The 144,179-nt window shown below is 42.5% G+C and overlaps 2 protein-coding genes across 2 annotated transcripts in view; both read right to left on the bottom strand.

The window, feature by feature from the left end:
* Positions 1-5,048, bottom strand: part of LOC145401606 (UDP-glycosyltransferase UGT5-like) — a 92,240-nt gene extending 87,192 nt beyond the window's left edge. Inside the window, exon 1 of the mRNA XM_080273798.1 lies at positions 4,899-5,048. Within this exon, the coding sequence (XP_080129924.1) occupies positions 4,899-5,048 (150 nt within the window). The remainder of the gene's footprint in view (positions 1-4,898) is intronic.
* A 29,491-nt stretch (positions 5,049-34,539) lies between these two features.
* LOC145401604 (UDP-glycosyltransferase UGT5-like) lies at positions 34,540-135,558 on the bottom strand. The gene is made up of 10 exons (XM_080273797.1): positions 135,409-135,558; positions 126,650-126,919; positions 104,249-104,442; positions 100,889-100,984; positions 100,403-100,496; positions 90,830-90,921; positions 86,278-86,411; positions 85,925-86,144; positions 85,192-85,335; positions 34,540-34,675 (listed from the first exon to the last, which is right to left on the bottom strand). The coding sequence occupies exons 1-10, from the start codon at positions 135,556-135,558 to the stop codon at positions 34,540-34,542; spliced, it is 1,530 nt and encodes a 509-aa protein (XP_080129923.1).
* Between the last annotated feature and the right edge of the window lie 8,621 nt (positions 135,559-144,179).

Raw genomic sequence — 144,179 nt, 5'->3', positions numbered from 1 at the left:
AAAAGACGTTAGTCCATAGCAAAGGAGTTTGGACAGCAGGGAACGGTGCCATACTCTGTCGAAACCTTTAGAAATATCAAGAGCTACTGCATGAGTTTCTCCATGTAGATCAATGGATTGATGGATGGTATGAGTTAGGAGATTAAGTATGTCAATGGTGGATCTTTCGTGAGGAAAGCCATATTGTCTATCACTAATTAAGTTGTTGGATTCAAGATATTTAACAACGTGCTTTATAATTAAAGTTTCAAATACCTTTCCAAGAGAAGATGTGACAGCTATTGGTCTGTACTCAGAGGGGTCAGAGGAACTTCCTATCTTCGGAACTAGGTGGATATTGGCTTCTTTCCATGAATTTGGGAATAAAGAAGTACGTATGCATAGTCTGAATAATTTAGCTAGGACAGAAGCAAGTTCAGGAGAACACTTTTTCAAAACAATTGGCGGAATTCCATCTGGGCTTGGAGCTTTGTTGGTAGGTAAATTGTCTAGGATGGATTTTACGTATCTTGTCTATTTTAAGTGGGGCAATTTCGGGAAAGTCAAGTTCTAGTACTGGGACATTCTGGCTGGTATCGTCTATGGTAGGTAGAGTTTCTGGCAAATGTACTGGCAAAAATATCCGCTTTCCCACGCGGGTCATTTGTAATGTTGCCATCTGAAGATTTTTGTGATGACCTGTTAAAGTTATTATTGAAAGAATTAAGAATTGACCAGAATATTCTATTGTCATTAAGGTTGTTAAGTAGTTTTGATGCTTGCTTTTGAAGAAAGTTTGATTTAGATAGATTTAATACAGCTTTTGCATGATTTCTAGCAATTTTAAATTGAGAGAGTGATTCAGATCTTTTTTATTTTAAGTAAGAGTTATATGCTAATGACTATTGGGCTGTTGCTCTGGCACAGTTGCCATCAAACCATTTTGGAGAGTAGCTGAGAATGAGAGGACAAAAGAAGAAGTGTGTATTGTGGTAACAGATGGAAGGAGAATATAAGAGAGTATGGATCGGTTGACTCAAGGATTGTGTAGGTAAGATTGAAAGCTGCACTACAAATGTGGGTGACTGTATGCGTGTATGTGCCAACGCAAGATCGTGCAAGCTGAGTGAGAGAAAAGTTCTGGACAAATGTGGAAATGTGCATTGAAAAGTTTGAAAGGAATGACAGAGTGTTTTTGATTGGCGAAATGAATGGTAAAGTACTGTAGAGAATGTGAAGGTGGATGGAGTAGTTGGTGAGTGGGGTGTGCCTGCTGAGATAGATGAGAATGGCAGTTAGATGAGAATGGCAGTGCTTTAGTGGACATTAGAAAGAAGTTGGTGATAGCCAATACCCTCTTCAGGCACAAAATAATCATAGATATACATGGTGAGTGTTGAGAAAGGTGGGTGGCTAACTGAATGAACAGAAGGCAATGACTGATTATGTGTGTGTGGATGGAAGGATGCGAAAGTGTGTAATGGATGCAAGAGCATATAGAGGTTGGAGGGGTGGATTTTCCGATCACCACTTGATGGTGGTCAAAAGCAGTGTCCAAGTGAAATGGAGAAATAGAAGAAGGGAAGGATGGGAAAAGGTAGTATATGCAAGGAGAGTGGAAAAGTTACAAGAGGATGAGATAGAGGCAGAATATAAGAGAGAAGCGATTGGGTTTATATATATATATATATATATATATATATATATATATATACATACACGGATTGAAGCAGATGGGGGGAAGTGGAAGGTGTGTGCAAGATATTCACAGAAGAAATCTGTGCAGCATGTGAGGTAGTGTGTGGGGTGAAGAGAAGACGAAAAGGGGTGCAAGGAACAGCATCGTGGAATGAAGAGGTAAGACAGGCTGTGGCACAAAAAAAGAAAGCATATAATGAGTGGAAGAGAAACAGGGGCGTGGAAGAAACTGAGAGATGGAAGAGAGAGTTATATGCAGAGAGAAAGAGAGAGGTGAAAAAATTAGTAAGAGAGAGTATGAAGAGAGTGTCTAAGGAACTCGGAAGGAATTTGAGCGTAAAGTGAAGGGAATGTAATAAAATGTTCTGGAAGGAGATAAAGAGAATTAGACAGGGTGGCAGTGATGTTAGTCGGGGAGTGAAAGATAAAAATGGTAGATCACTGGTGGAGAAGGGAGAAAAAGTGAGCAGATGGAGAGAACACTTTAAGGAACTGTTGAACATATAGAATGAAAGCAATGCGAGTATAAGTGGCTGGGGAATGGCTGGGAGAAGAAGGGATGTGAGAGGAAAGGAAGAAATCAATTGGATGGTAGTTGTAGAAGCAATGAAGAAAGTCAAAATGGGGAAAGCCCCAAGAATTAATGGGGCGTGTGGTGAAATGCTGAAGCATGGGGGAGAGATAGTAGTAGAATGGATGTGGCAGATGTGCAGGTTGGCCTGGGAGGAAGGTAGAGTCCTGGAGGATTGGAAATCAGGTATAATTATTCCCTTGTACAAAGGAAAAGAAGAAAAAGAAGTGTGTGGGAATCATAGAGGCATTTGTCTTCTTAGTGTAATAGGAAAATGATATGGTAGGATACTTATTGAAAGAGATAGGGAAATAACAGAGGAATTAGTTGGAGAAGAATAGGGAGGTTTTAGGAAGGGAAGAGGTTGTGTAGATCAGACATTCGTTCTTAGATCTTTAGTGGAAAAGTTCCTAGAGAAGGGAAAGAAGTTGTATGCAGCCTTTATGGATTTGTAGAAAGCATATGACAGGTTGGATAGACAAGGATTGTGGAAAGTAATAAGAATATATGGAGTAGATGGGAAGTTTTTGAATTCTGTGAAGAGAATGTATAAGGGTGCTAAGGCTGCAGTGTGTGTGGATAGTGAACCGAGTGAATTTTTATACTTGAAGGTTGGACTGAAACAGGGATGTGTCATGTCTCCATGGTTGTTAGATCTGTATATGGATGGGGTTATAAAAGAGATACAAGGTAGGGCAGTGGATGTTGGAGTGACCCTAATGAGAGAGGGCAGTGTTTGGAAACTCCCTGTACTGTTGTTTGCAGATGATACTGTGTTGTTAAGTGAAGACGAAGGGGAGCTGCAAGGCTTGGTGGATGAGTCTGGGAGAGTGTGTTAGAAACAGAATCTAAAGGTGAATGTAGGGAAGAGTAAAGTTATGGTCTTCGAGAGAAGTGAAGTCAATGAATGTACAGTGAGACTGGATGAGGAGGAAATGGAAAATGTGAGTGCATTTAAATATTTGGGTAGTGTGATGAGTAAAGATGGAAGTTTGTAGGGTAAAGTGATTGAAAGGGTAAAACAAGGAAGAAAGGTTGCTGGTCCCTTGAAAGCAGTAATAAGAAACATGGAAGTGATCATGAAAGTAAAAAAGTTACCACATGACAGTATTGTGATACCAACTCTAACGCATGGAAATGAAGCTTGGACCTTGTTGGAGGGACAGAAGTCAAGAGTGAGAGCAGTGGAAATTAGTTATTTCAGAGGAGCATGTGCAGTCACATAGAGAGACAGACTGACTAATGAGGATGTGAAGGAGCGTTGTGGTGTGGATGTGGATGTGATAGGAACTGTTAGGAGAAATACACTGAGATGGTTTGGCCATGTGGAGAGGATGGAGAGTGCGAGACTGACAAGGAGAGTGTGAGTGACGTGGAGGGGGGGAGAGAGATGGGGAGGCCAAGGATGAGATGGAGGGATGGAGTGCAGAGGTACAGTATATGAGAGAGGGTGTGTGTGAGCTGGAAGCGGGTCAGTGAAGGGACAGTGGAAAGGGCCGGGCGGAGGCGATTTGTTTGTGGCCATTCCTTACGGAATTAAGGCGTCTGGCAATAGATAGATTGACAGACATAATAAATCCAAATGGTCGTTTTTGATTAATTGCTTACACAATGCCATTCAGAGGCCTATAACTGATTATTATTGCCTTACATATTTAGTCCTGGGAATTTACGCTTCTGACGACCTATAAATATGTAATGCCATACAAATGGAAAGGAAAAATCATGACACTTATCTTTTGCTGTTCAAAAAAGAAGAATTGAATTTCTATGTAGCCTTTTTTAACCTATTCATGGCAATGATGCCATTTTTCTTTTATCCTTTCTTGTTCTTCGCAATCCATTTTATTAGGTTTAGGATGGATTTGTTGGTTTCAAATAATTAGGAACTTCCTCCACTACCCCTTGCACTGGGAAAGATCTTTGTAAAACTAACAAAAATAATCTTGGAGTGGCAGAATTAAAATAAAAAGGGTGTTGATTGCATAGGTGGATCCAGGAATGTCACCTATGCTGCCAGGGCAACACCTCTGGTTTATCACATTAAGGTAACATCCTGTACTGTGCATATATATAAAACGCATCAATTACTGGTTATTATGTTTATTTCCCCAACACAAACCATCCTTGCTGAAAAATGTCGTTTAATTGATTAAGAGGAAGGGGATGTCGAACACTCATTTCTTTGGAAAATGATTTGAGCAACACCTCAGAAATATTCCTGGATTCGCCCCTGCATTCAGTGGTGTTGGAGGAATAATTATCTGGTTTGCATCGACAACAGCGTCTTTATGATCAAATACTGCAGTGTCAAAAGTATACTTGTATATAAACTCAGTGGGATAATTATATAACAAGCCAAGGACTGTGACTAACGTTTTAGTTATTGATACTTTTCAGTGTGGTCCAAATATAATGCTCCTCTTCCACTCCAGCAGAAGAGCTTTCGTGTTCCAGAACAATGGATGAAGGTGGTAATATGAATAGGACTCTCTCTCTCCCCTCTCTCTCTCTCTCTCTCTCTCTCTCTCTCTCTCTCTCTCTCTCTCTCTCTCTCTCTCTCTCTCTCTCTCTCTGTGTGTGTGTGTGTGTGTGTGTGTGTGTGTGTGTGTGTGTGTGTGTGTGTGTGTGTGTGTGTGTAATAAGTCACCTGATGGCCATGGTCTGCCAGTGCGTTGACGATGCCCATAAAGAAGTTCTTGTGGCTCTTTGACCCTACAGGATTGAGGAAGAGGATACGACCCGCCTTCACAGATGACACACACACCACCGCAGCCACCAGCAGCAACCACACCCGCATCTGCAAACCACAATGTACAGTTAGGGAAGCTTGTGGTTAGGTGGTTTGCAGGGACGCACCTCTAAATACTATTTTACACAATGATTTTGCCTTGTGTTGATTATTGTTGTGCAATATGGATTGGTCTAGCAGGTATCTTCTGATTGCTGAATTGTCAAAACACCTGTTGGTAGAAAGTGTATTGATGCTAATGTTCCTTTACGTCTCTAAGAACCAGCTGCTGTTCAGTCATCTTCACCTGATTGATCGTTTTCGCATGTGGCTTCTAATTTATATAATACTCGTAGACCGCCTTTATCCACGAGACATATTTTGACCACTGTTAAATCTTTTAAGGGGCAGCTGAAACTATACTGTCGTGAGGCTGCTGTCTTGAAAGATGTGCTGTGATGGGTAATTACAAGGTATAGTTATTGACAGTTCTTCAGACGAAATATGTATTGTATATAAATAATGTCACAATACTTTTTAGTGTGAAGGTATAAGTTTGTTTTGAGTGCTAGTGAATTATACTGGAAAAGCTGACGCTTTGGAGAAACAAAAGATCACGTTTTTATTATTACTCCTACTACTACTACTACTACTACTATTATTATTATTATTATTATTATTATTATTGTTATTATTATTATTGTTATTATTATTATTATTATTGTTATGCAGCGTCTGGGCTCTGACTTCTTGGTTTCAGCTATAGTGCGGGCCTTGGGTTCTTTGTTCACGACCAGGTCAGAGTAAACAGAGAAGGAGGGGGAAGTCCAAACACCGACTGAGCAAAGGCACACATATATTAACGATAAGTTTGGGTTACAATATATCCCACGCTTCAGTCCATGACCAAACCTAGTGAATACAGAATATTAGCTGACACGGAACACTGTGCCTTACACTAAATGTCTCCTCCTAGTTCATACAGAGTACTGACCAACACAAGAAGTGTATCTTCACTTACAAGGAGTAATCTCACTTTGCAATACACATATAATTCATACAGTGGTTCAGGTATATCCTGTTCCTGTATACATATGACACTCCTAATACAGTCTACTTCAGTATACACAGCGCGTGACAGGGACCGAAGCACATTCTCATTTCACGACCATTCGCATGACATGGATGGAACCTTACACTAGCTATGACACATCCGCATCATATAAATGAGGGCTAGGCTATCTTATGCTTCACTCACGTGACATGGGACGAGGGAATATACCACCTATAACCTACTTGCGTGACAGGGGCGAAGGACACTATTATTATAAAGCATTCTCACGCAGGCCAATCACAGAGTGTAAACCCTTATTACTGACACTTGGTGTATACAGAATAAGACTGAGAAGGCGGGGGGGTATATGGTAACACAGGGGCAGGGACACAACACTGATACTTAGAGGTAGTTCGTTGTGTACTGCAAGGAGGGGGAGTCACACTAGGGGAAGCGACTGGGGCTTCCCGTCTCGTGCCTGCACTGGCTATCAACATGAGTTTTCCCCTGGGGTTACAAGTTCACTGGTTCAAGCAAGGGGTAGGGGTGGAGGCAACACTAGGGACAGTGGGGAGGGTCTGCTTTTAAACATTAATACCACCAGGGGACGGAATCACAACCTTAGACTCTTTATACTCGTGGACACAAGCGGAGAGAGGCACCAGAGCACGGTGAGAGGCCCACTATACAGGAAGTCGCAGGTGACGGCCGGGCGTAGGGTGCAGGCTGTCAGGAGTGTGCTCCCGTGGCGAGTTGCTGTCTGGATCGCCATGGGCTCCACGGGAGCTGATGGGCAGAGTGGTGGGCGGCCCTCTCTTTGCAGGGGCCCTGGGTGAGGTGTGGCCCTCGGGGCTGGGGCCAAATAGGGCCAGGAGACGTGCAGCATGGTGCCTGCCTTTTTGTCATAGTAGGGGTCGTGGGGGTAGAACTAGGTAAGCCGAGGCCAAGGGTCGGCTGTGGGTCGGGCAACGCTCTTCCGTGGCCTTCGTCCCATCCAGGAGGGGTGGCTGTCAGGGGTTGACTGTGGCTGCCTTTGCCAGGGGAGGCCTGGTGGCTGTGGTGGGCGGTAGAAGTGGCTCACCTCCTATGGGGGCTGCAGTCTTACCTGGGGGAATAGGCTGTCAGGGGTGGTCTGCAGCCGCTCACTCTGGGGGAATCCATCAGCACCTGCAGGGGACATGGGTGGGGTTGCAGCGACAGAACACCTGGCCTTGGCTTCGTCTCGCCCTGGCTGGTCTCTGGCAGGGTACCTGCAGGGGAGCAGATCCCACTCTCCAAAGGAGAGGGCGTACGCCACAGGTCTGGCAGACTCTGTCCCTCTGCCACTGGGGCTGGGGAACCTGTCCCGGGAATGACAGGAGGGGGAGGCCTGGCGGGCTCTCCGGGCTAACGCCAAAGGTCCGGTGGATTCTTGCCTCCTGTCATCGGGGCTGGGGCAGCTCAGGAGACGACCGGCGGTGTGTGACACTTAGTTAGCTCCGGCGGAGTCTACCTCCAGGCCCGTCTCCCTCCTGTGGAGAACCAGCGAGGGTCGTTTGTGGGATGTGCTGACGTGCTGGCTCCTGAAGGTGGGTGGCAAAGGGTGGAGAACTGGCGGTCATTCAACCCACAGTAGGTCCGACAGACTCTACTGTGCTGCTGCTCCCCTGGGGTATAGCAAGACTGGAGGCTTCAGTGGAGTTCTGTCCTCTTGTGAAGGCCGATCCGCCCAATACGGAGTCCAAGGGATTGCTTGGGACTTGATGATTGCAAGTCCAACCCCGATTCTGGTGAGCGCTTCCCCCACCGGTGTGTAGTGCACTCGGACTGCGTACTGCCCAGTGATCTGTCTGCGAGGAAGAGGGGCATCGGGTCATGGGGGAGATATGTCGCTCCTGCTCAGAAGGCTCGGCAGGTGAAAGAGCCTCCCTGTCATCTACTTGTGGGGTGTGGGTCATCTCCCTGTACCCTCCTCCTGGAGTGGTGGTGTCTGGCATGCTCCGCTGAGCAGTTATTTCAATTATTATTATTATTTTTATTATAATTATTATTATTATTATTATTATTATTATTACTATTATTATCGTTAATATACAGCACACACTGGCATGTCATATAAACATCTCTGGTAAGAGCTTCATATCGGTCTCAACTGGTATTAAGCTGAATAAACACCTAAGTGTGCCCATAGCAACAAAGGGTGGAACTGCACTTATATCCAGAATGTGGTTGCAGCGAGCGTGAGCACTTAGCAGTTAACACTTGCCATCCAGGTGCTGCAAGTGGTCAGTCTGTGATAGTGCAACTTTTTGAAAATACCGAACTATGATTTAAACTGCAGTTTTTTTTTTTTTTCTTCATGTAACTTGCAATACTTTGGTGATAGAAACTCCGTGTACAAAGAGCTAGATAAGGAGTTTATTACAAGCTCACAGTAAAATATTCTGCCCATCTCTGCTGTCTGCTATCAACTGATGCAATAACGCCGTCTTCAGGCGTGGGAAGGTATGCTGACCTAGCAAGTTTAGTGGGGGCATGTATGCATTGGGGGGGTACATATATACATCGGGGGTAGACATATTGTGGAGGGGGTACACTACTCCCCCGGGTAGCTGAGATGGTGTCTCCTGACACAAGTAGTTAAATGGTGGTCGATTATAGTATTAAAGGAAGGGCGGTGAGGTTTGTACAAGGGATAAGTATGATACAGGGGCAGTAAGGGAGACATGGCCATGTTGAGGGGAGGGAATTAGAAGGATATATACATATAAGATATACAAGGATTAAGACATAGTGGGAATTACACAATAATAATTTGATACATGATAAACAAGGAGTAGATATGAGAGTTCTATTGTTGTTCTTCCCTCATTGTTTTTTTTTTTTTGTTGTATTTTCGGTAGGATACACTGTCACTCAGTAATGCATGAAAGAAATACCATCATTTTCTAGTAGGCAGAGTGCTGTTCACAGTTTGGTTAATTGTTAGATGGCAATGGTAGTCACTGAATGTGAGGGCACTAAGTACGGGGAGTTTCTACGTCGTGTGTGGGGCGTACTATGCCGGTAGCGACTCTGATTTCCGGGAGTCGACGTTCCATTTTTCTGACACAACAATGCAGTGCACATATGATGAGTAGAAAACCTATGAAAGCGAAAACCACAGGGGGAAACACAACTGTTGGATGAACCCATGAACGGCTGAAGGCCAGAGAAAATTGATCCATAATGAAATCACTGTCATTGAGGAATCCTGGCACACCTTTACGGCCGCTGGGTATACTAGGAAGTCTCCAATCTTTACACCACTTTTAAGTTTTAGTGGAGCATTTCTGACATTGAGCAAGTACAGGTAGCATAAACTGTCCTCTAAGACTGTACACCACGCTGACTCATAAGTCAAGCCATTCACACAACACGTCTCAGGTAGGGTTAGTACATCCACTCCTTCTTTCGCACCGGCAACACAAACAGAGACTTTGGTGAACTCATGCGGTAACAAAATTGTGCACGTATTCGTTACTGCATGCTTCGTCTCTGCGTGTTGGAGAAGATCATTCAGACTGTGTGAGGTAGGTAACTGAGACATGTCTGAGTCAGCGATAGTGTTGTCGGGAGAGGATGTAAGAGCCATGTTCGAGGGCTCAGATGATGTATCAGAAGACATTGAGGAATTTATGTCCTTGCTTGCAGTCAGTAAAGGAATGATCTCTGTATTCTCAGATGATGATAGCGGTGGTTTGGGCTGGGTTGGACTCTTTGGTAGTGATAGGGACAGAGGTAATTGAAGGACTGATTTGATCGTAAGAACAGGACGGGGACATTCCATAGTGTAAACCGGGAATCCAGAAATGTCTATACTACCACAAGCAGGTAATAATGCAATGGAGTGTTGTGCCATGGTGGAGAAACCAATAAGGGCATCTGCGGGATACTGCAAGTCATTAGTGACATGAAATTCAATGGGGATAGGGGGCAAAGCTCTGTGGAGTTTGACTTCAAGGGTGACTCTTCCCTTAACCTTAAACTCTGAGCCGTTGACACCACATAGGCGAATGTCTGGTGGTTCTAGGAAACTGACGTGGTTGTGATGGCGATGAATAATTTGTAAGGAATTTTCGGAGATGAGATTTACTATAGATCCTGTGTCCAAGAAGAATGACGTTGGTATGTCATGACTGCTGCCGAGAATGACTAAACCCGAGGATGTTATGGGACCTACATGGCGGATGGGGAGTTGGGTTTCTGGTTCTACGTGATATTGGTCCGATACGGGCGCGACGCTTCCCCCGACTGTTGGCGGTTAAGGTAACGACATTCCTCAGTGGTGTGAGTCGTGCTTGATTTGTGGTATTTGCAGTGTGGACAACGTGAGCGGGAAGGCGTACGCTGTCTGGTTTGGGAGTGAGGACGTCTGTATGTACGGTCGCAACTGGATGCCCGATGTCCAGGATGACCACAGTACCAGCAAAAAATCGAAGATTGTCTGTTCCGTCGGGTGCTAGATTGATCACGACCTGCGGTAGGCGAGTGATGTGTGGCAGGTCTGCCGCGTGTGGTGGGACGAGAGCGAGATTGGTCTGGGGTAGTGGAGGTGTGACAGACTGAGGAAGCCAAGGGTTGGGTGGTGCCCTGACGTGTGTAGTTCGAACCTGTTCTTTCATGAATGGCTTTAATGACCTGAATAATTTTATCTCCTGGATTGAAACCGATTTCCAAGGCTAGCTCTCGCTGTTTAGGAGTAAGCCAGTGAAGGAATCTGAGGTAACCAATTAAGTCAGCAAAGTTGGTGAGTGAAAGCATTGGAACGCCATTCTTGTCTTCTAACCATTTCGTGCCTACCAGTAATTGGAGCATCTCGCTACTAGTTGCTTTCATGGTGGCGGCAGCTTCGTGGAGCTTGGCATATTGTGCTGGGACGCACAAGTCCTCATCTAGTTGGTTTAGGAGATTAATGAATCCCATGAGAGACGTGGTATTTGAATGCTGGCAACAAAGGCTGATGAGTTCCGTACGAAAATCAGCAAAGGTACGAATGCTATCGAAATGTCCTGCACGGATCGCGGATCCGATGTCCGATTTACCGTGGTGCAAGCGACCGAGGAGGTAAGCTACTTTGAGCGATTCCTCGGTTATTTGTCTATTGTTTATTTCTGTGTCGACTTCTCTGAGGAAATCATAGACAGACCAAGTTGGGTCCTGGCCGGTAAATTTGGGACGATTGGCATCATCGAGATAGATAGACTGTGGAGGGTTGGCCATGGCTGGAAGTGTAGAAGTGGCGGCAGGAGAGGTGTGGGAGAGAGAGAAGGTAGTGGCAGTTAAGGGCGAGCAAGACGGGGTATGAAGGGAGGTAGGAGAGGGAACGACAGGGGAAGGAGTAGAGGAAGAAGAAGGGAGTGTAGAGGCAGGAGTAGAGGAGGAGGTATCTGGATTTATGAGGGTAGGACGGGTAGTAAGTGATTCTGCGGGAAGTGAAACGGGAGTCTCAGGTACAGGGCGGTGGTACTCTTTGCCACTTCGTAAATGAGTGATTGTGTTAGAGGCGGCAGACGGGGTATGAGCAGGTGATGTTTCCGGGTCGAGAGGGCTGGCATTAAGCGGTTGACGGGGAAAGTATGACATATAATGCGGCAATGGAAAATGAAAGGATGAAGATGGATACGTAGGTGGAAATGTATTATATAACAATGAGAGAATGGAATACACGAGGTGTGAAAATGAATGAAGGTGCGGGGATGGATGGTTTAAATAAAATGCGAAGGATGAGATGGAGTATAAATAACGTAGGTGAAGATGGAAACGGGGTAATGGAAATGAGATGGAATATTTACAATAACCAATCTGTAGAGAAAATCGAGGATAATCTCTAGAGAAAGGAAAGATATACTATAGTTACACAGGAGAGATGGGAGTGTTGAGATGTATGACGTGCAAGGGTGGCTGGGCGTAACTGGGCTGGGGCGGGGCTGGGCTGGGCGGGGCGGGGCGGGGCGTTGCTGGGCTGGGCAGGGTGGGGCGGCGGGGGAGAGACAGCTGGGCGGAGAGGAGAAGAGACGCCGTGATGAATCACCGGCAGGGAGTGGCGGTCTTAGGAGGCTCCGTAATGCACACCAGATGCGGGCGACGGCGGAGGCCGGTGGTGGGTGGGGAGGGCAGATGTCGGCGCAAGGCAGGTGTAGAGCTGGTGAGTTGCAAATGCAGAGAATGGTGGTGGGCAGGCAGCGGGCAGACAGTGATAAGTGGCACCGTGGGGGCAGGAGCTATGATGAGTTCGGAACAGGTGCTGGGAACAGGTGCAACAGGTGCGTAGGTCGGCGATGGCGACACATGCGGTCAGGAACAAGGCATATGGGTGCGGTTGTTTGAGAGGTGAGCACTTGTGAGAAAAATGGTACACTCGAAAAGCACAGGCAAGGTATGACACCACTAGAGGCACGGAGGAGGGGCGAGGCTGGCAGATGCGAGACGTCGTGTATCTTGTTGTATCACTAAAAATCCAAGGAGGCGGTCAGAATCTGATGGTTCAAAACACCGCTGCTACCAAATGTAACTTGCAATACTTTGGTGATAGAAACTCCGTGTACAAACAGCTAGATAAGGAGTTTATTACATGCTTACAGTAAAATAGTCTGCCCATCTCTGCTGTCTGCTATCAACTGATGCAATAACGCCGTCTTCAGGCGTGGGAAGGCATGCTGACCTAGCAAGTTTAGTGGGGGCATGTATGCATTGGGGGGGGACATATATACATCGGGGGTAGACATATTGTGGAGGGGGTACATTCATTAATCATTAATAGGACTCTGTGAAAGGGACTTGCTCAAAATTCGCCATATTTTTGAGTAGAAAAAAATCTTAATGTTCTCATATCACAAAACTGAATGTAACATTGAGAACTCGGCCACCGAGTTGCTGACGCAAAGCGTTGTTCGGTATACCTCCGTCAGGCCTTATGCACGGACTTGCCATACAATTTCCATGATATGGCTAATCGTAGGTCGATGAGACAAGAGATAAGGGATTCAGGAAACAGTGCATCCACACCCATATGATTTTGACCTTTGACCCCTTGACCTTGCTGACCTAATCAGTTGATCGTCCCTTCATACTGAATCACTGACAAAAGTTTGGTCAAAATCCGACAAGGGGTTCAGGAGATATCGTGCCCACAATGATAAACTGAGTCCAATGACTTTCACCTTTGATTCCTTGACCGTGCTGACCTAATTAGTTTATTGTTTCATCAATGTGTATCTCTGACAAAGGTATGGTTGAAATCCATTGAGGGATTCAGAAGATATAGCACCCCCAAGTGCTACAGACGCACAGACCCACAGTCGCACGCATGGATGAAGAGACTAATCACTTAATGCCTCCTTCACCATATGTGTACGAAGCCATGATGAAGTCAGGATTTTTTTGAGTTATTAATTTAATTGGGCATCCTACGAAATATGATCTGGCACTTGAATGACGAAAAATGGTACAGAAATATTGATTTTATGAGATTTTCTGTGTGGCCGAACTGGATGATGTCTTATACTCTGTCATTATTTCCAAACTTCTCTAGTTAATGCTTTGGTACTAATCTTAGTTCGTGAGGTGCTTATTTCTTTTTCGTGGAATGCAGACAAACAGGAAAATCACTTCAACCACCTTAAAAGGTGAAATAACAGTGAAAAATGGCGAACATGAACAACACTAATGCTTAACATCATTTCTCATCAAAAACTGCTCGGCTTAAACACGTCCTGCTCGCTCAAACATGTTCCACACAAACATATTGATACTTCTACCTATTTCTAAAATGCAATATTATATTTATCAGTATGTTGAGATTTCATTACATAAATCGTCACAATTCAGACCTTTCGTAGCATTTCATCGCATTGCACCCTCCCTTCCCCCTTCTTCTTCTCTTAGGGCTTTATGGACATCAACCTCCTGGGAGCATTAGGTCAGCTAAGATAAACATAATAAAAACTGAACTCCAGAGCACAGGCATCGCACAAGATGACCAGTCTAGGTGGCCAAGCGTGGAGGTAGCATATGGTACACTGCATGAAGATGAGCTAGACACACCTTCTCCCCCCTGACAATCAAAAGAGGTGGAATCCCCTCACCCAGGTCAGCCATTTGGAGAAGATCGCATAGGTTGGAGTTGGTTGAAACTCCAAGCTGTTACAACCAGATGTGGGCTTCAAGTGTCAGGAGGTGATGGTAGGCAGACACATCTAGCTGATCCTTGTGGTCGATGATAGGAGGACAAGATGGGCTGCCCTCCTCTGCTGGAGGGGGGGAGGACTCACTGACCTCCGTCTTGGCCGAGGAGCCAGTTGATGCATCCTTGGCCATGGAGATGGATTCAGAAGAGTTCCGTCCCTCCTCGGTCTCTGACAGCGGGTGATGAATGTCAGCCAGGGTCTTAGTCGAGTCCAATGCCAGAGCCGCTTCGGTGATCGGTTTGGCAGTTGTCTTGTTAAGGGAAGCCTCCAGCCACAGCCTCTTCTGCAGTGTTGTGCAGGGAGTGGCTGGTTTTCAGCGGCCAGGCCCCTCAGTGAGGAGCAGAATGTACATCGTGGGCAAAACAGTCGGGATGATGAGACGAGGCAGCCCATTCTCCTCAAAGATCTCAGGGAGGAGAATGTGCAAAACCCCCTTATCACCCCCGCAAAATGCTTTCATCGTCACATTTCGACAATAGTGCTTATCTCCCCAGGCCTCCCAGGACCCCTGGTCTAGCATCCCCAGACCAAGAGATGTCACTGTGCATGGGCAGAGCCCTGCATGGCCACTACCCCCAGCCCACTGACATCCCGAGCCTCAGGACCCTTAGGAGTCCCAAAGAGACTAAACTCCACCGTGTTGCTATCCCCAAGGAAGCATTGGAGGTGCAGTGGGTTTGGTTTAATGACAGCCTGGCAATGCATGAAAACATCAACACCAGTATCATGGCACTTGATGAAGCCAAACCCTTCCCCAACGTTAAATCAAACTACAGTTCCCAGGATCTTCTGGGCCGCCGGAGATTGGGGTCTGCTATCTTCCCCCCTCAACAGGTCGCGAGCAGTAGCAAGAGATGCGTCTTCCATGGTTGCTGGTCGTCTTCCCTCTCTTCTCGTCCCTTCCTCACTCCCTTCTCTCATAACTCTGGTGCAACATCTATCGGCTGGGGAAAGAAGTACCGGTACTATCAACCGCATCAGTTCTCGAACCTCGAAAGCTTCTGGGTCAAACTACGATTGCGAGCTGTGTAGGACTTTTGTTCCTGATTGCCAATCATTGGCAATATTTATGAAACGTACTACATACTGCAAACTGAGGTAATCTGGCACTCCAATTTTACATGTGGCAATGTACACACACTCAAAAAAGTATCATTACACCTTCTGGACGATACAAACTGACACCATGAATCAAACATTTGATAACATCCTTCTCCCATCCCTCCCGAGACAGCTGGACTGTTCAGTATGAAACTCATCGGACCCCCCCTGTAACGATACTATTTTCAGTGCATGTACTTTAGTAGGCAATACTTCTATATTGTATTATGGATTAAATAGCAATTCAAGAAATGGAAACAAACAACATAAAATGAGCCAAAGTAAGACCTATGGATTTACTGACTGTAAAGAATACAGTCCTCCAGCAATACAACGGTAGTACAGTCAGGAAAGCAGAGGGTTATCAGTTGACGCAGGTAAGTCCAATGGTACAGATTAAGGTCTTGCCATGTTTGGTTACTAACCCGTCTCTCTCAAGCTTCTGTGACTCGGTCTTAGTCTCAGCTAAACAAATTCACCTGACGTTAAGTGGATTAGAATACAAAAGGTGCTCCAGTGATAAGAAAGTTAATGGCTGTAAAGAGTTTGGAATCTTGATCAGGTAAGAGACAGGGAAGTATAATAAAAACGCTGTACATTGATGCTGTACAGTCGCAGTTAGTTGATCGTTTGCATGATCGGTACCCGTCTAGCAATAAACAGTAATAATCTACCCCACCGAAATTCGTCCCTCATCTCTAAATTCCAGGGCTAATGTTTAAATAAAAGTGATCATATAGATTTTGATTATTTTCCCCAGGAAGAAGAAAGCTTTATGCTTCAGACAAACATGCAAAGAAAATTCAATGACTGTATGCTGCGAAGTGACCTAACATCGTTGTCAACATGTTACGTACCGATTGTCTTTTAAGACCGCATTCTCGTCGGATAAATTAGCTCTCTAGCATCCCTTCTTACCAGTTTACGTATGCTTAAGGCGTGTTTATGATTATACATGAGTTTTTTATTATCCGAATCTTGATATGAAAAGAGTATTAATAACGTAAAAAAGATAAGTAATGTGCAGGAAAGAGAATAAACCACTACGGAAAAAGCTGTAAACAGCTGACGAGAATACGAACCTCACTGTCTCTGTTGTGACGGTCACGAAAGTTCGGCAACGCCTCGCCAATAGTGAAGTTGTTAACTTCTTCAGTCCCAGGACATATTTTCTAAAATACTATTTCCATTCGACTATACAAGGCTTATGAGGAGATGCCTGATTCTATCTATCTATCTATTGCCAGACGCCTGAATCCCGTTCGGGGTGACCACAAACAAATCGTCTGCACGTCGCCCTGTCCCCCGCCATTTCACTCCCCTGCTCCCAACTCACACCCCCCTCTCTCATATACCTCTCCACCCCATTCCTCCATCTCATGCTTGGCCTCCCCCTCTCTCTCCCCCCCTCCACCTCACTCACATACACTCACTTCGTCAGTCTTTCACCCTCCATCCTCTCCACATGGCCAAACCACCTCAGTGTATTCCTCCTACCGCTTCCTATCACATCCACATCCACACCACAATGCTCCTTTATATCCTCATTTGTCAGCCTGTCTCTCCATGTGACTCCACAGGCTCCTCTTAAATAACTCATTTCCACTGCTCTCACTCTTGACTTGTGTCCTTCCAACAACGTCCAAGCTTCACTTCCATACGTTAGAGCTGGTAACACAATACTGTCATGTAGTAACTTTTTCACTTCCATGATCACTTCCCTGTTTCTTATCACTGCTTTCAAGGAACCAGCAACCTTTCTTCCCTGCTGTACCCTTTCAAGCACTTCACCCTCCAAACCTCCATCCTTACTAATCACACTACCCAAGTACTTAAACGTACTCACATTTTCCAATTCCACACCATCCAACCTCGCTGTACATTCACTGACTTCACCTCCCTCAAAGACCATCACTTTACTCTTCCCTACATTCACCTTTAGATTCCGTTTCTTACACACTCTCCCAAACTCATCCACCAAGCCTTGCAGCTCCCCTTCGTCTTCACTCAACAACACAGTATCATCTGAAAACAACAGTACAGGGAGTTTCCAGACACTACCCTCTCTCACCAGGGCCACTCCAACATCCACTACCCTACCTTGTACTTCTTTTATTACCCTATCCATGTACAGATTGAACAACCATGGAGACATGACACATCCCTGTTTCAACCCAACCTTCAAAGAGAAAAATTCACTCAGTTCACCATCCACATGCACTGCAGCCTTAGCACCATCATACATACTCTTCACAGCATTCAACAACTTCCCATCTACTCCACATATTCTTAACACTTTCCACAATCCTTGTTTATCCACCCTGTCATATGCTTTCTACACATCCATGAAAGCCGCATACAACTTCTTTCCCCTTTCTAGAAACTTTTCCACTAAAGATCTAAGAATGAATATCTGATCCACACAACCTCTTCCCTTCCTAAAGCCTCTCTGTTCTTCTCCAACTAATTCCTCTGTTCTTTCTCTACCTCTGTCAACAAGTATCCTACCATACACTTTTCCTATTATACTAGGAAGACAAATACCCCTATGATTACCACACACTTCTTTTTCCCTTTGTCTTTTGTACAAGGGAATAATTATACCTGACTTCCAATCCCCCGGGACTCTACCTTCCTCCCAGGCTAATCTGCACATCTTCCACATCCATTCTACTACTATCTGTCCCCCATGCTTTCACCACACACTCCATCAATTCCTGGGGCTTTCCCCAATTTAACTTTCTTCATTGCTTTCACAACTTCTATCCTACTGATTTCTTCCTGTCTTCTCACCTCCCTCCTTCTCCCAGCCATTCTCCAGCTACTTATACTCGCATTACTTCCATCCTCTATGCCTGATTCTGATGGGGTTAATAAAGGCTACCTGTAAGTCTTCTAGTCTAAAAATTCTTTAAAGATAACAGAAATAAATGTCAAAAGTTCTTCTCTAACTTCAAACGTATTAATGGAGTAAAGTGTATCTCAGTTTGCAAAGAGTGAATGTACAGAAAAAGATATTATTGTAAGCTACAAGTAACGTTAAAAAAAAGGAACTTACTGTGACAGTATGTAGGTTAAACACGATTAAAATTTGTGATATCCAGCGCTGTACTACTGTCCTCACAGCACAGCACAATGGCAACCAGTACCCGTACCAACTTATCTGTGCCCCATCCCCACTCACTCCTGACCAACACACACACACACACACACACACACACACACACACACACACACACACACACACACACACACACTTCAAGGCCACAGTCAGCCTAATCATAGAAAATCTAAAAACTGTACAGGTATGTACGAGTTACTGTTATTCCATATCAGACTACAACACCCTCACGCTAACAGTTTTTTATTGACAAGAAAGCGTAATTTTCTGCTCCATTTTTTAAAAAATCCTCCACCAAATTAAGGAATATCATGATGTTTTATTAACGAGCGTCAACAAAGTTGTTTAAGTATCCTGAACATTTCTCGTTGCTAGGTATTGGCTCACAACCTTAACACCTTCACTCCCAGGCCGTCATAATCTACTCTCGCTGCTAAAACACAATATTTTTCAATCCAGCTTAAAAGAACACCCCAGTGGTGATGTGGTTAATGAAGCCTATATCAAACTCTTTAGTATGAGAAATCTCTTGTAAACAATAAAGTTGCCTGGTGGTTGCAAGCACAAAGTAAGAAACTCGTTCCGGGATTCAAAGGGTTAAGGCATCGTACAGGAAAGCAAAGAAAAAGAATGACAAATTTCCATTTTCACTGGTCCAAAGCTCAGGAATTTATTCAAAAGAACACTGTTATTGTAACCTGATCACCTCATTCCAATGACACATTTGGTGGAGAAGGATACAGTAGCCTTGATCACACCCCTTCACATCTTGAGATCATTTTTAAGTTTAATAATATTCAATAGTGTTGGCTTCAAAAAAGTAAGTATGTCATAGAACTGAAGGGGTTAAGTTGTTTTGTAATTATCTGTCCTTTTATATAATCTACAGTAAGTTGTAAACAGAGGCCCGAAGCGCTCAAACATATCAGGGAAAAGTTATCAGTTACGTTATCTACGAGTATGTTGTTATTGCTATGCCAATCACTATGGTGGCAGAAGGTGGAACAAGTGAGTGATGGAGTAAGAGTATTTATATTCTATTTATTTATTCATCTGGTGCTTAATCGCTATGGGCCATAATGTGGCCATTAAGCCAGGGTCCATATACACAAGACAAAACAGGGACTCAAGAAACAACAGATGACATTGGCACGGGAAACAGTGGCAGAGAGACTGACGACTGAAGGCTGGCTCAAACGGGAGTTGAACTGGAGGCAGAGTCCGAGTCGTGATCGTCAGATAGATGAGACTGCACGACCTCAAGTGTGTAGGACAGGATCTTATATACATCAGGGTTGGTGACAGCCTGGAGTGACCCCTGGTGCAGCTCGGTGAAGCAGAGCATAGCCATCTGGAAGTCCTCTTTGCTGAATTCCTTGCTAGATCCCAGAGGCGCAGAGTCCATGTAATGGTGTAATGGTCTCAAAAATGTCGAGGCCAGACTGGGGTAGTGAGGCAAAATCGCCCCAGGTGAGTTGCCAGGCTGAGCCAGAGGGCTTGGGACTCTCCAATGCATGCCACACAGAAGGAACAGGAACCACGGCAGTGGGCACCACAGAAGACACAGAGGCAGCAGAGGCGTCTGCAAGGGGTGACGAGGAAGCAGCATCTCCAACCTCCATAGGCAAATCAAGAAGGGGCTGAGAGGCAAATCGGCAGGAAATAGCCCGCCCAGACAACTGGATCCTCGTTGGGGGAGTCGAGGGCTGCAACTGCAGCACCCTTGGGATCAAGTTGGTAGGGGTCACAGGGGGTCCAGGACAATAAGGGGCCCTCCTCCCATGCCTCCTCTGCACCACGGGGTGAGGAGGAAGGCGACTCGGGGATTAACATGACAGGGAGCCAATTGGCCTGGAAGATGGCAGGCAGGCACTGGGCGAGGACTGCTATACGCCCCCCCCCCCCCCGAGAAAGCCTTAACAACCTCCACGCACATGGTGACAATGATGGAGGCAGAGGAGGCAGGAGAGGCAGACTGAAGGCGAGGATGACGTCAACGACTGGGGAGGGCATGGGGAGAGCCCTGCACTGCCTTTCCTGCTGGACCAGTGACAGAGGCAGCTGCGGGACCCTTGTCATCCTCCACCATGACGAACTCAACCACCTCGCCAGCCACAACTGAAGGCACAGGGTGGGCATGGTTGGGGGAGATGATGGATGAACGGTGGATGAACACATCATCCCATGTGTTCCGACGAGTCAGAAAGCCAACACCTCCCCAGACGTGAAACCACAGCACCTGGCCCACAGCCTTAGCTGCCATGTTCTCCGTCAACTCATGTGTTTCTGGAGCGTCAGGTGGTTGGTATCTGGAGCTTGACTGCCTCCGCTTACTACATTTGCTGGATTGCTGTCTCCCTTCTCCACTACTTAGTTTCTCTTTCAACACTCGAGTGAAAGTGAAGATGGATCATGTTTGAGAATAACAGTGATGGAATGGCTGTGTGAGTTATAGTGAAGGTGGAGAATGTGCGAGATTGAGTGAAAATGACAGTGCTGAAGTGACTGAGTGAGTGAGGTTGATGATGAAGGTGGGTGAGAGTGGTAGTTTTGAATTGGCACCACCCGAATCAAATGTCCAGCCATCCTTTGTGGGTTGGTGGGTAGTCGTGAACACTAAGAGTGGGACAGGGTAAATGTCAAAAGGCTGCCGATAGAGGGCAGGTTGATTGCATAAGCTCACCCCCCCAACCCCACCCACCTGCTTCCTCCAGAGCACTGGTTTGATTGTCGGAAGAACCCGAGGTTTGAAGCTTAGCTTGCTTTCATACCCTGAGTGTTCCATTTGTCCAGCTTTCAGGTACAGGAGCAAAATTAAGGCGACAGTTCCTAATGAAATATTATTAATGGTGCTGCAGCATGTCTCACATGAGACAAGTGACTAAAATAATTTTTTATTCTTCGAAGATTTGAGGGGATATCACACGGTACCTGAAATCATGGTTTACTGACGGAACACAATCCTGGTTTGCTGGAACCAGGCACAAACCCTATCACACGTGTTCCTCAAACTCCGCCGACGGTCGGCAAAATTGTAAACAAAGCACACAGTAGTCTGTCCCACCGACTCACACGAGTCACACGTACCAGACACAACATGGCTTTTCTTGAATTTGCTGAGGGGAGAGTGATTGCTGCATTGGCTCTTGCAGTGGTGGCACTTCAGAAGAAAGAAGCCGCCGTGGCCAAAACCACGAGAAGGCGGCTGTGGAGCTGCCTTATCGTGACAAGGGAATGGCCTTATTTTTTCAATGAGGGCAATTTCAGCAGCCCTTTTCCATACTGTCTGCTCAGATGCCATCGTATCTGCAGTGTTGAATGAATGGCGAGATATATACAATACTCCTTCACCCAGCGTGGTATGCTGTACCCGCTCCCCAATGTAAACAACTGAATTATCAACATCGTTATTTCTCCCGTACATAATATAAAAGATTATTTAAACTTTCATAATTGATAATATATATAATGGAAAGTAATAGGCACTCTAGGAGGGATTTATAACTTTTAAAAAATAGATAAAATATTGCAGTATAGCCTCCAAGTTGTCCATTCAGCCCACTCTGCTATCAGAGAAACCATTTTGTTCCTGATTCCGTGGGCAGGAATGGATTTGAACGAAATCCAGTTTTGCCGACGAAATCCTCTGCGGCTACCACGGTTTCAGGGGCGGTTACCACGATTTCTTCAGCAAACCACGATTTCAGGTACCGTGTGATACCCCCTTTATACTGTACTTAATTAACTGCAGTGAGTCATACATTTTTGTTTATATATACAGTATATTATTTGTTAGTTAAGGGAAGATTTCATGAGGGGGTTAAGCAAGGCTGTATCTAAAGACTGAAGCTAGAAAATCAAATTTAAACTGAATAAATTCGTTCTGAGTTAGCAAGAATAATATTATTTGAAGAGTCGGTGGATTCCAGAATTGAAGAGAAGTGGCAAAGTGTCAGGACTCCATATTATAATAATACAACTCATAGATAGATAGATAGACAGAAGCACCAAGCCAGGGGGTGAGATAGGAAGTGTGTCAGCGAGAATCGACCAAAGGGAAACGGGTTTGCAACCCTTAAGTGAAGGAATGCTTGACGTGCACCAGAAGCAGTACATACACACAGACATACAGTGTTCTAGAAGCTTCAACAACAGTATAGCCCACGTGACACGACCCCTGATAAACGAGAATTTAGGAATCAGAGATCAGAAAGGGGCTAGCCATAGATCCGACAGGTAGTGGAGAAAGCAAATAACAAGAGGGGTCGGACGAGACTTAGTAAATTAACTCCCCGTGTAATACATACGCTGCTCAGGTTAGACTTTCTTTGAAGATAAGAAATCAAGATCAACTCCCTGTATTCATCTTTAAATCTTCCTGTTTTTCGATTAGAACAATAACTTTAACCAAAATTCAAGACTTACATATTACAAGACCAAAGAGTCACATATACATAAATGGTGGCAGTAATGATCGACTCTACACCTACGAACCATCATTTCTATAAGCAATGAAACTCAATCGAGCATATAGTAGCAACGACGAGTTATGAATGAGGATCAACAAGCTCTATGATTAACTACAAACAACAAGTCTACAAGAGAACTCTATAATCTTCTTCACGCAACTTCAAGTATCAGCAAGAACAATAAAAAAACAAGAAAAAAGTGAAAAGCAAGAACAAAGCAACAAGCACTAGATCCCCAACGCTCTCTCCTACCATCCCCTTACCTCCACCGCTGACGCAGGTCAAGACGAAGCAGCAAACACCAGAGCCACATTTATAATGCATCTTACTCACCTTTCCTCACTCAGGTTACTCATCGCTACTCATTTACTCACCACAGCTACCAGTGTGGGAAGCCGACATCACAATGTGTATCTACTGAGATGACGTCACCATGCATGTTTGCTGAGACGATGCCACGCCAATCAACGTGTGACTGACACCAGGCACTTCTCACCCACTGCTCGTTACTCATTCTTATTCACATAGCTCCTACTCATACTCATTTATTTCCACAGTATTGAGTGGGAATTTGACGTTCTATGGTGAGGTTTGCCTATGACTACACCTGTTAACCACTACAATCAACACTGAAATCAGGCCGTGGAATTTCCGGAGTAATATCGTCCATCAACTCAGCCCTAGAATTATCGAGAGGAGATCTTTATTCAACTCTGCATTTACCTTCCAAGATCGACATCTGCTTTTGACACACCTCTCCAAGTGATATCATCTGTATCAAGTGGGTGTAACTATACTTACTCATTTCTTCTCAGTGCTTTAAAGTAGGTACAGTCACCTCCTTTGCTTATTTATATATATACACTTATACACTCACTATTTGTCATTCATTACAACTCATTTACTCATCTATTTAGTTAGGACATAAACAAAAGATGTATTTCATAACACCATACCTTAGCAACATGAATTCTTTTTAGCTGAGTGATATGATAGGAATATTTTCACATCCACCCGTGTTAGTACCAGATGATACATAGTTAGCGCCCACTATAGAAACACAATTAGGTGAGCACCAGGGCAACACACTCACCCTACAAAATTCACCACAAACTAAAGACAAAGAAACAAATACCTCAATTCTGGATGATAATGATGATGATTGGCAAACCCCCACTGATGTAGCAAGTGAGGACTTTGTCTCTGCCTTGCATACCTATGAAAATATACTTAACAGAGTTCATCGTTCAGGGAAAACCTATTGCACTATTCCGTCACACAATGATAAACAAGTCCACCAGTGAAAATGCATAATGCAACCAATACCACAGATCAAACATCCTCACCTCATGTTTACGTTTATCATGAGGATAAAACTGCCCCGAAATTCTCTGACACAGAAAAAGATAGCATTGATGTCATTTCGTTGGTCAATCAGTGCGAACAGATCTTCGTAAAATGGCACATAACAGATGAACAAGAGAAAATTGCTATTTTTTCCTCTTGGATTAATCAGGAAAGGTGCCCAGCAGGAGACTTGCTTAAGTCAGATAAGCTTCTCCAAGCTAAGACATATGATGAATTTAAAACTGAATTTTTGAATAAATTTTCTGGAGGTATGAACTTTTTGCCAGGTATAATCCCAGAATTACATAAGATTGTAGATCTTGTAAGGGAGCACACTACAAATCATGTACTCAGTGAAATAACTGCCGAAGTCCCCATTATCAAAAGAACATTATTATCTACCTTAGAAAACTCAAACTGGACAACAGGAGATTGAAAGATGTCCTCAGACCTTGTTGTGGACATCATTGGTTATGTAGCTGCCTTGTGTAAATTACCTGATAGGACCCTCAAGATCGCCAAGACGATCGCGTACACCCCAGGTATGTGTTTACTAGAGGTAATGAACGAGGTAGAGATGCAGTGTAGCAAAGCAGGGGTGATCGAAACACAATCACATTTTAGTAGAATGACAGTGCCACAGGTATACATGACGAGTGATGAGAAGGGTGGGTGGTGAACTGAATGAAAGGAAGGCAACGATTGATTGTGTGTGTGGATGAAAGGATGCGAAGATGTGTAATGGATGCAAGAGTTTATAGAGGCTGGGGAGGGTGGACTTTCTGACCACTACTTGGTGGTGACCAGAATTAGAATTCAAGTAAGATGGAGGAATAGAAGAAGGGAAAGACGAGAGGAAGAAATAGTTGCAAGGAGAGTGGAAAGGTTACAAGAGGATGAGAAAAAGGCAGAGTATAAGAGAGAAGTGGAGGAACGATTGGGCAAATATGAATTGGAGCAGATGGGAGACGTGGAAGGTGTGTGTAGGATATTTACAGAAGAAACATGTGCAGCATGTGATGTGGTGTGTGGAAGGAAGAGAAGATGGAGGGGAGTGCAAGGAACAGCGTGGTGGACTGAAGAGGTGAAACAGGCTGTGGCACAAAAGAAGAAAGAATACAATGAATGGATGAGAAATAGGGGCGTGGAAGAAGTTGAGAGGCAGAAGAGAGTTATATGTAGAAAGAAAGAGAGAGGTGAAAATATTAGTAAAAGAGAGTAAGAAGAGAGTGGATGAGGAATTTGGAAGGAATTTGAGTGTAAAGTGGAGGGACTGTAAGAAAATGTTCTGGAAAGAGGTGAAAAGAGTAAGACAGGGTGGAAGTGAAGTTAGCAGGGGAGTGAAAGATAAAAATGGTAGATTTCTAGTGGAGAAGGGAGAAAAAGTGAGCAGATGGAGAGAACACTTTAAGGAATTGTTGAACATAGAGGATGGAAGTAATGCGAGTATGAGTGGCTGGCGAATGGCTGGGAGAAGAAGGGAGGTGAGAAGACAGGAAGAAATCAGTAGGATAGAAGTTGTGGAAGCAATGAAGAAAGTTAAATCGGGGAAAGCCCCAGGAATTGATGGAGTGTGTGGTGAAATGCTGAAGCATGGGGGAGAAACAGTAGTAGAATGGACGTGGAAGATGTGCAGATTGGCCTGGGAGGAAGGTAGAGTCCCGGAGGATTGGAAATCAGGTATAATTATTCCATTGTACAAAGGAAAAGGGGAAAAAGAAGTGTGTGGTAATCATAGGGGCATTTGTCTTCTTAGTATAATAGGAAAAGTGTATGGTAGGATACTTATTGACAGAGTTAGCGTGACACCAACACCTACAGTGAACTAAAAAGTGATCCAACTGAAAAGCAAAGTAGAAAATTCCATAAAGAAATCAAGACTTTGCTAAGAGGAAGGGATGCCTTGATCAAACAGTACTCTGTGCAAAATCCATCTGCACCATATATGTATGGCTTGATTAAAACTCACAAACCAAACAACCCCATCAGGCCAATTGTAAGCTCTGTAGGCTGTACGACATACAAGCTCTCCAAGTGGCTTGTAACACTGTTGTCCCCTGTTGTAGGCACTATCTCTGATTCATTTGTACAAAACAATGAGGATTTGGTAAGAAAGTTAAAATCTCTAAATGTCATGTACCCCTACAAATTAGTCAGCTGTGATGTTAAATCATTATTCACAAATGTCCCTGTTGATGATGTTTTAACTTTCCTGCCAAGCATTCTGGGTAGTAACACTGATGGTATTCCCTCTGAAAACATTATCAAGCTAATTAAATTGTGCATTGTGAACTCTTCTTTTACCTTTGAAGGTAAATTTTACACACAAAAATTTGGTATGACCATGGGTAATCCCCTCTCCCCAGTTCTGGCAAATATTTACATGAAATACTTTGAGAAACATTTACTGACCTCCATAAAGGAGCAAAACATAATTTGGCTCCGATACGTTGATGATATCCTCTGCTTCTGGCCTAACAGTCTTCCCACTGATGAATTTCTCCTGCAGTTAAATTCGTTAGTTCCATCGATTAAGTTTACTCATGAGGTGGAAATGAATAATGAATTGCCATTTTTGGATGTAAAAGTTATCAGGGACCAAAATGTTTTGAAGACTAAGGTATACAGAAAACCTACAAATATCATGTCATATGTTCATTACTGCTCAAACCATCATATTAATGTAAAAACATCTGTGTTCATATCCATGTACCTAAGAGCATATAGAATTTCAGACCCAGAATTTTTAGATGATGAACTGAAAATGATTCAGAGTATTGAAAAGAAGCTAAAATATCCACAAAGCATACTAACTCAGTGCCACAATACAGCCAAGAAACGATTCCTTGAAGGGAAAACTAATAAGCCAGATCGCCAGAACATTCAAAGAACCCTTGTCCTCCCCTTCCATGAAAATTTTCTTGATGTTGTTCACATACTGAGGAAACTCAATGTACAAGTAGTTTTCAAATATGAGAACACCATCAAAAAAACCCTCATCAAGAACAGCCCTTTCAGTAATTCAGGCGTTATTTGCAAAATCCCGTGTAAAAGCTGTAACAAATTTTACATAGGACAATCTGGAAAAGATTTGGAAACTAGAATCTCACAACATAAATACAGTGTAAGAACAGCCCAACAAAGCAGTGGTTTATTTCAGCACAAAGCATCCAGTGATCACCATATTGACTGGACAGACTCCAAGATTCTAGCAAGATCAAAAACCTTAGATGAAAGAAATGTAATAGAATCTTGTCTAATTTCTGGCACATATGAAAAGAATGTAAACATGAACTATGGTCATTTTAAGTGTGATAAATTGTTAACTGAATTAATTTTAAAGCAGTATCCCCCAGACTAACACTTGATTGTTCCCTGTCATCTCCTGGTGGTGTAGTCACACCTGTGTGGGACACACCAAGCATTAATCCTCTAGGTCTTAAGTTAAGCAGCAGTATTTATCCCCTTCTCCCTCCCCCCTCTCCCCTTCCCCCTTCGCCTCCTCCCCTCCCTCTTCCCCCTCCCTCCCACTCCCCTTTCCTCCCCTCCTACTCCCTCCTCCTTTGTCACGTGCATTTTTAGATTCAGGTCATCCTTTGTTGTGTTCCACTCCATGCTGCAGGTGACCATAAGTTAAGCCGCAGGTAAAAATTCAGGTCATCCATTGTTCTCTGCCACTACCTGCTGCGGGTGTGCATAAAAGACCTCTACCCTTTACGTTTCTGTCTCACTCTGTCTGAAGATGTAATATACGAAAGTACTCACTGTCGCTCCTTTCATTTCTCCTGTGGTTAGTTTGCATGCATATATATATATATATATATATATATATATATATATATATATATATATATATATATATATATATATATATATATATATTGTTACGGAACAGAGAGAGATAATGAACACTTCAAGTGAGAATACTAAAATCACTACTGTCCCGCAAAGTTCCAGGTTCAAAACAAAAGATTTATGTAAAATTACAAGTTAAAGTTTAATGCTCAAACTAACAACTAAACATTCAGGACTCATAAGGATAAAGTAATGGGAAAACAGGTTACATATATGGTTAACTGCAATAGCCTCTATTAACACGAATTTAGCAAGAGCAAATTTATCTAAGTCAGCCCTGATAAAATGAGAAAACCGGATAATGCTGAGTTAAAGCAAAATATAATATTATTACAGATACAAAATATTACTAATACTGTCTGACAGTATGGAACCAATATGAATCATAAAAACTTTACCAGGCTTACGAATTAACGCCTTAGGCTATACAGCACAAGAAAAATGGTAATAACACTTATACTCAAATTATACAGCAGCTAGATGGCTGGAGACTTGCTGAGCACTCACAAAAATAATAATATACTGTACAGAGGAGGACAGAGATGTGAACAGAATGAGGAGCAGATCTAAGTGGCAACTAATGCAGAGACTGAGCTCATTATATAGGGGGCCGGAGGAGCTTGATTCAACTTGTAAGAAGGACGCGCAAATGAAGGCATAGGGGACGAAGAGTTGACAATCTTGCTCTGAACAACAGAAAGAAGGACTTACTCTACTGTAAGGGGGAGAAGAGGGGAGTGAGGTAGAACACGCAAGCCTGGTCACTATGGAAGCCACGTGGCGAATCGTGAACAAACATGCAGCGTACCGTACATTAGGATCATACAAAGGATGATGCAGTCATGAACAAAACTGTATCATAAGTTAGAATTATACAAGGGATGATGAAATCATAGGCTATGCAACTATATATATATATATATATATATATATATATATATATATATATATATATATATATATATGTGTGTGTGTGTGTGTGTGTGTGTGTGTGTGTGTGTGTTTGGGCTCTGCAAATTGAATCTCACACTCGTCCCCCCCCCCCCCACCCCGATGAATTTCCTGGATAAGGGCCTGAGTAAAGCAATAATTTCTTTCTTTATAAGAAAAGCGTCCCAAAAGATATTGGTAACAATCAACCTACTAGCTTTTACACTTAAATACGGTAAAATTTACAGTATTTCGGTTATTTTCAAACTCTTCCCTAAAGTCTGTACGAACGGAATAAAAACAAATCCGGAAGAAAGCCAGCATCGTGAGCAGGCAGGATTTCAGTGCGCATATTTAACTGCTGGTCATCTACAAACAATGATCTTGCAAAATATGAAGATTTCTACCTACCTATCTATAGCCAGACGCCTTACTCGCCCATGGAGAGGCCACAAACAAATCGTCTTCATGTTGCCCTGTCCCATATAATTACGCTGCCCTCCTGCCAGCTCACACCCCCTCTCTCATATACATTTCTCCACGCCATCCCTTCATCTCATCATTGGTGTTCCTCTCCCTGTCCTCCCCCCCCCCCACTCCACCTCTCTCACGTACACTCTCTCGTTAGTCTCTCGCTCTCCATCCTCCCCACACCACCAAACCAGCTCAGTGTATTTATCGTAACGCCTTCTATCAAATCCACATCCACAACACAATGCTCCATCACTTCCTTATTTCTCAGTCTGTCTCTTCGTGTAACTGCACATGCTCTTCTCAAATGACTCATTTCCACTGATTTCACTCTTGACTTGTGTCCTTCCAACAATGTTCAAGCTTTACCTGCCTACGTTAGAGTTGGTATCACAATACTATCATGCAGCGGCTTGTTCCAATTTCATGATCACTACCGCATTTCTTATCACTGCATTAAAAAAAAAAAAAAAAAAACTGTTGTACCTTTTCAAGCACTTCATCCTCTAAATTTACATCCTTACTGATCAAACTACCAAAGTACTTAAATACACTGACATTTTGCATTTTCTCGCCATCCAGCCTCACTGTGCATTCTTTGATTTCATTTCTCTTCAACACCATACCTTTACTCTTCCCTACATTCACATTTAAATGCTGTTTCCTACACTCTCTCCCAAACTCATACACCATGCAGTTCTCCTTCGTCTTCATTTAACATTACAGCATCATCTGCAAACAACAGAACGGGAAGTCTCCAAATGCTGCCCTCTCTAATTAGGGCCACTCCAATATCCACTCCCCTACCTTGTATCTGTTTTACTACTTCATCCACATACAGATTGAGCAACCATGGATACATGACACATCCCTATTTCAATCAAACATTCAGATACAAAAACTCATTCAGTTCTCCATCCACACAAACTTCAGCCTTAGCACCCTCATACATACTCTTCACGGCATTCAACAATCTCTCATTTACCCCATATATTCTTAACATTTTCCACATTCGTTGTCTATCCACTCTGTCATATGGTTTCCCCATATCCATGAAGTCCACAGAAAACTTCTATCCCTGCTATTTGAACGTTTCCACTAAAGTACTTAGGATTAATATCTGATCTACACAACCTCTTCCCTTCCTAAAAAAAAGAAAAAAAAAATCCCTGAACTTCTCCAACTAATCCCTCTCTTGTTTCCATTACTCTGTCATTAAGTATCCTACCACATGGTTTTCCTATTACACTAAGAAGACAAATGCATCTCTGATTAGCACAGACTTCTTTTTGCCATTCTCGTTTGTACAGGGGAATAATTATACCTGACTTCCAATCCTCCGGGATCCTACCTTCCTCCCAGGCCAATCTACCCATCTTCCATATTCACGGAACTTCTCTCTCTCCTCCTGGTTCAGAATTTCACCACACACTCCATAAACTTTCGGGCTTTTCCCCATTTTGATTTTCTTCATTGCTCCCACTACTTCCATCTCACTGATCTCTTCCCTTCTCATCTCCCTCCTCCCAGCCATTCCCCAGCCACTTTTACTCGCATTACTTTCATTCTCTATGTTTAACAATTCTTTAAAGTGTTCTCTCCATCTGCTCACTTTTCTCCTTTGTCCACTAGCAATCTGCCATTTTGAATTTTCATTCCCCTACCACATTCATTACCACCCTGTCTAACTCTACTTCCTTCCAGAACATTTTCTTACATTCCCTCTACTTTACCCTCAAATTTCTTCCAGACTTCTCATCCACCCTCATTTTACCCTGTCTTACTTATCTTTTCACCTCTCTTCTTCTTTTCTACATATATCTCTCTATTCCGTGTCACAGCTTCCTCTGTGCCTGTGCTTCCCATCCACTCACTCTGTGCTATCTTCTTTTATGCCACAGTTTGTCTCCCCTCTTCATTCCACCATGCTGTTCCTTGCGTCCCCTTTCGTCTTCTCATCACCTCTCATGTTGCAGTTTTCTTCTGTGAATACCTTGCACACGCCTTCCACCTTCCCCATCTGCTCCAAATCATATTTAACCAATCGCTCTTCTACTTCTCTCTTATATTTTGCCTTTTCTTATCCTCTTGCAACCCTTCTACCCTGTTTGTATGGACTGCTTCCTCCTGCCCTTCTCTCCTACTCTTTATCCGTCGCATTAGTACGTCGACTTTCACCACCACCACGTTGTGGTCAGAGGTCCACTCCCCCAACCTCTACTGTATATGCCCTTTCGTCCAGCACATATTATCTTCCCATTCTCTCATCCACACAGAAATAATGAAACTTTGCCTTCTGTTCATTTAGTTCACCATATTTGCTATCACCCGCTATATATACCTGCGCTCATTTCGTGCCTAAATAGTGCATTGGCTATCACCAACTACCTCCCAGCACAAATGTCGACAACTCACCAATCACTCCATCCACCTTCATATGGCCTACTTTTCCATTCATATCTCCAGTCAAAAACACTCGCTCACTCCTCTCAAATTTTTCTATGCATTCTTCAACTTCCAAAACTCTTCTTTCAGTCTGCTCGCACAGTCTTCTGTTGGTACATAAACACACACACTTGCCCACGCTTGTATTCCTACAGTCAGACTTACCCACACAAACCTGAACCAACTGATCCATACTCTCATATTCTCCTTCCATTTCATGCACACAATAATACATACACCTTTCTTTGCCCTCTAATTCCCACCTACTCCTGCACAAATACGTAATTCATATTCCCATTCTCTTACAAACTCACATCTGTAATTGGTTTTAGTTAATCCACATACATCCACTTTTGCATCTTCAAGCACCTGGACAATCTCTTTCTCTTTCACCTCATCACTCACTCTCCGCACATTCCACGTTGAAATCCGCACCTTTTCCTTTGTCCTGTCTTTGCTTGTCACATGTTGGCCAATCTTGGTCAGAAGGATTTTGTTTGTCTTTTTAGTTAGTTGTTTTTCAGGGAGGGGATCTCAACCTCCACCAATCCACGTGTTGACACATGGGGAACTCCATATTACAATAAACCACTGTGGCTAGGTTTTGTCGATTATGAAAAGGCTATGTACTCCACTCATTGGAGTACATAACTATTATAAATTCATCTCTGGAACATGACATAAACGAGAACATTGTATCACTGCTCGAAAATATATAGTGTGGGAACTTCCATAATTAAACTATATAAATACTCTGAGAAAATTAAGACTGAGAAAGGTGTGCACCAGAGAAATACAATTTCACCAAAATATTTACAGCATGCCTTGAATCCATTTTCAGAAAGTAGAATATGAAAACAAAGAAATAAAAGGAGATGGAAAGAAAAAACTTTAATCATTTACGATTTCTATTTGATATTGTCCTACTCTCAGAAACAACAACTATCTTGCAAGAAATGTTGCCTGACCTAAATAGAAAAAGTCTTAAATGAAAAAAATTTCAGTAATGTTTAACCCATGTACACGTAGGAGCCTCATAAAAAAAAAAAAAAAAAATCTTGAAGAACTTGAGGAGCACAACTACTTGGTGCAAGTACTAAAACTAAAGAAACACCAAGAAAATGAAATAAAACAACATATTACACTTCCATGGACAACTTTCGATAAACACTGAGACATCGTGAAAAGTAGCTTGTCCGACTGAACTACAAGAGATTGCAAACATGGCAGAATGAAAGAAAAGCAGTTGGGAGCCGAATGCTAATCACCCGCCAGAATATGCTGTTGGCCAAGTCCAAGATATAGGTCATATCCTGATACCCTGAGGGTTTCATGTTGATAGCTCAAGCCGTTCATGAGATGCATTGGCCCGAAAAGCGGGCAATAAAAACTAGTTGACCTTTGGCAGTCATTTTGGTGACCTGGACCGCAAGTGCACATTTTCGAACTCATCGAAGATTTTGGCCGTATCTTGATACCCTGAAGTTTTCATGCTGATAGCTGAAGCCGGTCATGAGATATAGTGGGGACACACACACACACACACACACACACACACACACACACACACACACACACACAATGAAACATGGAAGACTAAGATGGGTTGGAACGACCTTTTTTTCTTTTTCTTTATCCCCCATCCTGCCAAAGTCTGGCGTAAGGAAAGAGGGAGGGATAGGAGGTTGGGAGATTCTGAAGCCCCGAACATCTGCCATGATTCTGGAGCTTGTGGGTGAGGGTATATTGTGCTTACAAGTGCCTGTTGGCCCTACCTGGTTGCTCGGTATTCTCCCAAATGAGACGTTTTTGGTCCCCTCACTTTGCTCTTTCTAAACCAATGAATCATGCGTCAGTGCAGGAGCAAGTGGTTTGTCGCTTCCTACAGAGAGACATGAAACTGCAAGGATGTGACCCTCCGCATTTTCTGCATCAAGTAACGCCAGTGAGTATAATTAGCGTTAGCCAAAACAAAGTTAGAAAATTTCAACAGACATGAAACTGAAACTGGCTCATCTGTGACTAAGTTCCAACCATCCTGCCATGTTTCATTGAAATCATATTTCCAGTTTGGGACGAGCAACACACACACACACACACACACACACACACACACACACACACACACACACACACACACACACACACAAAAGATCCATTGTTAACTGTAAAACAAATTTGCCAACTACTTCCACCTCACAGGGCCAATGGGCAATTACACATTTGTAGATACGGCTGGAGATGAATTATCTGCAGTGTTTTAAAATTATCTGTGTTACAGCTACCAAAAACGTAAATTTTTGCCATGATACAACATATTATTTATGCCCCCTGGGCAATTACCTCACTTCTTAGCTTCAGTGTTGTCAGTTGTTAGCTACTGTTCTGGAATTCCCTCTGTTCATATAAAAATAGTCTTGTGATTGCAATTCATATTGTTTGTGTAGGGATGGGTGTTGCACGTCCATGTACCCTATTGTATACTAACAGCTGTATATTTTAGAACATCCATGACAAATAATGAAGACTGCCTGTAAAGCACAATATAAAAATAACACCTCTAATCAAGTTTGCGTTTGGCTCCCAGTGAAAAGAGGCATCTGAAGAGAGCTCGCAGAAGCCGGTAGAGAAGCCAAAGGAGCAACAGCACCACGCCTGCCACGCTGGCCCACACATCAACATTGTACAGCTTGTACCTGGAACAGGAATGCATCTCATAAGATTACAGTGTCCAAGATAAAGCCTACACAAATAATAAGGGCCATCTATAAAAAACATGCATTATTATATGAAAATTTTAATGGTACACAGTATAAAAAATACCAGTAAGTTAAGCGACTCACAGAGTCAATTTCTGTATTTGTTGCTGCATAATGCAATAAATATTAATGTTTCATACAGAAAGTCTTATATATGAGGTTTGATAAAAAAAAAATTATTGTACAATATATTTTTTTCTCATAAACCAGCAGGAGTAAGGGCATGTGACTCAGTGAAGCATGACCTTGAATTACTGGCCGCATAGTGCTAGGTGGTGGCAACCATCATCCAGTCACTTGATGTAGCGCTGCCTACGTCTTCCTTAGCCTTTATCATTCATCTTCTGTGCCTACCCTCCTCGCTTCATATTTCTCCCATCATTCCTGTCACTTCTTATTGCCTTTCTTTCCTTTACAGGTGGCTTTACATTAAGTGACAAGCCAAATGGTTCCTGTAAGCCAAGAAACCATGTACGACGCTGGGTGGTAACCATATAACCAAATCATACATGCTCCCAACATGTCAACAAGTGGGTTGGTGGGGGGTTAGTGCCCCTCCCCGTAAAACAAATAACTAAAAGTCCAATGGCCACCCCTTACGTGATTGTGGCGTCTGGCAATAGATAGATAGACAAAGGAAAAGGGGAAAAAATGTGTGGTAATCATAGGGGCATTTCTCTTTTCAGTGTAATAGGAAAAGTATATGCAAGAATACTTATTGACAGAGCTGGAGAAAAAACAGAGGAATTAGTTGAAGAAGAACAGGGAGGTTTTACGAAGGAAAAAGATTGTGAAGATCAGATATTCATTCTTGGGTCTATACTGGAAAAGTTTTTAGAAAAGGGAAAGAAGTTGTATGCGGCTTTCATGGATTTGAAGAAAGCATATGACAGGGTGGACAGACAAAGATCGTGGAAAGTATTAAGAATATTTGGAGTAAATAGGAAGTTCTTGAATACTATGAGGAGTATGTATGAGATGCTAAGGCTACATTGCGTGTGGAGAGTGAACTGAGTGAATTTCTCTGTTTGAAGGTTGGATTGAAACAGGACTGTGTCATGTCTCCATGGTTGTTCAGTCTGTATATGGATGGGATTATAAAGAGATATAAGGTAGGGCAGTGGATAATGAAGAGGCCCTAATGAGAGAGGGCAGCATTTGGAAACTCCCTGTACTGTTGTTTGCAGATGATACTGTGTTGTTAAGACAAAGAGAAGCTGAAAGACTTGAATGAATTTGAGAAAGTGTGTAGGATTCGGAATCTAAAGGTAAATGTAGGGAAAGTAAAGTTATGGTCTCTGAGAGAAATGAATTCATAAGACGTAGGGAAAAATAAAATGTGGTCTCCGGGAGAAATGAAGTCAGTGAATGTAGTGAGGTTGGATGAGGAGGAAATGGAAAATGTGAGTGTGTTTAAGTACTTGGGCGGTGTGATGAGTAAGGATGGAAGTTTAGAGGGTGAAGTGCTTGGAAGGGTACAACAAGGAAGAAAGGTTGCTGGTTCTTTAAAAGCAGTGATAAGAAACAGGAAACTGAGCGTGGAAGTGAAAAAGTTGTTGCATGAAAATACTGTGATACCAACTCTAACGTATGGAAGTGAAGCTTGGACCTCGTTGTAGGGGCACAAGTCAAGAGTGGAAGTAGTGGAAAATTGTTATTTGAAAGGATCGTGTGGAGTCACATAGAGAGACAGGCTGACAAATGAGGAAATGAAGGAGCTTTGTGATTTGGATGTGGATGCGATTGGGAGTGTTAGGAGAAACACTTTAATGTGGTTTGGCCATTTGGAGAGGATGGAGAGCGGAAGTCTGACAAGGATAGTGTATGTGAGTGAGTTGGAGTGGGGGGGGAGGAAGGGGGAGGCCATGGATGAGATGAAAGGATGGAGTGGAGAGGTATACAAGAGAGAGAGAGGGTGTGAGCTGGGAGCAGCACACTGAAATAGTAGGGAACAGGGCAACATGGAAGCGATTTGTTTGTCGCCACCACTTACAGGATTAAAGCGTCTGGCAATAGATACATAGACAGACCATAAAACACACACACACACACACATACATACATACATACATAGAGCCATTGTGCGTTGAAAGGGTCCAACTCACCACTTTTAAAAATCGTCAGAAAGCCCCCTGGGGGTAGGGGGGTTTCAAGATTATTCCCCCAGTATCCCTGCTTGTCGTATGAGGCGACTATAAGGGTTGGTGGTGGGTTAGTGCCCCACCCAGAAAAAAGAACTAACTAAACAAGCGAATAAAGTGCCTCGGACCAGGACGGACCATACGTTGACAACATTCTGAGGGTGGGAGCATGGAATGTGAGAGGAGTGAATGATGAAGTGAAAGAGAGAGAGATTGTTCAGGTGATTGAGGATGCAAGAGTGGATATATATGTGGACTGACTGGAACTAAATGGGAGGTGAAAGGGTGAGAGAATGGGAATATGGTTTAGGTATATGTGAGCGAGTTAATGAGAATGAGAGGGCAAGAGAGGGAGTATGTCTGATGATTAGCAAGAACTGGAAGGAGAATAAAAGAGAGTATGGAACAGTGGGTGCAAGGATTGTATGGGTGAGGATGAAAGTAGGTATACAAGCGTGGGCGATTGTATGTGTCTATGCTTCGACAGAGGATCGAGTGACAAGAGTGAAAGATGAGTTTTGGGCGAGAGTAGAAGCATGTATGGACAAGTTTGAGAGGAGCGAGAGAGTACTTTTGATTGGAGACATGAATGGCAAAGTTGGGAATGTACAAGTGGATGGAGTGGTTGGTCAGTGGGGTGTGCCAGCTGACGTAGATGGGAATGGTAGTGCTTTGGTGGACATCTGTGCTGTTAAGGGGTTGGCAATAGCCAACACCTACTTTCGACATAAGATGATCCACCGGTATACATGGAGAGTAATGAGGAGGATGGATGGTGAACTTGTTGAACGAAAGGCAATGACAGACTACCTGTGTGTGGATGAGCGAATGAGAAGACAAGTGTTGGATGCAAGAATGTGGAGAGGGTGGGGGAATGGAGTCTCGGACTATCACTTAGTGATGGCCAAGGTAAAGCTGCAAAGAAAATGGTTGAGGAGACGAAGGGAAAGACAGGAGGAAACAGCTCCTGTGAAAAGAGTGGAGAATTTGCAAGATAGTGAGAAAATGGCAGAGTATAAGAGCATAGTGGAAGAAAGATTAGGAAGGTATGAGCTAGAACAGATGGAAGGGGTGGAAGACGTATCTAAGATATTTACGGAAGAGATAGGCGCAGCGTGTGATGTGGTTTGTGGAGTGAGGAGGAGATGCAAGGGTGTGCAAAGGACAGCATGGTGGAATGATGAGGTGAAACGAGCTGTGGAACAAAAGAAGAAGGCATATAGTGAATGGTTAGCGAGTAGAGGTAGGGGAGAAGATGAGTGAGAGAGAAGAGAGAGGTATATGTGAGTAGAAAGGAGGTGAAGAGACTGGTGAAGGAGAGTAAGAAGAAAGTGGATGAAGAGTTTGGGAGGAATCTGAGTGTGAAATGGAGGGAGAGTAAGAATTTGTTTTGGAAGGAGGTAAAGAAAGTAAGGCAGTGTGAAAGGGGAAATAGTAGGGGAGTGAAAGATAGGAATAATAGATTATTGGTGGAGAAGAGAGAGAAATTGAGGAGATGGAAGGAGAACTTTGAGGATATGTTGAATATAGAAAGTGACAGCAGTGCGAGTATAAGTGGTTGGGGAATGGCTGGGAGAAGAAGAGATGAGAGGAGGGAGGAAGAGATCAGTAGGACGGAAGAAGTGGAAGCAATGAAGAAGATCAAGTTGGGAAAGGCCCCAGGAATTGATGGAGTGTGTGGTGAAATGCTGAGGTATGGGGGTGAGATTTTTGTGAAGTGGATATGGAAGTTGTGAAGATTGGCTTGGGAAGAGGGAAGGGTTAAAGAGGACTGGAAATCAGGTAAAATTGTTCCTTTATATAAAGGAAAAGGGGAGAGAGAAATATGTGGTAACCATAGGGGTATTTGCCTTCTTAGTGTGACTTGTAAAATACATGGTAGAATACTCATTGACAGGGTTAGGCATATGACAGAGTAGCTAGTTGGAGAAGAACAAGGGGGATTTAGGAAGGGAAAAGGGTGTCCAGATCAGATATTTGTTGTAAGATGTTTAGTGGAGAAGAATCTAGAGAAGGGAAAGAAAGTGTATGCTGCCTTCATGGACTTGGAGAAAGCTTATGACAGAAGAGATAGACAAAGTATGTGGAAGGTATTAAGAATATATGGAGTGGAGGGGAAATTGTTGAATGCTGTGAAGAGTATGTACAAAGGAGCTAGGGCTACAGTGCGAGTGGATGGTGAGCTGAGTGAGTTCTTTGATCTCAATGTGGGACTGAAACAGGGTTGTGTGATGTCTCCATGGCTGTGTAATATATACATGGATTGGGTTGTAAAGGAGGTGCAGGGTAGGGCAGTGGATGTGGGGGTGGCTCTAATGAATGAGGGTGAGATTTGGAAGCTTCCGGTGTTGCTGTTTGCTGATGATACAGTATTGTTGAGTGAAGATGAATGGGAGTTGCAAGGTTTGGTGAATGAATTTGGGACAGTGTGTAGGAGGAGGAAGCTGAAAGTTGATGTAAACAAAAGTAAAGTTATGATGTTTGAGAGGAATGAAGTCACAGAATGTACAGTGAGGTTGTATGGTGAGGATATGGAGAGTGTGAGTGCATTCAAGTACTTGGGTAGTGTGATGAGTATGGATGGAACTTTGGGGGATGAAGTGCGTGAAAGGGTACAGTAGGGAAGGAAGGTTGTTGGTTCACTGAAAGCAGTGATGAGAAATAGGGAGGTGAGTATGGAAGTTAAGAAATAACTGCATGATAGTATTGTGATCCCCACCCTGACGTATGGAAGCGAGGCGTGGACCCTGCAAGAGGGGAACAAGTCAAGAGTGAGAGCAGTGGAAATGAGTTACTTGAGAGGAGCATGTGGAGTGACATGGAGGGACAGGTTGACAAATGAAGAAGTGAAGGAACGTTGTGGGGTGGATGTGGATGTGGTTGAGAAGATTAGGAGAAATACACTGAGGTGGTTTGGACATGTGGAGAGAATGGAGAATGAAAGACTGACTAAGATGGTGTATGTAGGTGAGGTGGAGGGAGAGAGAGGGAGGGGTAGACCGAGGATGAGGTGGAGGGATGGCGTTGAGAGGTATATGAGGGAGGGGGGTTGAGTTGGGGGGAGGGTAGTCAAATGGTGGGTGACAGAGCGACATGGAGGCGTTTTGTCTGGGTCCACCCTTTGCGGGATTATTGCGTCGGGCTATAGATAGACAGAGAGATAGTCAGAAAACGCAGTCAGTTCGGCAACATGAAAATGATTGTTACTCGGTTACTTTAAGAGCTAGTGCCTTCATTTTTTTTTTTTTTTTTTTTTTAACCTTGAAATGCATACTTTTTGAAAATGGAAATGCTTTAGTACTTTTTTTAGTTCAGAAATTTATGTTACTGTTGCATAATAAAAAACTAATACCTAAAAATCAATACATTCCAAATTGTTCCCATCTGCTATTACCGAACTTTGAGTGCATTTTCTGGCACAGTACTGGTTCATAAATGGTGGAACATGTTCATATGCATAATAACATGGTTATAAAACATATTAATAATAATAATATTAATAATCAGAGTAGTAATACAGTGGTGCTCTTATTATCCCTCATTTTATCCCATTCTTCCTGCGTCTGTCCCTGTCAGTCCATTCATCATTGATGTTTTCACAGTCACTCTATTGAACATAACAAACACAATAATAATAAATGGACTAATAGTCTTATTATAATAATGATAATATCAAGCATTACTATGAATAATAACAATACAGTCCTGTTGTTAGTGTCCTTCATTCTCTCACATTCTCCCTCTGTGTATAGTCAGCAAAAATTTTACTAAAGCCAACATTTACTCAGTACTTTGCACCTTCTTATCTGAGAATAAATCACAGTAAACCTGGGTAATAAGCGCAAAAGTGCGAAGATCCTTATGGACACGTAAAAAGACGCTAGTGTAGTAATGGACTGGCATGTTCCTGGGCTCCATGCCAGGCGATGATTCGGTGAAAGAGGGGATGTTTTTACGAGCAGCCCGCTGAGTGGGGCACGAGTCCTGCCGAGCATGACGTCACCTCCCCGTCATCAACCTCCCAACCCCTTACGCTTCACGCCGCTCACTGAGTTAAAGGGATATTGGACCATGTCTATTTGCAGGCTGCCTGGGACAACCACAGCCCAGCCTCTAAGGTCGATTCATACATGTTGTTTTGTATGGATTATGAGCCATACGTCGAGTGGAGCAAGGGTCTTCCATCCAAGCCTAGAGCATAGAGGACGCATCAAAATAGTGTTATATGCAATAAAATATGTTAGGCTGGGGGTGGTGTATTGGGCTCTTTCTTCAAGCAGCTAGACTCCGTAATCCCGTAAGAGGTAGCCACAAACAAATCACCTCCATGTCGCCCTGTACCCCGCCATTTCACTGCCCTGGTCCCAGCTCACCCCTCCCTCTCTCATATACCTCTCCACTCTATCCATCCATCTCATCCTTGGCCATCCCCTCCTTCTCCCCCCTCCACCTCACTCACATTCACTCTTCTCATCAGTCTCTCACTCTCCATCCTCTCCACATGGCCAAACCACCTCAGTATGTTTCTCCTTGCGCCTCGTGTCACATCCACACCACATCGCTCCTTCACTTCCTCATATATATATATATATATATATATATATATATATATATATATATATATATATATATTGTGGTAGGTGGGGGCGCTCACTATCCACTCACTCGATGTAGTGCTGCTCTCGGGTGTCTGCCCTTTCCTTTCCATCCTTCTTTCCTTCCATTCTCTTCTGCCTTTCTTTCCTTCATTCTTTCCTTGTCCTTCTGCCTACGGGTGACTTTACACTCCCTCTTCTGTCTTTCTTTCCTTCATTCTTTCCACTTCCTTTAGCCTGTGGGTGACTCTACACTGAGTGATAAGCCAAGTGGTTTCCTGTGCACCAGGAAACCATTTACTACGCTGGGTGGTAACCATATAGCCAAATTTTGGCACCTGGTGGTTTAGTGTGTAATTATTGCGCTCCAATCGGATTGACCCGGTGAAGGTTTATATCCAAGGGTTGGTTGGGGTTGATTGCTCATGTAATGCCACTCAGGGATGAGTGAGGCTGGTCACTCTCATCTTAAATGTCAGGACCAACTGCCTAGCCCCGGGCTCCTACGCTCCTCATGGGACAATGTAGGATTGGATCAAGGATGGATATATATATATATATATATAAATATATATATATATATATATATATATATATATATATATATATATATATATATATATATATATATATATATATATATATATATATATATATATATATATATATATATATATATATGTAGAAGGCGAGATGAAGTTTAGTGCAGCGGTCTGGCACTCTACTACACCTGTACTAAGTTCATACCTTCACCCTCTCTTCAATTTTTTCCCCCCTGGGAGTAGGGGGGTTTCAAGAATACTCCCCCAGTATCTCTGCTTGTCGTACGAGGCGACTAAAAGGGTTGGTGGTGGGTTAGTGCCCCACCCCGTAAAAAGAACTAACTAAAAACGCGAATAAAGCGCCTCGGACCCAGACGGACCATACGTTGACGACTAAGGAACGGACAAAGGACATTCTTTGGGTGGGAACATGGAACGTGAGAGGAGTGAATGATGAAGTGAAAGAGAGAGAGATTGTTCAGGTGCTTCAGGATGCAAAAGTGGATATCTGTGGATTGACTGAAACTAAATGGGAAGGTGAAAGGGTGAGAGAATGGGAATATGGTTTAGGTATATGTGCGGGAGTCAGTGAGAATGAGAGGGCAAGAGAGGGAGTATGTCTGATGATAAGCAAGAAGTGGAAGGAGAATATAAGAGAGTATGGAACAGTGTGTGCAAGGATTGTATGGGTGAAGATGAAAGTAGGTATACAAGCATGGGCGATTGTATGTGTGTATGCTCCAACAGAGGATCGAGTGTCAAGAGTGAAAGATGAGTTTGGGCGAGAGTAGAAGCATGTATGGACAAGTTTGAGAGGAGCGAGAGAGTGCTGTTGATTGGAGACATGAATGGCAAAGTTGGGAATGTACAAGTGGATGGAGTGGTTGGTCAGTGGGGTGTGCCAGCTGAAGTAGATGGAAATGGTAGTGCTTTGGTGGACATCTGTGCTTGTAAGGGGTTGGCAATAGCCAACACCTACTTTCGTCATAAGATGATCCACCGGTATACATGGAGAGTAATGAGGAGGATGGATGGTGAACTTGTTGAACGAAAGGCAATGATAGACTACGTGTGTGTGGATGAGCGAATGAGAAGACAAGTGTTGGATGCAAGAGTGTGGAGAGGGTGGGGGAATGGAGTCTCGGACCATCACTTAGTGATGGCCAAGGTAAAGATGCAAAGAAATTGGTTGAAGAGGCGAAGGGGAAGACAGGAGGAAGCAGCTCCTGTGAGAAGAGTGGAGAAATTGCAAGATAGTGAGAAAATGACAGAGTATAAGAGCATAGTGGAAGAAAGATTGGGAAGGTATGAGCTAGAGCAGATGGAAGGGGTGGAAGACGTATGTAAGATATTCACGGAAGAGATAGGTGCAGCGTGTGAGGCGGTTTGTGGAGTGAGGAGGAGATGCAAGGGTGTGCAAGGGACAGCATGGTGGAATGATGAGGTGAAACGAGCTGTGGAACAAAAGAAGAAGGCATATGGTGAATGGTTGGCAAGTAGCGGTAGGGGAGAAGATGAGAGAGAGAAGAGAGGTATATGTGAGCAGGAGAAGGGAGGTTAAGAGACTGGTGAAGGAGAGTAAGAAGAAAGTGGATGAAGAGTTTGGGAGGAATCTGAGTGTGAAATGGAGGGAGAGTAAGAAATTGTTTTGGAAGGAGGTAAAGAAAGTAAGGCAGTGTGAAAGGGGAAATAGTAGGGGAGTGAAAGATAGGAATAATTGATTGTTGGTGGAGAAGAGAGAGAAATTGAGGAGATGGAAGGAGCACTTTGAGGATTTGTTGAATGTAGAGAGTGAGAGCAGTGTGAGTATAAGTGGTTGGGGAATGGCTGGGAGAAGAAGAGATGAGAGGAGGGAGGAAGAGATCAGTAAGGCGGAAGTAGTGGAAACGATGAAGAAGATTAAGCTGGGAAAGGCCCCAGGAATTGATGGAGTGTGTGGTGAAATGCTTAGGTATGGGGGTGAGATTGTTGTGGAGTGGATATGGAAGTTGTGTAGATTGGCTTGGGAAGAGGGAAGGGTTAAAGAGGACTGGAAATGAGGTATAATTGTTCCTCTGTACAAAGAAAAGGGGAGAGAGAAGTATGTGGTGACCATAGGGGTATTTGCCTTCTTAGTGTGACTGGTAAAATATATGGTAGAATACTCATTGATAGGGTTAGGCATATGACAGAGTAGCTAGTTGGAGAAGAACAAGGGGGTTTTAAGAAGGGAAAAGGGTGTGTAGATCAGATATTTGTTCTAAGATGTTTAGTGGAGAAGTATCTAGAGAAGGGAAGGAAAGTGTATGCTGCTTTCATGGACTTGGAGAAAGCTTATGACAGAATAGATAGGCAAGGTATGTGGAAGGTATTAAGAATATATGGAGTGGAGGGGAAATTATTGAGTGCTATGAAGAGTATGTACGAGGGAGCTAGGGCTACAGTGCGAGTGGATGGTGAGCTGAGTGAGTTCTTTGATCTAAATGTGGGACTGAAACAGGGGTGTGTGATGTCTCCATGGCTGTTTAATATATATATGGATGGGGTTGTAAAGGAGGTGCAAGGTAGGGTAGTGGATGTGGGGCTGGCCCTAATGAATGAGGGTGAGATTTGGAAGCTTCCGGTGTTGCTGTTTGCTAATGATACAGTATTGTTGAGTGAAGATGAATGGGAGTTGCAAGGTTTGGTGAATGAATTTGGGACAGTGTGTAGGAGGAGGAAGCTGAAAGTTAATGTAAACAAAAGTAAAGTTATGGTGTTTGAGAGGAATGAAGTCACAGAGTGTGCAGTGAGGTTGGATGGTGAGGATATGGAGAATGTGATTGCATTCAAGTACTTGGGTAGTGTGATGAGTAAGGATGGAACTTTGGGGGATGAAGTACGTGAAAGGGTACAGCAGGGAAGGAAGGTTGTTGGTACACTGAAAGCAGTGATGAGAAATAGGGAGGTGAGTATGGAAGTTAAGAAATCACTGCATGATCATATTGTGATCCCTACCCTGACGTATGGAAGCGAGGCGTGGACCTTGCAAGAGGGGAACAAGTCAAGAGTGAGAGCAGTGGAAATGAGTTACTTGAGAGGAGCATGTGGAGTGACGTGGAGGGACAGGCTGACGAATGAAGAAGTGAAGGAACGTTGTGGGGTAGATGTGGATGTGGTTGAGAAGATTAGGAGAAATACACTGAGATGGTTTGGACATGTGGAGAGAATGGAGAATGAAAGACTGACTAAGAGGGTGTATGTAGGTGAGGTGGAGGGAGGGAGAGGGAGGGGTAGACCGAGGATGAGGTGGAGGGATGGAGTTGAGAGGTATATGTGGGAGGGGGGTGAGTTGGGGGGAGGGTAGTCAAATGGTGGGTGACAGAGTGACTTGGAGGTGTTTTGTCTGCGGCCACCCTTTGCGGGATTATGGCGTCGGGCTATATATATATATATATATATATATAGATATATATATATATATATATATATATATATATATATATCGAAATACCCTAATCCCGTAAGAAGTGGCAGCAAACAAATTGCCTCCATGTCGCCATATCCCCCACCATTTCACTGCCCTCTCCCCGGCTCACACCCCTTCTCTAATATACCTCTCCTCTCTACCTCCATCTCATCTTCTGCCTCCCCCTCCCTCTCCTCTCCTCCAATTCACTCACATACATTCCTTGTTGGTCTCTCGCTCTCCAGCCTTTCCACATGTCAATCCACCTCAATGTATTTCTCCTAACACTTTCTACCACATCCACATCCACTCCACAACGCTTCCTCACTTCCCCATTTGTCAGTCTGTCTGTCTGTATCTCTACATGCTCCTCTCAATTATCCACTTACCTCACTGTTGACTTGTGTCCTTCCAACAAGGTCCAATTTCACTTTCATACGTTAGAGTTGGTATCACAATACTATTATGCTGCGAGTTTTTTGCTTCCACGCTCACTTCCCTATTTCTTATCACTACATTCAAAGAACCAGCCACCTTTCTTCCTTGTTTTACCCTTTCCTCATCCTTCAAACTTTTTCATCCTAACTCATCACAATATCCAGTTACTTAAATGCACTCCCATTTTTCATTTCCTTATCATCCAACCTTACTTTACATTCAGTGACTTCATTTCTCTCGAAGGCCTTAACTTTACTCTTCCTTACATTCACCTTTATATTCCGTTTCTTACACAGTCCTCCAAACTCACTCACCAAGCTTGCAGTTCCCCTTGTCTTCACTTAATAATACCGTGTCATCTTCAAACAACGGTACAGGAAGTTTCCAAACACTATCCTCTTTCATTAGTGCCGCTCCAACATCCGCTGCCCTACCTTGTATCTCATTTATAACCCCATCCATATACAGATTGAACAACCATGGAGACATGACACATCCCTGTTTCAATCCAACATTCAGACAGAAAAATTCATTCAGTTTACAGTACTATCTGCACGCGCTGCAGTCTTAGCACCCTCACACGTACTGTACTCTTCACAGCATACAATAACTTCCCATTTACTCCATCTGTTCTAAGTATTCTCCTCATTCCTTGTCTCTCCACTCTGTCATATGCTTTCTCCAAATCCATAAATGCCGCATACAACTTCTTTCCCTTCTCTAGAAACTTTTCCATTGAAAGCCTCAGGATGAATATTTGATCTACACAACCTCTTCCCTTGGTAAAACCTCCTTGTTCTTCTCTAAATAATTTTTCTGTTATTTCCCTAATTCTGTCAATAAGTAGCCTGCCATTTACTTAGCCTATTACACTGAAAGACAAATACCCTTATGATTACCATATACTTTTTCACTTGTTCAGGGGAATAATTATACCTGACTACCAATCCTCCTCCGGAATTCGACTTTCCTCCCAGGCCAATCTGCATCTTCCATATCGATTCTACTACTATGTCTCCTCCATGCTGCAGCATCACACCACACACTCCACCAGTTCCTGAGGCTTTTTCCATTTTGACCTTCTTCATTACTTCTATTAATTCCATCCTACGGATCTCTTCCTCCCTTCTCACCTTCCTCCTTCTTCCAGCCACTCCCAGGCCACTAATACGCGAATTCCTTTAATTATCTTTGTTTAACAATTCTTTAAAGTGTTCTGTCCATCTGCTCACTTTTCCTCCCTTCATTGCTATCAATCAACGATTTTTATATTCCTCTCGCCTGCTAACTTCTTTATCACTTTGTCTAACTCTGCCTCTTTCCAGAACATTTTCTTACATTCCCTCCACTTTACAAGTTCATTCCAAAGTCCTCATTCACTCTTTTCTTACTCTCTTTTGCTAATCTTTTCACCTCTCTCTTCCTCTCTATATAACTATCACTTCCGTGTCTCAACTTCCTCTGTGCCTGTGCTTCCTATCCATTAACTATACGTTTTCTTCTTTTGCGCCACAGCCTGTCCCACATCTTCATTCCACCATACTGTTCCTTGCACCCCCTTTTGTCTTTACTTCATCCAATACACCAATTCACATGCTGCACAGATTTGGTCTGTGAATATCTTGCACACAACTTCCACCTTCCCCGTCTGCTCCAAATCGTATTTACCCAATCATTCCTCCACTTCTCTTTAAAATTCTGTTTTTTTCCCATCCTCTTGCAACCTTTCTACGCTCCTTGTATGGACTACTTCCTCCTGTCCTGCCCTTCTTCTATTCCTCCATTGCACTGGAACCTTGACTTTCACCACCACCATGTAGTGATCAGAAAGTCCACTCCCCTAATCTCTATAATTATACTCTTGTATCCATTACATACATTCTCATTCTCTCATCATTCGACACATATACCTGTGGATCATTTTCTGCCTAAAGAGGGTATTCACTATAACCAGCCGCCGCCCCACAGAAATGTCCACAAGAGCACTGCTATTTTCATTCACATCTGCAGGCACACCCCACTGACCAACTACCCCATCCTCCTTTACATTCCCTACTGTTTATTCGTATCTCCAGTCAATATCACTCCCCCATCCTCTTCAACCTCTCCGTGCATGCTTCCACATTTGCCCAGAACTCTTCTTTCACTCTGCTTGCACTATCTTGCTCTGGCGCACGCACGCACGCACGCGCACACACACACACACACACACACACACACACACACACACACACACACACACACACACTCAATCGCTCATTTTTGTAATCTGACTTTCAATCTTACCCACATGATCCTTGAACCAAATGATCCATACTCTTTTATATTCTTCTTCTGTCTCTTGCACACGACATATACACCCTCTTTTGCCCTCTGATTCTCACCTACTTCTCTGCATACAGCCCATCCATACTCCCACTCTCTCACACTCTCACCTCACCATTTAGTCTCAGTTAATAGACATATGTCCACTTCTGCACCCTCAAGCACATGGACAATCATTCTCTCTTCCACCTCATCATTTGCGCCCTTTACTTTCCTCGTCGTAATTCGTACCATGTTCTTTGTCCAGTCCTTGGTAGTCATCCGCTGGTCCGTCCTGATACGAGGCTTCTTCTTGTTGTTTTAGTTGTTTTCTGGGGAGAAGCACTAACGCTCCACCAACTCAGTATATATATATATATATCCTGCCAGGGGCAGGATCCCACTGCTACCTGGCGTGTCACCAGGTGACGGAATGGGGAAGGCCTTGTAGATATACAAGGTACCGTCTTGGACGACGCGGACCATGGGACCCCCCTGTAGATATTTTGAATTCACCCGGGCTTTCAAGTGGTGGCTTGTATCATCTATCAGTACTGCCAATGTCCAACACTAGTCAGCACTCCTAATCTCATCTGTACTCCCATCCATTGTTGACAATTTAGCCATTTCTCCCCGTTTTTGACTCCCCTCCCTACCCCCCCTCCATTACCCTATCCTCTCGCCTGCCCGGCCGTGCTACGCTAAGTATATCTTCCCTGGAATTTTTCACTGATTTCATCCATTGAAATAAGCCCTATGCCCTATTCTTATACCAAATAATATATTCAAGAAAGAAATAAGGTAAGTGAGAGTGCCATACACCTGGAATTGGCTAATTATCACCTGACAACACCTCAAGTACACTCGTTCGCTAACTTTCGCTGTTTATTTCCCCTTGAAATATGCCGTATAATCTATTTTCCTAATAAATATACATATAAGGAGGGAAGGGAGAAGCCTAAGTGATATTTACATTCACCTGGACCTACTGTACCTAATTTATTATGTTTTGTCTAGATTTCCTGCCAATCATTTCACTGCTATATATTAGCTTCTGTCTAGAGGCTAACATTGGCAGTAATGCATTTCCCTAGGTAGGCCACCACGCCGGCCCACCCTTATCAGTTCACTCTCATCTTCCAATGACTACGATCTTTCTACTGAGTAAAACTGTGCAAGTGGAATTGTAAATAATGTGTAAATAATGTGTAAACAGCAAGTGAAAGTAATGAATGTAAATATACGTGAACAGTGGAAAATAATTTTATAAGTTACTTCAAGTGACAGTGCATAACACAGTGTAAATAAAATAGAAATGTAAATAACGTAAATAGAATAGAGAACGTAAATAGAAATGTAAATGAGTAGTATTATAAGAATACGAGTATATACCCTAGGAGTAATGAAAGTGAAAGTTTCACTCTAGCATGTATGAATACTATGAGTTATGAGAGTGAAGTTGAAAGTGACATTCACTCTCAATGCTAGTATACAGGACGAGAAAGTGAATGCTACATATTTTACTGAAAGAAATTGAATCCCTACAGTGACAATAAACTAATACTACTGAAGGAAACTTATGGATAAAGACTGTAGATATATATAAGTGTTATATAGTAATAGAAATATAAAGTGTGAGGAGTTTTATGAATAATAAATGACAGAATACCAACAGCGAACTAGCGCAAGTGGGAAGGTCATACGCGCTTGTAATTTTCATTGCTTTCACAGTGGTTTTTATTTGGAGTATGGATCCCAAACTACTTGATAATCATAGAGTAGTGTTTATAGTGTTAATATCTGGCTGTGGTAATCATATTACTGGTTGTCTGGAAGTGTAAAGTGGAGACTTCGTTACCCAACTTCAGAGGTCTCCACAAGTCCTACGGTAACTGACGAAGGCTCAACAAACATTCCAGGAGAAAGCTGAAGGTATGTGCCATAAGCATATATAATTTTAATATTCTAGGACTAATAACTGATTTTTGGCAAATATTTTTTGAGAGTCTGTCGTAGCTCGAATAACCCCGCGGCACACGCAAAACATCGGTAAACATGCCCGCGGTGTAGGGGTTAATAGACATATGTCCACTTCTGCACCCTCAAGCAGCTGGACAATCATTATCATTCTCTCTTTCACCTCATCATCCGCACCCTTTACTTTCCTTGTCGTACTTAGTACCATGTTCTTTGTCCGGTCCTTGGTAGTTATCTGCTGGTTAGTCCTGATCCGAGACTTCTTCTTCTTGTTTTAGTTTTCTTGGGAGAAGCACTAACCCTCCGCCAACTCAGTATATATATATATATATATATATATATATATATATATATATATATATATATATATATATATATATATATATATATATATATATATATATATATCCTGCCTGGGGAAGGATCCCACTGCTACCTGGCGTGTCACCAGGTGACGGATAGGGGAAGGCCTTGTAGATATACAAGGTACCGTCTTAGACGGAGCAGACCATGGGACGCCCCTGTAGATATAAAGGGCTCCACCAAATATAACGAATAAGGTGGCACAAAAATTAAATCTCACGACAAACTATGTGGCAGGAAGGTGAGATTATTTACCACAATTCTCCCAACCAAACATGAGTTCTATTGCAAATGACTTGACGAGCATTCTTGTTGGATCATCGTCTGGTAAAGGTCCAACCGCGCTGCCTCCTTTGCTTACGGGCAGTGTGCCACTAAATGTGAGTAGGCACTGTGTTGGCAAGTTACACTCTGGGATATTAAACAAACTGAAGTCCATGAAGATCTATGCATACAATGTAAGAAGCCTCACAGAAGATTACAAACTTTATAACTTAATAAATGAACTGGAAAACATTTGTTGGGATATTGTAGGTTTGAGTGAGATCCACAGAAAAGAAGAAAAACTAATTCATCTCGAAGACAGCAACCACCTATTTTACTACAGAGGATTGGAAAATGAAAGAGTAAGTGGTGAAAGATTTCTAATTAACAGAAATCTTGCAGACAACATTGTTAAATTCAGTAGTGTATGTGACAGAGCAGCAGTGGTTGTGATTAGACTGTGCAAAAAAAATACCCTGAAAGTAATACAAGTATATGCACAAGCTTCTCAAAGCTCAGATGAAGAAATAGAAACATTCCATGACGACATCTTCCAGATTATGGAAGAAGAAAAGACCACATATACTATACTCATAGGAGACTTCAATGCAAAAGTTGGGAAGTCGAAAAATGGGGAAGCATGTATGGGAGAATATGGAGTGGAAGAAAGGAACGAAAGAGGAGAAATGTTGGTAAACTTTGTAGAAATGTTTAACATGAGAATAATAAACACATTCTTTCTCAAAAGAACAAGGAGAAAGTGGACCTGGAGAGGCCCAAATGATGAACCAAAGAATGAAATTGACTTCATTATAGCAGATAAGAACAACACAGTCACAAACGTCACAGTTATCAACAAAGTAAATATAGGGAGTAATCATAGAATGGTGGGTTGCACAGCCAGATTCAATTTCAGAAGTGAAAGAAAGAAGATGATTAAAGATAAAAAGATATGCCCAATAAAAGTATACGAAAACAAGCTAGCCTTTCAGTTGGAAATAAAGAACAGATTTCAGGCTCCAAGTAATGCTGAATGTGCCACTGATGAGCTGAATGACAAAAGTGCTAAGAGAATCAGCGGAGGTAGTAGGAAAACCTAATACAACAAAAACCAATAAATTTTCAGAAAAGACATTCGAACTTACGAAAAAACGACAGGAAATGAAAGTAAAAACAAAGAAAGATGAGACAGAACGAGCAGAACTGAATATGCTTATCAACAAGAGACAAAGAGAAGAACAAAGAAAGAGAAACATGGATCAGATCAAAGAAACCATAAAAAATGCAAAAAGTCTGAAACTAGTTCGAAGTAAAATGGCACTAGGAATGAAACAAATGACATCACTGAAAGAAAAAAAAAAAAGTGAAATCATAAAATGCAGAGATAACATGGTGAAGAGAGTTTAGAATTTTACAAAGAACTGTTTGCATCAAAGACAGTAGTACCAACAGCTAACTTTTCAGTTGACACAATTTAAATACCTGAGGTAGCACCAGACGAAGTACATATTTCTCTTAAAAATATGAGAGGAGGGAAGGCTCCTTGAGAAGATGCAATAGTAACAGATTTACTGTTGGATGCAGGAGTAGAAGTACAGAATAGGCTTGCTCACTTATTTACGCAATGTATAAAACAGAAGAAAATTCCCAAAACATGGAGTAATGGAATAGTTATTTTACTCTACAAAAAAGGTGACTCAAAAGATCTTACTAACTATCGACCCATTAGCTTATTATCAGTCATTTACAAACTCTTCACTAAAGTCCTAACGATCAGAATAACAACTAATTTGGAGAAAAACCAACCTCGTGAACAGGCAGGATTCCGAAACGGGAATTCGACTACTGATCATCTACACACAGTGAATCAGCTAATTGAGAAAACTACAGAATATAATAAACCACTATACTTAGGTTTTGTTGTTTACGAAAAGGCTTTTGATTCAGTGGAGCACATAGCACTTATAAATTCATTGCGAGAACAAGGAGTGAATGAGAACATTGTAAAACTGCTCGAAAACATATATAAAGAGGGAACTGCTACAGTTAAATTACAGAAGGACTTGAAAAAAAAAAAAAAAAAAAGATTGAGAAGGGCGTGCGTCAAGGACATACAATTTCACCAACATTATTTACAGCATGCCTAGAAAGTGTCTTCAACAAGCTAGACTGAGAAAACAAAGGAGTGAACATAGATGTAGAAAAGCGAAACCATTTAATATTTGCAGATGACATTGCCCTAATTTCAGAAACAGCATAGGGATTGCAAGAAATGTTAAACGACCTGAACAGAGAAAGTGTGAAAGTAGGGTTGAGATGAACCGGAGTAAAACTAATGTTTAATCAACAAACACCAAACAGCGTCATCAGAATAAGCGAAGATATTCTTGAAGAAGTTGAGGAGTACAACTACTTGGGGCAAATACTATCTATCTATCTATACACCTAGACTGCCTCCCACAAGGAAAGGGAGGTAGCCGAGACAGGACGACACACTCTCAATTTACTCATCCATTCAAACATATTTATTTGCATCTTAGCCCAAAAGGGGAGAAGGGACAGATCCTCACCGCAGCACACCGCACGAGGGTCAACTGCGCAGTGCAATAAGTGACATCCGCAGCATGACCCGACAGCAGAGCTGGTTTACCCCTGCCACATCATAATAGACCCATCCCCTTTCCCGCACCTGACCAGATTAGCTGATGAGATGAAATGCGGGGAATATCCCCTCAGGGATGCATCTTCATTTATTCATTCACAATTTCTCTCCATTTATATCTGTCACGCACAGCCAATCTTTCTTGCTCAACAGACATCCCTCTCGCATCCAGAGCTCTCTTCACACTGTCCATCCATCCTACTCGTGGTCTCCCTCTCTGCCTTACACCTCTCACATCAGATCTAGTTATCTTTTTCACCAATCACTCATTATCCATTCTCTCCGTATGCCCAAACCATCGCAACGCCCTCTGCTCAACTCGATCAGCCATCTCCCGAACAACTCCAGTTCTCCTTCGCACTTCATCATTTCACACCCCATCCATACGCGTCACTCCACACATACTCCTCAGACACCTCATCTCCATTACATTCAAACTCTTCCTCTGGGCTACACCCATTTTCCATGTTTCAGCCCCATATAACGCAGTCGGTACCACAACACCCTCAGACAGCCTTCTCTTTACATCCTTTCTAAGTGAACGACATCTAAACACTTTTTTCATTCCTCCCAGCACCTTTCCTACTTCATTCTAAACTTCACTTCTGCATCTATTCTTCCATCCACAGCAACATGTGACCCTAAATACTTAAAACACTCTAGTTCCTCAAGCAACTCACCATTCAAAACAATAATTCTCCTCCTACCATGTACTGACCTCGTACACTTTATCACTTTACTCTTTTTCTCATTTACTTTCATTTTCCGCCTTTCACACACTCTTCCAAACTCCTCAACCAACTCTCTCAATCTCTCCTCTGAATCAGTCACCAGTGCAGTATCATCTGCAAACAGCAGCTGCTTCAAATTCCACTCTCTACCATCAACATTTACCAGACTCAGACCTCCACCTAAACTTCTTGCATTCACCTCCTTTACAACACCATCCACATAAATATTAAACAACCAAGGCGACATCATACGTCCCTACCGCAGCCCCACTCTCACGGGAAACCAATTACTCACAGTATTTCCCACTCTTACACACGTCCTACTATTTACATAAAAACTTTTCACCCCTTTTAGTAATCTACCATCAAGTCCATACAATCTTAAAACAGTCCACAAAGCCTCCCTATCTTTTCTACCATACGCTTTCTCTAAATCCATGAATGCCCAAAACACATCCTTGCCTTTCGTTAAATACTTTTCACACACTTGTCTCGCAGCAAACACCTGATCCACGCATCCCATCCCTCTCCTAAAGCCACAATGCTCATCACCAATCACTCCCTCTGTACCCTCTCTAACTCTCATAATTAACACTCTGCCATACACCTTACCTACAACACTCAACAGACTTATACCCCTAAAGCTAGTACATTCATACTTATCACCCTTGGCTTTATACAACGGGACCACAGAAGCACTTGCCCAGTCAACTGGCACCATACCTTGCACAAATCACACATTCAACAATCTTACCAACCAGTCAACAGTAGTCGCTCCACCACAATTCAGGCATTCCACACCACACCCATCCGTACCAACAGCTTTCCCTGTTTTCATCTCCTGTACTGCCTCCTGCGCTTCCCCCTTCGTGATCAAAGAATCACTGAACTCTCTCAACACAACTATTCCTTGCACACTTCCATCTCCCACAATCTCAGCCACCCCTTCCTCCTCTACATTTAACAATCTTTCAAAATACTCTGCCCATCTCTTCCTTACTGCATCCATCTTAATTAACATCCTTCCATCCTCTGCTTTTACTCACTCTTCCTTTCCAGACTCTCCATTTCACACAATCTCACCTCCTTCCTAAACATTTTCTTATTCTGTTGAAAATTCTCAGTCAACCGCCTACCCCACCTCTCATCTGCTGCCACTTTAGCATCACGCACAGCCGTTATCGCCCTATTCCTCTTTTCCTTATATCTCTCATATGACACCTCATCCTTCCTCTGCAGCCACACTTCATATGCACGTCTAATCTTAGCCACAGCCATACTTACTTCCTCACACCACCATTCAGTTCCTTTTCTTACACCATCACCCACATGTCTCACACCACACACCTCTCTCGCATGCCCCACCACAGCACTCTTAAACAACTGCCATTCCTCCTCCACACTGCCATTTTCCTGATCTTTCTCTGCATTCCACTCATCTTTCAATTTCTCCTGATACTCTATAATTTTCTCTCTTTTATCCAACTCATTCACTTTCTAAAAAAAAATTAACGAAAGATCATGATAGCGAAATAAAAAGACGCATTACAATGGGATGGAAAGCTTTTAGTAAAGACATAGACGTTATGAAAAGTAGCTTGCCAGTTTATCTATCTATCTATCTATATACCTAGGCTGCTTCCCCCAAGGAAAGGGAGGTAGCCGAGACAGGATGACTCACTCTCCATTTACTCATCCATTCAAACACATTCATTCGCATCTTAGCCCCAAAGGGGAGAACGGACAGTTTATATGAAACGAAAAGTATATAACGAATGTATAATTCCAGCTATGACGTATGGTTGTGAGACCTGGAAACTGACAAAAATCAATGGAAAATAAATTAATTCGTTTTCAGAGAGCAATGGAAAGGTCAATGTTGGGAATATCTTTAAGAGACAGGAAATGATAAACTTGGGTGAGAGAGCAGACTAATGTCAAAGATATTATCTATCTATCTATATACCTAGGCTGCTTCCCCCAAGGAAAGGGAGGTAGCCGAGACAGGACGACACACTCCCCATTTACTCATCCATTCAAACACATTCATTCGCATCTTAGCCCCAAAGGGGAGAACGGACAGATCCTCACCGCACGACACCGCACAAGGGTCAACTCCGCAATGCAATCAGTGACATCCGCAGCAGGGCCCGACAGCAGAGCTGGTTTACCCCTGCCACATCATAACAGACTCATCCCCTTACCCGCACCTGACCTGAAATAGCTGATCAGACCAAATGCGGGAGAATATCCCCTCAGGGCTGCGTCATCACTTATTCATTCACAATTTCTCTCCATTTATTTCTGTCACGCACAGCCATTCTTCCTTGCTGAACAGACATCCCTCTCGCATCCAGCGCTCTCTTCACACTGTCCATCCATCCTATTCGTGGTCTTCCTCTCAGCCTTACACCTCTCACATCAGATCTAGTTATCTTTTTCACCAATCGCTCATTATCCATTCTCTCCATATGCCCAAACCATCGCAACACCCTCTGCTCAACTCTACCAGCCATCTCCCGAACAACTCCAGTTCTCCTTCGCACTTCATCATTCCGCACTCGATCCATACGTGTCACTCCACACATACTCCTCAGACACCTCATCTCCATTACATTCAAACTTTTCCTCTCTTCTACTCCTATTTTCCATGTTTCAGCCCCATATAATGCAGTCGGTACCACAACACCCTCACACAGCCTTCTCTTTACATCCATTCTAAGCGAATGACATCTAAACACTTTTTTCATTCCTCCCAGCACCTTTCCTACTTCATTTATTCTAAACTTTACTTCTGCATTTATTCTTCCATCCACAGCAACATGTGACCCTAGATATTTAAAACACTCTACCTCCTGAAGCAACTCGCCATTCAAAACTATATTCATCCCCCTACCATCTACGAACCTCGTACACTTCATCACTTTACTCTTATTCTCATTTACTTTCAATTTCCTCCTTTCACACACCCTTCCAAAGTCCTTTACCAACTGTCTCAATCTCTCCTCTGAATCAGCCACCAGTGCAGTATCATCTGCAAACAGCAGCTGCTTCAGATTCCACTCTCCACCATCAACATTCACCAGACTCAGACCTCCACCTAAAACTCTTGCATTCACCTCCTTTACAACACCATCCATGTAAATATTAAACAACCAAGGTGACATCACACATCCCTGTCGCAGCCCCACTCTCACAGGAAACCAATTACTCACAGCATTTCCCACTCTACTATTTACATAAAAACTTTTCATCCCTCTTAGTAACCTACCATCAAGTCCATACAATCTTAAAACAGTCCACAAAGATATTATAGAAGTTATAAAAGAACAGAAATGGAGGTGGGCAGGCCATGTAGCAAGTATAAAGGATAACCGATGGAGCAAGAGGCTGACTGACTGGACACCAAGAGATTATAAGCGCAGCAGAAAAAGGCCAGACAGGAGGTGGAGAGATGAGATGGAGAAATTTGCAGGGAAAACGGGGCAAAGATTGGCTTGGTCAAGGATCTCATGGAAAATTTTGGAGGAGGCCTTTGTTCAGCAGTGGACTTGTAATGGCTGATGATGATGATAATATATATATATATATATATATATATATATATATAACTATATATAGATATATATATATATATATATATATATATGTATATATATATATCACCAGTCAAGCAGGTCAGTACTCCAGAGGTGGATGGCAAGTTTGTGATAGGGATAGCTGGAGCTCACGTTTCACCAGCCCTCAGGACTTGATCCTGACCATCTCCCTTTGCTGAACATTTTCAGTGCTTTTATTTACACAGAGAGTAGACCAGCATACTCTCTTAACCCGTCACGTCCCAAGCTATTTCGTACCACCGACACCCCCCAATCCCGATCTATTTTGGAAAAAATTTTTTTTGGCTAAAACCTCTGCTTTTGGTGAGAAACATCGAAAATTCATAGAGAAATCGCTCACCTGAGGTTTAAAATACTCGATACAGGTAGAAGTACCTCCTTACCTTACTGGGTTTTCTATCAGGCTGGCACCAAAGAAAACGAGTTCTATGGGAGGGTAACTATTCCACACCACTCATAAACTGTATTTATTTATTTACTTGGTATGAATTTATATGTAGTACGAGAGTGTATTGGTTTTCAAACAGTAATATAGGCATTATAAGCATTGTTTCACTCATTAACTCATCAACATACCTGACCTTTTTTGGCAACTTTACCTGATCACCATTACTGACTGTTTCTTCCTCTAATGCTATGTAAACTTTGTCCTCCACATTATCATCAATTGGGGAATCACTCTGGCCCTGAATGTCTTTATTGGCATGGTCACTGGTAACAGGTGAATTGCTGAGACAATGGCATGTGGGGGGGGAGGTTAAGTGGTGTAAGGCATTGTCCCTGCCTGGCATCTTGTAAAGGGTTAGAGGAAGGTGTCCCGCGTATACGTACAAAAAAATCATGCACGAAAATTGAAAATTGTGCAAATTATGGACCTTGCAATTGCGCAACATATCAGTACGTCGATGGGACTAGCTGTGACAAAGCGTTGCGACGTACCCATACGTTGATGGGATGTCTCAGGTTAATACATCTACCTTCAACTGTCTACACCATACTACATGCACATATCATATCACACCTTCTATTCCCACTCTAATTAGCAATGGCCGCTGCAGTATTACTTTCTAGCGAGGTGGTACCTCGAATTGCCACCACCGGCAAGGTAGGGCTGGCGGCACAGGGTCCTCCCGTTCGCCATCAAGCAACCGTGCTGGCAGTGACTAATGCAATTTCCGGTTATGCTCGTCAGCTGAGAAGTGAAGTGCTGCCTTATTCTTCACCAACATCCGTGGTCTTAGTACCAATTTAAATTCAATTCATTTTTTCCTACAGTCCAAATCCCCTCTGGCCCTATTCCTCACAGAACCACAAATCTCACCCTCTACTGAAATATCCTCATTTTGCTTTTCCGGTTAACATCTCTTCACAAACTTCCATAACAAGGGTGGCTCCTGTTGTTATATCAAATCTCAATATGCAGTTGACACCATTTTAAACTTCACTTCATCTAGTATTGATTACCCATTGTATAAACTAAATTGTCAAAATATTACCAAGTATATCTCTGTACTCTATCACTCCCCCAGTGCTTCTTCGGAACCCAGTGTATTTGATTCCATATCCACACAGTTGAGTAACTTTAACCTTGCCCTTATCACGGAAATTACCATTCTGGGTGATTTTAACATAGATAATGGTGAATGGTTATTGCATTCTGCCAGGACTGATGATGCTGGTCTAGTGTGCGAGCTGTTTGCAAAATCATTTAATCTCATGCAGCTGGTAAAGCAACCAACAAGAATACCGGACAATCCTGACCATAATGCCCATCTCTTAGATCTATTCCTGACAAATAATCCTGATCAGTACAGGATAGAGTTATTGTCTCCACGTGGATCCTCTGACCACAATCTCATCGAAGCTTCATTAGTTAGTCCCCCCAAACCATCCAATTCTGAACCTGTCAGGGTGATCCAATGGCACTTTGATAGGGCAAAATTATCTTGCTGACATTCCATGGCAGTCTTTCTTCTCTATTGACTTAATACTAGCTGGTATGGATTTATTCAGACCTAGTCGGCAGTTCACTAAAAGATCGAAATCTCCAAAATGGTTTGATAGCACCTGTGCCAGAGTAACAGCCCAAAAGTCATTAGCATATAACTCTTACTTAAAATAAAAAACATCTGAATCACTCACTCAATTTAAAATTGCTAGAAACCATGCAAAAGCTGAAATAGATCTCGCTAGATCAAACTTTCTTCAAAATCAAGCATCAAAATTACTTAACCACCCTAATGACAATAGAATATTCTGGTCGACTCAATTCTTTCAATAATAACTTTAACAAGTCATCATCCATTCCCCCACTAAAATCTTCAGATGACAACATTACAAATGACCCGCATAGGAAAGCAGATATCTTTGCCAGTACATTTGCCAGATATTCTACCACAGAGGAAGCCATCCAGAACGTCCCAGTACTAGAACTTGACTCTCCCGAAACTGTTCCACTTAAAATACAAATAAGGTACGTAAAATCCATCCTAGACAATTTACCTACCAACAAGGCTCCAGGCCCAGATGGAATTCAGCCAGTTATTTTTAAAAAGTGTTCCCCAAAACTTGCCTGTGTTCTTGCAAAATTATTCAGACTGTTCGTACATACTTGTTCAATCCCTAATTCATGGAAAGAAGCCAATATCCACCCAATACCTAAGAAAGGAAGTTCCTCTGACACCTCTGATTACAGGCCAATAGCTGTCACGTCTTCCCTTGGTAAGGTATTTGAAACATTGATTAATAAGCACATAGTCAAACATCTTGAATCCAACAAATTAATTAACCCGCCGCGTGCTAGTGCCATTTTAAAACGGTCTGACATAATTCTGTGGGCAGTGCCAGTGCCATTTTAAAAAGGATTAAAATAAAAAACTTCACTGTGACCGCATTTTTCAAGATTCGCGGGTAAAAATTGGCAGGCATGTAAGGTAACTGTTCCTTTACCATTCCCCAGGCTCTCAAAGCCATACACTCACTCACTCCCCCGCTCATGCTCGCTCTCCCTCATTCTGCCTGTGTGCCTCACCCAATGCTGTACTGCACATAGTGAAGGCATTTTGTAAATATTTTCATGTAAGTGTAAGTTGTAAATATTTTCCTGTAAGTGTAAGGACTATATAGTGAAGTCAAGTTGTAAATACCTTCTTGTAAGTACCAGGACTGTACGTAATGAAGTCAGGTTGTACCTATCGTCAGCTATATGTAAGATAATGCATTCACACTGAGAAAGACACGCAAATTGCGATAGATGCTGAAGTAATAAGTAATCAGAAAAGTGTACTGAACATTACTATACCTTCCCAGCATAAATACCTGAGTATACCTTACATAGAAAACGGCTTTCTCTCACGTATGTGGTGGCATGAGAGAGCAGCTATGCCTGTATGTCAGTATGCAGGACTCAATAAAATTCATTTCCAAGCATCAGTGAGCATTTTAATGGCGAAATTCGTTGTTTCCACATCAAAATCTATCATTTTAGCCAAAAAAAAAAAAAAAAAAGGTTGAAAAATGGCCGGCACTGGGGTAACCCATAGCGCTAAAAATTGCCAGCACGCAGCAGGTTAATGATAGACAATATGGTTTTCACCACGAACGATCCACCATTGACATACTCAATCTCCTGACTCATACCCTCCATCAATTAATCAATCTACATGGAGAAACTCATGTAGTAGCCCTTGATATTTCTAAAGCTTTCGACAGAGTATGGCACCATTCCCTGTTGTCCAAACTCCTTGGCTATGGACTAAAGTCATTTGTTCCTTTGATTTCCTCATATCATAGTAACAGAAAAATAAGAGTAAAAGTAGATGATGTATATTCCAATTTTCACTCAATTAACGTCGGCGTGCCGCTGGGATCAGTTCTGGCACCAACCTTGTTCCTCGTTCATAATAATGATCTCTTATCTGTCACCCACAATCTCATCCATTCATATGCAAATGACTCAACACTACATAGTTCATTTACACTCAGACACTCATTTACAAAGTCTAATATCTCTACCTCTCAACTCAGTACAGCCCTCTCCATAAATCAAGTCTTATCTACGATCAGTGAATGGGGACAAAACAACCTTGCCTCATTTAATGCTAGTAAAACTATATATATACAATTTACTAATAGGTATTGCTAGATTCGTATTATTACCTTCAATGCTACTAATATTCCCATCTTCAAAAGTAATGAAATTCTTGGTGTTTCACTTAACAATGCCCTCAGCTGGACCTCTCATGTCAGATCACTTCCTAAAACTGCCTCAAAGAAACTTGGATTATTGTACAGAGCCCATAACTTCTTCACTGACAAGCAGTTAGCTATGATTAATAAGAGTTATGTGCACGCTCAGCTTGAATACTGCTCACCCTTGTGGAATGGATAACTACCTCCCCTACAAGCAAGAAGGAATGTTGCCTCCAGTGCATTATTTTACAGATATTTTTATAGCAAATGCCCAAACGAAGTTGCGTCCATTGTGCCACCTTTCCATGCCTTCCCTCGTGCTACACGGGCATCTGGTAGCGCTCATGACTGGACTGTCACACGACCACATTGTAGAACTTCTGCCTATCAGAATTCTTTCATTCCCAGAACTGCTTCTCTCTGGAACTCACTTCCCCAGAGTTGTTTCCCTCAAAACTTCCACCTACCTCTGTTCAAGTCTAACTGTTACAGATATTTTATGAACAGAGGACTCCAGTAATCTGGTGTATGGATTAGTTTTTTTATTGATTGGTTTTCCTTCCTCTGTTCCGGTATTTAAAAAAAAAATGCAGATGTAATATGCGGTTAGACAAGAGGCCCACCAAGACATGGCGTAACTTCGTGGTGGGATGCGGGTGTAGAAGCTGCAGTTAAGGAGAAAAGAAGGCTTTTCCGGGAATAGAAGAAGGGTGGTAACAAGGAGGAATCTTTGGCTGCCAAGCATAGGGGTAGAAGAGAGGTATACAGGGCAAAGTCTGAGTCACACTTTTACTCGATAACCTAAATCATGGGGAAAGAAAAAATATGATATTTAAGGTGGCAAATTAGATGAAGAGGGATAATCGGGATATTATAGGTGAGCAGTGTGTGAAGAATGATGAAGGAAGGGTAGTGGTGAACAGCGGGATATTAAAGATGCATGGAGAAAGCATTATAGCCAGTTGTTGAATGAGGAGTTTGACTGGGACAGGGAAGGTTTGGAGCCAGCAGATCCTGTGTTTGGCCCTTGGCCTTTGATTAACGCTGCTACTGTGAGTGAGGCAATAGGGAGGATGCAGGTGGGGAAGGCAGCAGGTGTGTCTGGGTTGACTGCCGAAATGTTGAAGGCCTCAGGCGATACAGGGGTGAGGTTAGTCAATGACCTGATAAATATGATTACCGGCATATATAAGTTTGTTGTCCCAGATGATTGGTTGAAAAGTGTAATTGTAAATGTGTACAAAGGGAAGGGTGATGCCCTGGAAAGAGGAGATTATAGAGGCGTAAAGCTTTTAGATCAGATAATGAAGGTAGTGGAGAGAGTTCTAGACGGTTTGATTAGAGAAAGAGTAAATATTGATGTGATGCAGTTTGGGTTTATGCCAGGCAGGGGGACCACTGATGCCATATTCATTGTTCGACAACTTCAGGAAAAATATATTGGGAAGAAAAGGGATCTGTATTTTGTTTTTGTTGATTTAGAAAAGGTTTTTGACAGAGTTCATAGGGAAGTGGTGAAGTGCGCAATGAGAAAGCTTGGGTTGGAGGAGTCGCTGGTTAGGGTGGTTATGGCCATGTATATGAGTGCTCGCACCTAGGTAAGAGTGAATGGAGATTTGATTGATGAGTTTTCCGTGAATGTTGGTGTGCATCAGGGGTCAGTTTTGAGTTCCATGTTGTTTATCATGGTACTTGAAGCCCTCTCACGTGACTTCAGAACCGGACTCCCATGGGAGATGTTGTATGCCGATGATTTGGTGTTGATTGCAGAAAATGAAAGGGAGGCGAGGTAAAGATTTAGGATGTGGAGAGATGGTATGAGGCACAAGGGCTTAAAGGTAAATGCAGATAAAACAAAAGTGATGATATCTAGGGTTGGTGGCAGTACAGTCAAAGAAGAGGGATAGTGGTCATGTGCAGTTTGCCACAAGGGCGTGGGACGTAATTCCATCTTGAGCAGTGTTTATGATAAATAGGTGCACAAGAGGTGTAATGGTATTAGAGGTAGACAGCGAGATAATGATGATTTTGTGTGTGCGGTGTGTCGGGTAAAGCAGGTGGCGATTGTCAGGCGTGAAAGGATTGAACTTGCTGGTGAGTTGCTTGAGTGTGTGGAAGAGTTTTGTTATTTGGGAAACATGTCATGTGCTGAAAGTTGGGCTGAAGCTAGCTCTGTGGCCAAGGTGAGAAGTGGTTGGAAGAAATTCAGGAAGCTGCTGCCTTTCCTGACATTGAGAGGACTCTTCCTGTGTGCTAAGGGGTATTTGTATGATGCATGTGATAGGAATGTGATGCTGTATGGTAGTGAGACCTGGGCAGTAAATGAAGAGAATACTCGCAGGCTCAAACGTACAGAAATGACAATGATTAGGTGGATGTGCAGTGTGTCCCTGCGTGCAAGGCCTGGAAGGGCTGGGTTTATGATGGAAGAGTCGAAAGGAAGGATGGGAATGGAGTGTATTGGTGTCGTGATGAGGTGGCTGTGATGAGGAGAGGTAGATTGAGATGGCTTGGGCATGTGGAGAGGATGGGCGACGATAATTGGGTCCAGAAGGTGAGAAGTGTTAATATTGGCGGAGGGGATGCAAGTGCTAGACCGAGAAAGACGTGGGACGAGGTTATTAAGTGTGACCTCAGGGATAAGGAACAGAACAGGGAGGCTTCCATAGATCGAGCAACATGGACAGCCGCCATTAGGTGACCAAGGTTGACACATGCAAGAATGTTGGAGCCTACAAAACGAAAACGAAAACGATATATATATATATATATATATATATATATATATATATATATATATATATATATATATATTGTTACGCTGTCCGCCTTTCCGTTCCCACGGGTGCAGCGTTACAGCTGGGCTAGGGGATTATGCAGTATGTATCCGTGTCATTCGCGGAGTTTAAATTAGCGAGTGTTACAAGTTCTTTTGTTTCTTTCGTTCCTGCCACTGAGGGCAATTTTATTTCATACCATGCTGAGTATGCCTTTGATTATTTTGATTGTCTTATGTGAGCTACCAGTATATTTAATGATGTTTTGCTTGCATTAGAAGTACCAATTTATTGTAGAGAGAGAGGGGCACGAATATAAGTTCTTATTAATTAATTTGATTCATGCGTTCGCGCTTGGCCGCACACGAGCCTAGCACCAGTGCAGTATCTTCCCAACTAGCTTCCGTATCGTGCGTGTGTGCACACTCTCTCTCTCCCCAGTCATTTTTATGCCGAGCTGGCGTTTTTGTTTAAGTTTATTTTTACTCATTTGTTTGTTGACTGAGGAAAGTAGTTATTTTATTTTGTTTTTGTAACCGTGTTGTCTTTGGAGGGCCAGTTTGGCTCACCGTGGTCCTCTCGCTGCCTTTGTTAACGTTCCCCAACACACGTACATACACACACACCCCTAACCCCTACACAGTTAATCCCATCTCTTTGCACAAGGCTAGTGAGAACCATCGTGAGCTACTAACTGCGTTCCCCCTTGGACACGGGTTAAGTAGAAAGTCGTCACCACCGGAAGTAAGTGGGAGGTGTTCCTGTAGGCTGTCTCGGGCGGTATTACTTCCGGTAGTGACGATAGTAGGCTAGATCTATAGGTAGGCTGTTCCGTTTTACTATCACAGTACAGAGTGTTGCGTTCTTAAGTAAGTATTCTTCCGTTGCGCAGTTTTTCTCTAGTTTGCGGAGTGTCAGTGCCGGGGTCTGCGTTATTTTTGCAACGCAGTGGAGGCCGACCATCTAAGGCTGCCTTGTGGTCTTTTTTTGTAATAGCCTCGGGTTGGCGCTACCGTAACAGTGGCGACCTCGCATCAGGATATCCTAACAGTGCCTTCTTCTTGCTAGGATATCGTTATCTTGGCTTTCTCTGTACTTTGAGGTGAAGTTGATGTGTGTGTAGTTTCTCAGTCAGCATTAGTATTTCGTTATTCAGTACTGCCATTGATTTGTCGCCATGGAGTCACGCGTGTCTACACCAGATCGCGTACGTGCTGAGTCACCTGTGGATATGGAACAACGAGAGGCACATAGCAAAGGTACTCCCCGTGTGAGCCCTGAGTTTGACTATGGTGCTGAAATGCCTCGTTTCGCTACCCCGCTATTACCATCTATGATGCCGCCTAGCCAGTTTAGAGCAGTTCCCCCAGGTATGTCTAGTGCTTTCCCTGGAGTTGTTCATTCCACTCCCATATACCCTGGAGTCTTGTCACCGGAGGCTCAGTTGCAGTTGGAGTTGAAAAAGATGGAGATGGAAATGCAGCGTGCAAGAGAGAAAGAAGAGAGGGAAATGCAGCGTGCAAAAGAAGAGAGGGAGATGGAGATGCAGCATGCAAGAGAGAAAGAAGAGAGGGAGATGGAGTTGCAGCGTGAAAAAATGCGATTTGAGCTGGAGAAGACTCGCTTGGAGCTGACTGCTAATAGACCAACTTCAGATACCCAAACCTCAGGCCGTGCAGAGGATAGGGAGAGTTGGTTCTCAAGGAGTCTAAAATTAGTGCCAGCATTTGATGAGTTGAAGGTGACAGAATGGTTTGTCAGGTTTGAAAAGAAGGCTAGGGAGTTTGAGTGGCCCAGGCAGCGCTGGGTGGGGTTGGTATCTAATGTGCTGAAGGGAAAAGCTTTAGAAGTGTATAATAGGTTGAGCCCTGAGGATGTAGATGATTATGATGAATTCAAAACAGCCATCCTGAAGGCATATGAACTTAGACCAGAGGCTTATCGGTTGTTGTTCCGTGGTGCTCGGAAAAGGCCTGCTGACACCTATATGGCCTACGCCAGGTATCTGGAGGAGAGGTTAGACGAGTGGTTGCTGAGTGAGAGCGCCACTTCGTATAACGAGGTGCGTGAACTGTTTTTGATGGAACATTTTACCAACATGGCTGACAAAGAAATTGGTGTTAAAATTAGGGAGAAGAGATTTAAGACCTTGAAGGAAGCAGCGACGTGGGCTGATGACCGGGTGTTTGCCTTGCGGAGTATGGGGGTCAAGTATGCTAATTTTCAGTATTCCAGGGAGAGGACTGTGAGTGGCCCTGCCTGGGATAAATCTCCCGTGAATCAGTCCAAGGGAAGTTCAGAGGAGAAAAAGAATTCTGGGAGAAAGAGCCCTGTATCCAGTTCGAAGCTAGTTTGTTACTTTTGCAAACAGAGTGGGCACATCAAGCCTAACTGCCCTAAGTGGAAGGCCTCCCAAAATGCCAAACCAGTGGCACTAGTTGTAGGTTCGAGTCAGGTGAACGAGAGGAGTTGGGAGAGTGGTAACGGTGAGGGAGAAGTCTGTGGAAAGCTGGAGTGCAGCCGGCTGTGCTCGCTGCCAGCTCAGGCTGAAAAAGTTACCCAACATGCTACGCCACCTCCGGATGAACTGCCTCAGAAATCGTCCCTAGACTGGTGTAAACCTTTTATGTGTCACGGCACAGTGAAAATTCATGGGATCAGTTATCCAGTTACTGTGGCTCGTGATACCTGTGCACAACAGTCTGTGTGCAGAAACGTGACTGGAGGGCCTGTAAACTCAGGGAAGTATGTGCTGTGTAGAGGCATGAACTCAGATGAATACTATGATTATGTTCATGTGGAACTCGATTGCCCCATTGTTCAGGCTGCAGCTCAAGTAGCTGTTGCTGATGTAATGCCAGTAGAGGGGATTGATTTTCTGCTGGGGAACGACCTGGCTGGGGAGAAAGTATTTCCATCTATTCCCCCACCAGTTGTTGTGGCAGAGAAGTGTTTTGACGCCCCAGAAATTGGTATTGAAGTTGATGCAGAAGTGGAAGCCATGTTCCCGGTCTGTGCAATTACACGATCTATGGCACAGGTTGCAGCCCGGGAGGAAGAACTGGTGAAGCCACAGGTTCTTGGGGTCGACTGCGATGAGGCAGGGCCACCAATGGAGGAACCTAGTGAGCAGAGTGTTGCTGTAGTGGGTGAGGAGAGTGGGAATGCGTGCATGGGCGCCGCCTCACTTCCCACTCAGGACACTAGAGATGGTGCTGAGTGTGTCTGTGTGGAGACTGAACCCAGCCCACCGACTGAATTAGAAGAATTACAGGACGCTGGGGTCGACTGCGGGGATGCAGGACCTCCGTCAAACGCGCCTGAGGAACAGAGTGTCACTGTCGAGGGTAGAGATGATGATGTCAGTGTGGAGTCTGACATTCCTCCCCCTGTCGAGTGTACTAGAGGTGACGCTGAGATTGATCGCCCTTCGCAATCCAGTGTCCCGACCAGTCCCTTATCTCAGTCCTCAGTAGAGCTGGCGGGTGTTGGGCCAGCAGAATTGAGGGTGAAGCAACAGGAGGATGTAACATTAAAGCCCTTGTTTGCTCGAGTAGGGGAAGAAAGAAGTATGGAGTGTGGTAAGGAGGAGTTCCTGATTAAAGACAATGTTTTACATCGCCGATGGACGCCCACTGGCGCCACGGTGGATGGAGGAGTGAGTGAGTTAGTGCAGGTGGTGGTGCCTGTGCAGTATAGGGTGCCGTTAATACAATTAGCATATGAGGGACCTTTAGCAGGTCACTTGGGAAACAGAAAGACAGTGCAGTGCTTAAGATATAACTTTTGGTGGCCAAGTATGCCGGGACAAGTTGCTGCGTACATCAAGAGCTGTCACACGTGTCAGATAGTGGGCAAGCCTAATCAAGTTCTTCCTGTGGCCCCTTTGACTCCCATTCCTGCAGTTGAACCTCCGTTTACCCGGGTAATCATTGATATTGTGGGCCCTTTACCTCCTACTTCTGCTGGAAACAAGTATTTGTTAACCATAATGGATGTTACAACGCGATACCCAGAGGCTATACCAATCAGAAGCATGCAGGCGAAGTCAGTAGTCAAGCAACTTATCCTGTTTTTTACTCATTTTGGCCTGCCGAAGGAGTTGCAGTCAGACCGTGGAGTGAATTTTACATCTAATTTGTTTAAGCAGACAATGACAGAGTTGGGCATCAAACACATTTTGTCCAGTGCCTACCATCCGCAGTCACATGGTGCCCTGGAGAGGCATCATCAGACCTTAAAGACAATGCTGCGCACCTTCTGCTATGATAGTGGAAAGGATTGGGACCTAGCGGTACCCTTTGTTATGTTTGCAGTGAGAGAGGTACCAACTGAGTCGTTTAGGGTTTTCACCCAATGAGTTAGTGTTTGGGCACAGAGTTCGTGGTCCCTTGGATGTGGTGCGAGAGGCCTGGAGTAACAACAAATCTGGCAATCAGGAATCCATGCTTGACTATGTCTGCCGCACTCGGGAGAGACTGCATTGCGCTTTAGAGCTTGCCCGTGATCATCTAATCGGGGCTCAAGCGAAAATGAAGGCTCATTACGATAAGAAAGTCAGAAGTCGTGAGTTTAAGCAAGGAGATGAAGTTTTGGCACTGCTGCCCATGCAAGGAAAACCTCTGGCGGCTAGATTCAGTGGTCCTTATATTGTGAAGAAGAGAGTTGGGGAACTTGACTATCTAATTGTTACCCCAGATAGGCGGAAGAGTACTCAGTTGTGCCACATTAATATGTTGAAGCCATACTACCGCCCAGTTGATTCTCATTGTGGGATGACTGCTGATGTCTCTCACCTGGGATGTGAAGGACAGGGAAAGGAGGACGTGGCATCAAAGGAACGTGCTGTGGAGGGAGCTGTTGGTGCCGGTGATGTGAGTGGTGGACCAGAGTTACAGCCACAGTTCCTGGAAGGTGACTTTGGAGTGGACGTTGAGGGAACCAGGGATAAGAGCGCTCCTGTAGTTTTGGTGGTTGGTAGTGAGTTGGAGGAGCAGGAGGAAGTGCTTAGTCGTGGTGAGATGTTACCAGCTGACCTATGGGAGGGCAATGGTTATGCAGTCTGGTGGAGAAATTGCGACATCTTGAGCCAGTAAAGCGAGGAGAGCTGTGCAACAGATTATGGAAACATCCAAAAGTTTTTGGAGATTCACCGGGATTGACAACTTGGGCTACTCATGACATTGACGTTGGGGATAGTAAGCCTGTAAAATTAGCTCCCTACCGCATCAACCCTATCAGACAGAAAGCTCTCGATAATGAGATCAAGTATATGTTGGACCATGGATTGATCAAGAGGAGTTTCAGTGAGTGGAGTTCACCAGTTACTTTGCAGCCGAAGCCAGATGGGAAGGTTAGGTTGTGTGTGGACTTCCGGAAGGTTAACTCACTGTCTAAGACCGATGCTTATCCCTTACCTCGGGTCGATGACTCCGTGGACAAGGTGGGAAATGCCATTTATATCACCAAACTTGACTTAGTAAAAGGATACTGGCAGGTCCCACTGACGGAACGGGCTAAACAAGTGGCTAGCTTTGTTGTCAGTGGTGCAGTATATCAGTGCCAGGTGATGCCTTATGGATTGAAGAATGCTCCAGCCACTTTCCAGAGGCTTATGGACAAAGTGGTGGATGGCATACCTAATTGTGTCGTTTACATCGATGATGTCATTGTGTATGACACCAAGTGGGAGGAGCACCTTGATCATGTGGAAATGCTCATTAAGCGGTTGGAGGAAGCTGGCTTAGTAGTCAACTTGGACAAGTGCGAGTTCGTACGTGCTAAGGTCCAGTACCTTGGATTTGTTGTGGGACATGGGCAAGTGGCTCCACCTCGGGCTAAGGTGGATGCCATTTCCAACTTTGCAGCACCCCAGTGTCGCCGTGCCCTCCAGCGATTTTTGGGCATGATCGGCTATTACAGATGATTTATTGGGAATTACTCCACAGTGCTTGCCCCTCTTACTGACTTATTGCGCAAGGATAAGAAGTGGCAGTGGACAGCCGAGTGTGAGCAAGCTTTTACCACTGTTAAGTCTCTGCTGTGCCACCACCCTATATTGCGTGCACCAGATTTTGACAAATCTTTTGTGCTGGCAGTTGATGCTAGCCGAGTAGGGGTAGGAGCAGTGTTGATGCAGCCGGATGAGGGCCAGGTTGAACATCCCATATCATACTTCTCAAAGAAGTTTAATAGAGCCCAGAAGAACTACTCTGTCATAGAGCAGGAGTTATTAGCGATTATCCTGGCCCTGCAACACTTTGCTGTCTACCTGCCCCCTTTTGGCCCGGTGATCAAGATTTATTCAGACCATCATCCCCTGCAGTTTTTGAACAAGTTTAAATTTAAGAACCAGCGTTTGACCCGCTGGAGTTTGCTTTTGCAAGAGTACAATTTAGAAGTTAGGCATATTAAAGGGACTGATAACGTAATTGCTGATTGTTTATCCAGGGAGGGGTCAGGGTCTTGATTCGGAAATTTTGATCCAGGGCTCAAAATTTTCCCTTGGGGAAGGGCGTGTTACGCTGTCCGCCTTTCCGTTCCCATGGGTGCAGCGTTACAGCTGGGCTAGGGGATTATGCAGTATGTATCCGTGTCATTCGCGGAGTTTAAATTAGCGAGTGTTACAAGTTCTTTTGTTTCTTTCGTTCCTGCCACTGAGGGCAATTTTATTTCATACCATGCTGAGTATGCCTTTGATTATTTTGATTGTCTTATGTGAGCTACCAGTATATTTAATGATGTTTTGCTTGCATTAGAAGTACCAATTTATTGTAGAGAGAGAGGGGCACGAATATAAGTTCTTATTAATTAATTTGATTCATGCGTTCGCGCTTGGCCGCACACGAGCCTAGCACCAGTGCAGTATCTTCCCAACTAGCTTCCGTATCGTGCGTGTGTGCACACTCTCTCTCTCCCCAGTCATTTTTATGCCGAGCTGGCGTTTTTGTTTAAGTTTATTTTTACTCATTTGTTTGTTGACTGAGGAAAGTAGTTATTTTATTTTGTTTTTGTAACCGTGTTGTCTTTGGAGGGCCAGTTTGGCTCACCGTGGTCCTCTCGCTGCCTTTGTTAACGTTCCCCAACACACGTACATACACACACACCCCTAACCCCTACACAGTTAATCCCATCTCTTTGCACAAGGCTAGTGAGAACCATCGTGAGCTACTAACTGCGTTCCCCCTTGGACACGGGTTAAGTAGAAAGTCGTCACCACCGGAAGTAAGTGGGAGGTGTTCCTGTAGGCTGTCTCGGGCGGTATTACTTCCGGTAGTGACGATAGTAGGCTAGATCTATAGGTAGGCTGTTCCGTTTTACTATCACGGTACAGAGTGTTGCGTTCTTAAGTAAGTATTCTTCCGTTGCGCAGTTTTTCTCTAGTTTGCGGAGTGTCAGTGCCGGGGTCTGCGTTATTTTTGCAACGCAGTGGAGGCCGACCATCTAAGGCTGCCTTGTGGTCTTTTTTTGTAATAGCCTCGGGTTGGCGCTACCGTAACAATATATATATATATATATATATATATATGCCTTAATGACCAGGGGGTCCGGCCCCATTGGTCGATCTATCTATATACCCAGGCTGCTTCCCCCAAGGAAAGGAAGGTAGCGGAGACAGGACGACACACTCCCAATTTACTCATCCACTCAAACACATCCATTTGCATCTTAGCCCCAAAGGGGAGAAGGGACAGATCATCACCGCACCACACGAGGGTCATAGACATCCACAGCAGGGCCTGATCCCATCCCCTTACCTGCACCTGACCTGATCAGCCGATCAGACAAAATGCGGGAGAATATCGCCTCATGGCTGTGTCATCATTTATTCATTCACAATTTCTCTCCATTCATTTCTATCATGCACAGCCACTCTTCCTTGCTCAACAGACATCCCTTTCGCATCCAACGCTCTCTTTGTAGTGTCCATCCATCCTATTCGTGGTCTTCCTCTCAGCCTTACACCTCTCACATTAGATCTAGCCATCTTCTTCACGAATTGCTCATTATCCACTCTCCATATGCCCAAACCATTGCAACACCCTTTTCTCAACACGATCAGCCATCTCCCAAACAACTCCAGTTCTCCTTCACACTTCATCATTTCTCACTTGATCCATATGCATCACTCCACACATACTCCTCAGACGCCCCATCTCCATTACACTCAAACTTTTCTTCTCTGCTACACCCATATTCCATGTTTCAGCCCAGTATAATGCAGTCGGGATCACAACATCCTCATACAGCGTTCTCTTTACATCAGTTCTGTGAGAACGACATCTTAATACTCTTTTCATTCCTCCCAGCACCTTCCCTACTTCATTCATTCTAAACTTCACTTCTGCATTTATTCTTCCATCCACAGGAACATGTGACCCTAAATACTTAAAACACTCTACCTCCTCAAGCAACTCACCATTTAAAACTATATTCATCCTCCTACCATCTACCAACCTGGTACACTTCATCACTTTATTCTTATTCTTATTTACTTTCAATTTCTTCCTTTCACACACCCTTCCAAACTCCTCCACCAACTCTCTCAATCTCTCCTCTAATTCAGCCACCAGTGCAGTATCATCTGCAAACAGCAGCTGCTTCAGATTCCACTCTCTACCATCAACATTCACCAGACTCAGACCTCCACCTAACACTCTTGCATTCACCTCTCGTGCAACACCATCCATATAAATATTAAACAACCAAGGCGACATCACACATCCCTGCTGCAGCCCCACGCTCACGGGAAAGCAATCACTCACAGAATTTCCCACTCCTACACACACTCTACAGTTTACATTAAAACTTTTCACTCAAATTAGTAACCTACCATCAAGTCCATACAATCTTAAAACAGTCCACAAAGCCTGCCTGTCAATTCTATCATCTGCTTTCTCTAAATCCATGAATGACCAAAACACATCCTTACCCTCTGCTAAATACATTTCACACAGCAAACACCTGTCTCACAGCAAACACCTGATCCATGCATCCCCTCCCTCTTCTAAAGCCACACTGCTCATCACAAATCACTCCCTCTGTACCCTCTCTAACTCTCTCAATTAACACTGTACCATACACTTTACCTACAACATTCAATAGACTTATACCCCTGACGCTAGTACATTCATACTTATCACCTTAACCTTTATACAACGGGACCACACTAGCACTTTCCCAGTCAACTGGCACCATACCTTGCACAAAGCATATATTCAACAATTCTACTAACTAATCAACAATAGTCGCTCCACCACCTTTCAGGCATTCCACAGCACACCCATCCACATCTGCAGAGCGACCTGGAAGACCAGCACTTGCGATTGGACCTTGCCATTTAAGTACTACAACAAAGAAAAATAAAGAAGACACGTCAAGTCACACCTAAGTCATGCCACATTATTCATGACGACATGCGGCGACACACGAAGACATGAAGATCATGGCGTGTCATAGGAAAGTTCCCGACAATGGGACACAGGCTTAACAGAATAAGCCGACTGATTAGCTGTAAGGAAGAGGTCAAGTATGTTGGAACTCTCTCCACGGCAGTCAGGGATACGAGTAGGTTGCTGTACAGGGTGCTCTAGGTCATTGAGGATAGCACAAATGTAACCTTTTTCACCAGATGGATCAGCAAATGGAGAGAAGAATCAAAGGTGATGGTGAACAATGAGGTCACCCATTATGGAAATTTCACAGAAAAGAGGAAGTAATAGGATGTGTTTCATCTTAGAAGTAAGATATCCAAAGAATTTTTTATAGCCAGTAGAATTCTAGGATAAGCTGATACGACGTTCATATTTAGTGTGATAATGAAGGGATATTGAACCCAGGGAGTAGAGAATCCAGAGGATTCAAATTCAGGAATGCGTCAGCAAGATTTTGTTGTGTACATACACACAACATTTGACTATGGAGCGAGTATAAACAAAGTAGGAGGACGCAAAGAGAGGTTTGCTATCAGTCCCCTCAGACAACTGAATCTCAGTGAGGGAAGGAATGTGAGGTTTAGAGGAGGAGAGTTGATTTTCACTAGAAACAAAATTAGAGAAAAGGTCACGAATGCTGCAGAAATGACTAAATATTGAGTTAGACAGTGGTCCCATTCATCTCACTTGGCCGTCACTGGGAGAAAGGCAGATGGTGGGGACTTTTTTGTCTTCTCTCCTCTTGGGACTCCTAGGCTGGGTGTTGAAAAGCCATTTTCTTTTTAATTTAGAATTCGAAGAGTGGTGTGTAATGTGCACGTGGCTTAGTGCTGACAGGGAAAATTGTATTGGAGAGGATGCTGGTCTATTCTCTGTGTTACTGACACACTATTACTACACTACTGCTACTACTACTACTCCCCAAAATTAGCCACACATTATTTTCAAAATTATTATAACACATGAAATAATAAATGCCATTATGATTACGGTGGGTATTACCATATATGACATATCCGAAATCCTTTTATATTTAAAAGGATGAAAGTACCGTGAAGAAGAGACTAGCAACAGATATAATGTAAGGCATAACATAATCAAAATATCACATACTGCATATGCTGCTCACTCAAAGCGATCATTATGTACACGTTATTAGATGTCCATGTTTCAAATACTCATAGAGGATTTTAACTTACACAAATTTAACATGGCCTGCACTGAACACAGAATACTTCACTAAAAAAATGTCAATGATACAATCAAGCAGTCTACATAACAAAAATATAAAGTAAATTTAATTAACCTTTTCCTGTGTTTCTCAGAATGCATTACTTTTTTTAATTACTGTAATCGACCGAAAACTTGTATACAAACTCATCCATGCAGATATTTTTGGTTCTTGGTTGTTCAGTTCCCATTACACCGATATCACTGAAGGTGGCATCACAGTGAAAGTTTTTTTGCTCATGGCTTGCCGAGTGCCAAGCTTTTGTTGGTCAGAAGGGCATTCTTGCAAGCAACGTCTGGTGGCTGGTGCTCTCCATCCAAAGGGGGAGCACCAGCCACCAGCCGTTTCTTGCGAGAATGTCCTTCTGGCCAGGAAAATCAAGGAGTTTGGCAAGCCATGAGTGAAAAATGGCCCAGCGTAATGCCACCTAAGACATGAGCTGGATGAGGGGACATCAGAGATTTCTGGGTAAGCATAAACCCTTCCACGCTTCCCCTCCTCCTCCTCCGAGAGGTATGCTATTCCTCTTAGGAGTTGCCTCTGACCATCCCCCTTCGCTGAGCTTATCTACTGTTTTGATAATACAGGGAGTAGGCCAGGATACACATACCTTCATGTACATTTTCCTCTAATGTAACTGTCTACACCAAACTCTATGCACATTTCACATGATGCTTCCTTTTCGTAAACTTGCAATGATAATATCGCAACATGCAGCTTCGGAATCCCCAGAGAGGAGGGGGGAAAATCATAAATACCCCCACTATCTGCCCCTCTCCTAGTGGTGACCAAGTGACTTGTACTGGATAATTGTCTGACTCACTATTTATTCGTTACTCCAACATTTGTGACTGAACACCACCTTTCTTCCTCTCTTCCTTACTGAGACTTAAGATGTCTGAAGCAACTGTCTTCCTCTACTTTCTCTATACTCATATAAAAGCCAAAGATGGTTGTTGTGTTAAGTAGAATACTATATATCTTGCTCCGGGGTTCATGAACTTGACTCCTTTGAATTTTCTACATTCTGGCATCAGCTGTTTTGTCTTTCTTTGATTAAATACTTATGTGGTGTTTATTTATTCCTCATTCAGTCAATTATGAGAATTTTTTTGATTAACTTCACAGATGTGGCACATTTTATAAATTTCTCTTTTCTCTGAACTCTCCATAGAAGCTGATTTCAATGTTCACTACTACCTCTGGCTCTCCTCTGAACTCACTTATTCACCTGGTGAACAAACCTACATCTTTTCTATTTCAAGTAACCTAGAGCAGCTAGTACAACATCCTTCAAGTTCCCTGACTGCTTTAGAGAAAACTCTAACATACTTGGCCTTTCCTTACAACTAATCCATCTACCTACTTTTTTAATCTTTTCTCTCATGCTGGGCTCCTCTGATCACAGTTTTGTAACACTAGTATGTAACTTTGCTCGAGAAAGGCCTATGGACCCTTCCAGGAAGAAGTGGCTATGGCACTTGCTGCTGACTGGGAGACTCAGGTAGTAATTCTTTGATATTTCCTACAATAATTATTACTTTTAAGGCTAATAGCCATCTCTGTGTTTGTCACATATTTCAAAGGTCACTCACTATGGCATCAAATCATAGACTCCTTTCTTTTATCGTGACTGATGAAAAAAAAAATACAGTTTAATCTCGACCGTTCAAATATTCACAACCGGTAAGAGGCCTGCAAATGGTGCCAGTGCAAACACACCACTGAATTTCATCTCTTCTTATGTTTCTGCCTGGAATCATGCAAGTTTCTTCTTTGCTCTTACAATAAATGCTCTGAACTCTCTCGCTCTAATTCATTCTACTCATTGGCACATTACAAGAAACCTTTCAAACAAATTTATTTCATCTACCTTCATTCATCTTTTCCATTCTGATGGCTCTGTAGCTGTTTCCTCTAATGAAAATGCAGAACTCTGCTCCTAGACTCTGTCCCCCATTTCCAAATTGGATGATTCTGGTGCTGTTCCTCCAGCTTCTCTCCCCTCTGTCTTCCTCATGACTGACATTAACCCAGTGCGTTCAGCATATATTCCCGTCAACCCTTCTCTCAGCCAGGCATTCCTGGGAGAATAATCAATTTTTAAACCTTAATATGTCAGTTAATACTTAACCAGAAATAAAAAACGAGGTGTCATAACACTCACCAATCCTTCGACTTCAAGCTGATTGCCTCAGATGGTCTGTGAAGTGTGCATAGTCAGAGAGATGGGCGGAAAACGGGGCAATTTTTTTTTTTTTTTGGCCTGTGTCCGTATGTGTGGCAGAGGTGTGGTGACACATTAAGGCTTAGATTAGCCCTCCACAATAATAACACTTCTTGAATACTGCAGTCCACCACAAACACTATTTCCGTGTATATTTTCCAAAATTGTGGCGTGATTGCTGCTGCGTTTGGTAACCATAGCAACGACCTTGAGGCAGGCTGACTCAAGTACCTGCTCATCTACCACTGCTTCACACCACCGCCTTACACACACACACACACACACACACACACACACACACACACACACAGATATTGTGAACGAAATGGTTATTCACGTACTCTCATAATCAAAAATATTTTCCTCTATGACAATTTTTTTTTTTCCTGTGATTTGTACTTTTTCATCATAATAAATATACACACACGAAAACTTTCAATAAAAAATAAGGCACTGATTTCATCATGAAACAAATTTTCTGCTTCCATTATCCATGTAAATAGACATCTTTTCATCCGTGCAAATATCCTCCTTTCCAGGATCATCACTACACTCTGAACCATTCCCATCATTGGAAATAGCAGATGGACGTACATGGGGAAACGATGAGTGCATGATGGAGGAATCACGTGATCCACCCTCCTCATGTGATGCATAAATACCAACACTTTCCTCAGAGGAAGAGTCACTTTCTCCACTCACAATTGGCGATAAAGTCACCTCTAGTTCTTTCCCTATCACTCTATCACTAAAGCCTTTTCTTTTCTGACCTTTGGACTTCATTAGTGTTAAAGTCGACGGCTGCGGGCACTAAGCCAAGGATCTGGACACAGGGAAATCTTTATGCACATTTCTGTCCATTGTGGAGGTTCACAGGGAACTGAAGCGTGACTTGGATGCATGCAAGAGGGTTGCCAGTGGCTGGGTGTGGTGAAAATAACCAGAGGAATATTCAAACAATGCCCAGATGTCCCCAGGTCGTCATGTATACATGTTAACCGTACGTGATGGGTTAAAATATCTTCAATTGATATCAGGATTAAGGTGAATATCATTAAACATTAGTGGGTACTCCCGTGGAAGATTTTGCTGAGTTAATAAGTGTAAGAACTGAGTCTTTGATGAATTAAAAACAACAAGATTATTTTTATCCAAGTCAGAGATACAAGCCAAGTCAGACATTATGCGTGCCATAGCATTATCCCTTGTTTCTTTAAATAACCGCTGAGATGGACGTTCTGGGAACCGAATGGAAAGGTGAAGGGTGGAGTCATCAGTGTATGAGTGGATAGAGTTAGATGTACAGCTTAGAAGGTCATTGATGAATAAGAGGAAGAGAGCTGGTGATAGGACAGAGCCATGAGTAACACCACTGTTGATAAATCTATGAGAAGAACGATGGCCGTCTACAATAGCGGCAAGAGAACGACCAGAAAGGAAGCTACAGATGAAGGCTAAGATAGAAAGATAGAAACCATAAGAGGGCAGGTTGGAAATTGAAGATTTATGCCAGACTCGATCGAAAACCTTTAAGATGTAAAGTGCAATGGCAAAGCCAAAAGTCCCGAACGGAGGATGACCGGGAGTCTGAAAGGTAGGTGAGAAGATCGCCAGTGGAGCATCCCTGACGAAATCCATACTGACGATCAGAAAGAAGGTTGTGACCGGAAAGATGCGTTAATTTTATTTTTATTAAGAACTCACCCAAAAACTTCTGAGATACAGGATGTTAAAGTAATTGGACGATCGTTAGAGGGTTGGGAAAGGTCACCCTTCTTTGGAACTGGCTGAATGAGAGTAAACTTCCAGCAAGAAGGAAAGGTACAAGTTGATAGACAAAGGCGAAAGAGTTTATCTAGGCAGGGTATAAGCACAGAAGCACAGTTCTTGAGGACAACAGGAGGGACTCCATCAGTCCCACATGCCTTGTTAGTACTGAGGCCTGTGATGTCAGAAAATACATCAGCTGAAGAAATTTTAATGTCAGCCATGAGGAAGTCAGAGTGGGGAAGTGATGGGCAGAATTATAATTGTCTAAGGTGGAATTGGAGGGCAAAGTCTGAGCAAAGAGATCTGGTTTATCAGTAGAAGAAATACCTACCGAACCATCAGAGTAGAAATGAGGAGGGAAGGATGATGAGGTAAAGTTGTTAGAAAGGATTTTGGCAAGGTGCGTGAACGAAGGGGAAGAATTCGATTTGGAGAGTTGAGAGCACTTAGTATGGATGAAATAATTTTTAGCTGAGTCTCAGTTACGAAAAGGTGAGGTTTAGAGAAGGAGAGATGGTGCACAACAGAGCGAAAGTTAGAGGAAAAGTTTGCTCCCTTTCGTCTGTTCTGAATAACGGTGACCATTCTCATCCCTCTAACGATTGGTGAATTGCTTTATCATCCTCGATTTCTAAAGACATTGAATCTGTTTTCAAGAAAAAAATAAACAATAAAGCACATTTCCATCATAACCTTTCCAGTCGCCAGTATATATTTCACCAGTGCCCCTGCACTGGCGATCTTCTCACCTTCCTTTCAGAATACTGGTAATCCTACTTTCGGGAACTGATTATAGCTTTGTCAATATACATGGCATCTCAAAGGTTTGCAGTCGAGTCTGTCATTAATCCTTAATGGCCAATCTGTTCTTTTATGGTTTCTAACCATCTGTCTCAGCCTTCATCTCCAGCATCCTTTTTGGTCATTCTATAGCCTAGCTGTTGTAGACAGCCTCTGATCTCCTACAGTGATCAACAGTGGTGATCCTTAGTGTCCTGTCCTGTCACCAGCTCTAATATTCTATTACAAGTGACCTAAGATGTACATCTAACCCTATCCACTCGCTTGCCAATAACTCTGTCCTTCAGATTTCTATCAACTTATCATAGCGTCCATTGCAACAGTTTCTTTAAGAAACATGGGATGTGGCTATACCATACATAATGTATGACTTGGCTCATATATCTGACTGGGGTAAAATCAACCTTATTGGTATTACTGTAATGCATCATGAACTCAGTTCCTCCATCATCTGACACGTCAATATTTTCTATAGGCGTATCCTTGAATATTCAACAAGTTTCAATTCAATCTCACATAATCTTTCAACATTCTTGAGGTTCATTCTCTTGGGAATTGCCTTGGAGAGATCATAATTATCTTTCTTGCAAAATTTGCATCCAAGTGACTGGCAATGCTAAGCTGACTCCATGCCTTCTTTACTCCTTCACAGCTCTTGGCTTTATACAGGGGTTGTATTCGTCTCTCTGTGGATTCCAGATCTCATTTGTTGGGAGGGAGCTCTCCACATAGGTTACACCTCTTCTGAAGTAGGTGGAGTCAAAGGGTTTTCCTCTCACTATCTCTCCTCTACTTATTGACTCCATCCTCTCTCCCTTCGCCGCACTGTGCTGTTGCATCTTTATGTCTTCTATGGCTACATCAATGATCACTGCTGCTCTGAAGTGTCTGCTTGTTTCTCTCCTCAGTTACAGTGGATGCACAGCACCCATGTGGCAGCAAACTCACCCTCATTGTCTGTCCAACTCTCTCGGGCAGTAGTTAGCACATGCTCCTAATCCTTCAAATACTGAACATGTCAGCTCTGGAAACATCTTCCTTCGTCTGTATTTCCTTCTGCCTACGACCTCCAGTCTTTCAAGGCGATGTATTCAGACTTCTCAAAAAGATGGGATCTTCAGTCTTTCTTTTTTTTTTTTTTTTTTAAGGAACAATTTTGCAGACTTGTTGCATTTGGCTTTCTCTTCATTCCATAAGAAAGTTGCCTCATTTGTATTTCATTTTTTCTACTGTTTTTTATCTTTTCTTGTCTTCTAGTTACATGTTAATGCAACTCTGAGTTGGAAAGAATAAGAATATTGTTAGAGGTTACATAAACACCGGTTTATTGGGGTCTGTCCGTTGCGTTGCTTAGGAAGAACAGAATCATTAAAAAAATAGGAAAGTTGGACACTGTTGTGTAGAGGTTAACATTAGTTCTTAATCTGTGGAGCCACATAAACGACAATAAAACATTTTTCATTAAATATAGTCATTATTAGGACAAGAGTAAAAATGCTGCCTATGGCTGAAGTGATCATGACTACTGCAGCCTGTCTTCTGGCTCAGCCATGCTGTGGCCCCCAAACGAGCAAGGAAAAATTGTCTCTCCATTTTTAGCTCTTCATACTGAGCTACAGTAAATAAATAAATGATGTAAGGACCAGATGGAAAGAATATTTTCAAAATCTGATGAATGGGACTGTTAACCCTTACACCGCGGGCATGTTTCCCAATGTTTTGCGTCTCCTGTGGGGTTATTCGTGCTCCGACAGACTCTCAAAAAATATTTGCCAAAAATCAGTTATTAGTCCTAGAATATTGAAATTATATATGCATATGGCACATACCTTCAGCTTTCTCCTGGGATGTTTGTTGAGCCTTCGTCGATTACCTTAGGACTTGTGGAGACCTCTGAAGTTGGGTAACGAAGTCTCCACTTTACATTTCCCGACAACCCGTAATATGATTACCAAAGCCAGATATTAACACTATAAACACTACTCTATGATTATCAAGTAGTTTGGGATCCATACTCCAAATAAAAACCACTGTGAAAGCAATGAAAATTACAAGCGCGTATGACCTTCCAACTTGCGCTAGTTTGCTGTTGGTATTCTGTCATTTATTATACATAAAACCCCTCACACTTTATATTTCTATTACTATATAACACTTATATATATCTACAGTCTTTATCCATAAGTTTCCTTCAGTAGTATTAGTATAGTCACTGTAGGGATTCAATTTCTTACAGTAAAATACGTAGCATTCACTTTCTCGTCCTGTATACTAGCATTGAGAGTGAATGTCACTTTCACCTTCACTCTCATAACTCATAGTATTCATACATGCTAGAGTGAAACTTTCACTTTCATTACTCCTAGGGTATATACTCGTATTCTTATAATACTACTCATTTACATTTCTATTTACGTTCTCTATTCTATTTACGTTATTTACATTTCTATTTTATTTACACTGTGTTATGCACTGTCACTTGAAGTAACTTATAAAACTATTTTCCACTGTTCACGTATATTTACATTCATTACTTTCACTTGCTGTTTACACATTATTTATACATTATTTACAATTCCACTTGCACAGTTTTACTCAATAGAAAGATCGTAGTCATTGGAAGATGAGAGTGAACTGATAAGGGTGGGCCGGCGTGGTGGCCTACCTAGGGAAATGCATTACTGCCAATGTTAGCCTCTTGACAGAAGCTAATATATAGCAGTGAAATGATTGGCAGGAAATCTAGACAAAACATAATAAATTAGGTACAGTAGGTCCAGGTGAATGTAAATATCACTTAGGCTTCTCCCTTCCCTCCTTATATGTATATTTATTAGGAAAATAGATTATACGGCATATTTCAAGGGGAAATAAACAGCAAAAGTTAGCGAACGAGTGTACTTGAGGTGTTGTCAGGTGATAATTAGCCAATTCCAGGTGTATGGCACTCTCACTTACCTTATTTCTTTCTTGAATATATTATTTGGTATAAGAATAGGGCATAGGGCTTATTTCAATGGATGAAATCAGTGAAAAATTCCAGGGAAGATTTACTTAGCGTAGCACGGCCGGGCAGGCGAGAGGATAGGGTAATGGAGGGGGGGTAGGGAGGGGAGTCAAGAACGGGGAGAAATGGCTAAATTGTCAACAATGGATGGGAGTACAGATGAGATTAGGAGTGCTGACTAGTGTTGGACATTGGCAGTACTAATAGATGATACAAGCCACCACTTGAAAGCCCGGGTGAATTCAAAATATCACAGAATCACAAAAGTGACGCCCCCCGGTATGATCCCTTGCTCCCAAGCATCACGAAAGTGATGCCCTGCGGTTAAGGGGTTAGCGTGACTGGTTTGGGGGATGCGCGGAGAAGGAATGCAATCCCAGGAAACGTGGCACTTGCAGAGGTGAAGAATGCTGTGAAGCGGCTGAAAAATGGGAGAGCAGCTGGGAATGATGAGTTATATGCAGAGATGATTAAGTGTAGTGGAGAGATCAGAATGAAGTGCTTGTTGGAGATATGTAAGAAGGCATGGATGAGTGAAACTATGCCAGGAGAGTGGAAAAAGGCTGTGATTGTACCCGGTACAGAAATGAAGGTGAGAGAAGTGAGTGCAAGAATTGTCGTGGCATAAGTCTATTGAGTGTTGTAAAGAAGGTATATGGACTAACTATAATAGAGAAAGTAAGCGATATCAGAAGTCCTAGTGTGTGACGAACAGGGTGGCTTTAGGAGTGGCAGAGGATGTGTGGGTCAAATATTTGCAGTAAAACAGATTGTGAAGGCGTGTGAGAAGGACTACAAGGTGTTTATGGCATTTATGGATCTGAAAAAGCCTGCAACAAAGCAGACAGAGAAGGATTGTGAAAGGTTTTGCGCATATACCATGTAAATGGTAAGCTGCTAGGTGCCGTCAAAAGTTTTTATGATGGCAGTGAGGCATGTGTAAGGGTAAATGGGCATCTAAATGACTGGTTCACGATCAATGTGGGCGTGCAACAAGGTTGTGTAATTTCCCCGTGGTTGTTCAATACATGTATGAATGAGGTGATGAGACAAGTAAAAACACGAGTAATGGAGAGAGGGATGGCGTCGGTAATGAATGGTAAAGGGTGGAATATCTCGAATTTGTTGTATGCTGATGATGCAGTTGTACTTGCAAATACTGTACAGAACTTGGTAGACTAGTGCAGAGTTTTGTAGATGTCAGTGAGCGTTGTGCCTTGAATGTAAATGTAGAAAAGAGTAAAGTGATGGTTATTGAGAGGAAGGGTGACTCCCAGTGTGATGTTACAGTGAATGGAGATATTGGAATTCGTGAGAGAGTTCTAATACCTGAGTACAGTGATAGAAACAAGAGGAAAATGTGCACAAGAGATGGAAAGTAGAGTGACACAAGGAAGGAAAGTAGCTGGTGCTATTAAGGCCATGTTAAAGAGGCTTGAGTGTTGCAGCTGCACGAGAATTGCATGGAGTGTTAGTGCCAACTGTAGCAGCACTGAGACTATGGTGTGACATGATAATGAAAAGTCAAGAATAAGAACTATAGGGATGGGACTGCTGATGAATGTATGTGCAACACACAAGTCATTCAGGCAGTAAGGGATAAACTCTCAGCCAATATAGTTATGCACGGTTTTGCCTTCGGTAGTACAATATTCCACTTTTATATGTAGGGTAATTTCTGCCTGTACTGCCTCACCAATCATTAGGGATCGTCTTTATAACTACAAATATCACCAATGTTTCCTTAAGCTCCTCCAACCGAAAGCAATAGTTTTAATAAAACACCATAGTTTTACCAGTGAGAACAAATAATACACTAGTGATTACCGGATTAGGTAATAATTATAAAACCAACTACATCAGTGACTGGTAGTAAAACATCATAAAGTAGCTACATCACCAGCATCACAGGGTATTATAAGAACTATTGTACAACCATCAGAATTCATACCATGGCATATCTAAAGCAGGGCAGCGGAGGTGTGCAGCTCCCTTATGCCTCATGACATATTCCACCCAGTACACAGCCACCTCACTGGGATGCTGAGGTTGGTCCTTCATCACCGCAGATTGGTGCGCTACCCGTGTTTTGAACCTGAGGGTAAAGTAAATATTAAGAACAGCACAGTAGCGAAGTACTTCGTGATTTTTACTGAGGCTATCACAAAGCAATTTTACTCTGCAAGAACAGACTTCCGTCAGGTGTAGTATTGATGGAAGCCGAGCTATGTTCAATATTCTGGTACATCAGTGAAGGTTCCTGATTGCCAGTGTCTGTATCAACTATGACCATGGTCATCAGCTGTATAAATTATGAAATCTGTAAAGAAAGAGCTTGCCGCTGAAGCGTGGTGTATATCTGGTGCATGAAATGGAAGAAAAATGCAGCACCTGCATACGATTCATGTGTTGTAAAAGGTGATTAAAGCCAGAGCCACAATAGGGTGGGAATTTTTCCCCTTCCTAATGGCTTAAAGATAAAAAAATAGAAATGTATTTCAAACATCATTTTTTCTACCATCGAGGAGAAGAGAATGAAATGGAGACTTATTTCTCCTTTGAATTATATCTTGAAGGATATTAAAGAGCATTGCTCCAGATTCCTATCCAGCTTGATATAAGAAACAGGATAATGATAATTATCAGAATAAAAATTCATTACAGAAGAGTATTAGGAAACTTACCCACTGTTTTGCATTACAAACTGTATTTTCTCTTTCAGTGTGTCTGGCGTGAGGTCGTCCCAGAGCAACACACTACCCCAGCCGTCATTTTCTGCTTTTCTCATGTTGTTCTCCTGGTCTCCAAACACAGGCATTCCCAGGACCGGCACCCCATGGTACATAGATTCCATAGTGCTGTGCAGTCCCCCGTGAGTGATGAACAGTCGCAGCCGAGAGTCACCTTGAGAAATGGTCATTAAGCTTGGTTGTAAATAGGTAAAGAAAATATATATATAACACAAATCCAAGGTAAGATAGATCAACAGTAGTTATAACACTAACCTTGATTAGAACAAAGGGCTATGAGTTCTTACCAAGAATATCTTGCTGCGGGAGCCATTTGCCAAGCCGGACGTTGGGGGGAAGGTCCTCCATTGTGTCCTTGTCCCACTTCCACAGGACTCTCTGCTTCAGTGACCCGAACACCTCCACCAAGGTCTTCCGATGCCTAGCCAAAGCACAGTAGAAATATGGACATTTCTCAGCCTAACAAACAATTTAAAGGATAAGATTATACTACATGCATGACAACTGCTTGGTAATCTCCTGAATCAAGATTCCATGAATATTTAATTGTGTGTCTATCTATCTATCTATCTATTGCCAGACGCCTCAATCCCGTTTTGGGTGGCCACAAACAAATCGCCTCCAAGTCGCCCTGTCCCCCGCCATTTCACTCCCCTGCTCCCAGCTCACACCCCCCTCTCTCATATACCTCTCCACCCCATCCCTCCATCTCATCCTCGGCCTCTCCCTCCTTCTTGCCCCCTCCACCTCACTCACATACACTCTCTTCGTCAGTCTTTCACCCTCCATCCTCTCCACATGGCCAAACCACCTCAGTGTGTTCCTCATAACGGTTCCTATCACATCCACATCAACACCACAACTCTCCTTTATATCCTCATTCGTCAGCCTGTCTCTCCATGTGACTCCACAGGCTCCTCTTAAATAACTCATTTCCACTGCTCTCACTCTTGACTTGTGTCCTTCCAACAAGTGTCCAAGCTTCACTTTCTTACGTTAGAGTTGTTATCACAATACTGTCATGAAGTAACTTTTTCACTTCCATGCTCACTTCCCTGTTTCTTATCACTGCTTTCAAGGAACCAGCAACCTTTCTTCCCTGCTGTACCCTTTCAAGCACTTCACCCTCCAAACCTCCATCCTTACTCATCACACTACCCAAGTACTTAAACGTACTCACATTTTCCAATTCCTCACCATCCAACCTCGCTGTACATTCACTGACTTCACCTCTCTCAAAGACCATCACTTTACTCTTCCCTACATTCACCTTTAGATTCCGTTTCTTACACACTCTCTCAAACTCATCAACCAAGCATTGCAGCTCCCCTTCGTCTTCACTCAACAACACAGTATCATCTGCAAACAACAGTACAGGGAGTTTCCAAACACTATCCTCTCTCACCATGGCCACACCAACATCCACTACCCTACCTTGTACCTCTTTTATTACCCCATCCACGTACAGATTGAACAACCATGGAGACATGACACATCCCTGTTTCAACCCAACCTTCAAAGAGAAAAATTCACTTAGTTCACCATCCACACGCACCGCAGCCTTCGCACCATCGTACATACTCTTCACAGCATTCAACAACTTTCCATCTACTCCATATATTCTTAACACTTTCCACAATCCCTGTCTATCCACCCTGTCATATGCTTTCTCCAAATCCATGAATGCCGCATACAACATCTTTCCCCTCTCTAGAAACTTTTCCACTAAAGATCTGAGAATGAATATCTGATCTACACAACCTCTTCACTTTCTAAAGCCTCCCTGTTCTTCTCCAACTAATTTCTCCGTTCTTTCTCTAACTCTGTCAATAAGTATCCTACCATACACTTTTCCAATTATACTAAGAAGACAAATGCCCCTATGGTTACCACACACTTCTTTTTCCCCTTTTCCTTTGTACAAGGGAATAATTATTCCTGACTTCCAATCCTCCGGGACTCTACCTTCCCCCCAGGCCACTCTGCACATCTTCCAGATCGATTCTACTACTATCTCTCCCCCATGCTTCAGCATTTCACCACACACTCCATCAATTCCTGGGGCTTTCCCTGATTTAACTTTCTTCATTGCTTCCACAACTTCTATCCTACTGATTTCTTCCTGTCTTCTCACCTCCCTCCTTCTCCCAGCCATTCCCCAGCCACTTATACTCGCATTACTTCCATCCTCTACGTTCAACAATTCCTTAAAGTGTTCTCTCCATCTGCTCACTTTTTCTCCCTTCTCCACTAGTAATCTACCATTTTTATCTTTCACTCCCCTGCTAACTTCACTTCCACCCTGTCTTACCCTTTTCACCTCTCTCCAGAACATTTTCTTACAGTCCCTCCACTTTACACTCAAATTTCTTCCAAATTCCTCATCCACTCTCTTCTTACTCTCTCTTACTAATCTTTTCACCTCTCTCTTCCTTTCTACATATAACTCTCTCTTCCGCCTCTCAACCTCTTCCACGCCCCTATTTCTCATCCATTCATTGTATGCTTTCTTCTTTTGTGCCACAGCCTGTTTCACCTCTTCAGTCCACCACGCTGTTCCTTGCACCCCCCCCTCCGTCTTCTCTTCCTTCCACAAACCACATCACATGCTGCACATACTTCTTCTGTAAATATTCTACCCACACCTTCCACGTCTCCCATCTGCTCCAATTCATATTTGCCCAATCGTTCCTCCACTTCTCTCTTATATTCTGCCTTTTTCTCATCCTCTTGTAACCTTTCCACTCTCCTTGCAACTACTCCTTCCTCTCGTCTTTCCCTTCTTCTATTCCTCCAACTTACTTGAACTTTAATTCTGGCCATCACCAAGTAGTGGTCAGAAAGTCCACACCCCCAACCTCTATACACTCTTGCATCCATTACACATCTTCGCATCCTTTCATCCACACACACATAATCAATCATTGCCTTCCTTTCATTCATTTCACCACCCACCCTTCTCACCACTCGCCATGTATACCTGTGAATCATTTTATGCCTGAAGAGGGTATTGGCTATCACCAACCCCCTCCCAGCACAAATGTCCACTAACGCACTCCCATTCTCATCTATCTCAGCAGGCACACCCCACTCACCAACTGTTCCATCCACCTTCACATTCCCAACTTTACCATTGTGTGTGCTGTATTATTATCACCCCGTCTGTCTGTCCCGAAAGTAATTTATTCAGCTTATTAAAGAGTCTTCAGACCAAATTAGATCTGAATTGGACTGTCACTCCTTCGGACTCGAAACCTCTTTAATACTCACTGGCAGACGACTGCTGGAAAACTACTTGACAAAGGATATGATACTGTTTGATAAGAGTCCAAATGGAAGTGGTACGCGAGAAATGAGAGAGTTTAGAGCTTAGATATGGACTGATGGGATGGTTACAATGATGTATGCGAATGTTAAAAGTATCGTTAAGTCACTGGATCTAACAACAAATAGTCTGAGATCAGCAATAGCAGTCTTATGAACGCTTCCTTGCCTGGAATTTCGACCATATTATGTGCAAAACTCACAGTGATTGCAGTTGTGAATTTCATGTTGTTTCGTGCTTTGTCTGTGATGATCACACTCTGCCACTTTAGCAGAATCGAAACCTGATGGGTGCTATGAGTGTAGGATTCAAATCCGTTTCGGGTGTAGTATGCTGTGGAATTTGCGTTCTTATGCGAAAACACAGGATACAGTTGACCGTGACTAAAAGTGTTAAGGCTTGGATACATCAGGGATCAGTCCTAAGCCCAAGGCTGTTCATAATGGCCATGGAAGCAAAATCACGAGATTAGAGGAAAAGGTGCCCATGGGAACTTTTATAAGCAGGTAATCTACTGCTGATGGAAGTTAAAGTAAAAAAATGTATTGAAGAATTCGAGTAGTCGAGAGAACATCTTTTGAAGGTTAAGGTCTCCTAGTAAACATAAGGAATGCAGAGCTATAACCAGCGAATGACATTAGGGATGGTTTCAGAGTAGGGTAAATGGTCATGTTGTGTATGCAGTTTGGGTGTGGGTAGAGATATCCGTAGTACATTACGTACCCGATGCAAACACTGGGTAAACAAGAGATGTAGAAAAGTGCGTGATAACTTTACTCTGATGGCAGTTTTTCGCTGCAGGGGACGTAGAGACGTCGCCCGACCACTCGATGCTAGATCAATAACATCCGTGGTAAGAGTCACTGGATATTATAGACAAATTTTGCTACATTACTGATGCCAACATGTCGGACGGAGTGCTATTGACTCCCAATTGTTCTCAATGTCCATAAAAGGGAAAACGTTTCGTTCTGCAACAGGAATCATGTTGGACGACAGTGAAACAGAGGGTTATGGAGGAAGCTACGAGGAGACTGAAACGAAATGACATGCCAATAACTCGAAAAATATAAGGAGTAAAGGTGAATAATGAGGTATCATCATAAGAGTGGAGGTGACAACTTGGAGTGGAAAGCATCATAAAGGAAGTAGAAAGGAGACTAAGATGGTTTGTACTGTTAATGGAATGAACTAAGCAAGTTGGGTGAGGGTGTGTAGAAGTATACAGATACCAGTCCGTCGAAGGAGAGGTAGTCTTGGGAAGGCACTGGACAAACTGGTGTGTGCCGACCACAGAGCTGCAGGTATTACAAGAAAGCAGGAGTAACACACAGCAGACTGTGGGAGCGCTATAGGGTGAAACCATCAAACCCATAAAACATAATTATAATGTAGACGTAAATCCGACAACAACAACAACAACAACAACAACAATAATAATAATGATCATCATGATAACAACAAAAACAATACGGTAAAATATACCTTTCTGTGAATACATGACTCTGACTCACTTCTCTGGCATGCTGGACGGTGTCACTGCTGATCCCAGGCTGAAGAATATAAAGCCATCCTTGCCAGCACCCTTTACCCAATCTTCCAAGTCCTGAAAACACATTATACATTCTTGTTCGTTTAAAAAGATAGAAAAAATAACTGTGTACTTGTGGTATGAAGCGCAAGAGATGGTTGGACTCCTTAATCCTGTAAGGGTGGGCCACAAACAAATCGCCTCCATGTTGCCCTGTTCCCAGCCATTTCACTGCCCTGCTCCCAGCTCACACACTCCTTTCTCATACACCTCTCCACTCCATCCCTCCATCTCATCCTTGGCCTCCCCCTTCTTCTCCCCCCCTCGACCTCACTTACATACACCCTCCTCAGTCTCTCACTCTCCCTCCTCTCCACATGGCCAAACCACCTCAGTGTGTTTCTCCTAACGCTTCCTATCACATCCACATCACACCACAATGCTCCTTCACTTCCTCATTTGTCAGTCTGTCTCTCCATGTGAATCCACGTGATCCTCTCAAATAACATATTTCCACGTCTCTCACTCTTGACTTCAGTCCCTTCAACAAGGTCCAAACTTTACTTCCATACGTTAGAGTTGGTATCACAGTACTGTCATGCAGTAACTTTTTCCCTTCCATGCACACTTCCCTGTTTCTTATCACTGTTTTCAAGGAACCAGCAACATTTCTTCCTTGTTGTACCCTTTCAAGCACTTCACCCCTAAACTTCCACGCTTACTCATCACACTACCCAAGTACTTGAACATACTCACATTTTCCATTTCCCCCTCATTCAGTTATATATATATATATATATATATATATATATATATATATATATATATATATATATATATATATATATATATATATATATATATATATACTAGCAGGGGTACCCGGCGTTGCCGGACCAAAAAGGCAAACCCTCTAATCATATTTTTGTTCTAGTTCAATATTTCTACCTCAGAGAGACTATGTACCTCTTATGCTTTTGAAGAGGGATTATAAAGGGTCCAGGAACTTTTATATTAGCTTTAGCAGGCTAACACTCAGTGTTTGTGTGCACTTGTTTACTATTACTGGTGACCTCAAATTAATGACCTCGGAGGTGAACCTCACACAGTGTATGTCTGATCTGGGGGTCATGCGAGTCTTCATCAGGGTTAGAGCAATTACACTTCAAAAATTTAACTATAATTACAATTACTTTCACTTTTTTAAAATTACAAGTTTAATTACAAATACCCCCCTGGGGGTAGTTTTTTTTTTCAAGAATACTCCCCCAGTATCCCTGCTTGTCGTAAAAGGCGACTAAAAGGGTTGGCGGAGGGTTAGTGCCCCTCCCCGGAAAACAACTAACTAAAAAGACAAACAAGAAGCCTCGGACATGGACTGACCGAACGATGACAACCCAGGACCGGACAAAGGACTTGGTAATGGCAACGTGGAATGTAAGAGGTGCGAATGATGAGGTGAAAGAGAGAGAGATTGTCCAGGTGCTTGAGGGTGCGAAAGTGGATGTATGTGGAATAACTGAAACAAAATGGGGAGGAGAAAATGTGAGAGAATGGGAGTATGGATGGGGTATATGTGCAGGAGTAGGTGAGAATGAGAGGTCGAAAGAAGGAGTATGTATAGTTGTGAGTAAAAGATGGAAGAAGAGCATAAGACAGTATGGATCACTTGGGTCAAGGATTGTGTGGGTAAGGTTGAAAGTTGGAATACAAATGTGAGCGATTGTGTGTATGTATGCGCCAACGCAAGATCGTGCTACCAGAGTGAGAGAAGAGTTCTGGACAAATGTGGAAGTGTGCATGGAAAAGTTTGGAAGGAATGAGAGAGTGTTTTTGATTGGTGATATGAATGGTAAAGCAGGGAATGTGAAGGTGGATGGAATAGTTGGTGAGTGGGGTGTGCCTGCTGAGACAGATGAGAATGGCAGTGCGTTAGTGGACATTTGTGCTGGAAGGGTGTTGGTGATAGCCAATACCCTCTTCAGGCACAAAATGATCCACAGATATACATGGCGAGTGATGAGAAGGGTGGGTGGTGAACTGAATGAAAGGAAGGCAATGATTGATTATGTGTGTGTGGATGAAAGGATGCGAAAATGTGTAATGGATGCAAGAGCTTATAGAGGTTGGGGGAGTGGACTTTCTGACCACTACTTGGTGGTGGCCAGAATTAGGATTCAAATAAGATGGAGGAATAGAAGAAGGGAAAAACGAGAGGAAGGAGTAGTTGCAAGGCGAGTGGAAAGGTTACAAGAGGATGAGAAAAAGGCAGAGTATAAGAGAGAAGTGGAGGAATGATTGGGCAAATATGAATTAGAGCAGATGGGGGACGTGGAAGGTGTGTGCAGGATATTTACAAAAGAAATATGTTCAGCATGTGATGTGGTGTGTGGGAGGAAGAGAAGACAGAGGGAGGTGCAAGGAACAGCTTGGTGGACTGAAGAGGTGAGACAGGCTGTGGCACAAAAGAAGAAAGCATACAATGAATGGTTGATAAATAGGGGCGTGGAAGAAGTTGAGAGGCGGAAGAAAGAGTTATATGTAGAAAGAAAGAGAGAGGTGAAAAGATTAGTAAGAGAGAGTAAGAAGAGAGTGGATGAGGAATTTGGAAGAAATTTGAGTGTAAAGTGGAGGGACTGTAAGAAAATGTTCTGGAAAGAGGTGAAGAGAGTAAGACAGGGTGGAAGTGAGGTTAGCAGGGGAGTGAAAGATAAAAATGGTAGATTAGTAGTGGAGAAGGGTGAAAAAGTGAGCAGATGGAGAGAATACTTTAAGGAATTGTTGAACATACAGGATAGATGGAAGTAATGCGAGTATAAGTGGCTGGGGAATGGCTGGGAGAAGGAGGGAGGTGAGAAGACAGGAAGAAATCAGTAGGATAGAAGTTGTAGAAGCAATGAAGAAACTTAAATTGGAGAAAGCCCCAGGAATTGATGGAGTGTGTGGTGAAATGCTGAAGCGTGGGGGAGAGATAGTAGTAGAATGGATGTGGAAGATGTGGAGATTGGCCTGGGAGGAAGGTAGAGTCCCGGAGGATTGGAAGTCAGGTATAATTATTCCCTTGTACAAAGGAAAAGGGGAAAAAGAAGTGTGTGGTAATCATTGGGGCATTTGTCTTCTTAGCATAATAGGAAAAGTGTATGGAAGGATACTTATTGACAGAGTTAAAGAAAGAACAGAGAAATTATTGGAGAAGAACAGGGAGGCTTTAGGAAAGGAAGAGGTTGCGTAGATCAGATATTCATTCTTAGATCTTTAGTGGAAAATTTTCTAGAGAAGGGAAAGAAGTTGTATGCGGCTTTCATGGATTTGGAGAAAGCATATGACAGGGTGGATAGACAAGGATTGTAGAAAGTATTAAGAATATATGGAGTAGATGGGAAGTTGTTGAATGCTGTGAAGAGTATGTATGATGGTGTTAAGGCTGCAGTGCGTGTGGATGGTGAACTAAGTGAATTTTTCTCTTTGAAGGTTGGGTTGAAACAGGGATGTGGCATGTCTCCATGGTTGTTCAATCTGTACATGGATGGGGTAATAAATGAGGTACAAGGTAGGGTAGTGGATGTTGGTGTGGGCCTGGTGGGAGGGGGTGGTGTTTGGAACTCCCTGTACTGTTGTTTGCAGATGATACTGTGTTGTTGAGTGAAGATGAAGGTAGGAGCTGTAAGGCTTGGTGGATGAGTTTGGGAGAGTGTGTAAGAAACGGAATCTAAAGGTAAATGTAGGGAAGAGTAAAGTGATGGTCTTTGAGAGAGGTGAAGTCAGTGAATGTACAGCGAGGTTGGATAGTGAGGAATTGGAAAATGTGAGTACGTTTAAGTACTTGGGTAGTTTGATGAGTAAGGATGGAGGTTTGGAGGGTGAAGTGCTTGAAAGGGTACAGCAGGGAAGAAAGGTTGCTGGTTCCTTGAAAGCAGTGATAAGAAGCAGGGAAGTGAGCATGGAAGTGAAAAAGTTACTACATGACAGTATTGTGATACCAACTCTAACGTATGGAAGTGAAGCTTGGACGTTGCTGGAAGGACACAAGTCAAGAGTGAGAGCAGTGGAAATGAGTTATTTAAGAGGAGCTTGTGGAGTCACATGGAGAGACAGGCTGACGAATGAGGATATAAAGAAGCGTTGTGGTGTGGATGTGGATGTGATAGGAAGTGTTATGAGGAACACACTGAGGTGGTTTGGCCATGTGGAGAGGATGGAGGATGAAAGACTGACGAAGAGAGTGTATGTGAGTGAGATGGAGGGGGGAAGAGGGAGGGGGAGGCCGAGGATGAGATGGAGGGATGGTATGGAGAGGTGTATGAGAGAGGGGGGTGTGAGTTGGGAGCAGGGCAGTGAAATGGCGGGGGACAGGGTGACGTGGAGGCGATTTGTTTGTGGCCACCCCAAACGGGATTGAGGCGTCTGGCAATAGATAGATAGATAGAATTACAAATACATTTGGGAATAGCAGTTACATTACAGTTACAGTTACTGCAAAACAAAAATCAGTTATAATTACAAATTCCCTTACTAGAAAACAAAAACGTTTTCGATAAGAAAGACACTAATATTGCAATGGAAGGTTGTCCTTTACGTACAAACAGTGGCACAAACTTATTTGAAAACAAAAATTTAGATTTCATTGTGTAGAAGTTGCAGATAGTAGCTAAAAAGGTGGTAGTTTTTAAGACAATTCACCATTGCACTAAACCCCCTCGCACACGATAAGTTTCAGTAAGTTTTCTGGCTCATGATTTTATACGACGAAGCCCCCCGGCCGGGGAGCACGCGCGCGGCAAATTTGAGCGAATGAAACACATTCTTGCCTTATTTTCGCCACCCAAAAATCCATGTATTCCCATGAAACCTTTCTCAAGGTAGACATCGATGTTTGTTCTATCTGATAAACGAACCAAAACACAGGAAAACACCAGCAAAAAAAGTTATTAGCCCTGGAAGCATGGTCGAGTAAACTGTTTTCACTTCCCAACATCGCCGTTTGAATGTTTTCCATCATACAGGAAAATGATCTTATAAGTTTTTATAGAGAATTTCATCAGCTTTCTAACGAAACAAATCCGGTTGAGATATGATGTATACTTTTCGAGAAAATGGCCAAAAACTGAAAGCCATTTTCGGAAAAAATTCACTGACCTCTGATAGCTAAATTTTCCCAGACACCTTATGTTTTTATTACATAGTAATATGCCCAAATTCACCAGCTTTCCCCATCTCAAAGAAGAACCCCATACGCCTTATAGTTCTCGAGTAAATCGAAAGAAAGTAATAGGCACTCCGTCCGTGATTGACTTTCGTGATGCGCGCACGGCGTACGCAATGTTCCTGCCTACGTAACAACGAATTCTTATCATAAATATTACATAGTTATGTATTGTACATACGTAGAATTTACTGCTCTTTATCATGGTTCAAACGTGAAATCGATATGTCCAATAGTTTTCGAGTAATTGGCCGACAAAGTGAGAGTATTACTACGAGCGTTAATCAATGGTAACAGCCGCGAAGAGACACTCATTTCCACCGCCTTTTCTCGCACAAAACGTAACATAATGCTTACATTTTGGTATTGATCATACGTAGAATTTAGTGGTATAGATCATGGTTGTTACAGAAAATCGATAAGTCTAATAGTTTTCGAGTAATTGGCCGACAAAGTGACGTTAGTACTCCGAGCGCTTGTCACTGATAACAAACGCGAGGAAAAAAAAAAAAAAAAAAAACCCTCGCCTTTTACCCCCCAAAACGCTACCAAAGGCTTACATTCTGGTATTGATTATACGTAGAATTTAGTGGTATTGCTGATGGTTGTAACAGAAAATCGATGTCTAATAGTTTTCGAGTAATTGGCCGACAAAGGGAGGTTATTACTCCAAGCGAATGTCACTGATAAACGCGAGGGAAAAAAACATTTCCCTCGCCTTTTATCCCCCAAAACGCTACCAAAGGCTTACATTTTGGTATTGATCATACGTAGAATTTAGTGGTATTGATGATGGTTGTAACAGAAAATCGATAAGTCTAATAGTTTTCGAGTAACTGGCCGACAAAACGATGTTATTACCCTTAGCGCTTGTCACACAACAACCGCTAGGAACAAAAACATTTCTTTCGCCTTTTACTCCCCAAAACGCTACCAAAGGCTTACATTCTGGTATTGATCTTACGTAGAATTTAGTGGTATTGATGATGGTTGTAACAGGAAATCGGTAAGTCTAATAGTTTTCGAGTAATTGTCCGACAAAGTGAGGTTACTCTTCCGATCGCTACCAACATTTACACACACTGTTTTTTCCTTGCACACCTGCCTGAAGACTATGCTACCAACTTTTTTTCCCCCTATCTGTACAGACTGTTACATCTTCCATGGATGTTTCCTATTGTTATAACCTACTACACATAAACATAACTCTTCTATAGTTACTGCTGTGGAGATTTACTTTCTTTCATATGTGTAATCTGTAGGAGAAAATGGTTATTTGTCTGAAAGTTGGAGACGTAATGGTAATAGATTATTATATATATCAACAAAATTTGCAGAACTCACTTCCTCCAGGGGTGTTGATCCAGTTAGACCAGGGATTTGAAGATGAGGAGTTATGTAGTGTGTGTGTGAGTCAGCTTCTTCCTGAGAGTATGAGGCAACGCTATTTTTAGCACACACCACACTCGTTCACAGAAACTCGCAGCTTGTTTGACGTATATTTCATACAATTCCATACGCATTTACACTATCAGAATCACAATAATTCCAGCCCTAAAACACCGGTAATTCTCCCCTCCCGACTTCAGGTTTGCCCCTTCACAACACTCTGTTTCATGCCGTACGTAATGCTTGCTGGCTCCATAATTTCACCAAGCCATCCACAGTATCTTTCACACAATATATATTTATGCCTTGGCTTCATTTATATACGTATTTCCACTCACGCCATACAGCCTACGGGGAGGGGGCGGAGTGGCGAAACCCTGCTACACTGACCATGCGTCTGGCTCCAAGGCCCAACGATTGCTAACGGCCAGAATTGCTTTTCAATACATATATGTATGTTCCATCGACAATATCACGTCACTATATGTTCACATACAATGTATTATCTCATTGAGTCAATAGGGCCTTTGCCTCGGGCAAGAGGGGGAGAATTATGGATGATTTAAAGGGAACCACGAGCTGTCAAACACCACCGCCTGACTGCTCGACAAACACTGAGGTTGGAGGGAGCGGGCTGAGGTAGATAAGGCAAAGCAGCATTGCCAATGACTTACCTCGAGAGAGCATTGGCGGCGCTATGACGCATTAAAAAATCACGCAAATCGGCCTATAAGTTTTTTTCTGACGATTATTTGGTGCTTAAACCACGCTATTCGCGCGACTGTGCCATTTCACAATGGAGGCCACGTCACTCGAATCGAGTGAACGTGTCTGAGTGAGTAACATTGAATGGAAAGAGGTGACACCAAGCTGAGCTCTGTTCGCTGTTAAATAATTTCCAACAATGCTGGAAACTCGCTCTGATAGAGCAGATGTAGCAGTACACCCAGTTACCTCTCTTGCAAGATTCTTCAGTGGATGCAAAGCTTGTGACACTTCATTCCCGTATAGCACTGGATCACTGGAAAATGGCAGATTCCTCTATATATTGCTTCAACAAGAGACTCACTGACACTGTGCTTCCCTCTAATACCCCTTGATTTTGGAGCTTTGATGAGCATTTTGGTATGAAAGAAAACAGTCTGGGTCTTTTTGATTCCGGTAATCCCTCTGCTAGATCATCCTTGTTACTTTCTTCATCCACTGTTGACCCCTCGTGAACCACCTCTGATTCTTCAAGCATTTCCTTGACATATGCCAGCACTTGGTCATTCTGGTCTTGTAATAAAAGCCAATCCAGTTCGAACCTAGGATAAAAAAAAAAAAAAAAAGCTACCACTTGAACATCTCTTATTCCGTATCCAATCTTTTCATCACAGAGTCCAGTAGCACTTTAGCCAGTTGTTCACAGTATTGTAATTGAGTATTAGGAATTAGATTCTCCAGTGAGTGTTTAAGTCCCTGAATCACTGGTCCAGTAGCAATTACGGCCACTTTCATGTGTCCCTCCACGACTTCCATGGCCTCGTGAAGAGGTTCGAGGACAATCACAAGCTCCTTTAAGGCAGAAATCTCCACTGGCATGGTTTGCGTACTCCTCTGCTCTCTCTGGGACAGAAGATCAATTGCATTATTCACCTTTGCAGGGTTCATGAGTATAGATTTCACCATTTTCAAATATGAAATCCAACTTGTCACATTTTGTGTCTGGAGAACAATCCCTTTAGATCGAAGGTACAGAGTAGCTCCTGTTGATTTCCTAACTGAGTTGATCAAAGATGCAATTTTCTGAAGCGATGATGAGAGTAGTGAAATTTTTACATTTGGGTGAGTAATCCATCGCTCACACACAGTTGCTGAGTATGTGCAAAACATCCAATTCTTTTGAGGAAGGGAAGTCAGAACAGCTTCAAAGCAAACATCTTCATCAAAGATGTTGGGGTCACATGAATTTCTAGCCTCCTCTTCTTCCTGATATATGTAGAAACTTGGCAAGGAAATGCCAAATGCTTTCACCACTGAAGATGCATTATAGCTACAACTTTCTTTACTTTCCCGAGGAGGGTATCAGTAATCTACATTAACTACTCTGCCTCTTGAGTTCTCCCTTGAACTGAATAAAATCGTATTGTTGTAACAAGAACACTGAGAAATATTTGCCACTGTTCTGAAAGGGTTAATATGTTCTTGATTACAAAAGCCTTACATTTGGGTGTTACTCTTACTGGACCAGAGATGGACCAAAAGATATAGGATGCTGACATGAAAGAGAGAGAGAGAGAGAGAGAGAAGTATATATTGTATGTATTTGTCTTAATGTCACTGCTTTACAGGGTACCAACAGTGATGCCCGAATTGAGTGAATTAATGAAGTGGAAAACAGATTAGAGCTGCTACACAAAATCCACAAAGGTCGCTAAACCTTTTCTCAAGGTGCGCGAGAAATTCATTAAACATAAATACATAAAAAATCACGAATACATGAGCTAAAATTAACAGAATTTTGGTAAAACCTGATATAATTGTAAAATAATAATGCTGTTACATGAATATCAATTACCCAGGTCAATCTATAAAATTGTTAAACCGACAACCATAAAATAGACTGGGTTAAGAAAGCAGTGACTGCTACCATCACCCTGAGACGATACAAGAAGCTGGTACAGTGCCTGTAGAAAGAGAGTGTGTGGCATTAGTACTATTTGTCTTAGAGGCCTCAGATGATGGGATGGTATGCACATAAAGTGTCAAAAATGAGAGTCCTGGATACATATCTCCTGGTATATTGTGGGCTGCATAAAACTGATAAATGAAGTTGTGTACGAAGTTAATCATTAAGCAACTCTTAGAGGTACTTGTGCTTCACAGTGCTTCATAATTAACACAATTACTAAAGTGTTTACCAATTTCCATGGCGAAAACAATAACTTCGGTATCAGTATAAGTACACTAAATCTTTTTTACCTTTGGGAGAGGCTGTGGAGGTTGACAGTGGATGCCCCCTACATGTACAACGGCTGGGACAATTGGCCGTGGTGGCAAGTCAACTGTTCTCACACTGTAGAGACAGAAGATATCTTATGTGTTATCGAAGAAGTTACTGCAGGTATGAGTGGTTTCAAAAGCGTCACAGTGGATGCTTCAGTGTTAATTTTAACATTTCATTGATGACAGGAAACTTTGGATATGTGTTTGTCATGGCCACCCTGTATGAATGCGGTATTATTATTCATCCAACTTAACTTAGCAACGATTTATTTTCCTTTTCCAGTTATTTCACGTACCTAGGTGACAAAAGAGGGCAAATCTCTTACCGTTATAGAGCCTCTTCATGATTAACACTATTCAATATTCATGATTTGAGAGGTGGATGAAGCCCAGGTAAAGTGGAAATAGTATAGACAAACAGAAAGAAAGAAGCTTGTCCCAATGAACTACATTACACCCTACCTGTTAATGAGTGCGATACTGAAATTGTAGCGAATAGTATGCATACTGGGCATATCTTCTGGGCACAGACCTCGACGGCGACACTCATTCTCAATACTGCAATGATAAAATGTGCACAGTACAGTACAAACAATTTGTTATCCTTAACTTGCATCATCTATGTATTAACTCATTCACCCTGATGATGCAATACTGGGTTTAGTTTGCTACCACTTGGCAGTTTTGTCATCTAATCGGGAATTTTTCATTATGGTATGACAAAATAAGAGAGTGTTTCCTAGCCTTACACCGCAAGAAATTTCCCATAAGATTACATTTCAGTTATGCTTTTTTTTTTTTTTTTTAAATAACAGAACGGAGGAAGGAAAAACAAATGGGAAAAAAAAAATAATCCATACACCAGATTACTGGTGTCCTCTGTTCATAAAATATCTGTAACAGTTAGACTTGAACAGTTGTAGGTTGAAATTTGGAGGAAAACGACTCTGGGGAAGCGAGTTCCAGGGAGATGCAGTTCGGGGAATGAAAGAATTCTGATAGGCAGAAGTTCTGCAATATGGTTGAGTGACATTCTAGTCATGAGCACTACCAGATGCCCGTGTAGCACAAGGGAAGGCATGGAGGGGTGACACCATGGACGCAACTTCGTCTGAGCATTTGCCAAAAAAATATCTGTAAAATAATGCAAGGGAGGCAACATTCCTTCTTACTTGCAGGGGAGGTAGTTTATATGAAATGGCAGGGTTGTTAATGATTCTAACAGCTTTATTCTGAATTTTGTCTAGTTGTCTTAATGCAACCTCTCCACAACCATTCCACAAGGCTGAGCAATATTCAAGCTGTGAGCGCACATGACTCTTATAAATTATAGCTAACTGCTCATCGGCGAAGAAGTTACGGACTCTGTACAATAATCCAAGTTTCTTTGAGGCGGTTTTAGCAAGTGATCTGACATGAGAGGTCCAGCTGAGGGCACTGTTAAGTGAGACACCAAGAATTTCAATATTTTTGGAGATGGGAATATTAGTAGCACTGAAGGTAATGTACGAATCTAGCAATATCTGTCTATTAGTAAACAGTATATATTTAGTTTTACTAGCATTAAAAGAGTCAAGGTTGTTTTGTCCCCATTCACTGATTGTAGATAGATCTTGATTTAAGGAGATGGCTGTACTGAGTTGAGAGGTAGAGATATTAGAGTTTGTAAATGGATGTCTGAGTGTGAATGAACTATGTAGTGTTGAGTCATCTGCATATGAGTGAATGGGATTGTGAGTGACAGATAAGAGATCATTAATATGAACTAGAAATAGGGTTGGCGCCAGAACTGATCCCTGCGGCACGCCGGCGTTAATTGAGTGGAAATTCGAATATACACCATCTACTTGTACTCTTATTTTCCTGTCACTAGGATAAGAAGAAATCAAAGGAACAAAAGACGTTAGTCCATAGCAAGGGAGTTTGGACAGCAGGGAACGGTGCCATACTCTGTCGAAAGCTTTAGAGAAATCAAGAGCTACTGCATGAGTTTCTCCAAAAAGATCAATTGATTGATGGATGGTATGAGTTAAGAGTTTATGTCAATGGTGGATCTTTCGTGGCGAAAACCGTATTGTCTATCACTAATTAAGTTGTTGGATTCAAGATGTTTAACAATATGCTTATGAATTAAAGTTTCAAATACCTTACCAAGAGAAGATGTGACAGCTATTGGTCTGTAATTGGAGGGGTCAGACGAACTTCCTTTCTTCGGAACTGGGTGGATATTGGCTTCTTTCCATGAATTTGGGAATAAAGAAGTTCGTATGCATAGTCTGAATAATTTAGCTAGGACAGAGGCAAGTTCAAGGGAACACTTTTTTAAAACAATTGGCGGAATTCCATCTGGGCCTGGAGCTTTGTTGGTAGGTAAATTGTCTAGGATGGATTTTACGAATCTTGCCTGTATTTTAAGTGGGGCAATTTCGGGAGAAACAAGTTCCAGTACTGAGACATTCTGGCTGGTATCATCTATGGTAGAGGTTCTTGCAAAGGTACTAGCAAAGATATCTGCTTTCCCACGTGGGTCATTTGTAATATTGCCATCTGAAGCTTTTAGTGGGGGAATGGAAGATGACTTGTTAAAGTTATTATTGAAAGAATTAAGAGTTGACCAGAATATTCTATTGTCATTAGGGTTGTTAAGTAGTTTTGATGCTTGCTTTTGAAGAAAGTTTGATTTAGATAGATTTAATACAGCTTTTGCATGATTTCTAGCAATTTTAAATTGGAAGAATGATTCAGATGTTTTTGATTTTAAGTAAGAGTTATATGCTAATGACTTTTGGGCTGTTGCTCTGGCACAATTGCCATCAAACCATTTTGGAGAGTTTGATCTTTTAGTGAATTGTTGACTTGGTATGAATAAATCCATACCAGCTAGTATTAAGTCGCAAATGTGGGACTGGGTAGAATTGGGATCACTAGAGAAGAAAGACTGCCATGGAACATCAGCAAGATAATTTCTAAATCCATCCCAGTCTGCCCTGTCAAAGTGCTATCGGGTCACCCTGACAGGTTCGGAATGGGGAGGTGTAGGAGGGTTAACTAATGAGGCTTTGATGAGATTGTGGTCAGAGGATCCAAGTGGTGACAGTACCTCTATCCTGTATTGATCTGGATTATTTGTCAAGAATAAATCCAAGAGATGGGCATTATGGTCAGGATTATCAGGTATTCTGGTTGGCTGCTTTACCAACTGGGTGAGATTAAATGATTCCGCAAACAGCTCGCATTCTAGACCAGCGTCGTCAGTCCGGGCAGAATGCAATAACCATTCAACATTGTGTATGTTAAAATCACCCAAAATGGTAATTTCATTGCCAAGGGCAAGGTCAAGGTTACTCAAATGAGTGGATATGGAATCAAATACACTGGGTTCCGAAGAATCATTGGGGGAACGATAAACTACACAGATATATTTGGTAATGTTTTGGCAATTTAATTTATATAATGAGTAATCAAAACTGGATGAAGTGAAAGCAGATAGAGTAAAATATAATGACATTATTGCAATGATGGCATTATACGCAATATCAACTCTCAACGCCCTCAAACGATCAACAATTTGTCAACACAATCATAATCCGTTCCTACAAATGACTCGAATTATATCATATACTGTTATTCAACCTACAGTTTGCACTCATACATTCAGTACAATATAGTAATAGTATCCCACAGAGCACTGAACGATACAAATACAATATATTAGGCTAACGCATTTAATATTTAAAGACTCACTGACTGTTTTACATCCAACACTGTACACAAGATATTACAGTAAAACAATATTAACAAACAAAATTAAGCATCACATACCTATGCATGATATAATATTCAATTATAGTCTCAAACGTGGCCTCCGAGAGGGTATTGACAGCCCGTTGTGTAAAGGTCATTGGATGTTTGAACGTAAAGAACTTGGTAGCAACAAAGGAAGGGAAATTTGGATTTCCTATCACATGAGAAAAAGGAATGACAAGTCCAGCTGGAGTAACATATATGAAGGGCACCTGTGGAGGAAATAAACGTATAAGGCGGCATTAAAACAATGAAATCAAGATACAACAATAGAGAACAATAGAAGTGGCAACTGAATGCAAACCAGCTTATATCAGTTAATAAATGATCTCAGACACACCTGATAAACAACACATACTGCAGTGCAGTATACTCGATTATTCGTGCGCTGTAGTATGAAGACAAAGCATAATTATTGTCATTCAAATTAAAGACCACACACACACACACACACACACACACACACACACATACACACACACACACACACACTTAAAACAAGATTTACTCAGTCCGTGGTGACACTGCACAAAAAAAAAAAAAAAAAAAAAAAACGGATTTTCACATTAAGGTGGAACAAGAAGAAACTGTCTTCATCGACCTGTGGCCCAATTACTGAAGCCCCATTTTAAAAGTTTCTCCCTCTGACCCTTATATGTGAAAGTGTTTTATGACGTCAAATCTACAAAAATTTTCAAGCAGAGCAACTTTTTATGCCATAAACAAGAGGCAAAAAATTCTTCCTTATTGCCAAAACTGAAAATTGCTAAATAATTAGCTGACGCAACAGCTGCGATGTCAGATCAACTGTAAAATTTTAGTTGAGCAACTTTGTACTTCATAAAAATGTCGGTAAAATGTCTCTTTAGTGCCAAAATTGAAAACTGCCTAATAGTCATTGGGTGCGGCTACACCAGAACCGACAAGCGAGAAGGTGGCATCAAGTGATGAGCGGCGAGGCGGGCATCAACGAGATGCCTGTCCAAATAGGCAACCTCTCGAGCAAAAGATAGTCTGAAACTGTTCATTGGTGCAGACATGTCATTGTCCAAGCAATCAAGAAAATTATTCCTTGCTGAAAATGCACATCTGAAACTAGATCATCTGCCTGTGAACACACCTTGACTTCAAGAGTTTAATAAGTTGTTAGTAGACATAATAACCAGAACCCAGTCGCTCCAACATGCAATACCAGCATGACTAAATGATAATGAAAATGCCTGGATATGTCGCTAGGCAGTACATTGCACTTTGGAACATGCTGCATTGCATAGCAACGAGTGTGGACAAACCTCCCCACTCATTTAGTGTTGCCAGCCACATTGAATTTGGTGAGTTTTATCGCGTCAGGACATCCCTCCCCACTCGTCACGTCTGGTGTGGCCTAGCCCTTCTGATGTCTCAGGTGACGGAAAAACTGACATGTTTCAATGACTCAAAATTTCAAGCTAAGCAATTTTCTATTCATAAGAAAATCACTCAGAATTCTCCAAGAGCAGATATTTGACCTTTCCTTGAAGGATAAAAAAAAAAAAAAATCCCCCCGCTGTACCACTTCCGGATGTGTCAGCTTCGCCACAGGTAAAAATACACTGAAGATGCCTGTTCCATAACTGTACTGTTGTGTACATGAAAGAATAAGAATGCTAGTTAACCCGCCCCATACCCACAACATTCGTTGCATGTCGAAACTTTTTTCACGCTCAGTCCCCATGATGTACAATGTACATTTTGCTATTGCAAGGTCCGTCGTTTGCACATTTTTTTTTTCAAATTTCACTCGTGATTTTTTATACGTATACATGGGATACCTTCCTCTACCACACCTTAGTACATTTTAGTGCATTACTGATACTGTGTGTGCTTGAGATAATATTCGGTTCACTATAATAGTAAGGCCTGTAAATATGCAACACTATGGTGCTCACTATAATAGTTAGTCCTGTAATTATGTGATAAGTTATATAATGTGGAAACTGGTAATGTTAGTGGAAAAGTATAATGTAAGTTGCAAAACAGAATGTAAGTTGAAACAACCGTCTTATTGAGTCAACTGTGCAAGAATTCTGCAATTTTCATGTGTTTGTGAATGAAACATGCTTATATCATCTATATTTTTGTGTGAAAACCAATATACTCTTGTACTACATGTAAATATGTACCAAATTAATAAATACCTACGTATTTTGAATGGTTTCCAATAGTTACCCTACCACTGAAAACGCGACACTAGCAGCATGGCTCCAGAAAACACTCAGGTGTTCAGAGGGTCACCTGTCTAGACCATTTCTAACCTCAGGTGAGCACTTTCTTGGTGATTTTCCATTGTTTCTCACCAAAAGCGGAGGTTTGAGCAAAATAATAATAATCGAAAATTTGTCAGGTTTTGGGGGTCGGTTTTGTAATAAATTAGTCGGTACAGGGCAGGTTAAATGATGCTTTAGAGGACTGAAGAGAATGTGGATTTCATGTGAAAGCACGTGGCTTGTGTGTCCAGTAACTGGGGAGACATTTAAACAGAGACTTTTTAAACAAACAAAATAATAATAATAATAATAATAATAATAATAATAATAAATTAATACAGAACCATCAGGGCCGTAGTATGAGGCTACAAAGAAATATAAAGGAATGAAGCACATGATGCCTGAAAAACCTTCTGGAGTGTTTGATGGACAGAAATGCTCTAGATGCTTCTGCAACTAAAAAAGCAGTGTTAAGTGAAATGGCTTAGAGAAAAACTAATGCAATACTGCAGTAAAAATAGACTACACGGTAGTTCTTTTACCTTAACTTGACGTGGATTTTTGTACTGTTGCAACTGATTTCTTGAAGCTCAGTGACAGAGTAGGACAAAATTATGGGTTTAAACCCTTTCCATAGCACTTCTTCGTAACTAACATCATATTCTACTGCTAATGTTTTGCTACTGATTAGTAGGAATTACAGGCATCATTTGATTAACAAGGGTATAATTAACATTTTTTTTCATTAGTGGCCATCTCCTGATACACATGTGGACCTCACCCGAAACTGTGTACTCTATACAGTAATACCCTGCATACCACGTTGCGTGCCCGGGATGTTGCTATTAGCTAAAATATTATAGAAATGGTACTTACTGTACCGCCTCTATGTATCAGCTCTTACGGAAAGTAGCTAATATCATACTTAAAAATTTGGGGGTTACCTTCATGGTTAACTTTTCTATAATGACCAGTTCCATCATTTGTAAGTGACCTTGACTACAATTAGGTTTATATACCTCATATATTCACTGTAAAGATACGGTAGACAACATGGAAACATTTGCACATGTCATTGCTTATTGTGAAGTGGTCAGGATGTGCAGTGGTGGGTTAATACAAATGACCATTTTTATCCACTTATATCACACCTTTCGTTAAACCACCTTTACATACATAGATACGGTATGTATCTCTGTCTCTGTCTGTCTTTTTTTTTCTCTCTCTCTGTCTCTCTCTCTCTCTCTCTCTCTCTCTCTCTCTCTCTCTCACACACACACGTAAAATAAGATTTACTCAGTCCATGGTGACACTGCAGTGAAAAAAAAAAAAAAAAAAAAAGGATTATCACAACCCGCCCTATCCCGGCCGATTTCTACCACTGACCCCCCCAAAAAAACGGCAATATATATTTTTTTTTGGCTCAAACCTCCGCTTCTGGTGAGAAACGATAGCAGATCACAGAGAAAGTGCTTACCTGAGACTAGAAATGGTCAAAACAGGTAAGCCATCGCACACCTGGTACCGTATTCTGCAAAGGCGCTCGGCTGCTGTCTCGTTCTCTATGGTTGTGGTACGTATTGGAAATCACTCTGAATTGGTAGATATTTATGAATTTGGAACAATATAACATGCAGTACAAGAATATATTGGTTTTCACACAAAAATATAGGCGAAATAAGCATTGTTCCATTGAGTGAGCATAGTGAAATCGCCCAAATCGGTCAATATGATTCGCTATGACTATTGTTTCAACATACATTTCATTTTCTCTACTTACATAATACTTTTCCACTAACATTATACCAGTTTCCACTTTACAGAACTTTTATCACATATTTATAGGCCTTACGATTTTATTTAGCTAATATTAGCACATACATAGTGAGCGTCGCTGTGACTTTCAACTTACATTCTCTTTTTTCAACCTATAAAATACTTTTCCACTAACATTACACCAGTTTCCACTTTATAGAACTGTTATCACATATTATCAGGCCTTACAATTATATTTAGCATAATAATATCGCAATCTACGTGTTGCAAATAGTTCTATTTTTCCGCTATAAGTTCGTCAAACTTGGGGAAAATAATTGTCTTTGTACGTAGTGAGTGAACTCGCTATGACTGTTGTTTCAACTTACACTCTATTTTTCAACTTATATAATACTTTTCCACTAACATTACACCCGTTTCCACTTTATATAATTGTTATCACATATTTACAGGCCTTACTATTATAGTGAGCATCATATTATCGTATATATACAATGAAAGACAAAACTATCTTCCCAGTTCTGTCCAAAGATATTTTACACCTGGCGAAATAAATGAAAATCCAATCTCTACTACTGAGTGTTGCAAATGGTTTGATTTTTCGACGGTATGTTCGTCAAACATTGAGAAGATAGTTGTGATAGTGAGTGAACTCGATATGACTGTTGTTGTAACTTACACTCTATTTTTCAACTTATATAATACTTTTCCAGCAATATTACACCCGTTTCCACTTTATATAATTATCACATATTTACAGGCCTTACTATTATAGTGAGCGTCATATTACTGCATATGTTCATAGTGAGTGAACACGCTACGACATGTTTCAACTTTATTTTTCAACTTATATAATATTTTTCCACTAACGTTACACCCATTTCCACTTTATATAATAGTTATTACATACTTACAGGCCTTACTATTATATTGAGCATCGTATTATTGCATATGTACAGGCCTTACTTCTACAGTGAGCGTCATATTATCGGGAGCACACAGTATCAGTAATGTAACAAGGTGTGATATTCGTTGTCAGGGTGGGGAGAGGGTGGTGGGGGAGGTTGGGGAGGAGGAGGGTGGTGCCCTTTCCCACTCGCGCTCCTCTTCCCTCTCTCTTTTCCTTTCCCCTTTCCCTTCCCTTTCCTTCCTTTCCCCACATCATGGGTCTGTGGGGAGGAAGTGCGGGATTACGGAGGGGCAAAAGATGTGCAAGGGAGCGGCTCCTTCTCGCTTGCCTGCTGCCCACGTACACCACGTGCTCGCGCTGCCTCCCTCCCACCACCACTTTCCCTTTCACCTCTCACTCCCGCCACACCACTTTCCCTTACATCCCTCCTTCCCATCACACCACTCATGCCTTCCCCAGACAACACAGAAGGACCATACCTTATTTTCCTTCTTGCCGCACCTTGCCTGCGTATATGTACCAAAAATCACACGCGAAACTTGAAAAATGTGCAAATGACGGACTTCGCAATTGCAAAACGTATGGATACGTCATTGGGTGTCACCGTAACAAAACATGGGAATGTATCCATACATCATCAGGACACCTCGGGTTAACCCCTAACCACCACCTGACGTGTATCGCCATCACGATTCAGGGAGTGGAGCGCCACATACTGATGGGATGTACTGCAAGCACCATCCCACGACCCACTGAACTGGTGACCATTTTCTATGACAACCCATAGGGCAGGTAGGTACCCAAGGTACCCCACTGTTGCACGGCTCAGTCTGTACCTGGCATTGGTAGTAGAGTGTAGAGTGATGTCTTTCTTATCCTCCTCATCTGATTCTGTCCCTTCATGCACAGGGCCTATTGCATCATCGACCCCAGCAAAAGTTCTACTCTTAATGCCAGGAAACGAGCTCAGTGACTGAGTAGGTGTGTGAGAAATTTTAAATAGTAAACAGGTATGCACAAGTGTTTTTTTTTTAATATATAAATGAAATGTAAAATATTATAAGTAATATCTAGTAAGTGTTATGAAATAAGTTTTGCAAGTGCATTGTAATAATTGTTACTTAGTTATTTTTGAAACAATGCTTGTAAATACCTTGTGTAACCCTATCTAGTACAATGAAAGAAAACCAAAAGATAATGGGAGAGAAAGAAAATGAACAGGTTGGCTCTAAGTAATTTTTTTCCCTCGTTACTCACAAAAATAATGTTGAATATGTGACCATTAGTGTATTTGTGATGTGAAGCACAAAGAATGTAAGTTGTGTATAACATTAATAATATTTTCACATTGTCCCTAAGTAGTAAAAATAAGTCACAAATTCTTTACAAATAATTACCTCATTCTCAAGCACACTACGTGAAACAGCAAGAGCATTTACTTCTCAAAGTGCAATTACCTGTAATCATGATGTCAAGTGCAAATATAAGTACCACAGTAGAGGGAAATTTTTATAATTGATGCAAGAAGTGAGTACAGATAATAAAGAGCTATTCTTTTCACATACATCTACGGGGCAAAGTGGCACTATGAAATGGATGGAAAACCCTATGGGCAGCCTCATGGAAGGGGTGATGACTCATCTTTACAACGGTGAGTAAAGTCGAAAAAATGATTGGAACATTCTGAGAAGCCTCGCAGTGTTACAATCATAACTGCAGTCAGTGCTGCCAGTGCTAGCCAACAAGTTCAAGGTCACTGGCAGTGGCGCGAAACTGGATTAGTCCACCAAAATGTGGAAAACCAGTCACCTTTAAATTATCCTTACTCATCGATGGGTCCACCTGGAGATCTCGGGATACTTTCATTTGAAAGAGTAAGAGGGGTTGAGTCTTATGTATACTTAATTTTTCGTCTAGCTATAAGAGTTTGCCAGATATTAGGGTTTGAAGTAAGGATATTCTTCCCAAAATCTTGGAAATTCCCCGTAAGACGGAGTGGGCTATGGCGAGAAACCCCCAGCAGATAAGGGTTAAGGTGGAAAAAGAAAAAACTGTCTTCATAGGCCTGTATATATATATATATATATATATATATATATATATATATATATATATATATATACATACAGTAATCCCCATACTATCCGGACGCTCACTTTCCGAACGTCCCCACTTACTGGATATTTTGGTCCCGGGATCCAATATTCCCAAAATGGGCCAAAACTCGCAAAAATTTTTTTAAAAATCCAACTTTCCCCCCCCCATAATTTGAACTCGATGCGTGTGGCTCGGACCAGCTGTGTTTTGGTGCATAGTTCTGCCGCCGTCCACTAGAGCACCCCTGCATCCTCCTCCCTTACCGCCAGTCTCTTGTTGTAATTGCACACTCGTGATCATGGCTGCCCACGTGCTCGCCACTGGACGTGAGTTTGCACCTGTCTTCAGAGTCATCTGCAGTGGGTAGTCCATCACCACGACCCAGCAATGCACCCCTAGACCACCTGCATCAGCTACTCTCAGACTCTGACAGTGATTAAACGGCAAGAACTCTCCACTAGACCACACGGGAATTTAGAGTATTGTGCAGTGAAGAAAACAGTGCATAATATTAAGAAATTAGAATTGTGAGTGCAAAGACTAAAGTGCAAAGTGCAACACTGATTTTATTGACGTTCAATGGAGCGCAAATTAGACTGGAGTATATAATGTTACGAAAATGGATTTATGAGTGCAAAGACTTAAGTGCAGAGTGCAACACTTATTTCATTAAGGTGCAATGGAGCTCAAGTAAGACTAGAGTGCGCAATGTTAAGAGAATGGAATTCTGAGTGCAAATGACTAAGTTCAGTGCAAGACATCATGTACAGTGTACTGCAGGTGCTTCAGGTACTCCTTTTTACTGTCAGAGTCTGAGAGGAGGCAAGTTATTCATCGAGATGGCCAGGGACTTGTTGTAAGTACCCAGAATGTTTCATATTGTACTGTATTTTCCACACTTACCTCTAAAACCTCATTTCACTCTTTCATGTCCCTTATTGGTGTAAGTAGGGTCCTAGGTGCTATGCATGTGCAGTATGGAGGTGTTTTTATGAGTTAGGCTAGCTTAGGGTCAATAAGTACCAGTCCAGGAGCCAGGGACTTATAAGTACCCAGAATGTTTAATATTGTATGAACTCACCTCTAAAACCTCATTCTCTGGTTCTTTTGCATTTATTTCAGTCTTTTATGTCCCTTATTGGTGTGATTTGGGTCTTAAATAGGTGCTATGCATGTCCAGAGGGAGTTGTATAGGTGTTTTTCTGAGTTAGGGTCCATAAGTATATATATATATATATATATATATATATATATATATATATATATATATATATATCGGAAAGAGCACTTTGAATCTGTTCTAAATAGACCAATCCCAGCTGAAGAGGACATATTGCCAGCCGAGAGAGATTTGCAGATAGAAACAGGGGATATAACTTTGGAAGAGGTAGCAAAATCTATAAAGGAGTTAAAGAATTTTAAGGCCCCAGGAGAGGATGGAATATTCCCTGAAATGCTTAAGGTGGAAGATGACGAGTTGATGAATGCGCTTTTGAAACTTTTTAATGTGGCTTGGGATAATGGTGGAATTCCAGAAGAGTGGAAAAAATGGAGTGATTATAAAAATACCAAAAAAGAGAGATTTAAGTGTGTGTGGCAATTGGAGGGGGGATAACTTTGACACCTGTAGTTGCAAAAGTTTCTTCCAAAATCTTGTTGAACAAAATAGAGCCAGTAATTGATAAAATTTTAAGAGAAGAACAAGCGGGATTTAGAAAGGGTCGAGGTTGTAATGATCAGGTTTTTATTGTAAGGCATCTAATGCAACAAGCTAATGAGATGAAAATGCCACTTAGTATGTGTTTTGTGGATTTTGAAAAGGCGTTTGATAGTGTTTCACGTGGAGCTATGTTGAAAATTATGAGATTCTATGGTATACTAGAAAAGTTTGTAAATATTATTAGAAGCCTGCATGAAGATACTTTCTGTAAGGTAATGGTGGGTGGTTCTTTGAGTGATCCATTTCAAGTTAGGTCGGGAGTGATTCAAGGAGTTCTTTCGCCATTGCTGTTTGTTTTGGTTATGCATTATGTTATGAAAAAGGTTGTTAGGAGAACAGGTGCAGGAATTAACTGGAAAGAAAATAAGAAGCTGATGGATTTGGACTCTGCTGATGATATTGTACTGATCTGCGGAAGTATCTACGAGATGCAGAGGGTGCTTGATTGTCTGGTGGAGGAAGGAGAAAAACTGGGATTGGTAATAAATTGTGGAAAGACTGAAATTATTAATATGAACGTGGAGAACCAAATCGATTGTGTAATTGGGAATAATGTGGTGAAGAATGTAGAAAACTTTAAATATCTGGGAACGATTGTATCATCTAATGGATCATTAAACAATGAAACTGAGGACAGGATTAGACAGGCTTGGCGAGCAGTTGAAATGTTGAAATCTGTTTGGAATAATAATATGCTTTCGGTACATACTAAACTGAAAATTTACAAGTCCATGGTTAGACCAATTTTAATTTATGGGCATGAGTCATGGTACAGTACAATTGCAACAGATTAGAAAGTATTAGGATTTGAGAATAAAATACTGAGAAGGATTCTTGGGGTAGAGTGGCAAGACAGAGTTAAAAATGCAAGAGTAAGGGATATTACGAGAGTGGAACCAGTCAATGAATATGTGAGACTGTCTCGCTGGAAGTGGCTGGGGCACATATACAGAAAAGAAGGTAGTTTAATACAGGATGTGCCAGAGTGGACTGCTAGAGGAAGAAGAGGTAGAGGTAGGCCGAGGGAAACCTGGTTGAGGACAATGAAAAAAGAAGCAGGAGAGGAGTGTTGGTGGGACCTGAAGGAGATGGCAAAAGCCAAATATTGGTGGAGAGAGTTCATTGAGGCCTTATGCATCCCGTGGGGTGCCACAGGAAATGATATATATATATATATATATATATATATATATATATATATATACACACATATATATATATATATACAGTATATATACAGTACCCTCGCGTCCAACATGCGTTAGTCCAGCACGATTCACGTCCAGCACGGAGAGCAAATAATTAGTATTATTTAATATGATTTAATTACTGCAACACGAGTGTGTTAGCATAACACTCACAGAGCTCCGAGAAGTGGGCGAAATCTGCAGGGTTCACCTCTAGCACGACCACCCCCGGTCCAACACTGTCATACTGAACATTCCCATGATGATGATAGCCAATGAAAACTTCTAATCAAGTAGCCTTCCCCGCCCGCTATCGTGACGTGATCGTGATACCGCCCAATTAAAAACGCTTCTGCTGTCACATGATGTTTTGTTTAAATTTCTCCCGCCACAGCGCCACTCAGTTGCATAATTCACATTGGAAGGTGCTTTTTTCTTGCTGCATTTTCTGCCCTTGTTACTGCATTTTACCCTGCTCACGATGCCTAGGAAGCCTTCTGAGAACTCCAAGAAGCGTCGGCACCTCCCAATCCTACATTGCCCCATGAGGAGCGTAGGAGCCCGGGGCTAGGCAGTTGGTCCCGACATTTAAGATGAGAGTGACCAGCCTCACTCATCCCTGAGTGGTATTACACGAGCGGTCAACCCCAACCATCCCTTGGATATAAACCTTCATCGGCTCAGTGTGATTGGAGCACAATAATTACTGACTAAACTACCAGGCGCCAAAATTTGTTTATATGATTACCACCCAGAGTAGTAAATGGTTTCCTGATGTACAAGAAACCATTTGGCTTGTCACTCAGTGCAGAGTCACCCACAGGCAGAAGGATGAGGAAAGAACGAAGGAAAGAAAGACAGAAGAGGATGGAAGGAAAGAAGGGTGGAGGAGAGGAAAGAGCAGACACCCGACAGCATCACTACATCGAGAGACTGGATGGTGAGCGCCCCTACCTACCATATATATATATATATATATATATATATATATATATATATATATATATATATATATATATATATATATATATTAGGGTAGGTCGAAAAATTTTAATTCAACGAAACATGGTTTATTCTGATACCCGGACCACCATATTCACATAATATAACTGTATTATTGAAAATCGGCCAACACTCCTCCAGCATCTTTATCATATAGTTGCACTGAATGAGCACAGTAATAATTTAGCGATAATACGAACTTTGGCAGCTTTGACAGTGACCATACTGATTTTGAGACTTTGTTGCCAGTTACACAAACAAGCTGTGCTTGTCAGTTGGTAGTTTTAACTTTCTGCATGCATTTACACCCCGTGTTGGAATGATCGCTACCTGCAGCAGTAGGGAAAAGGTGAAAGATTCCGTATTTGGTTTCCCTAGTAGTCTTCCAGTGCATCAGCTACTTAGATGCAAAGATGTAATAAGAGAACACTTGGAACACAAAATGACAGATCAATTATCAAGCATGCAAGACCACACTGAAACTAGTGCTGCCCAAGTAGTAGAAATATATGAGAAGGCATCGATTCCTATTATTCGCTGCAAGAGCACTGCCGTCCGTGTGAAACACTTGACAACAAAAGCTCAGGAGGTAAGAAAATACTCTGCAAACAAAAGGACTTCATGCACCTACTTGGAAAAGTTGGCCAGCTTTGATGTACTATATGACATCTGCTGCCGTAAATGCTACAGAAATGTTGATGCTCGAGAGAGGTCTGAGTGTCTTTGTGTCAGGGCTTTCAAGATACTTCATGAAGAGTGGCCCTTTTGGGTGGACCAAAACAGTTGTAAGAAAATGTACATTGGTAAAGATGACAAGCAAAAGACAACAAAAAATGATCTCCCTGCAAACAAACAAATGAAAAGAAAGCTTAAAGAAAAGTCAAGTCAGGAAGTCAAGCATAATGAGGAAGATGCAGGAACAGCGTGTAGGGATGATATTGGTGATACTAGTTGTGATGTATCAGATGATCAGTATGATGATGAGGGTATTGATGAAGTAGAGAGAGGCAAGCAGGGTCAGAATAGATTGGCATATACTGAACTATGTCGTGTATCAGACCAGTGCCAAATGAGCAACAGAGATATATACTCCACAGTGAATGCTGCACTGAAGGACATGGGTATTCTTGCTGAGGAAAACAAACTTGATCCTAGCAAACTTCGGCGTCAAAGAAGATACTGGAAGAATACTGCCATTCAACAGAAAAAAAAGCAGGATGACAAAGGTAGCTTGTCTGAGTTTTGATGGTAAAATTGACAAGACTCTGAGTAAAACTCCTCATGGTGAGAGGGTCATCATCAAGAAAGACCACTACTCAGTAACTGGCTTCTCTGATGCTACTTAAATAGATTACGTCTCCCCTGAAAGTGGATAAGCAATGGATATTGCCAAGGAAATCGTGTTGGTGAGACCGATTCAGCAGAATCACTGCACGAACGTAAACACTGGCAAGAAGAATGGGGTAATTCGTGTGCTGGAAACCCACCTGGAGAGTCCATTACAGTGGCTTGTCTGTTTGTTACATCTCATCGAAGCAGTTTTCAGATGGTATTTTGAAGCCACTGACGGTGCAACGACGGGTCCATCTGGCTCCAGAGGGGAAGTGCGTAGATCCGCTGAGTTCGATCAAAAGGATCTGCCAATAGTAGACAATGAACGGATGTGTGGAAAAACTTCCACTCTACCAGAAGAAGTTGAGAAGGATGTTAGCCAAGACTAATGATATTAGCACCGTGCATGTCTGGCAGTACAAGTCAGAGGAGCTGAAGGTGTAGTTTTGAAACCATTTGCGCAGCCAGGGCTGCTGATCCATTACAGATGGCTAACTAAAGCCAACTGTACACTGCAGCCCTACATGTCATCAGAAGAGCCATTTCAAGTACTGAAACAACTTGTTTCATTCATTCTCAACTTTTATGCCCTAGCTTGGTTCAAAGTGAGAGCGAACAGTTAGTGTCAGGATGGCGCCAAAACTTTCTTCTGTATGGTGAGACTATTGCGAGAATTGCCACCAGAAAATCAGGGTATCATTCGCCCTAATACTTTGCAGTAACAATTCCTTCTGTCACCCTGAAAATATACTGATGTCTACTGTTGCTGATGAAGATCCACATGTACGTTGAATGGCTGTTGCAATCATTCAGCGAGCTGGGGAGAATGACAGCGACGATGTCAGTGTTTGACAAATCTGCTTTGAAGGTAGATTTTGAGGCCAAGAACTACACCGAGCTGGTGCAGCTAGACACATCATCTACCACTATCCCTCCACTTTTGAGGAATGTCACAATGGACGACAGCCAACCCATAATCTTGGGCCAATGCTACCGTTGTCATTCTCAAGGTGTGGAGCGTTGCATCAAATATGTAACATCGACCACACAAAAAGTATACAGGCACCAGGCGCGACATGGCATGCTTCTCCAGTGTAAGAAGTCTCACAGAGATTTTCCAAAGTGTGAGAGTAAAAAAGACTTCTGATCAGTACACATGTGCCCGGTTTATGATTATGTTTCCTAGTGAAATAGACTGGAAATGCGGTATGATTTTTGTCACTGTTTGGGGTTTCATATACATCTGTGATTTGTAGTTTTTTGGTTTATATTGGCAGAATACTGTTTGTATATATTGAATACAGGCAAGCAGATAATTTTATGGTCCGATCAAAGCTAAATCCTGCGAGAAATCCTCTAACACATATCATTCAGATTCTTAATATTTGTTATAATTTCTTCGATTTTAGAGTGAAAGTTGCTGGAGTGAACGTACATAATGTAAAAAACCGTTTGTGCAGTGGCACAGTGACAGTGATGGAGCATCATTTCCATCATGTTTCAAACTAGCAACTCCTAGTTTATAGGAATTCAACCCACCCTAATATATATATATATATATATATATATATATATATATATATATATATATATATATATATATATCATCAACCGTTTAAGTATCCACTGCAGGGCCGGCCTACCCCGACCGAAGTCGGAATGATACGGCCAATGTATTTCCACCATGTGGCTTAGGCGGTCTGGTAGAGATTGTATGTATGGTGAGAAGTGCTTGTAAGTGTAATTGTAGTGTTGGAGTGGCTTTTGATATGTGTGTAGTCTGTGAACCAAGTGTAATCGGCCCACGCAAGCCGACTGGGTGCAAGCATACTTTACAGTAAGCGACACTGGTTCAACCACAGCACCCCTTGTGTCCGCCACTGCAGTACATGGCCGGATGAATACTCCCAAAGTTTATTACCCTGGCGAGGCACGAACCCTGGTTCACCCGTGTACGAAACGCACACTCTACCACTGTACCACAGAGGCTCCAATATATATATATATATATATATATATATATATATATATATATATATATATATATATATATACACACTAAAGCAAGGATAACTGGCTTTGTCCGGGTAAAACCTATGATGGTGCACATACCACCATGACCTGGGTCCATGGATGGCCAGCTGAGGAAGGAACACTAAGATCCCATTATACCCATCGAAACTCTGTTCCTCCTTCGACCTATTTCCTTATTCATATATTTCGCATGGACATACTCCTACTATGGACCAATTTTACCTCTTCCTACCCACCCATCGGTCCTGTGCACCCACCCCACCCACCCACCCGCCCAATCAATCCACGCATCCAACCCATTGAAGCCAATAATAATATCGTTGTCAAAGTAAATGATTCTACGGTAAATGGCTATCACGTTTGGACTTTCAGTGCTGTGTCATTCCAAACTCGGTCCTACACTAGTCTTTTGATGGTTGTCATGCTTGTAATAGCCGTGGATTATTTGTACTCCAGTGTCTAACTGTGAGATACAGTAATGGCATATGCCATTGAAATTACTAGAATATTACTCAGAAAAATCTTGGCCAATAAGAATGATCTCCCTTATTTTCAAGATTTTATAATCTATGAACATAGACTCGATACCGAAGTGTCAGGCTGTCACAACTACAACTTGCATAAAATATATTTGATTTGCTGGACATTGTAGCCGGTCTCTCATATATTTAAGGCCTGCCTATTATACATTATTAACATCAACTTCGTACTGACAGTCCTTGTATTATCTGAAATTAAGTATTTTGTAAATTTAAGCATTTAACTTATCGCCACGAGGCTCGCGCATGCGCATTAAAGGGACAGTTCTGAATAGAACAGCCCATACTCAGTGTTTACCAAAGACCAGTGCTTGTTTCGTCCATCCAGTGTTGAGAATGAACTATACTGCATTAAAGGGATTAAGTGTGATAACTCAAATTCAGAGGCTGCCGAATCAAATCAGGGACTACTTAGCCTATCAGCCTACATTAATTTCTGTATCCTATCCTAGTAATGCCAAGATTCAAAACTCGCTCACGAGAGAGACAGACAGACAGACAGACAGACGGACAGACAGAGTTATCCTTTTTCTATCAGTTGTTGTACAAAGGGAATTAATGGCTTGCACTGAGGCACCTGAAAGAAAGAAAAAAAAAAAAAAGCCTAGTTACTTTTATTACTAGTGTTATTACTTTGCCGCTTGGCTACCCCTTGATTTGTGTTTCTGATGAAATTACATTACATGGCTGAGTTTTAATTGTATAATACCTTGCGTTTAGTAGACATCTCAGCAAAAAGTTACCACCTTAATGTCTGTTTAAAATACTAAAAATGAAGAAACAAAATGTATGTACATTTTAATGTTGACAGTCTGCATCATTTAACGTCTATCTATCTATCTATCTATAGCCCGACGCCCTAATCCCGCAAAGGGTGGCCACAGACAAAACGCCTCCAAGTCACTCTGTCACCCACCATTTGACTCCCCTCCCCCCAACTCACCCCCCCTCCCTCATATACCTCTCAACTCCATCCCTCCACCTCATCCTCGGTCTACCCCTCCCTCTCCTCCCTCCACCTCACCTACATACACCCTCTTAGTCAGTCTTTCATTCTCCATTCTCTCCACATGTCCAAACCACCTCAGTGTATTTCTCCTAATCTTTTCAACCACATCCACATCTACCCCACAACGTTCCTTCACTTCTTCATTCGTCAACCTGTCCCTCCACGTCACTCCACATGCTCCTCTTAAGTAACTCATTTCCACTGCTCTCACTCTTGACTTGTTCCCCTCTTGCAAGGTCCACGCCTCGCTTCCATACGTCAGGGTAGGGATCACAATACCATCATGCAGTGACTTCTTAACTTCCATACTCACCTCCCTATTTCTCATCACTGCTTTCAGTGTACCAACAACCTTTCTTCCCTGCTGTACCCTTTCACGTACTTCATCCCTCAAAGTTCCATCCTTACTTATCACACTACCCAAGTACTTGACTGCACTCACATTCTCCATATCCTCACCATCCAACCTCACTGCACACTCTGTGACTATATTCCTCTCAAACACCATAACTTTACTTTTGTTTACATTAACTTTCAGCTTCCTCCTCCTACACACTGTCCCAAATTCATTCACCAAACCTTGCAACTCCCATTCATCTTCACTCAACAATACTGTATCATCAGCAAACAGCAACACCGGAAGCTTCCAAATCTCACCCTCATTCATTAGGCCCAGCCCCACATCCACTGCCCTACCTTGCACCTCCTTTACAACCCCATCCATATATATATTAAACAGCCATGGAGACATCACACACCCCTGTTTCAGTCCCACATTGAGATCAAAGAACTCACTCAGCTCACCATCCACTCGCACCGTAGCCCTAGCTCCCTCGTACATACTCTTCACAGCACTCAATAATTTTCCCTCCACTCCATATATTCTTAATACCTTCCACATACCTTGCCTATCTATTCTGTCATAAGCTTTCTCCAAGTCCATGAAGGCAGCATACACTTTCCTTCCCTTCTCTAGATACTTCTCCACTAAACATCTTAGAACAAATATCTGATGTACACACCCTTTTCCCTTCCTAAATCCCCCTTGTTCTTCTCCAACTAGCTCCTCTGTCATATGCCTAACCCTATCAATGAGTATTCTACCATATATTTTACCAGTCACACTAAGAAGGCAAATACCCCTATGGTTACCACATACTTCTCTCTCCCCTTTTCCTTTGTACAGAGGAACAATTATACCTGATTTCCAGTCCTCTGGAACCCTTCCCTCTTCCCAAGCCAATCTACACAACTTCCATATCCACTCCACAACAATCTCACCCCCATACCTAAGCATTTCACCACACACTCCATCAATTCCTGGGGCCTTTCCCACCTTAATCTTCTTCATCGCTTCCACTGCTTCCGACCTACTGATCTCTTCCTCCCTCCTCTCATCTCTTCTTCTCCCAGCCATTCCCCAACCACTTATACTCACACTGCTCTCACTCTCTACATTCAACAAATCCTCAAATTGCTCCTTCCATCTCCTCAATTTCTCTCTCTTCTCCACCAACAATCTATTATTCCTATCTTTCACTCTCCTACTATTTCCCCTTTCACACTGCCTTACTTTCTTTACCTCCTTCCAAAACAATTTCTTACTCTCCCTCCATTTCACACTCAGATTTCTCCCAAACTCTTCATCCACTTTCTTCTTACTCTCCTTCACCAGTCTCTTAACCTCCCTTCTCCTGCTTACATGTACCTCTCTCTTCTCTCTCTCATCTTCTCCCCTACCTCTACTCGCCAACCATTCACCATATGCCTTCTTCTTTTGTTCCACAGCTCGTTTCACCTCATCATTCCACGATGCTGTCCCTTGCACACCCTTGCATCTCCTCCTCACTCCACAAACCGCCTCACACGCTGCGCTTATCTCTTCCGTGAATATCTTACATACGTCTTCCACCCCTTCCATCTGCTCTAGCTCATACCTTCCCAATCTTTCTTCCAATATGCTCTTAAACTCTGTCCTTTTCTCACTATCTTGCAATTTCTCCACTCTTCTCACAGGAGCTGCTTCCTCCTGTCTTCCCCTTCGTCTCCTCAACCACTTTCTTTGCAGCTCTACCTTGGCCATCACTAAGTGATGGTCCGAGACTCCATTCCCCCACCCTCTCCACACCCTTGCATCCAACACTTGTCTTCTTATTCGCTCATCCACACACACGTAGTCTATCATTGCCTTTCGTTCAACAAGTTCACCATCCATCCTCCTCATTACTCTCCATGTATACCGGTGGATCATCTTATGACGAAAGTAGGTGTTGGCTATTGCCAACCCCTTACCAGCACAGATGTCCACCAAAGCACTACCATTCCCATCTACTTCAGCTGGCACACCCCACTGACCAACCACTCCATCCACTCGTACATTCCCAACTTTGCCATTCATGTCTCCAATCAACAGCACTCTCTCGCTCCTCTCAAACTTGTCCATACATGCTTCTACTCTCGCCCAAAACTCATCTTTCACTCTTGCCACTCGATCCTCTGTTGGAGCATACACACATACAGTCGCCCATGCTTGTATACCTACTTTCATTCTCACCCATACAATCCTTGCACCCACTGTTCCATACTCTCTTATATTCTCCTTCCACTTCTTGCTTATCATCAGACATACTCCCTCTCTTGCCCTCTCATTCTCACTGACTCCCGCACATATACCTACACCGTATTCCCATTCTCTCATCCTTTCACCTCACCATTTAGTTTCAGTCAATCCACATATATCCACTTTTGCATCCTCAAGCACCTGGACAATCTCTCTCTCTTTCACTTCATCATTCACTCCTCTCACATTCCACGTTCCTACTCTCAGAATGTCCTTTGTCCGTTCCTTAGTCGTCAACGTATGGTCCGTCCGGGTCCGAGGCGCTTTGTTCGCTTTTTTAGTTAGTTCTTTTTACGGGGTGGGGCACTAACCCACCACCAACCCTTTTAGTCGCCTCGTACGACAAGCAGGGATACTGGGGGAGTATTCTTGAAACCCCCCTACCCCCAGGGGTAAGCCTCTGAGCCTCTGAACGAGAAAGTGATGTCTGAAGCCTAACTTTTTCAGTCCAATGATTTATAGTTTTATTCTTGCTGCCAAACGATTTTACCATTTAGAATACTCATACTGAAGGGAGTTAATGAAGCTGTATTATCATCCAGTTCAGTCTACCCTAAGCTGAACACAGCCGTCGGAATAAAGAATAATATGATTTACGTCGTCAGAGTGAAGGAAGTAGTTTAATCACCCTCATGTAGCAGCACACGCTCTAGCCTAACTTGTAATTGTCTTTCTGTTTTTTCCTCGTTGTATAAATCAAGGTACAGTCGTCAGCATAAATTCACTGCAAGTCTACTCGTGTGGTGTGAGCCCTTTTGTCTGGCAACAGTGTAAGGGGACTAGTTGCCACACAGACTTTTATATACTTTAAAACTCGTTTTTAAGAAGTGGTACTAGTGACTGCCTAGAGTAGAATATTCTGTATACCGTATTTGATTAGTATAAAAAAGTGCAAGAGCTGACAGAATAATGTTGTGGAATGACGAATGAGCGTAATACTCCGAGATTCCTCATTATAACCGTGTCTAAGCTCCCTTCCCCTCTCTCCTCCTGATGTTCCCCCCACCGCTCCCTCTCCCTCCTTCCCCCACTCACTTTCTTGCCTCTCCACTGACTCCTCTCTCCATCCTCTCTACCTTAATTCGTTTATCAACGGCACTAACTCCACTGGCGCATCGCAATTCTCTCTTGACTGTTTACTAAACCCAGTCTGCCCTATGCCAGTTGCTCGCAGTACTGCCAACTATATCCAAGGCTAATTATCAATATCCCTTCCAGTTCGGGTCCCATTCTCACCCTCTCAGTCTCCTTCCCACTTCTTTTATTCCAGTTGTCTTTGTTTTCTCCACCCTTTGTCACTATCAGCAGCCAGGAGATATAGGAGCATTGAGGCCTCGTTCTTGTGATGTATTCCTTACTGGTGTTTGAGTGAGCCTGGCAGTCGGTGGCTATTATTTCAGTAGGCGTAATTAAAACATTTGTGCCCATTCCTCCTACTTCTCGCCCTCTCTCTTCCCTAGGAAAATGTTCTCATTCTCCTCATACTGTTCACTGATTCATGAAGCAGTATCAGAACCAGTATTGTTTCGAACTACTGCATCATGTTTGGAGTAAGGAGTGAGTGAAAAGACTGTGGCATGGCAAGAATCCCACGAATGTAGGGAAACAAAAAGGATACAGGAAATGACGAGAAATAGAGAAGAGTGCGGTTAATTACGTAGGTTAGCGCGGTGAATAAAAAATAATGAGGTAAGCAGGGTAAGGATAGAGGGGAGTGGAGAAGGAGAGCAGGGGGTGAGGTGTGGTGAGAGGTAGCCTGGGGAGGATCATCTGGTTGGGGGGTACGGGGAGGAGAGAGCGGAAGTTTCATCATTCGACATTTTTCTGTCTTCTTTCGCACATTTTTATGCTAATCAGATGTAAAGACTATTTCATTCTGGGCTATTTATAGTACTAATTCTTACAAACATATTTTTAAGGCGTTTAAAAGCCTCTGTGGCAACTAGTTCCCATACACTGCTGCCAGACAAAACGACCCACATCACACGAGCAGGCTTGCAGCGAATTTGTGCTGATGACTGTATATCATACGAATCGTGCAAATATTGAACTTAAAAACCTTGATTAATCGCCACAATGGTATAGTAATGAACCGTATGCACAACCGCCTTCTCCGAGGGCTAGCGAAAAGTGAGCTATGTTTTATCCCGCCATGGGGACGGTCGCTTATGGCGTATGGAAACAAATGACAAGTGGCGGTATTTGGCAAATACTAAATTTCAGAAAACTAGAGCCGTGTTTTTGTCGTCCAAGCTGCAGCTTGGGATTCGAAGCGCGTCTTGGGGCGCTTGGTTTCTGTTCGCAAAAACAGTCCAGAATACGTAGAACCGAAAAATTACGTGCCTATCGCAAAGTAAACAGAGGGATTCGCCGAAGATCTTCTGACGAATATGCAACTTACATTTAGCCGTTATTTGTGCTGAACTGGCTCTATATGTCTTTAATATTAGCCACCTGCACCTAAATGGTATGTACATAGTGCTGATTTCATTATATTTATTATTTAAGTGTCCTTGCTGGCCAATCTCACTCTCCCCAAGCTACACCAAGACTGCTCCCGACCACGCTTGGGTGAGATACGAAGACGGTCTTGGATTCGATGGCAAACACATGGGCCGGCTTCGTATCACTTTGGCCGACAAAAACAGGGCTGCTTGGTTTCACCGAAGATGGCTTCGAATCCGATCCGTCAGCTTGGATGACAAACGTGCGACTTAGAGTTATGACATGCTTCAAGAAAGCACTATTCTTACTCAGAAAGATGATACGAATGTAGATATGAAAGCCAATTGCACTGAACTAACCAGTAACACAAATTTCTGTGTGTAACGGATTGCTGGTACGCATGTGCAAAATAGCCAGTCAAAAGTATTCATTCATGGGTGTGATATTTTTTATCAACGGGTATTTTAGTGACTTTAATGGTCCATAGTGTTGCTAACTCTTGTAAGGTTATCCAGACACATAGTCACAATCGTTATGTTACTTTTTCAGGTCTAGGACCGAGTTTTGGTTCACCAGCCAGGTAGCAGACGACACCTGAAAGTCCCTCATAGGGCACCACTTCAGCAACTGTAATATACACAATAAATTTCACAATAGTTACACCTGTTAGAGCTGATAAGATAATTCTGTAATTATGCATCCCTCTTGTTTTCATGGACGACAGAGTGACAGATAGAATTTGACGTGAAACTGAATTTGTTCTGAGTTATAGTTAGTTCCAAATTTGTCATATGAATCATCAATCAGTCAGTGCGAATAACCTTCATAAGTTCCAGTTATGTGATTCATCAGTAAACCTGAATTATGTTCTCGAAGCCCAGCGCTCGCATTTATAAATGAGTTTCTGCTCGGTCTCCTCCGCTTCGACTCTCCAAAAAGCGTTGTTATACACACCGAAAAACGTCTATTTCCAATCTGAACCAACATAATGACACTAAGAAAATCTACCTTTTTGCAGTTTTGCCAGTGATTCTCAAAATTTAGCAACTATAATGTACACATCTAAATGCGCTGTAAACCATTACATCTGTTAAGGGATTTTAGAGAGTTCTACTGCATATGCATCCTTATCGATTTTCATAAAGGATAGACAGACTGAAATTCCCTTTTATACATATACGGGTGTGTGTATGTGTAATATATATATATATATATATATATATATATATATATATATATATATATATATATATATGCGTGTGTGTATGTGTATGTGTGTGTGTAATAGACACAGTTATTAACAAGACCCTGGTTATGAACTTTATACACTTTATAATTTATCATTTTTGCTGCAAGTAACTCTCACTTTAAAATATTATTACAAAACAATATGTTTTTCACGAATGTATCTAGGGTGGTAAGTGAGAAATTACTGATTAGTATAAGAAACATGTTCACAAAAAGAAAAAAAAAAAATACATGAAAGCGCCGAAGAAAATTACCTTCATTCGGTGAACAACTGAGAGAAAACAGTCACTGATATATGCTGAGAGCATGATGAGCTCAAACTCCTCGGTTAAAAGAATTTGCATTTCTTCCTTTTCTAAGGCATCACAACAGAATCCAGGCGCCTTCTGCATTATGGTTAGTGGGCCCGTCCATTTCCACTCAAACATGTTGGGAATGACCGTCGAAAAGTCCATGTCAGGCAGCACAACCTCTCGCACATTCTCACGCAGTTTTGACGGCTGGTAAGCGGACACCAGTGTAATCTGCAGAATAATAACATTACTAAGTAATACTATTCATTATATGTGTATTTCAGACTTGATAAATATATAGCTGATTGCCTGCACAAGTTTGACTACCCTTCCTAATAATGATATCATTATCCCCTATGACATATTACATATCCCTTATTACATATTGTGGTAGGTGGGGGAGGTCACCATCCACCCACTTAGTGTAGTGTTACTCTGTTATTAGGGTATCTCTACACTGAGTGGCAAGCAAAATGATTTCCTGTAAACCAGGAAAGCATTTACAACGCAAGGTGGTAACCTTATAACCAACCAACACGTGTTCCCTACGTTACAACAAGTGGGTTGGCGAAGGGTCAATGCCCCTCCCCGGAAAACAACTAACTAAAAATACGAACAAGAAGCCTTGGACCAGGACTGACCAAAAGATGACGACTAAAGACCGAACAAAGGACATGATACGGATGGCGACTTGGAATGTAAGGGGTCCAAATGATGAGGAGAAAGAGAAAGAGATTGTCCATGTGCTTGAGGGTGCAAAAGTGGATGTATGTGGATTAACTGAAACAAAATGGAGAGGTGAGAGTGTGACAGAATGGTAGTATGGATGGGGTACATGTGCGGTAGTAGCTGAGAATGAGAGGACAAAAGAAGGAGTGCGTGTTGTGATAACAGATGGAAGGAGAATATAAGAGAGCATGGATCGGTTGACTCAAGGATTGTGTAGGTAAGATTGAAAGTTGGACTACAAATGTGGGTGACTGTATGCGTGTACGTGCCAACACAAGATCGTGCAAGCAGAGGGAGACAAGAGTTCTGGACATATGTGAAAGTGTGCGTGGAAAAGTTTGAAAGGAATGACTGTGTTTTTGATTGGCAAAAAGAATGGTAAAGTACTGTAGGGAATGTGAAGGTGGATGGAGTAGTTGGTAAGTGGGGTGTGCCTCCTAAGAGAGATGAGAATGGCAGTTAGATAAGAATGGCAGTGCTTTAGTGGACATTAGAAAGTTGGTGATAGCCAATACCCTCTTCAGGCACAAAATAATCATAGATATACATGGTGAGTGTTGAGAAAGGTGGGTGGGGAACTGAATGAACAGAAGGCAATGATTGACTATGTGTGTGTGGATGGAAGGATGCGAAAGTGAGTAATGGATGCAAGAGCATATAGAGGTTGGAGGGGTGGACTTTCCGATCACCACTCGGTGGTGGTCAAAATCAGTGTCCAAATGAAATGGAGAAATAGAAGAAGGGAAGGATGGGAAAAGGTAGCATATGCAAGGAAAGTGGAAAAGTTACAAGAGGATGAGATAGAGGCAGAATATAAGAGAGAAGCAGAGGAGCGATTGGGTTAAAATATATATATATATATATATATATATATATATATATATATATATATATATATATATATATATATATGTATATATATATATATATATGTACATATATATATATATATATATATATATATATATATATATATATATATATATATATATATATATATATATATATATATATATATATATATGTATATATATATATATATATATATATATATATATATATATATATATATATATATGGATTGGAGCAGATGGGGGAAGTGGAAGGTGTGTGCAAGATATTCACAGAAGAAATCTGTGCAGCATGTGAGGTGCTGTGTGGGGTGAAGAGAAGACGAAAAGGGGTGCAAGGAACAGTATCGTGGAATGAAGAGGTAAGACAGGCTGTGGCACAAAAAAAGCAAGCATATAATGTGAGGATGAGAAACAGGGGCGTGAAAGAAATTGAGAGACAGAAGAGAGAGTTATATGTAAAGAGGAAGAGAGAGGTGAAAATATTATTAAGAGAGAGTAAGAAGAGAGTGGATGCAGAATTTGTAAGGAATTTGACTGTAAAATGAAGGGAATGTAAGAAAATGTTCTGGAAAGAGGTAAAGAGAGTTGGACAGGGTGGCAATGAAGTTTTTCGGGGAATGAAAGATGAAAATGGTATATCACTGGTGGAGATGGGAGAAAAAGTGAGCAGATGGAGAGAACACTTTAACCTGAGGAGTCTCGTCGACATATGACTACGTCGCAACATTATGTAACTGCCAGTCCCGTCAACGTACTGGTACGTCGTGCAATTGCAAGGTTCATTATTTGCACAAATTTCAAATCACGTACTTGATTTTTGGGACGTAGAGTCGGGAGACCTTCCCCTACCTGCCACCAGGCAGGGACACTCAGGGACCCGCTCTTACCCTCGGCTCGGTCGCTCACCTGTTAGCAGTGAGCCAGGTCAGACATGGCGCACGGAGGTCTCTCGGAGGAGGAAATTCAAGCCGCCCTGGATGCCTTCACAGGTGACAGTGATTCGCCCCTCGATGACGAGGCGGTGGACAAGGATTATGTCCAACCAGAGGAGGAGGAAACTAGCAGCAGTGATGAGGAGGTCCCGTCCCCTAGGAAGCAGTGCTACATGACCTATTGTGCCACTAGAGAGGGCCAGCCTGCACCAAAACATCGTGCAACAACGTCTCAATAGCTCCTATGTGATGTGGAGCCCGAATTCGAGGACGAGGACGAGGACGGAGCCGTGGGACATGCTGCCAGGTGGTATGGCCGCAAGATTATCAAGCATCATGGCCTCGAGCGCACAGCACGTCGTACTAGCAGGCATGGGCCTAGTGTTTTGTTTGGGGAGGGTGGAAGTGGCGTGGAGGGAGGGGGGAGTGAAATGGAAAGTGTAGGGGGGAGCATAGAAAGTGAGAGTGGCGGGAGTGAGTCATCACTCTCCCGTGGTGATGTGAGGCGGCGGGCCGTATCACGTGGGGCAGTGAGGGTGCATGGTGAATCATGTGGTGTGGTGATGGAGCAGGGAGGTGAGGAGGAGCCATCCCCAGCACGTCTTATGCTCCCCAATATTCCCAGACTTCCTCCCCACAGCCCCCTGATGTTCCCCAAGACCATAAGGGTAAGGGAAAGGGGAAGGGTAAAGGCCAAGGGAAGAGGAGTGCGAATGGGGAAGCCCTCCACACTGCTCCTCCCCAACCTCCCCCACCAGCATCTCCTCCCCACCCTGACAAAGGCGACGATGGGGATGATGGGGGCGAGGGTTATGTGAGTTGGAATTGGAAAGTTGGCAGTGATTTTTCTCCCATCATTCACCCCTTCACTGAGCAGGGGCGTACTGGCTGCACTGCTCCAGGAATTCACCATTGTTCCACCAGGCTGGATTTTTTCCACCTGTTCTTCAGTGAGGGTTTTGTGGAGCAGACAGTGGAACAAATCAACCGTTTTGCTAGCAGCCAGCACCGTGAGAGTGAAAGACTGGGCACAAGGAGCAGGCATTCCATCATTAATTTATGAGTACCCTGTCTCCCTTGCAGAAATGTTTTTATTTTTTGCCCTGGTCCTTTTGATGGGTATTGTACGTAAAAACAGAATTCCGGCATACTGGACAAGGGACCCTATCATGGAGACACCAATATTTGGCAAAATCGTGAACCGTAATCGGTTTCAGTAAATTCTAAGCCGCCTCCACTTTTACGATGTTGATGATCCTGCCAATGCAAATGACACTGATAAAATGAGGCGAATTAGGTGGTTTTTTGATCATCTATGGCAAACATTCCGTTCTTCATTTTATCCTTATAGAGACCTTGTCATAGACGAGAGTCTCGTGCTGTGGAGAGGCAATATTTCATTTCCGCAGTACATACACAGCAATAGGCATCGTTTTGGGTTCAAGATCTTTATTATATCTGACTGTAAAACTGGTTATGTGCAAGACATAGTCTTGTACACTGGTGCACAGATAGACATAATAGAAGATCGGAGTATTGGACTGTCTGGAGCAGTGGTAAAGACAATGATTGAAGACTACCTTCATTGTGGTCACTTCCTTTACCTGGATAACTGGTACACTAGCCCTCCTCTTGCTCGTTATCTACACCTGCATGACACGGGACTCTGTGGTACCATCAAGGTGAACTGGCATCACATGATCAAGGTGGGGCGGAAACTAGAAAAAAATGAAGTGGTCTTCTTCCAGGCTAACAATATCCTAGCTACAGTGTGGTACCACAACAAAGAAGTCAGCCTCTTGTCCACAGTTCACCGCCCATTGATGCACCGTACAGAGTCCGTGGATTAGCGCAGCGAGAGGAGGCACCACATCTGGAAACCAGAGTGTGTGCTTGATTATAACATCAACCTGCCCCTGGTGGACCAGTCAGACTCCATGATATCCACTGTCGAGTGTGCCAGGACCACGATGAAGTGGTACAAGAAGCTCTTCTCTCACCTGCTAGATATAACTGCCCTCAATTGCCACCACATGCACGCCATGACAACAGGAGTGCAGGAAACCTTTGAAAGGTTTGTGAGGGAGCTTACACTTGAGACTTTTGCCAGGTATGCGATCGAGAGGCCCCAACAACGCACATGCACTGCCCCTACCGCCCAAACTCCCCTGAGAATATCCGCCAGCCATTTCCCCACTTCTATACCTCCCCAGCCAAATAGACCTAGGCCCCAACGCAGGTGTCATGTGTGTGGTAATTCCCGTGTGAGACCCATCACTCAGAGAAAAGACACCCGCTATGAGTGCGTAGAGTGTGACGTGGGTCTCTGCATTCACCCTTGTTTCAGTGAATGCCACACCTTGATGCAGTTCTGATATGGTGTGAATGTGATATGACGCTCATACTCAGGAAGAAATGCGACATACAGACGCTCAGTGTAATTATAAGGCCTGTAAATATGTAAATAGTAGTATAAAAATGGAAACGGGTGTAATGTAAGTGGAATATTATGTAAGTGCATAATTATATTCTATGTCAATACATTCCTAGTAAGTGCATATAGATGCGATATTCTGACGCTCAGTGGATAAATAAGGCCCGTAAATATGTAAATAGTTGTATAAAGTGGAAACGGGTGTAATGTAAGTGGAAAATTATTATGTAAGTGCATAAATATAATCTAAGTCAAAACATTCCTAGCAAGGGTATATTGATGCAATATTCAGACGCTCAGTGGAATGAATAAGGCCCGTAAATATGTAAGTAGTAGTATATGGTGGAAACGGGTGTAATGTAAGTGGGGAAGTATATTGGGAGTGAAGAAATAAATTATAAGTTGAAACACGAATGGTGCTTGATACATGAATATGCAATAGCATTTAGCTAAATACCTTCGTAAGGTATGTAAATAAGTGAAAATATTTACATTATTTGAAGAATGGTACAATGTCATAAAAACAATAATATGAAAGTAAAAGAAGAATAATGTATGTTGAGAGAAGAGTCATAGCAACTGCGCTGAGTAAGCAGCTGTGCGCAATAGTTATGCTAAATATCATCGTAATGAATGGAAACAGCTGAAAACATTTACATAAAGTCAAAAATGGTAAAATGTCATTGAAACGGTATTATGCAAGTAGAAAAAATGATATATTTACTGAAACAAGAAACTTGGCAACTAGCGTGACCAATATGACCAAACTCGCTATGCTCGCGCGATGGAACAATGCTTATTTATCCTACATATATCATTGAAAACCATTATATTGTTGTTGTGATCGTTTATTAGTTCAAAATCAATAAATGTAGATATGTTCTTTGTTGTATCTCCCAAAATTAACTACCATACAAAACGTGAGAGCCTCACACGTCAGTGACAGAATACGATACCTGACGCGAGGTGCCTCACCTGTTCTGATCACTTATGGACCGTGGTAAGCCCTTTCTTGGTGATTTTCCTTTGTTTCTCAACAAAAGCGGAGGTTTTAGCCAAAAAAAAAAAAATCCAAAATAGCTCGGGATTGGGGGGTATTGGAGGTGGGAAATCGGTTGGGACGTGACGCGTTAAGGAACTGTTGAACTTAGAGAATAAAAGAAATGCAGGTATAAGTGGCTGGGGAATGACTGGGAGAAGAAGGGATGTGAGAGGAGAGAAAGAAATCAATATGGTGGTAGTTGTAGCAGCAAAGAAGAAAGTCTAAATGGGGAAAGCCCCAGGAATTGATGGAGTGTGTGGTGAAATGCTGAAGCATGGGGGAGAGATAGTAGTAGAAGAGATATGGCAGATGTGCAGGTTGGCCTGGGAGGAAGGTAGAGTCCCGGAGGAGTGGAAGTCAGGGATAATTATTCCCTTGTACAAAGGAAAAGAGGAAAAAGAAGTGTGTGGGAATCATTGGGGCATTTGTCTTCTTAGTGTTATTAGGAAAAGTATATGGTAGGACACTTATTGATAGAGTTAGGGAAATAACAGGAATTAGTTGGAGAAGAATAGGAAGGTTTTAGGAAGGAAAGAGGTTGTGTAGATTAGATATTCATCCTTAGATCTTCAGTGGAAAAGTTTCTAGCGAAGGGAAAGAAGTTTTATGAGGCCTTTATGGATTTGGAGAAAACATATGACAGGCTGGATAGACAAGGAATGTGGAAAGTATTAAGAATATATGGAGTAGATGGGAAGTTTTTGAATGCTGTAGAGAGAATGTATGAGGGTGCTAAGGCTGCAGTGCGTGTGGATAGTGATCTGAGTGAATTTTTCTACTTGAAGGTTGGACTGAAACAGGTATGTGTCATGTCTCCATGGTTGTTAGATCTGTATATGGATGGGGTTATAAAAGAGATACAAGGTATGGCAGTGGATGTTGGATTGACTCTAATGAGAGAGGGCAGTGTTTGGAAACTCCCTGTAATGTTGTTTGCAGATGATACTGTTTTGTTAAGTGAAGACGAATAGGAGCTGCAAGGCTTGGTGGATGAGTCTGGGAGAGTGTGTTAGAACGGAATTTAAAGATGAATGTAGGGAAGAGTAAAGTTATGGCCTTCGAGAGAAGTGAAGTCAGTGAATGTACAGTGAGGTTGGATGAGGAGGAATGGAAAATGTGAGTGCATTTAAATATTTGAGTAGTGATGAGAAAGGATGGAAGTTCGTAAGGTGAAGTGCTTGGAAGGGTGAGACACGGAAGAAAGGTTGATAGTCCCTTGAAAGCAGCAATAAGAAACAGGGAAGTGAGCTTGGAAGTAAAAAAGTTACCACATGACAGTATTGTGATACCAACTCTAACGTATGGAAGTGAAGCATCGACCTTGTTGGAGGGACAGAGGTCAAGAGAGAGAGCAGTGGAGATGAGATATTTCAGAGGAGCATGTGCAGTCACATGGAGAGACAAACTGACTAATGAGGGTGTGAAGGAGCGTGTGGTGTGGATGTGGATGTGATAGGAACCGTTAGGAGAAACACACTGAGGTGGTGTGGCAATGTGGAGAGGATGGAGAGTGCGAGACTGAAAAGCAAAGTGTGAGTGACGTGGTGGGGGGGGGGGGAGAGGGATGGGGTGTCCAAGGATGAGATGGAGGGATGGAGTGTAGAGGTATAGTATATGAGAGAGGGTGTGTGTGAGCTGGAAGCGGGTCAGTGATGGGACATTGGAATGGGCAACGTGGAGGCAATTTGTTTGTGGCCATCCCTTACGGGATTAAGGCGTCTGCCAATAGATAGATAGACGGACATATTAAATCCAAATGGTCGTTTTGATTTATTGCTTACATAATGCCATTCAGAGGCCTATAACTGATTATTATTGCCTTACATATTTAGTCCTGGGAATTTGCGCTTCTGATGACGAATAAATATGTAATGCCATACAAATGGAAAGGAAAAATCATAACCCTTATCTTTTACTGTTCAAAAAGGAAGAGTTGAATTTCTGTGCAGCCTTTTTTAACCTATTCATGGCAATGATGCCATTTTACTTTCATCCTTTCTTGCTCTTCGCAAGCCATTTTATTAGGTTTTAGATGGATTTGATGGTTTCAAATGATTAGGAACTTCCTCCACTACTCCTTACACTGGGAAAGATTTTTCTAAAACCGACAAAAATAATCTTGGAGTGGCAGAATTAAAATAAAAAGGGTGTTGATTGCGTGGGTGGATCCAGGGATATCACCTATGCTGCCAGGGCAACACCTCTGGTTTATCACATTAAGGTAACATCCTGTACTGTGCATATATATAAAACGCATCAATTACTGGTTATTATGTTTATTTCTCCAACATAAACCATCCTTGCCGAAAAATGTCGTTTAACTGATTAAGAGCAAGGGGATGTCGAACACTCATTTCTTTGGAAAATGATATGGGCAACACCTCAGAAATATTCCTGGATTCGCCCCTGCATTCAGTGGTGTTGGAGGAATAATTATATGGTTTGCATCGACAACAGCGTCTTTATGATCAAATACTGCAGTGTCAAAAGTATACCTGTATATAAACTCAGTGGGATAATTATTTAACAAGCCAAGGACAGTGACTAACGTTATAGTTATTGTTACTTTTCAGTGTGGTCCAAATATAATGCTCCTCTTCCACTCCAGCAGAAGAGCTTTCGTGTTCCAGAACAATGGATGGAGGTGGTAATATGAATAGGACTCTCTCTCTCTCTCTCTCTCTCTCTCTCTCTCTCTCTCTCTCTCTCGTGTGTGTGTAATAAGTCACCTGATGGCCATGGTCTGCCAGTGCGTTGACGATGCCCATAAAAAAGTTCTTGTGACTCTTTGACCCTACAGGATTGAGGAAGAGGATACGACCCGCCTGCACAGATGACACACACACCACCGCAGCCACCAGCAGCAACCACACCCGCATCTGCAAACCACAATGTACAGTTAGGGAAGCTTGTGGTTAGGTGGTTTGCAGGGACGCACCTCTAAATACTATTTTGCACAATGATTTTGCCTTGTGTTGATTATTGTTGTGCAATATGGATTGGTCTAGCAGGTATCTTCTGATTGCTGAATTGTCAAAACACCTGTTGGTAGAAAGTGTATTGATGCTAATGTTCCTTTACGTCTCTAAGAACCAGCTGTGGCTTCTAATTTATATAGTACTCGTAGACCGCCTTTATCTACGAGACATACTTTGACCTCTGTTAAATCTCTGAAGGGGCAGCTGAAACTATACTGTCGTGAGGCTGCTATCTTGAAAGATGTGCTGTGATGGGTAATTACAAGGTATAGTTATTGACAGTTCTTCAGACAAAATATGTAGGGGAGGCGGTGGCTGAATCGGTAGAGAGGCGGCCTGCAGTCCTGATGGACCCAGGTTCGAATCACGGCTGGGGCAGGGAACAGTTTAAGGATTTGAATTAAAACAAAAAAAAAACAGGCTTTCCTGATCTACCAGATGATCCGCCGACATGCTGTAAAAATACCCCCGCTAATACCAATACACCAGTCCTGTATGAGACAACCCTAGCATGTATTCAATATGGACGGTGGGTGTTAGCGCCGAAGTGGTGACATGTGGAGGTGTCGGAGGACTAATGGGCCTTGGGATAGGCTACTGCCCCCGAGATATAGGCCCTGAAGCCTTTGCCCAGAGTCGGACACATAAAAAAAAAAAATTTATATATGAAAAACGTCACAATACTTTTTATTGTGAAGGTATATGCTAGTTTTGAGTGCTAGTGAATTACACTGGAAGAACTGACGCTTTGGAGAAACAATAGATCACGTTTTTTTTTTTTTTTTTTTTTATTACTTCTACTACTGCTACTACTACTACTGCTACTACTATTACTATTATTATTATTATTATTGTTATTATTGTTATTGTTATTATTGTTATGCAGCGTAGTCTGAACACCGAGTTCTCGGATCCAGCTACGGTGCGGGCCGTGGGTTCTTTGTTCACGACCAGGTCAGAGTAAACAGAGAAGGAGGGGGAAGTCCAAACACCGACTGAGCAAAGGCACACATATATTAACGATAAGTCTGGGTTACAATATATCCCACGCTTCAGTTCATGACCAAACCTAGTGAATACAGAATATTAGCTGACACGGAACACTATGCCTTACACTAAATGTCTCCTCCTAGTTCATACAGAGTATTGACCAACACAAGAAGTGTATCTTCACTTACAAGGAGTACTCTCACTTTGCAATACACATATAATTCATACAGTATACATATAACACTCCTAATACAGTCTAATTCAGTATACACAGTGCATGACAGGGACAGAAGCACATTCTCATTCCACAACCATTCGCATGACATAGACGGAACCTTACAATAGTTATGACACATCTGCGTGACATAGACGAGGGCTAGGCTATCTTATGTTTCACTCACGTGACATGGGACGAGAGAATATACCACTTATAATCTACTCGCGTGACAGGGACGAAGGACACTATTATTACAGAGCATTATCACGAGGGCCAATCACAGAGCATAAACCTGTATTACAGACACTCGGTGTATACAGAATAAGACTGGGAAGGAGGGGAGGGTATATGGTAACACAGGGGCAGGGACACAACACTGACACTTAGAGGTAGTTCGTTGTGTATTGCAGAGAGGGGGAGTCACACTAGGGGAAGCTACCGGGGCTTCCCATCTCGTGCCTGTGCTGGCTATCAACGTGAGTTTTCCCCTGGGGTTGCAAGTTCACTGGTCCAAGCAAGGGGGAGGGGTGGAGGCAACACTAGGGGCAGTGGGGAGGGTCAGCTTTTAAACATCAATACCACTAGGGGACGGAACCACAACTTTAGACTCTTTCTACTCACGGACACAGGTGGAGAGGGGCACCAGGGCACGGTGCGAGGGACTTACTCAAAATCCACCATATTTTTAAGAAAAAAAAATCTTAAGATTCTCATATCACAAAACTGAATGAAACGTTGAGAACTTGTCCACCGAGTTGCTGATGCAAAGCATCGTTCGGTATACCTCCGTCAGGCCTTATGCACGGACTTGCCATACAACTTCCATGATATGGCTCGTCGTAGGTCGATGAGACAAGATATAAAATGAGGGATTCGAGAAATACTTCACCCACACCCATATGACACTGACCTTTGACTCCTTGAACTTGCTGACCTAATCAGTTCATTGTCCCTTCATACTAAATCACTGACAAAAGTTTGGTCAAAATCTGTCAAGGGTTTCAGGAGATATCGTGCCGACAATGATAAACTAGGTCCAGTGTCTTTCACCTTTGATTCCTTGATCCTGCTGACCTAATTAGTTGATTGTTTCATCATAGTGTATCACTGACAAAGGGATGGTTGAAATCCTTTGAGAGATTCAGGAGATAAAGCACTCCCAAGAGCTACGGATGTACAGTCGCCAAACTTTCCACCTGGGCCACCTAGCCGCGAGAGGTGGGTAACGGGTGCTGGCAACAGTGTATTTTTGTTCGTGTGTACATGCTCGACGAAAGTTCGAATCATCAACTCACTTCGTCTGTAGTGAACCTCCGTCAGAGTCAGAGTTCATCCCATAGATGGCTGGGTACGGAGTTGGGTGGGAAGAAAAATGTCTCAGGAGTAAGGCTGCTCTCCATCGGCTCAGCCAGTTGCATGAAACTGGTCGCACGGAAAACTGTTGTGTGCAACAAGTCGCGCTGACCAAAGCCAAAGGACGATGACAATATTAATTTTATAATAAGGTGATATATATAATATAATGATATAAATATATACTATTACATATAATCCAGTAATATATATTATATAATAGGCCTACTTAGTTGGCTTTAGTTCGTGAAACCCGTGGCACGCAACAGTTCCATGCGACCTGTTCCCTGCAACTGGTCGAGCCGGTGGGAGAGCTGCTTCAGGGAGGAGCTTGGCTAAGTGAAGGCCAGGGCAGGTGCCGGACGGGGGGGGGGGGGGGTTACGTTACTCATACCGCCTGCAAAAATAATTGCCGAGCTAGTTTTTGAGATCCATTAGCTTTCTACTAAATATTTGTTTTCTTAACTAAACATTTATTCTTTATCTTATTTTTACATTGTTCCCATAACATGTTAATGCACTATATACTGGAATCGCTCCAAGCCTTTCTCTCTCTCACTCTCTCCTTGTATCAGGTTGAAGAGGAATGCATTTACCTATCATCTACGTCCAGTTACAAGTAAGATTACCTGCCATATTCACATCATGAATGACACTGACCAATAAACATTAGGATGATGTTTAGACACTTAACGGTTGCTTATTTCCTCGTTGGTAGTACTTCAGGTAGATGTTTTTATGTGTTCTGTGGTGCACCACGAAGAGGTAGGAGGTTAAAATACTGTCACCTCAACAGGCAAAGAGTTTATGCATACTGTTGTCGAATATGGCTATTATGTCAGCTATGATAATGATATACCGTATCATATTTCATATGACTGTGGTCATTACAGAACACCTTTATAGTCCATTCATCTAACGAATGACTGAATTACACATTACACGGAAAACTGATTGTAAGTGGTGCCGCTTACGTGTGAGATTACACAATTACCTCCGACATCTATAGTTCCTATCTCTCCTGCTTAGTTTAAATTAATATCCACCCAAGGAGTAATCCTGTAACGATTAATGACCTAACTTATCTAATCATGTCTCGGATTAAGAATGGTGTTTCAATAGCCTTAATCGAGACCAGTCCAGGTCTGGCGAAATGCAAAACGAATAGTCAGACACCGGTATCTATTTTTCTACCGTAAGGGCCGGTCACACGACGGTTCTTCCCCCCAATATTCAGTAAACAATTTTTAGCCATGGGTTTATCATGTAATAATGAAAAAGAATACGTTTATAAATATGTAATATATGTAAAGATGGGGTCTTTTAGATTATTTTACTTATTGTTTTCAGTGCTCGCATTATCCAATACTTCCAAGAAGTTCCTTTGAAATTCTGTCGGCTAAAAATTGTCGATTGAATATTGGGATGAACTCCGGCTGAGGTTCACTACGGAATAAGAGTGTTGATGATCCGAACTTTCGTCGAGCATATATACATGAACAAAAAATTACACTGTTGCCAGCATCCGTTACCCACCTCTCACAGCTAGGTGGCCCAGGTGGAAAGTTTGGCGACTGTACATACCCGTGAACACACGCATGGACGAAGAGATTAATCACTTAATGCCTCCTCCACCGTATGTGTGCAAAGCCATGATGAAGTTAGGATTTTTTTTGAGTTACTGTTATGATTGGGCATCCTACGAAATATGATCTGGCACTTGAATGATGAAAAATGGTTCAGAAATATTGATTTTATGAGATTTTCTGTGTGGCCAAACTGGATGATGTCTTATATTCTGTCATTATTTCCAAACTTCTCCAGTTAATGCTTTGGTACTAAGCTCAGTTCGTGAAGTGTTTATTTCTTTTTCATGGAATGCAGACAAACAGGAAAATCACTTCAACCAACTTAAAAGGTGAAATAACAGTGAAAAATGGCGAACATGAACAACACTAATGCTTAACATCATTTCTTATCAAAAACTGCTCTGCTCAAACACGTTCTGCTCGCTCAGACATGTTCCACACAAACATATTGATACTTCTATCTATTTCTAAAATGCAATATTAAATATATCAATATGTTGAGATTTTATTACATATGTCCTCACACTTCAGACCGTCTGTAGCGCTTCATCGCAACGCACCCTCCCTTTCCCCTTCTTCTTCTCTTAGGGTTTTATGGCCAACAACCTCATGGGGACATTAGGTCAACTAGGATAAACACAGTAAAAACTAAACTCCAGAGCACAGGCATCGCACAAGATGAACAGTCTAGGAGGCCATGCGTGGAGGCAGCATATGGTAGAATGCATGAAGATGAGCTAGACGCACCTCCTCCCCCCTGACAATCAAAAGAGATGGAATCCCCTCACCCAGGTCGGCCACTCAGAGAAGATCACATAGGTTGAAGTTTGTCGAAACTTCAAGTTGTTACGACCGGGTGTGAGCTTTGAGTGTCAGGAGGTGACGGTAGGCAGACACATCTAGCTGATCCTTGTGGTCGATGATAGGAGGAGAAGATGGGCTGCCCTCCTCTGCTGGAGGAGGAGAGGACTCATTGACTTCCTCCTTGGCTGAGAAGCCAGTCGATGCATCCTTGGCCATGGATATGGATTCAGAAGAGTCCCGCCCCTCCTCAGTCTCTGACAGCAGGTGGTAAATGTCAGCCATGGTCTTAGTCGAGTCCAATGGCCCCTCCTCAGTCTCTGACAGCAGGTGGTAAATGTCAGCCATGGTCTTAGTCGAGTCCAATGCCAGAGCCGGGGCTGTGATCTATTTGGCAGTTGTCTTGTTCAGGGAAGCCTGCAGCCACAGGCTCTTCTGCAGTGTTGGGCGGGGAGTGGCCAGTTGTGGCGGCCAGGCCCATCAGTGAGGGGCAGAATGTACATCGTGGGCAAAACACTCGGGGTTGATAAGGCGAGGCAGCCCCTTCTCCTCAAAGATCTTTGGGAGGAGATTGTGCAAAATCCACTTATCTCCCCCGCAAAAGACTTTCACCGTCACATGCACATTTTGACAATGGTGCTTATCTCCCCAGGACTCCCAGGACCCCTGGTCTAGCATCCCCAGGCCATGAGATGTCGCTGTGCATGGGCAGAGCCCTGCATGGCCACGACCCCTGGCCCAGTGACATGCCGAGCCTCAGGACCCTTAGGAGTCCCAAAGAGACTAAACTCCACCGTCTTGCTATCCCCAAATAAGCATTGGAGGTGTCGTGGTTTTGGTTTAACGACAGCCTGGTGGTGTATGAAAACATTAACACCAGTATCATGGCACTTGATGAAGCTGAACCTCACCCTGACGTTAAATCAAACTACAGTTCCTTAGATCTTCTAGGCCACTGGAGACTGGGATCTGCTATCGTCCCCCCTCAACAGGTCGTGAGCAGTAGCAAGAGATGCATCTTCCATGGCTGCCTGCCCTCTTCCCTCTCCTTTCGTCCCGTCCCCACTCCCCTCTCCCACAACTCTGGTGCAACATCTATTGGCTGGGGAAGGAAGTACTATCAACCACATCAATCCTCAAACCTCAAAAGCTTCAGGGTCAAATTACGATTGCGAGCTGTGTAGGACTTTTGTTCCTGACCGTACAATCCATGGCAATATTTATGAAACGTACTATATATTGCAAACTGAGGTAATCTGGCATGCCAATTTTATATGTGTCAATGTACTTTAGTCGGCAGTACTTCTATATTGTCTATCTATCTCTATATATACCTAGGCTGCTTCCCCCAAGGAAAAGGAGGTAGCCAAGACAGGATAACACACTCCCAATTTACTCATCCACTCAAACACATTCATTCGCATCTTAGCCCCAAAGGGGAGAAGGGACAGATCCTCACCTCATCACACTGCACGAGGGTCAACTGCACAGTGCAATCAGTGACATCCATGGCAGGGCCCAAGAGCAGAGCTGGTTTACCCCTGCCACATCATAATAGACCCATCCCCTTACCCCGCACCTGACATGATCAGCTGATCAGACCAAATGCGGGAGAATATCCCCTCAGGGCTGCGTCATCATTTATTCATTCACAATTTCTCTCAATTTATTTCTGTCACACACAGCCACTCTTCCTTACTCAACAGACATCCCTCTCACATCCAACACTCACTTCACACTCTCCATCCATCCTATTCGTGGTCTCCCTCTCAGCCTTACACCTCTCACATCAGATCTAGTTATCTTTTTCACCAATCGCTCATTATCCACGCTCTCCATATGCCCAAACCATCGCAACACCCTCTGCTCAACTCTACCAGCCATCTCCCGAAGAACTCCAGTTCTCCTTCACATTTCATCATTTCTAACTCGATCCATACGCGTCACTCCACACATACTCCTCAGATACCTCATCTCCATTCCATTCAAACTCTGGGCTACACCCATATTCCACGTTTCAGCCCCACATAACGCAGTCAGTACCACAACACCGTCATACAGCCTTCTTTTTACATCCATTCTAAGCAAACAACATCTATAAACTTTTTTCCCTCCTTCCAGCACCTTTCCTACTTCATTCATTCCAAACTTCACTTTTGCATCTATTCTTCCATCCACAGCAACATGTGACCCTAAATACTTAAAACACTCTACCTCCTTAAGCAACTCACCATTCAAAACTATTCTCATCCTCCTACCATCTACCGACCTCGTACACTTCATCACTTTACTCTTATTCTCATTAACTTCCAATTTCCTCCTTTCACACACTCTTACAAACTCCTCTACCAACTGTCTCCATTTCTGCTCTGAATCAGCCACCAGTGCAGTATCATCTGCAAACAGCAGCTGCTTCAGATTCTACTCTCTACCATCAACATTCACCAGACTCAGACCTCCATCTAAAACTCTTGCATTCACCTCCCTTACAACACCATCCATATAAATATTAAACAACCAAGGCGACATCACACATCCCTGCTGCAGCCCCACTCTAATGGGAAACCAATCACTCACAGTATTTCCCACTCTTACACATGCTCTACTGTTTACATAAAAACTTTTCACCCCTTTTAGTAACCTACCATCAAGTCCATACAATCTTAAAACAGTCCACAACGCCTCCCTATCAATTCTATCATCCGCTTTCTCTAAATCCATGAATGCCCATAACACCACCTTGTCTTTCGCTAAATACTTTTCACACATTTGTCTCACAGCGGACACCTGAACCACGCATCCCCTCCCACTCCTAAAGCCACACTGCTCCTCACCAATCACTCCCTCTGTACCCTCTCTAACTCTTTTAATTAACACTCTACCACACACCTTACCTACAACACTCAACAGACTGATACTCCTAAAGCTAGTACATTCATATTCACCACCCTTACCTTTTTACAAGAGGACCACACAAGCACTTGCCCAGTCAATTGGCACCATACGTATACAAAGGACTCATTCAACAATCTTACTAACCAGTCAACATTAGTCGCTCCACCACCTTTCAGGCATTCCACAGCTCACCCATCCATACCTGCAGCTATCCCATTTTTCATCTCCTTTACTGCCTCCTGCACTTCCTCTTTCGTGATCAAAGAATCATTCAACTCTCCCAACACATTTATTCCTTGCACCCTTCCATCCACCACAATCTCAGCCACCCTTTCCTCCTCTACATTTAACAATCTTTCAAAATACTCTGCCCATCTCTTCTTTACTGCATCTATCTCAATTAACATCCTTCCATCCCCTGCTTTTACTCACTCTTCCTTCCCAGACTCTCCCTTTTGCATCCTTTTCACCTCCTTCCAAAACATTATCTTATTCTGTTGAAAATTCTCAGTCAGCTGCCTACCCCACCTCTCATCTGCTGCCACTTTAGCATCACGCACAGCCCTTCTCGCCCTATTCCTCATTTCCTTATACCTCCCATATGACACCTCATCCTTCCTCTGCAGCCACACATCATATGCTCGTCTCTTCTCAGCCACAGCCATACTTACTTCCTC

This window comes from Coenobita brevimanus, chromosome 56, assembly GCF_032717465.1.
Source record: "Coenobita brevimanus isolate Jiangsu-jjx chromosome 56, ASM3271746v2, whole genome shotgun sequence".
Classification (NCBI taxonomy): Eukaryota; Metazoa; Arthropoda; class Malacostraca; order Decapoda; family Coenobitidae; genus Coenobita; species Coenobita brevimanus.
This window is presented reverse-complemented; position numbering and strand designations above follow the sequence as displayed.

Excerpts from the sequence above, each read along its gene's own strand:
- LOC145401604 (XM_080273797.1), bottom strand. The coding sequence starts at position 135,558 with ATGCGGGTGTGGTTGCTGCTGGTGGCTGCGGTGGTGTGTGTGTCATCT. Across the intron at positions 100,497-100,888 it reads AGTATCGCACTCATTAACAG|TGTGAGAACAGTTGACTTGC; the intron begins GTAGGGTGTAAT and ends CTGTCTCTACAG. Across the intron at positions 86,412-90,829 it reads CCGTCCAGCATGCCAGAGAA|GCATCGGAAGACCTTGGTGG; the intron begins GTGAGTCAGAGT and ends TGCTTTGGCTAG.